Source organism: Dromiciops gliroides, chromosome 2 (genome assembly GCF_019393635.1).
Source record: "Dromiciops gliroides isolate mDroGli1 chromosome 2, mDroGli1.pri, whole genome shotgun sequence".
In the NCBI taxonomy this organism is placed as follows: Eukaryota; Metazoa; Chordata; class Mammalia; order Microbiotheria; family Microbiotheriidae; genus Dromiciops; species Dromiciops gliroides.
Genome location: NC_057862.1, coordinates 592,968,619 through 593,112,797, shown reverse-complemented (window position 1 = coordinate 593,112,797; position 144,179 = coordinate 592,968,619). Strand labels below are relative to the sequence as shown.

General features: G+C 38.1%; 1 protein-coding gene, 1 non-coding gene and 1 pseudogene across 5 annotated transcripts; 1 reads left to right on the top strand and 2 right to left on the bottom strand.

Annotated features, from left to right (window-relative positions):
* Positions 1-41,050: 41,050 nt before the first annotated feature.
* Positions 41,051-41,157, top strand: LOC122744885. The gene has a single exon (XR_006355222.1). It is a non-coding gene; the product is annotated as a U6 spliceosomal RNA (small nuclear RNA).
* A 14,014-nt stretch (positions 41,158-55,171) lies between these two features.
* Positions 55,172-58,628, bottom strand: LOC122744016 (annotated as a pseudogene).
* An 8,017-nt stretch (positions 58,629-66,645) lies between these two features.
* Positions 66,646-140,231, bottom strand: EFEMP1 (EGF containing fibulin extracellular matrix protein 1). 4 transcript variants are annotated; one of them, XM_043988274.1, is made up of 12 exons: positions 140,030-140,231; positions 138,607-138,694; positions 137,824-137,850; positions 134,678-134,726; positions 134,217-134,489; positions 85,197-85,319; positions 82,134-82,253; positions 81,041-81,160; positions 78,285-78,404; positions 73,026-73,149; positions 72,708-72,903; positions 66,646-67,970 (listed from the first exon to the last, which is right to left on the bottom strand). In XM_043988274.1, the coding sequence occupies exons 2-12, from the start codon at positions 138,685-138,687 to the stop codon at positions 67,809-67,811; spliced, it is 1,395 nt and encodes a 464-aa protein (XP_043844209.1). In that variant the 5' UTR covers positions 138,688-138,694; positions 140,030-140,231; the 3' UTR covers positions 66,646-67,808. The 4 variants fall into 4 exon arrangements, with proteins under 4 accessions (XP_043844209.1, XP_043844210.1, XP_043844212.1 ...); XM_043988275.1 differs by having other exon boundaries at positions 138,607-138,688; XM_043988277.1 differs by lacking the exon at positions 137,824-137,850.
* Positions 140,232-144,179: the final 3,948 nt, after the last annotated feature.

The window sequence follows — 144,179 nt, the reverse complement described above, 5'->3', positions numbered from 1 at the left end:
CTGAATTTGGGGGGAAATGTCTGTCACAAGGAAATTGGTTGGTGTAGGGGTCCTTAAGAATTCCTCTTTAAAGAATTATATGGGGGCAGCTAGATGGCACAGTGGATAAAGCACCGGCCCTGGATTCAGGAGGACCTGAATTCAAATCCGGCCTCAGACACTTGACACTTACTAGCTGTGTGACCCTGGGCAAGTCACTTAACCCTCATTGCCCTGCCCCCCCCATATATATATATATATATATATATATATATATATATATATACACACACCCTCTCACACATAAATCCAATTAAAATAAAATAATATTTTATTTAGGCGCGAGGGAGAGGAAACCAAGAGAGAAGTCCTTGGACTTCTTCTCATGGGAAGATAGCATAGTACAGAGACATGGTTGGTTCTCTGAGATAACTATCTCCCTGAATTGGAGAAAGGCCATAGCTTTTATAGAGGATGGATGGTGGAAGGCCAGATGAGGTGATCATCTGACTGGAAAGTTCCCTTTGGGGGGTGGGGGAAGCTGGAATGAGGGGAGGTGGTCCTGACTTCTGGAGTTATCAGTCCCCTTTGGCATCACTTAGGCAGCAGCCACACCTAATGGGCTTATCTCTCTTGCTTCAAGGTGTGTCTGTCTTCTCAAGGAGAAGATAGCTAGGTTGGCCTTGGCAAGAAAAGCTGCCTTATTGTCAGAGAAAAAGATAAAGGGGTGTGTGTGTGTGTATGTGTGTGTGTGTGTTAGCTGGCCAGTTTAAACTTTAATAGTCCTAACCCATAACAGGTCTTTCCATTATATATCCCCAAGGGATATTATGTACTTTTTAGGTAGTTTCAGGGCCAGGGAATCATTTTTGCTCAGTAGCAAGGAGCACAGTTGGCACATATCTCCATGTGTTGGTAGACATAGACTCAGTAGCAAAGGAGAATTTGTGTGAGAATCAGAGCACTACCAACCTTCTGAGAAAGATATTGCAGGGAAGCTCTGCCATGAGGAGAAATCATGAGGTGACCTTTCTGGGGTTTCAAAGGTAAGATTGGCATCTGGAAGGTGTGTCTACCACCTGTGTAGTCATATCAATCAGAGCTACCAGCCAATTAGCTTGGAGCTGTGTGTGAGGACAGCCCTGCTTCCTGTTTCACAGGCGGCTGCTGGGAGAAGCGGGGTCTTTCAGGTCCGGACTTGGGCTTGGCAGGAGGACAGAGGCTTGGTCTTAGATAGCTAGATGAAGGTTGCTTTCCCCCACCTTCTCTCTCTTCACTAACTTCTAATACACTTTAATAAATACTTAAAAGCCTGACCTCTTGTTAAAGCTTCTAATTTTAGGCAACCACTCATTAGATTTTAGACATCACAGCTAGAATTTTAGGCTTTACAGTTGGAAGACTCAGTATTTTTTTTATGGTCCAGAAAAGTTCATTAAATTGAATTTCTGAGCAGAAAATTCTGAAAACACTTGATCTCTTGTCAAATACCAGATTTTGCTGATTTTTTTATTGTGTGATATGAAACATGATTATCCTTTTCAACTAACCAATAAATAATCAATTGATAAGCATTTATTAAGTGCCTACTATGTGCCAGGCACTATGCTAAATGCTGGAAATATGAAAAGAGGCAGACAGTTCCTGCCCTCAAGGAGCTTGCAATCTAATGGGGGAGAGACTACATATAAACAAATGTACACAATAGGCTATATACAGGATAATTAGGAAATAATTTCTCTTAAATTCCTCTTATATTCTGCACTATTTTTTTTTTAGTGAAGCAATTGGGGTTAAGTGACTTGCCCAGGGTCACACAACTAGTAAGTGTTAAGTGTCTGAGGCTGGATTTGAACTCAGGTACTCCTGACTCCAGGGCTAGTGCTCTATCCACTACGCCACCTAGCTGCCCTAAATTCCTCTTATATTCATTGCAACTCTATTGACACACCATACCAACTTCATTCCATGAAGACAGTGATCCTATGGAATTGATTGGTATCATGTAGGAAAAAAATCTAGACCAACTTGATTGAATGGATCAGATCTTATGGCAACATGTAGAAAAAAAAATTGTGATCCCTTCTGAAAAGGGGTAAGTTGTCACCTAGCTGAGGGGTTTCATTGAGACCAGTGGGTAGATATAATGATAAATAAGATGAGATCTTACTGGTAGTGAAAAAGGCATCTAAGATTAGTTAGTAAAACATGGGTGGGAAGAATGAAAGCCAGAAATAATGGAAAGATAACTAGGCTGGCCTTGGCAAGAAAGACTTCCTTATTGTCAGAGAAAAAGATAAAGGGGTGTGTGTGTGTGTGTGTGTGTGTGTGTTGATGTCAAGGGGTTTTTAGATGAAACTTACCAGCTGTAATGTTTCTAGGGATAACATTATAACCATGGAATTATAGGTCTGGTACATAAACAAAATTCCCAGCCACAATACTGTGTCTGTCATGTATCAGGTATTTAATATTGAATTGAATAGTGCTAACAAAGAAAGTCTATTCACATTGTGATGCTCTTAAGGAACATATTTGAGTGGAACAGTAGAGAAAATAATTTCTTTTCCTATTGCCTGGCTAGAGAACAAAGGCTGACGGCTGTTAAGTATTATTGTTGTAAATTAAATATGGTTACTTGATAAATCTGGCAAGAGTATCTAGAGTTCTAATCTTTGGGTCCAGAATCCTATCTAGTGCATCATTGACTTATGAGGTGAAAGAACCCTCCTTGATTATGGAAGCACTTGTGATAAAATTTTGAGAATGTTAGATTGTTACATGGAAATGTCCTATTTTGTGCCTGGTGCTTCCCTATTTTCACCACCCCTGCAGAACAATTCTTTTTTTCCTTTACACAAATAACTATCAATCCTGTGCGTTTTTTTTTTTTTTTTTGGCTCCTCCTATTCTTCCTTGCTAATCCTAATTCCAGCCTCAAATGATCTCTTGCCAATTCTCTCAGTTATCCCCACTTCCTTTTTTTCATTATTTTCAAGTCACAGGGACTTCCGATTTAATCACATTGGAGCTCAGAAAAGATGGAGGTAAAAGACATTCATGGGTTCCTTTAGAAGACGTTGCTCTAAATTCAAGGCCTTCTTTTGGAAACCAGTGAAAATCTTGCAGCTTTTGATTGAGTTATGGAGTTTTATAACAATTATACATTGTAGAAAAATGTGTTGAAATGTATCACATACTTTAGCCATAGACACAGAATTCTGTTTACCATTTTGTCTTTTCCTGGTTGTTAAAAATTAGTAGAATAACCAATGGGAAAACATTAAAATTCTCTGGGTCTCTTAGGATGAATATTAAAAATAAGTAGCCTAGAATAACTAATGCTCTCTTCAAGGTTCTCATTTTGTGTGAAGGAAGGATTCTTTTGGCTGATAATTAAGGTTCAAGACTTTTAGGGTCTTGATATCAAGAATTATCTACAGATGGTTCTGGAAGGAGGACAGGAATTTTATCTGAGTCAATCAGTTAACAAATAGTATATTTAAAATCACACTGGGGGGCAGCTAGGTGGCAAAGTGGATAGAGCACTGGCCCTGGATTCAGGAGGACCTGAGTTCAAATCCGACCTCAGACACTTACTAGCTGTGTGACCCTGGGCAAGTCACTTAACCCCAATTGCCTCACAAAAAAAAAACCAAACAAAACAAAAAAAAAATCATACTGTACAGTGGAGGATACAGGGAAGCGTCGGAGAGAATTCTTTCCTCCAAGAATTTATATTGTACTGGAGTATTACATCGAGAGTGTGAGACTATTATTACCAGGGGCCCCTTGTTGAGAGAGCATGGGGTGACCTTTCCAAGGTCGATTCAGCGTCAGGAAGTTACCTCACAGTTCATGGACCACCTTCTAGTTGTGTCTATCAATGGACTTGAATGCTACCAGCCAATTAGCTTGGAGCTGTGGGTGAGGACAGCTCCTCTTCCTGTCCTGCAGGAAGCTTCTGCTTGAAAAAGACTTAGGTTTTTTCTCTTGGTAGCATGATTGGCTACGTGGAGGCAGCTTTTTCACTCTCTACCCCCCCCCCCCACACACACATAGACCTTAGCTAGGTTTTTCTATTCTTTCAGACACATGTGTTTTCTCTTTGCCAACTTCTAATATACTTTAATAAATGCTAAACTGTTGCTGAAGCTTTTAATTTATAAATAAATCCTAACTATCTTCCCCCACACTGGGGGGCAGGTAAGGTGATTTGGTTTTACCCATCACAAGAGTAAGAAACAAGAAATCAGTATAAAAATTAGAATTAAAATAAATCACTGTATAATTAAGTACAAAATTGGGTGGTACTGAATATGTGTGCCCATAACAGCTTAAAGGAGATGGAGATCAGTGAGTTGAAATAATATGTCAAGAGTATCATGGATTATTAGAATTTAATTAATGTCATGAAAGAGGGATAAAATTTGTATCAATAGAAGGGCAAGGACAGGAAAGAAAGTATTGAGACAATAACTAGGATAGCTTGTTTTTGTATACCTATTTTTTTGGGGGGGGGATGTGAGGCACTTAGGGTTAAATGACTTGCCCAGGGTCACACAGCTAGTAAGTGTTAAGTGTCTGAGGCCGGATTTGAACTCGGGTCCTCGGATAGCTTGTTTTCGAAATAGTGAGGGTATTGTTTATGGGATTCATTTCTTTGAAGAGAGTATGTACATTGAGAGCCTTCTTTCTTGGATAGTTCCAACTTCTTGACATTCCATTTTCTCAGATTAGCTACTCCCAGGACTGTGTTTCCAGCAGAATCAGTGGATAATGACATTTGCTATTTTGATCTTTCTTTGAGAATTAGTGCATCAGATAAACCAATAACCAAAGTGGTAACTAAGCAATAGGATAGGGCAAGCATAGGCTATAATGATGATGAATGGGATGCATCAGGTTGGTACTGATGTGAGGAGAGATGAGGGCTCTTGGTGTATCAGAAGAGTGTCATTAATTATGTTTAAAAACGTTTTATTGAAATTATAAAATAGGCACATAAAAGAACATTAAAAGCACACCTTTAAAAATGTACAGTTGATTTTAGTGAGGTGAGTGGTGTTAGGCCAGAAGCAACTTCAACTTTCCCAAGAATTGTACTCCCAGGAAAAAAAAAAATCCACATTCCATAGTTTTGAAAGTAAGTTCATTGACACACCTGAATTTGCCAACTTCATCCTAAAGCTTGCCCTTTTTATAGGAAACCACAGTAGAAATGTAGAAGTATAGGGCAGCTAGGTGGTGCAGTAGATAGAGCACTGGCCCTGGAGTCAGGAGTACCTGAGTTCGAATCTGGCCTCAGACACTTAACATTTACTAGCTGTGTGGCCCTGGGCAAGTCACTTAACCCCAATTGCCTCACTAAAAAAAGAAAGAAAGAAAGAAATGTAGAAGTATAAATGAACTTTTGGTAGTTTTTAATTGTCGTTGTTGTCATTTGCTTCATACACATTGTAATAAATATCATGCTAGCTTTCAACCCAGGTTGACTGTTTTCCCGCGCACAGTGTAACCAGGTAGGGTAGGGTGTGAAAGTATGAAATCTGTGGACACATCTACAGTAATACCAAGGGGCACAAATGTCTGTTAAATTTGAGATAATCTATTACTCACCTATATCACTCAGATTGCATCTAGATGGACAAAATCATGCAAAAAAAAAAATGAGGTTGTCATATGGATCAATCAATCTGCAGACATTTATTAGGTACTTACTATGTGCCAGACCCTACTAAATGCTAGGATGATCTAGGTAAATTAACTTGCCTTGGAGGAAGAAGCTGGGGTTTTCAGGCTTATTTATTTATTTTTAACCTGATCAGCAAGGGAAGGAGCTTGCTGATGCACCAAGGTGGGGTAAATTGGAGTCAGAACCAGTCCAGAGGGTGGAAGACCAAATGAAATTTTCAAGAAGGGGAGCACTACGAGATTGGACTCAAGTTACTAGGCTGGGGTCAGATCGTGTATTGGGGTAAGAGACATTACGACCACCAAAAAAGCAAAGGTGAAGAACACAGAAAGTTTAAGTCAGAATTCTAAGCTAAAGAAGATACACAGAAGAATGGAGTTACGTTTAGCTAAAAAGAGGTGAGGGGAAGGGTGAGTGGGGCAATTAAATTATTTCCACGGTTCCTTCTTGCTTCTATGATCTAGGATTGTCATTCAATCTAACAGACTTGAGAGGCAGTCTACCAGCAGAGAAAAGCCTTCCCTAACTCCTGACCTGACCCCCACTACCTCAAAGTAGTTCAAAAGTAGTTCAGCTACTTTTTATGTGTTGTCATCTCCAATTAGAATGTAAACTCCTTGAGGGCAGGGACTGTCTTTCTTTTCTGCTTATATTTCCAGGACTTGGCAACCTCTAGGCACAAAATAAGTGCATAATAAATTCATCTAGACTTGTCTTCTTTTAATGCCTAGATTTATCTGATGATGCCTCTTGGATCACAGGTTAATCTTTAAATATCCATTCTGGCTGCCTCCCCTGTCTGCTCCTGGTGTTGATGCAGAGAGCAGTAATTGGGAATGCCTGCACCTGGGGCAAATTCAGTTGGCACAGGTGAGAGATGGCACATACTGCCATCCCTACTGATCTCCTGGGCGGTTCTTATGTGGCATGGATTCTCCAAACCAGACAGCATAGGGACAGTTTGTACTAGAGTGGCAGGCAGGGAAGTCAGGCGAACTCAGGGATTGTTGGCCTGGCCTCTGGGGAGGGCATGTGAGACAGTATTGCCTTTCTCAGAGTGAGCACTGTAGAGAGGAAAAGAGCATTCCTCTCCCATGTTAGTGACCTGTGGCAAAGTCCCAGTGGCCCTATGCTAGTTATTGCTTTGGTGATTCATTAAATTTGATTAAATGCATTAGTTTAATGGCTTAACATTTTTTTTTTTTTAGTGAGGCAATTGGGGTTAAGTGACTTGCCCAGGATCACACAGCTAGTAAGTGTTAAGTGTCTGAGGCCGGATTTGAACTCAGGTACTCCTGACTCCAGGGCCGGTGTTCTATCCACTGCGCCACCTAGTGCCCTCATGGCTTAACTTTTAAAAAATTTGATCATGTAGACAGATCTCTTATGTGAACCTTCCCCTGATCCCTGTTACTAGTGTTCTTAAATGACTTTACCTTATTTATACTTACTATATACATGTTCTATCTCTCCCCTTGTTCTAATAGAATGTGGATTTCTTGAGAGAAATAATTAATAATAACCAATGATTTAGGGTGATCCAGAGCTCTCCCCTTCTAATGTTCTGATTTTTAAAAGTTCTGTCTTTTGAAGGACAAGAGATTGGACTAACTTTCTTGTTTAAGAATCCATTCATGTGAAATAGCCAATGTGTTCTGCTTAGGCTTAGGTGGTACATAAATTATTTGAATAGATTGCCCAATTAGGGCAGCTAGATGGTGCCATGGATAGAGTACTGGCCCTGAAATTGGGAGGACTTAAGTTTGAATCTCACCTCAGACACTTTAGTAAGTGTCTGATCCTGAGCAAGTCACTTAACCTCAATTGCCTTAACTCCAAGTCTGGGACCATCTCCAGTTGTCCTGATATATATATCTTGCCATGGGACCCAGATGGCTCTGGAGGAGAAAGTGAGGTTGGTGACTTTGTATAGTCCTCCCTTACTTAAATCCAATTCACTGCAATTCATGATATCACCTCCCTGATGTCATGGTCTTCTTGAGAACAAAGGACTAACAAGATTGCCCAAGACTGGGGGTGGTCTGGGTATAGAGGTTGTCTCTCTGTCCAAGGGTGGCACGATGTCACTCTTATTGTTAAGAAATCCAAGTTAATTTCCATTCCTTTTCCAAAAGATCATATAAGCCCTGAGCCTGTGCTGTGGTCTTTGGTTTAAGAGAGCCAGCTAAATGACCATCATTTTATTACTGCATCTGATTAATTAAATGATTAAATCACCCAGAACTATGTTTCTTGAATCTTTTTAATGGCTGCATTCTTAAGAAAGGGAGTGTTTTGTCTTTTTATCTTCAGTGCTTACTGCATATTATACACTCTATATATTAAATTAAATTAAATAGCTTGAGATGCGACCTTACAAAAATGTTTTGGCCAGAATCATATAGATGAATTACTTAATTTACTATATACTAACTTTACCTAGCTTTGGTCATGTGAACCTTATTTCAAGTAAGCAATTTTGATTTGGAAGGCTCTAGAAACTAATGCTCAATAACTAGTTAGCCAATAGAGCCAGCTTGGTACCCCAGTGAACAAAGTGCTAAGTCTAGAGTCAGGAAGACCTGAGTTCAAGTCTGCCCTCAGGGCTGTGTGATACTGGACAGGTTGCTTAGCTTTGGTATTCTTATCAGTAAAATAGAGATAGCAATAATACCTACCTCCCAGGATTGCTTTGAGAATTAAGTGATATATTATTTGTGAAGTGCTTAGACTAGTACCTGGCATATAGTAGGCACTAAATAAATTGTTTTTCCTTCCTCACTTCCTACCCTCAATATTGAATAATGTGGTTAGCTACATATGAAGCATAGAGGATGACTTTTTGCTTCCAAAGTACAGACAGCTACCTGACTTCATATTAGGCAATTTCTTTTAAGTCCTTTTAAATTTCTGATTGTAATCCTTTGTCTTTGAAACATCCCCCACAAAAAAAAACCAAAAAGAAGAAAACTAAAACTTCACGGGGCCTATGTAGGGAGGGGCTGAGATGGTAAGCCTACCTTCATTCTCAAGATCCTCCCTGATTGGCATGCAAATTGACCTAGGAGAAAGAATAAAGGACTAGGTGAAAGAGGCAAAGTCATTGGCCTCTGACCCTGTTTGAATTTGCTGCTGTTATTATACATATCTGCCTGTAACTTTTGTGGTTGCATTTTGACCTCCACAAATCCAGATGCTCTCTCTACCTGGGAAAGTAAAATGTTTCTGGGAATTAAACATTCTTGTTGCCATGAGGCACACTATTGTGGGTCTATATCTCAGTTTCCCCATCTGAAGATGAAGGAATGTTGAGAAATAGATTTTAGAGTGGAAAGATTATTTAGAGACCATCTGGTTTAATACCCTCAATTTACAGATGCGGCCCAGAGGAACTAAGTGATTTTCCTAAAGTCACATAGCTGAGTCTTTTAACTCCCATCCAGTGCTATTTCCATTACTCTCTGAGAGTGGAACTGGTGCATAGAATCTCATAGAGTACATCTGGAGCCAGGGTTAGTCCCATACTTTAATTTTTCAGATAACTACTAATTTGGGTGATGTTCCCATTCCCATTCCCCCATATGAAGAAAACGAAGCCTCAGGGAGGTTAAAAGAGTTGCCCTCAGTCACACAGATAGCCAAGGCTTGACCCTAAGACTTCTGATTCACAGTCAAGTGCTTTTTCTAATTTGTTCCATCCCCTCCATGGTCTCTACCGACCACCTTGCCACTCACACTAGAGAATGTGCAGGGAGGAACTTCCTCCCTGATATTCCACTCTCTGATTAATGGTTACCTCTTCCAGAACATTTTGTACAGAAAAGCTCCAGGCAGGCTTTACTTCGCTCCCTCCTCTCTGGTCCCTTAAGCCTCTTAGCTAACTAAGTCAATGCTGCATATGTACTCATTTATCTTTCCAATGTGCATCTCTAACCCCCACCCCGCCAAAGCCCCCGCCAAAGCCCCTTCCCTTTTCTGGAGCCATAATCAACTGTTCCATCATTCCTGGAGGAGATGCTCTTATTTGCTATCCCTGAAACTTTCTGGACCAAAGTGCTTCTCCCTGGACACCATGCTTATGTCCTGTTATGTGTCCTCATGAAAACATAAGTACTTGGGGCAGCTAGATGGTACAGTAGATAAAACACTGGCCCTGGATTCAGGAGGACCTGAGTTGAAAATAAATCTGTCCTCAGACACTTGCTGCTTACTAGCTGTGTGACCCTGGGCAAATCACTTAACCCTCATTGCCCTGCAAAAAACTGAAACAAAACATAAGCACTTGAGGTCAGGGAGTATCTTTGCTTTTGCATTTTTATCTTTAGTGTTTAGCACAATTCTTTTTTCTTTTTTTTTTTTTGCAGGACAATGAGGGTTAAGTGACTTGCCCAGGGTCACATAGCAAGTAAGTATCAAGTGTCTGAGGTTGGATTTGAACTTCAGTCCTCCTGCATCCAGGACCAATGTTTTATCCACTGTGCCACCTAGGTGTCCCGCTTAGCACAGTTCTTGTCACCTAGTAAGCACTTAATAAATGCTCTTTCATTTATTTATTTTTCAGGAGAGCACTCTGAAGTTATGAGATTTTTCCAAAGATATACAGCTAAGAAGTAGAAGATCTTGGCCCAGAACTTCTAGATCAATGTGCTTCCCACTATGTTCATTAATCCTTAAATACTGGGTAGAGGAACCTAGATTTAGAATTAGAAGATTTGTGCTCAGAATCTATCTCAGATACTTGCTGTGTGATCATGGACAAGTCAACTAACCTTTCAGAACCTCAGTTTCCTCTTCTGTAAAAATGAGGCAGGATAGTGCAGTAGAAAGACGACTAGATCTGGAGTCAGACTACTAGGGTTCAAATCCCAGTGGGTAGCAGGCACATTTAACTTCTCCTTGTTTTGCTTTCCATATCTGTCAAATCTGGATTAAATGACTTCTGGTTAAATTGCTTTTTTTTTCTTTTGGTGGGGCAATGAGGGTTAAATGACTTGCCCAGGGTCACACAGCTAGTAAGTGTCAAGTGTCTGAGGTCACATTTGAACTCAGGTCCTCTTGAATCCAGGGCCAGTGCTTTATCTACTGTGCCACCTAGCTGCCCTTGGATTAAATGACTTCTAAGGAGTTCTTCAGGTTTAACATTATGGTACTATTCATTAAAGAAATAATAACTTAATACCTCTCCAGAGGGTCCTCAATGTCTTAAATTGTCTATACAAGAAAAAGGGGTACTTGGTTTGCAACCTCAGCTACAACTTCCAGTTTTTTTAGGCCAGGTCTTTCTCCATCCATCAGTCATAGCAATTGGAGAACTTTTGAATGCTGTGGAAAAGTTCACATACTTTGGCAGTACACTTTCCAGGGATGTCCACTTAGATGGTGAGATTGATGCATACACTGCCAGAGCTAGCTCAGTGTTTGGGAGGCTCAGAAGGAAAGTGTGGGAAAGAAGAGGTATTAGACTGGTTCCCAAATGGAAGGTCTACAGAGCTGTTGTGCTGACCTCATTGTTGTATGCCTGGAAAATCTGGACTGCATACAGAGCAATGCCAGGAAACTGAATTGATTCCATTTGAATTGTCTTAGAAAGATTCTGAAGATCAATGGTAAGATAAGGTACTGGATATTGAGGTCCTTTCTTCAGCTGAGCTGTCAGGCATTCAAAATCTATTGCAGAGAGCACAATTTCAATGGGCTGGCCAAGTGATTTGAACACCAAATGTACATTTGACTAAAAGACTATGTTACAGAGAACTCAGACAAGGCATGTGCTCACATGGAGGTCAGAAGAAGCGATACAAGGACACTCTCAAGGTCTATCTGAAGAACTTTGGAGTAAATTGCAAGACATGGGAGACATGGGTATAGGACTGCCCAGCATGTTGTGCCCTCATCAAAGAAGACAATGTCCTCTATAAGCAAAGCAGAATTGCAGGAGTTCAAAAGAAACTTGAGATGCTCAAATTTAGAGCTATCTCCACTCCAAATATTTATATGGACTATTTGTGCCTGACCTGTGGCAGAGCCTTCTGAGCTCCTATTGGTTTGATCAGCCACAGTTGGGTACACTACCTTTGCCCCAACATAGTCATGTTATTTTGATCCTCTTCAAGAATGAAGAACAACAACCTATCCAGCTCTCTATACTCTAACCACATTCCCTTCTCTTGCCTGGAAACTCTTTTCTGCTCTTACCTCCTCCCGCCTTGGAATTTTTTTTATGCCTGTTAACTTTCAACTTGAAAGCTAAAAGCTTCTACTATCATAGATAAGTGAGTGCTCCTTGCCTTTAGAGGTGAGAAACCCCTGAGATTTCTCTGAGTGAGACTTCACCTCTTTCATAGAACTCATCAAATGCCCCAATCCCTGAGATGCTCTCAGGAGTCAAGATGGAGCCAGGTGTTCCAGGGTGAGCTTGTCCCAATGCGCTGAGTCCTAAGAGCAGTCTCTCAAAAGATGATCCTGGCCCTTTCCCTCCTGCCAGGCTCAGAGTTCCTGAGGCTTTCTCTTGATATCCCCCCCCCCCCCCGCCCTTCTCCTTCCATCTTTGTCATACAACCCCAGTTTGGAGGTGGCAGTCCTAGCGTCCAAGCAGATGAGCAGTTGCCTTAATTTTGTAGGTATGAGGAGGTATCAAACTATTGCTCCAATTTGGGAGACAGATATTGGCATAATACCCTTTCCTTGTTGCCTCTGCCTCTCTCTTCATGTTCCTTTGGGCATATACACTTAAGACAGGTAACCTTCTCCAAAACATGTTAAATAAAAGGGGTTTTTCATTTTTAGCTTAGAGTAGCTATCTAATCCTTCTGAATAGTCCCTCTAATACCTGATATTGACCAACAACTGCTACACCCCAATGCCAATTTAAGGAGCGACTTTGAAGAGCTTTACGGTAAGACTTGCATTCAATCCCTTGTCTGTTCTAATACCTCCATAAAGCTCACATCAGCACATTTGATCTGTAACCTCCACCTCTAAATTTAATCAGATATTCTTGTATTTAATTTTCCACTTTCTTTGTTTCAGGGAATGGGCTGAGCAGAATGGGAAAAGTTCTGATTCACAGAGCCAATGGATTCTGTGGTTTGGCTACCAAGAGCCAAGTAAGTGTTTTTACTAGTGAGCCTATGTGTGATGAGTGTAGATTTCCCACTCCCAGTGCATGTAGCCAATAAACCTGAATGATCTAAGTGAAGCCTCCATTTCAAATATAAATATTTAGCATGACTTGCAGGTTACAACTTTACTGTCCTCATGGCAACTGCAGCTACAAGAAACAAAACAAAAAGAGCAGAGAAATTGAGGTTAAAAAAGAAAACAAAAATTATTTACACATAACATCCTTGTTAACTCTGCCACCTCGAGTCAAGTCATTCAACTCCAAATTTGCTCCGATTCATAGTCTTCTAAATTCACCATTACATACTCAGGCCCATTTATTTGTCATGTCTTTCCCCTCTTAACCTCCTTCCCCATGGTCTTTGACTGTGCAATGGTTCAGAAAGTCAGTTTTCAGTTTTGTTAATTTCTCAAAGCTAACAAAGGGAAAAATAGAATTATATACCGAATTACTCTCTCAAAATGACTGGTTTGCTCTCCCAAATTACTTGAAAGTCATTCATGGCTGAATTAACATTTTATTATTATACTTATGCTTTAGTTTTTACATGTTACTATAAGTGAAAAGTGCTTTCCTTTTCCTGGTTCCCACAGAACAACTGACATGTTCCATCTTCCTATCACCATCATAGAAGTCCCTGAGCCTAAAGATCAGTATGATTTCCTAGTCATTGGCATGACTAAGTATTTTTTTAACACCCACTATTGTGCCTAGCATTAGGTGCTATGTAGAATACAAATAGAATAGAAAGCATTGTTTGAACTCTTCAACAGGATTACATCATAGTTGGGGAAACAAGGCTAAGGACAGAGGGAAACAATTATTTTTTAAGTACCTACTACATGCCAGGCACTGTGGTATGTATGGTGAGATCCTCTACAACAACACAGGGAAGTAGGTGCTGTAATTATTCCCATTTTACATCTGAGGAAACTGAGGCAAACAGTTTAAGTGACCTATCCAGGGTCACACAGCTATTAATTATCTAAGTCCAGATTAGAACTTAGCTCTTCCTGACTCTACATTTCCCAACTCTTCTACTGTGTTACCTAGCTGGCCAACACACATGAAAATGTATAATCAAATGCCAAATTGTCTATGATAGAAAAGGGGGATAGTATCATTAGGTGGATTTGAACTGGCCATTAATGGGTCAGTTTAAGATTGGAGGTAAGTCTCTACGTATTTGTGTTCGACTCTGTGCTGTTTTTATCAATGATATAGAGAAGCATCATGTTATGCTTATCAGCTTTGCAGGTGACACAGCGCTGGGAGGGGTAGCTAATACACTGCCTGACCAAAAAAGGATCCAAAAAGATCTTCATGGTCTACAATGTTGGGCCAGATCTAGTAAGATGAAATTTACCAAGGATAAATATGGAGTTCAGTATGAATCAAAATAATGACTAAAAAGCGAATCCTGGACCTATTTCTTTTTTTTTTTCTTTTTTTTTTTTTTTGGTGAGGCAATTGGGGTTAAGTGACTTGCCCAGGGTCACACAGCTAGTAAGTGTCAAGTGTCTGAGGCCGGATTTGAACTTGGGTCCTCCTGAATCCAGGACCGGTGCTCTATCCACTGCACCACCTAGCTGCCCCTGACCTATTTCTTTTTTCTTTTTTCTTTTTTTGTAGTTTCTTCCCCCCCCCTTTTTTTTTCAGGGCAGTGAGGGTTAAGTGACTTGCCCAGGGTCACACAGCTAGTAAGTGTCAAGTGTCTGAGGCCAGATAAGATCCTCCTGAATCCAGGGCCAGTGCTTTATCCACTGCAACACCTAGTTGCCCCCCAGACCTATTTCTTAACAAAAATAAAGAACCAATTGCTAAAGTAGAAATGATGGGAACACGACTATTTTAGAAATTATGAAATATAGAAGGAAAGGAAAATTGGGTATGGTCATCAACCAATCAAAAAGCATTTATTAAATGTCTACTCTGTGCCAGGCACTGTGCTGTGTGTTAGGGATACTAAGATAAAAGTGGAACAGCCCATATATAGAAGTATATGGAAGATGATTTGGGAGGGGAGGCATTAATAGCTAAGATCAGTAAAAAATTCATATAGGAGATGGTGCTGGAGCTGAGCCTTGAAGGAATTCTAAGAGGTGAAAATTAGGTAAGAGTACATTTCAGGTATAGGGGAAACTCAATGCAAAGTCATGGAGACATGAGATGGAGAGCCATATGTGAGAAACAGCAAGAGTGATGCATTGAAAGGTAGGATGAACCCAGGTTGTAAAGGGCTTTAATCGCCAAACAGAAGAAATTATATTTGATTCCAGCTGTAATAGGGAGTCCCTAGAGTTTCTTGAGTAAGAGAGTCACATGGTTAGACCTGTGCTTTAGGAATTATAATGCCCAGAAACTTGAGGCAGGGTCATCAGTTAACAGATTATTATAGTGGTCAAGGTGATAGGTGATAAGTGCCTGAACTAGTATGGCAGGTTCATATGAATAGAGAGAAAGGAATTTATACAAGAAATATTGTGGAGGTAGAAACTAAAAGATCTGGTCACTGATTGGATATGAGGGGTGAACAGGAGTGAGGAGTTGAGGATAAGACCAAGGTTCTTTTTTAAATTATAAAAGTATTTTGCTATTTTCCAGTTACATGAAAAGATAAGTTTTCAACATTTGTTTTCATAAGATTTTTGGTTCCAAATTTTTTCTCCCTCCCTTCTCTCCTCACCCTCCCTACGATAGAAAGTAATCTGATATAGGTTATATATGTACAATCACACTGAACATATTTCTGCATTAGTCATATTATGAAGGAAGAATCAGAACAAAAGGGAAAAACTTCAAGAAAGAAAACAAAAAACCAAAAAAACCAAAAAGTAGAAACAGTATGGTTCAATCTGCATTCAGAATCCACAGTTCTTTTTTCTGGATGTGGAGAACAATTTCTATCGTGAGTTCTTTGGAATTGTCTTGGATCATTGTACTGCTGAGAAGAGCTAAGTCTATCACAGTTGATCATCACACAATGTTGCTATTACTGTGTACAATGTTCTTCTGGTTCTGCTCAGCATCAGTCTACTTAAGTCTTTCCAGGTTTTTCTGTAATCTGCCTGCTCTTCAAGATCAAGGTTCTTTACCTAGGTGACTGGAAGGATTATAACGACCTCAACAGAAATAGGAAGAGGGGTGAGTTTTGGGGAAAAGATAGCGAATTTTGTTTTAAACATGTTGACATGAACACTAAATTTTGGGAAGATTTTTAAAGGGTTTAGAGCAGAGGTATCAAATACACAAGCAGCAATACTCCTGACCACCCCAAATCTGATTAAAATATAATTGGAAAATATTTAACAAAATAAGCAAAAACACAATAAAGCATAGGGAACATTACATTTTAAAACTAAGTGAATATGCAATGGATACTTTTGTACAGATTAATGACTCCCATTTCTATTTGAGTTTGACCTTACTGATTTAGAGCAGGTACCACGGATTAAAACCCTACACAAGAAATCAGTTCAGGAGGTACAGAAAGCTATCAAGAATGAAATTCTGAGTAAAACCAAACAAAATAATTGGAATTTTTGCATTTTGCGGGGGTTGGGCAATGAGGGTTAAGTACCTTGCCCAAGGTCACACAGCTAGTAAGTGTTAAGAGTCTGAGGCCAGATTTGAACTGAGGTCCTCCTGACTCCAGGGCTGATGCTCTATCCATTGCACCACCTAGCTGCCCCCTTGCATTTTTAACATATACTTTATTGATGCCTTTTGTCTTACATCACAATTCATTTCTTGTTCACCTCCTCCATAATGAATACTTCATTATGATCAGGAAAACCAAATGACTGTCAGTGTACCTGTCTACTCTACCTTTTCCTCTTCTTTTTATTTAATTTTAATTATATTTTTATTATTAATTTTTCTCAATTACATGTAAGGATATTTTTTGAATTCCAAATTTTTTTCTCACCTTCCATTCCCTCCCCTTCCCAAAGGCCAGCAAGCAATTTGATAGAGATTATATATTACAATCATGTTACACATATTTCCACATTAGTCAGAACAAAAGGAAAAAAATGTAAGAAAGGATAAACAAGAACAATAACAAAAAAGCAACAACAAAAGTGAAAATAGTATGCTTCAGTCTACATTCAGATTCCATAGTTCTTTTTCTGAATGTGGAGAGCATTTTCCACCCTAAGTCTTTTGGCATTGTCTTGGATCATTGCATTGCTTAGAAGAGTTAAATCTATTACAATTGATCACACAATGTGCTTGATACTGTGTACAATGTTCTCTTGGTTCTGCTCATTTCACTCAGCATCAATTCATGTGTCTTTCTAGGTTTTTCTGAAATCCATCTGCTTATCATTTCTTACAGCACAATAGTATTCCATTACATTCATACACCATAACTTGTTTAGCCATTCCCCAATTGATGGGCATCCCCTCAATTTCCAATTCTTTGCTACCACAAAAAGAGCAGCTATAGCTATAAATATTTTTGTACATATGCATCCTTTTCCCTTTTTTATGATCTCTTTGGGATATAGACCTAGTAGTGGTATTGCCAGGTCAAAGGGTATGCACAGTTTTAAAGCCTTTTGGGCATGGTTCCAAATTGCTCTCCAGAATGGTTGGATCAGTTCATAGCTCTACCTACAGTGCATTAGTGTTCCAATTTTCCCACATCTTCTCCAACATTTATTCTTTTTCTTTTTTGTCATATTAGCCAATTGAATAGGTGTGAGGTGGTATCTCAGAATAGTTTTCATTTACATTTCTCTAATCAGTGGCGATTGGGAATATTTTTTCATATGACCATAGATAGTTTTATTTTCATCATCTGAAAAGTGCCTTTTCATATCCTTTGACCATTTTTCAACTGGGGATACCTTTTCCTCTTCTAACTTTGTTTTTAATGATTTTAGTCATGCAAAAGTTTAAAAATGTTGTATAGTTAGTTATGTTTTCTCTTTTATGATCTGTTCACTCCCTCATTTAGTCATGGATTCTTTACTTAGCCAAAGGTGTGAAAAGTCTCTGATCTTATTTTCTATTTTTTTTTTATGGAGTGACCTTTTATAGAAGGTGGCTTGAACTTAGTGAAACTTAAAGCTTTAATAACTTAAATCTGTATTCAGGTTTAATATATAATTTGAATAAATTAGCACTTTAAACCAAAATATTGCTAAAAGCTTAAGTATCTTGGGGCACTTAACCCCTAACTTTTCTAGTAAATTCTCCTTGGTGTAACTTCATTCCCCAATAACATCAGGTAAAACAAATTCTATTAAATATATTAACACAAAATTATTGAACAAAAATGAGTCAGAGGACCAGAAGTAGATTCAGGACTCATTGTTGGAGAACTGGGGACCCTGCATTTCTGAGAAACGAACTAGTAACTTTCTTTTACAAGTAGAACTTTGCAGTGAAAGCCAACTGTGGGACAAAGCAGGATCTTGTAGACATTCTGTTGCCCTGACTGTAGGCAGAGAGCCATTGAAAGTCTCAATGCAATCCCAAGGGATGCATATATTAAAGAAAAAACAAGCACCATGCTCCAAAACGACTTATTTAAAATGCAAAGGGTAACAGGAGAGCTGCATTTGGTGAAAGCCTAGCTCTCAGAAACAGGAAAGCAATACCTAATCTTGGTTAGAGTTGCTTGCTTTTGAACTAATTAGGTAGGGATTGGATTCAGGATGAAAAGTTGGAATGTAGGTTAAGAGTGAAGAAAAATGTTATTTTTCCTCTTTGGTACCAGCCTGCCATTTTCCCATTCTCTGGTTCTCTCACTTTAGAATGTGGTAGCAAGGCATCTAAAGACACCTAGCCAACTTGATAAAATTGTAAAATTATATATTTTTAAAACCCGCTATATATAGTTGTTATGAGTTTCCAGAGCCATAATATGGGCCAGATGTATGATAAAAGACAAATATTATCAACTTTGGTAATAGTTACTTTGTATTAAGATATTGGCTTCATTTATTCTTTTTTTTTTTTTGGAGGCAATTGGGGTTAAGTGACTTGCCCAGGGTCACACAACTAGTAAGTGTTAAGTATCTGTGGTCAGATTTGAACTCAGGTCCTCCTGACTCCAGGGCCAGTACTCTATCCACTGTGCTACCTAGCTGCCCCCATTTATTCTTTAAGAAAAAAAAAAGAATAAATGGAATCCAATGAAATAGTAAATAGCAGAATCCCCACCATTAATTGAATGCCATGTGATCATGCTTTTCTTTCAAATTTCAGTTTATTTGACTGTTAGAAGAGTTAGAAGACCTAGGTTCTGGTCCTTGTTCTACCACTAATTAGTTTTGTAATTTTCGGTAGGTTATTCATCTTCTCTGGGTCTTAGTGTCCCAAACCATAAAATGAGAGGATGGGATGAAATAATCTCTGAAGCCCCTGCTGGTTCTATGAGTCTATTATGTTGTTTTTGAGGTAGATTATTAGGGGAGGGGGTTGTCATCCTCAACTTTAGTCTTACCTAAGAGCTCATTTAAAAAAAAAAGGAACTTACAATGAGTTCATTTTTTCATGGTAGGCAACCTTCACTAGATACCAGTCTTTGACACAACATGCCTGCAAATAACAAGATCTTACCTCTTAAACAGGCCCATGCTAGATTGGATTTTTCAAGCATAATTAGCTATGTAAACAAATAAAGAATTTAGGGAATTTTTAGAAGGAGAGGGGGAGGGGATCAGTCATAATCTAAAATGGTTATTTAGCAAATGAATCCCTGCCCCCCCACCCCCCACCCCAGATCTGAGGTGACTATATTGTCTGAAATCCATGTTCTTTATTTTTATTTATTTATTTTTGGTCTCCAGTTAATATCTTCTTTTTATCCTTAGCATGGTGCATTCTGTATTAACTCAGATGTTTCTCAGTAGATTTGGAACTGTTTAGAGCCTAAAGAAGAGACAACTTCCTTAGAAAGAGTCAAGACATTTGATAATGCAAGAGAACATTTTCAGTTTAAGGGGTCCCAGTTCTATGACTCCTGCCCTGCCAGAGGCCAGTGGTTAATAGTAGGTTTTAGTCACCATTATCTTATGCCAAGCTTGAGGATTCTATGAATTTCTCTTTGCAAAGTAAACAGGAGGCAGGCTGGGACTGTGGCAAATCAAAAAATGAAAGAGAAGGCACCAATATCTATAGGATGTCCATCTAATTCAGTAATGAATCTTATTCAGGATGAAAAGTTCAAGAAACTGTTGAGAATCTGGCTGGGTAAATTACATGATCTAATTATCCAGCACCTTTATCTTATGTGATTGTTACTGGCAAAGCACATTTTATGTTATTTTAGGTTTTCTGTTGGGTGTTTCTAATTATATATCTTTTAATTAATGTTTTATTTTGTACCTGAGTTCAAAAAGCTGTTTTGGGGACCAGCATGGATTTAGAAATCTTTGAATAAATACATGTAAAATAAATAAAACTGACCCTAATGAAATCATGGGAGTGATTGTTTTTTGGGGACGGAATAAAAGCTCAGATTCTCTTGACTGCTTGGAAATCCTCTGTATTATTTCCTACTCACCCAGTGCATGAAGGTTTTGTGTATCAAATCTTTTTTTTAAGAGTAAGAGAGTGAGAGGCTCTTTAGAGGTTATAGGTATTTATCCCCACAGTCGAAACCAGGGCTTTTTGTTTTGTTTTGTTTTGTTTTTGCCCTGGGGAAAAGCACCACAAACTGAAGCAAGTAGTAGAGAGGGGACCCTAACTTGTGGGGGGGATGGATATCACCTTATGGGAATAGAGACAGGGACTTTAGGATACTACAAGATCATTGCTGGAGGGAATACCCACCCACATTCTCAGCCCCAACCCTAACTAGTTATCAGGAATAATTAGTTGTTTCTTCTCACTTGGCACTGAAAAAGGCTTGATTACTGGGGGTGGGGATGGGGTGGAATGGATATACACACATACATACATACACACATACATACATACATATACATACATACACATATATGTGTATATATATATACATGCTTTTGGAGAGGGGACAGAAAAAGTGCTTAAAGCACGTCCCCCCCCCCCATCTAAAAGCACAACACCCTCAGTGGGTGATCCTCTATTCCAAGTGTTCTTAACCTGAACTATGGGGGAAAAATTTTTTTTTGTAACTATTTCAATATAATTTGTTTCCTTTTTAATCCTACGCATTTTATTTTATGCACTTAAAAACATTATTCTGAGGTTTCCATAGGTTTCACCAGATTACCAAAGGGATCCATGGCACAAAAAAATTAAAAGCTCTTGGTCTAGTCGAACTCTTTGATTTTCTGGTGTGTGTGTGTGTGTGTGTGTGTGTGTGTGTGTGTGTGTGTGTGTGTGTGTTGAGATCCCAGAGAGAAATTATTTAGCTGAGGTCACAAAATAAAGCTCATTTAACTTTCAAGCAGTCAGTCAACTAGCCTTTTTTTTTTTTTTGGTGAGGCAATTGGGGTTAAGTGACTTGCCCAGGGTCACACAGCTAGTAAGTATTAAGTGTCTGAGGCCAAATTTAAACTCAGGTCCTCCTGAATCCAGGACAGGTGCTTTATCCACTGCACCACCTCGCTGCCCCTCAATTAGCCTTTATTAAGTGCCTTCTAAGGTGTCAGGCACTGTTCTAAGTACAGGGTATATGATAAAAGGCAAAAGACAGTCCCAGATCTCAAAGGGAGGAGACAACATGCAAACAGCTTCCTATGGAAGGGGCATTTACAGAGTAAATTGGAGATTATCTCAAAGGGAAGGCACTAAGATGAAGGAGGACTGGGGAAAGTGTAGAATGTTGGGCTTTAGCTGAGCCTTTAAGGTAGGAGCCCAAAATGAGGAATGAGAGAGTTTCAGGCATCCTTGGGTGATTTCCCACCGTGGGACAAGACACCAGTTGCCAAGTCCTAGTTATGGTTTTATTTATGCACTCATAGATAATAAAATAGCTGGATTTAGTTTTTAACTATTAACTTTTTGTTTTTGACATGAGACCTATAGGGAGATATTATAATTTACTTAAGTCATTAGGATTAGCTGTCACTGAAGCTTTCTATAACAAAAGTCCTTGATGTTGAGCTCTTCCTGCCTCTAGATAAAGGAGGTAGTTGATGTGGTTTTGTCTCCTTGTTCTCTTTGGTTTCTCGCTTTAATTTTTTTTCTCTCTCAGGGTCTTAACTAGCAATTTTGGCACCTTGGGCAATGCATTTGAGTATGTGGATGCCTGGGCACCATGGGGTGTGGGAAGAGGAGAAACAGAGACTCTAGGACATTGTGAAGTTGCTGCTGGATAGGCTGCTGGGAGAAGCGGGGTAGAGTGGACTTTTGGAGGAGGAGTTCACCCGGATTGTGGCTATGATGGAGGAAAAAGCATTCCATCTGGTAGTTTCCTACTTTGATGAATTATTCTTGTTAACTAGGTGCTAAGCTCAGTTGTTTGTACCTGGGAAGAAGCACAATTGCTGTCACTGCCCTCTAAATTTCAGTACTCTGGGAAATTCCCATTTGCCTCTCCCTAGTTTTGGCTCTTTCGAGTTCCCATCCTGATAGTCACAACTTAAGCCATTGAAATCTCTCACCCTTTTTGTAATGTGTCTTATATTTCTTGCCACTGAGATGGAATGGACTGGAGAGACCATCTTGTCTCATTCTCCATTTTTAAAAATGAGGGAGACAAAAACCTAGAGAAGTTGTGAGCTATCCGAGATTGTTCAGTGCAGCTGGGTACAGAGCACAGGTTGTAGTGTACAGTTGGGACTAGAACAGAGGTTTCCTGATTTCTTGTCAGCTGACAAGTATTTATTAAGCTTTTACTATGTGCCAGATACTGTGTTAAGTGATGGAGATATGAGGAAAGGCAAAAACAAAGTCCTGAAAGCTCACATTCTAATGAGAGACAATATGCAAACAACTATGTTCAAAAGACAAGTGTATATGAGAGGCGATCCCAGAGGGAAGATGCTAGCTGTAAGGGTTGTGGGGGTGGGGATGAGGACTGGGAAATGCTTCTTTTTTTTCTTTTCTTTTCTTTTTTTTCCACAGGACAATGAGGGTTAAGTGACTTGCCCAGGGTCACACAGCTAGTAAGTGTCAAGTGTCTGAAGCTGGATTTGAACTCAGGTCCTCCTGAATCCAAGGCCAGTGCTTTATCCACTGTGCCACCTAGCTGCAGAAAATGTGGGATCTGAACTGAGTCTTGAAGGGAGCCTGAGAAGCTGGGAGGTTGGAGATGAGAATGGGGAGCATTTCCAGGTATACAGCACAGCGAGTAAAGTCAGAAGAGGATGTCATGTGCAGGGAATGGGAAGTAGGACTGTAGGGTTGGCATTTAGAGTGTGGAGTAGAGTATAAGAAGACTGGAAAGGAAGGATGGGAACAGGTTATAAAGGGCTTTAAATAACAGAGGAATCTATTTCATCCTGGAGGTAATAGGGAGCCATTGGGGTTTATTGAATGGTGATGGGGTGACTTGGTTAGATCTATGCTTTATGAACTAAGTGGAGAATGGACTGGAATTCAGAGAGATAAGGAGGCAAGGAGATCAACCACAAGACCATTGCAATAGTCCAAGTGAGGGGTTAGAATGAGAGTGGTAGCTGTGTGAGCGGAAAGAGCTTAGGGCTAGATAAAGATCTGAGAAATGTCTACTTAGAGATTGTAATTGAACCAGTGTGCACTGATAAGGTCACCAAATGAGATAATAAAAGGGTAGAAGATAATAGGACCTATGACATAGCCCTGGTGGGACAACCACTGTTAGCTGGCATGACCTGGAAGAAGATCCAGCAAAGGAGATTGAGAGTGATCAGATAGGTAGATTTATGAAGAAGTTATGAGAGAACATTGTCATGAAAGCCTAGAGAGAAGAGACTATTCCGAAAAGCATGATTTGTAGTACCACACTGACTGGGGTGTATGGGGGGGGCGATAGCAAAAAAGATGAAGATTGAGAAAAGGTAATTAGATCCAACAATTAAGAGTCATTAGTAACTTTGGAAAGAGCATTTTCAGTTAAATGATTTTATGGAAGTCTGACTTTAAAGAGTTTAGGAGAGAGAGAGAGAGAGAAGAGAAGAGGAGAGGAGAGGAGAGGAGAGATAAAGAGAAAGAAAGAGAGAACAAATGGCTCACCAAGGGGTTGAGATTGCGAAAGAAGAGTACGGCCAAAGTAGGGGTGCTGGTCTGGGAAATAATTGAGGAGTGGAGCAATTGTTATTATTGTTATTCACCCTTTTTTTGGTTTGTTTTTGTTTTAGTGAGGCAATTGGGTTTAAGTGACTTGCCCAGGGTCACACAGCTAGTAAATGTTAAGTGTCTAAGGCCGGATTTGAACTCAGGTACTCCTGATTCCAGGGCTGGTGCTCTATCCACTGTGCCACCTAGCTGCCCCCACCCTTTGTTTTTGAAGAAGATCAATAACATCATGATGTTAAAGTCAGGGTACAATGTTCAGCTGTGACTGATCAGTCCATTAAGAGTTTGGAAGGCTCTACCATAGGTCAGGCACAAGTACTCTGTTAAAACATTTGGGGTGGAGATGTCTCTGGATTTGGGCAGCTCATGTTTCCTTTGTGCTACTGCAATCTTGCTTTGCTCATGGAGTAGAATGTCTTCTTTGATCCAGGCACACTATGCTAGGTGGTCCTGTGCCAGCATCTTCCATGTCTCACAATTGATACTAAAGTTCTTCAGAGAGATCTTGAGAGTGTCTTTGTACCTCTTTTTCTAATCACCATGTGAATGCTTGCCTTGTGCAAGTTCTCCATAAAATAGTCTTTTAGGTAAGTGTGCATTTGGCATTTGGGCTACATGGCCAGCCTGTTGGAATTGTGCTCTCTGTAGTAGAATTTGAATGTTTGGCAGTTCAACTTGAGGGAGGATCTGGGTCAGGTACCTTATCTTGTCAGGTGATCTTCAGAATCTTCCTAAAACAATTCAAATGAAAGTGGTTCAATTTTCTGGCATGGCAGTGGTAGACTGTCTAGGTTTCACAGGCGTACAACAGCGAAGTCAGCACAATGACAATCCTTGGGTTTGTCATGTAGCCGAATACCTCTTTTCTCCCACAGTTTCTTTCAGAGCCTCCAAAATGCTGAGCTAGCTCTGGCAAGGTGTGCATCAACCTCATCATCTCTGTGCCCATCCCCGAAAGTCTATTGCCAAGGGAAGTGAATTTAGCCACAGTATTAGAAACTTCTCCATTTGCTGTTATTGATGGTTCCAAATATGGAACCTCTGTCTTCTTGGTGTTGATTGTCAGGCCAAAATTAGCGCATTGATCCATAATTCGTTGTATCTCAGCCTCAAAAGCTGCTTTGAGTGCATGGTCTTCTGCAAACAAAAAAATCACATGCCAACTCCCCCTCCATCTTACTTTTGGCTTATGGCCATTTCAAGTTACATAGTTTATTGTCAGTATAGGAGCTGACCTTGGTGCTATTTTCATCCTTGTTCCTAAAAAGTGTGCACACATCTCTCCTTCACTCTATTGGTGACTGGGAAAGAGTGAGAGCATAACCCTTTATCTAGAACCTATACAAGCATACAATCATGAAACTAGCATACAATACTGATGAAATGCAGGTAACCAAATTTCACATCTTCCACAAACCCTCACAACTGACAGTATCAAAGACCTCAGTCAGGTTGATGATCATTGTGTATAGACCTCTATTCTGCTCCTGGCATTTCTCCTGGAGCCGTCAGGCAGCAAACACCATATTGACCATTCCTTGGTCTTTTCTGAAGCCACACTGGTTCTCAGGCAGATGACCACCTTTGAGCTGAAGGATCAGTTGATTAAGGAGGACTCTGCCAAGAATCTTGCCAGTAATGACTAAGAAAGAGACCCACCTCTATGATAGTCACAAGACAGACTGTTTCCTTTCCTTTAAAGAGATGGACAATGGAGGCATCTCTATGATCAGTCCACACATCACTTGTGACTCTCACATCTGGCCTGTCTTTTCTCCTTACAGTGACACCATCTATTAAATTCCAGTGCTTGCTGTGCGGGTGCATTCACAACGTTTTATTGTGTTTAGGTAAGTGGAAGACAGTTTTGGTTGAGGAGAGGGTCCTGAGACACTTAGTCTTCAGAAGTTAGTAACTGTTGCCAGGACTCCCGGTCATGTCTGGTAGATGCCCACTCTGGTGTTAAACTCACCCAGAATTTACCAGCTTGTCCTCTTTTGGCACATTGATAATGAGGGTCTCCAGGTCTTCATAGAATTTTCCTTTGACCTCATCAGGATTCATCATGGTGGTATCATATGCATGGATGATGGTGGCCTGGCAACAGACAGCCACATTGTCATGAGCCTGTTGTTCACTCCTTTCGAGAGGCAGAAAAGCTTGTTGACTAGACTGGATCTGATTCTGAAATGTGATCTTTATGGTGCTCCCCATCAGAGTGCTCCACTCCAGAAAAACATGTATCCAGTTCTGACTTCAGTAAGCTGGCTTTCATTTGCCAGCCTTGTTTTACTCAGGGCTGCTAATTTGATGCAGTACCTTCTGAGTTCTCTTGCAGCAAGAGCTTGTCTCTCAGGTCCACTGGATTTCTTGTTGTTGATGAGTATGTGGACATTCTATCTACCAATGGTGAGTGGAATCATTCCCAGAAATGTTTGTGCTTTCTTTGTTTTTTGACTGCAAGGTGGAATCCCTGTCTGCTGTGGTCAGCAGGCCAGGGTTGGATAAGGCAGACAATTTTAGGGTACCTTTTCTAGCCCCTTCCTCATGCCAAGAGGCAAGCATCATGGTCCTTAAGAAGGCTTCTCAAACACCCAGGGGGAAAACTCAACAGACTCTGGGAATCCTCTTTGTGGGATCCTAAAGATGCCCCCCCTCTTATAGAGAATCAAAGTTGTCTTTCTTCAGGGCGGCATGCACAGCTGTGGGGCTAAGATGCCAATGAGAAGTCCCAATCTTCTGACCCTCCAAAGTTTACAAGATCATCCTAATCTTGCTTTACCATTCCCCGTCTCCCTCTCAAGGGATTCCCTTGCAGTCATTTGAATAGAACTACTCTCTTTTCTAAGCTGCCAGATATGCAAATAATACTGCATTCTAAACTGGGTTGCTATTTTATATTGGAAAAAAGAAAAGAAAGAAAAGACTCCACAGGGCTTAACAGAGAATATATTAGTTTAATTCCTTTGATTGACTGGATAATGTTGTCCTTACCTGATTATTTTAGTTTAGTTTAGTTTTATCAGTTATTTTAAATGGGGTCAGGTGTTTGAGTTATTTAGTATTTATTAAGCCCTTACTCCATGCAGGCATTGTGCTAAACAATGGGAATACAAAGAAAGGCAAAAGCAGTATTGCTCTCAAGAAACTTATATTCTAATAGAGAAAATGTATAAAAACCAGAATATATGAGACAAATATAGAGAAGATGGAAGGTAATCTTAGAGAGGAGAGCACTAGCAGTAAAAGGGGCCAGGAAAGGCCTCTGGGAGGGAAGTAATGTTTGAGTTGAGTCTTACAGGACCTCACTGATTCTTTTTTTTTTTTTTTTTGTGAGGCAATTGGGGTTAAGTGACTTGCCCAGGGTCACACAGCTAGTAAGTGTCAAGTGTCCAAGGCTGAATTTGAACTCAGGTCCTCCTGAATCCAGGGCCAGTGCTTCATCTACTGCACCACCTAGCTGCCCCGAACTCATGGATTCTTAAGGGTCCGCGTTTTGGAGGGAGAGCATTCCAGGTATAGGGAACATCCGGTACAAAGGTATGGAGACAAGAGGCGGAGTGTTGTGAGAGAGAACAGCAAACAGGTCAGTATGGCAGGAATATGGAGTTTGTAGCGAGGAGGAGAATGTAGAGTGTTTGCCAAGGCAGGAAGATAGAGCAAAGTGAGAAGTGTAACAGTCTAGTAGAACACACACAGTGGGAGGGTAAGACCCATGAATGAAAACCCAGAAAAAGACACTGAGGATTGGTTAGACAGCTATAAGGAGGACCAAAAGAGAGCAGAATCATGAAAACGCAGAGGTGTTCGCAGTGTCAAATGCTGCAGAGAGGTCAAGAAGGAAGAGAACTAAGAAGAAACCATTAGATTTGGCACTTTAAGAGATCATTTGTTAACTTTGAAGAAAGCAGTTTCATTTGTGAAACGAGGCCAGAAGCCTCGTCAGGAAACAGTCTAGAACCCTGGCTCCCAAACCATGGAACAATCCAGATAGCTGGTTGTCCAGTGATGGGGACCCTCCTGTGGCTGTCCATTCCATTTTTGGACCATTTTAAATGTTGGGATAGTTTTCCTTATATTGAGCCTAAAATCCACTTCTCTATAATGCAGTTTTAACTGAATGCTTTTCATCCTGACTTTTAGTACTCAGTAGATTAAGTCTATTCCTCTTCCACGTGAGAGGCCTTCACATAACTGAAGACAAATATCATGTTCCCCTTAAGTCTTGTCCAAGCGAAACACCCTCAGTTCCTTCCTCTGAGTCTTCAGTGGCATTGTTTCAAGTCACCTCCCCCTCCTGACAGTTATAGTGTGCTGGACACCCATAAACAAGCACGATACTTCAGAACAGGGCAGAGTAGAATGGGACAGTCCTCTTCCTTGTCTTTTACACTATACCTTTCTTTCTTTCTTTTTTTTTTTTAGTGAGGCAATTGGGGTTAAGTGACTTGCCCAGGGTCACACAGCTAGTAAGTGTTAAGTGTCTGAGGCCAGATTTGAACTCAGGTACTCCTGACTCCAGGGCCAGTGCTCTATCCACTGTGCCACCTAGCTGCCCCCACTATACCTTTCTTAAAGTAGCTTACAATTGGGCCAGCCTTTCAGGTTGCCGTGTCACACTGGAAGCCCTTGATCTTTTTCATATGAGTTCTTGAGCCCCTGATCTTTTTCATATGAGTTCTTATTTGTTCACTTTCATTTTTTTTTTGGGGGGGCTATTCCTTTTCTTTTCTTTTTTTCCCCCTCTTCTTCCTCCACCACTGTGTGTGCCTTTGGTAACCTAGTAAAGGCTCTCTATTTAGTCCCTAGGCTGTGAACTCCTTGAAAGCAGGGACTGTCTTTTGCCTTACTTTGTATCCCCAGCATTTAGCCTAGTGCCTGGCACATAGTAGGCACTTAATAAATGCTGTTAATTGACTAACTTCCAGAATTGGTTCTGAATTGATGTATAACAGCTGAGGAGGTTTTGTTTGAAAGCAGAGAGATTAGACTTATAGCCGTAGCTACAGCTCATTGGACAGTGAGTCTCTCAATGGAGGGTAAAATTCATCTAAAATCTTTGGGTCTCATTTTTTTAATCTGGAGGCTAAAACATATGTTGCTACTGAGAATGACAAACTAAGGTTAGTTGGAAGCCTTTGGTTCCACAGGTGGTTTTATTCCTTTGGCTCATGGCAAAAATGTGGCTTTGTCCTCAGTAAAGGTGAATTGGTAATAAATACTTTAAACTCATCAGTCATCATATTCCTTGCTGTGAATGAATTTCTCTCTCAGATCCTTTAGTGGAGTACAGTTGGCTCCTGGTGAGGGAGGGAAAAGAGCAGAGGAAGGGGAATCGAAAGGCCCTAAAGTGCAATTTCACCTTCACAGTTTTGTCTGTCTTGTCCAGTTTACTATAGATAGTTCTCTCCCCAACACACAGTTGTGTAGGTGAATCTCTGGTTTTATTATCTTGTTTTGCTTACCTAGTCACCTGTCCAAGAGTCTTTGATCTAAGACCTGCAGCAGGGCTCTCTGGCATGGGCTGGACAGCCAGAGCTTCAGAGGTAAGAAAGAGGAGGGGATGTGTAAGGCAGGCACTGGATACCTTGGATCCTTGTAATCTGCCGTGCTTGCACAACCGCTTGATTGCATGGTTACTGGCTTCAGTGAAGCTGGGCATCATTTCAATGCACATCTATGGAGACCATGTTACAACAACAAAACAAACCACTGTAACTGCAAGTTACATTAGCAGCTTAAAAAAACAAGTCAACAGACTCGAAGGCTGCTCTGGGGAGCCCCTCCCAGGGAGTCAGCTTTGGGCCGAGAGGGAGTTACTATGTCTCCTCCTTGACTTCTTTTTTTTTTTTTTTTAAATTCCCGTTTTTAAAAAAAAACCACACATTTTATTTACTCTGAAGTTATTTCCTGCCAATGTTTCTTTTTTTCCCCTCTAGAGGAAGGCATTTTTTTCTGGGTTTTGGAACCATCATCTCAAGTTGGGATTGGATTTCCCAGGGGTCCCCCATTAATACTTCACTTTTTAAATAGATATTGGAGCAAGGCATGCAGCCTAGGGAACAACCATAGGATCATGTATTCTGGGCAGGAAGGGGCCCTTAGAGGCCATTTATTCTATCCTCCCCATTCCTGTGGGCTACGGAGAGGGTAAGTGACTTACCTGAGGTCAAAGAGCTAGTGTTCATGGGAAGTAGGATTGGGATCCTCATCCTCTGACTCCCAAGCCACCACTCTTTCCCCTGTACCTACCACATAGTAGGTTCACCTATTAGGGCTGTCACAATCCCATTGATTCAAATCTTCTTGTCCTCTTGATGCTTTAGTTGTTGTTTGTGATAGCCAGTCATTTGGAAGAGTTAACACACCTTCCAAAATCAGGGAGTACCTTTGTCTAGAGGTCTCATTAATAATGAATGTTCTGCTCAAGGTTCCTACAACACATTGTCCCCAAAGTAAAGGAGTTCTCAAAATACCAATGAAGCAAGCCCAGGGCTACCTGTAGATTGGAATATTTCCAACATAAGGATCCTCCATGTTCTCATATATCTTTCCCCAAATCCCATTTGTACAAGTGCAAATTGACAAGCCAAGAACACTGTCAAGAAGTAATGGGAACCCATGGGAGCATGGAAGGAAAATTAAAGCTTTTCAGAGGGTTCCTCTGAATTCACTACTCAATTTAATCTCTTGAAAAACAAATATAAGGTAGGTTTGAGACATTTTACTCTGACTGATACTTCCTTTTTTTCAATCCTTTACCTCTCCTTGCCTCAGAAATTCCCATCTTTTAAGGGTACAGAATATTGTGATATTTCTTTTTTATGGTAAGCTTTCATTACCTTTGTTAAAAAAAAAACCCAAACAAACCAAAACCAGAACACCATTCTTTCTACTTCTTTGGTTTTATCTGGCCCAAGTTCCTTCTGATTTTTTCCCTGGTTTTTTTCTTCCTTAATCTTTATTTATTAATCTCTTTTTCCTCCTCCTTGCTCCTTTCCCTGTCTTCTCAACTAAACGACTTGTCCCCCCCTCCCTAGCATCTCTTCTTATTTCTCCAGCCCTTTGGGGAGAGATAGAACATTTCTTTTCAACTGTCATCACAGAACTTTCATGAAGCTCACCCCCAAAGCTTGCTTAATACTGTTCTGTTCGCAGAACAAATGGCTCTGGCCCACTCTTGAAAGGAAAACAGGGAATTGTTTGAATGTGTGGGTGTGGGTGTGGGGTGTCAAGGGTGGTGGTGGTAGTGGAGGATGAGATGACCTCTTCAGGGCCATTCCAGCCATGAGATGCCATGATTCTATGAAGAGATGCACTTGGGTGTGGTTGATCATAGAATCATAGCTGGAAGAGGACCTTAGAGATAGTTGGAGTTGGAAGAGAACTTAGAGATTAACTAGTCCAACCCTTTGATCTTGGAAATGAGGTAACTGAGGGCAGTGAAATGACTTGCCCAAAGTCATATAGCTAGATAACATACACATCATGAAATTCAGTCCCTCTTGACTTATTATTCTAGATTCTCCAGCACAGATGTTTCGGTATGCATTTAGCTCTGAACACTTGGCTCATATCATTCCTCCCCTCCCTGTCTATTCTATATTAGGAAGTTATATTATTGTCTTAATTTTGAGTTAATAAAATCTGCTAAACTTAAAAGAGAAATCCCATACTAAGAGTAGCTTCCAGCTCACATTTGTATATAGTGCTTTGATTTACTAAGCCCTTTCCTTGCAACATCCTCTTCTCAGTAGGTAGTATAAGCACTTTTTTTTTTTGCCCATACCTGTGATTTCATTATTGTGGAGAGTTTCTCAGTGAGGAAACTGCCTCTACCAAAGCAGATGGACAATTGTTCTGAAGCTTAAAGTTATAAAGAATCACCTGAAGATTGTTGTTGTTTGTCCTTCCTTTTTGAAGAGGACCATGATAAATATCTTGCCACTGGACCCAGATGGCTCTGGAGGAGGGAGTGAGGTTGATGACCTTGCACAGTCCTCCGTCACTTAAATCCAATTCGCTGAAAGTCTTGACATCACCCTGATGTCCCAGAGACTTTCAGAACCTCACAGCCATTTCAATCAACAAATATTTAAGTGCCTTGCTACAGATCTCTCATTTTGATAAGAAAACTCACAGGACCTAGGCTGAGTCTCAGAGGGTCTAAAAACTCCTTGAGGGCAGGGACCATGACTTAGTTAAACTTTTTTATTTTCCTCTGCACCAGCAGAGTATAATGTATACAGTAGTGGCTTAATCATTGTCAAATTGTAAATGACAATAATAGCACATTACAATGTACTTAATGTTTGTTGGAAATCATCAAGTGCTTAGCAACAGTTATACACAGCTCATCAGGGTCAGAGCAGAAATAAACCCCAACCCTCCAAACAGATCTACATCTAATTAAACCACTCTCCAGGTCAGTGGTGTACATTGTACATCCCATTAGAGTGTAAGTTTCTGAGACTGGGACTGTTCTTTGGCTTTTTTTTCCCTTCTACTTGGCACAGTGCCTAGCACATAGTAGACACTTAAATATTTGTTGATTGAAATGGCTGTGAGGTTCTGAAAGTCTCTGGGAAGCTGGAAATACTGATGAGATGAATCCCAAATCATCTAAGGTGCAACATCTTCTTTCCTCCCAACTTGATATAACATCAGGGCCACACAGGCTTCTAGTAACCAGGAGGCCCGTAGAATGTTCATATACTTGTGATAATTACCTCACAGAGATATTGTTGTGAGGAAAATACTCTGTGCACTATAAATAAGTCTAGAAATAAAATTAATAACTTGTTATAAATCATTTTAGCAACCTCTATCCTCCTGCTGAACCTTTTCCCAGGATGTTATTTCAGTATCTCTGTACTTGGTTAACAGAAGATGTTCAGTGAACTTCAATTTCCCAATTGGTAAAATGAGTGGATTGGACTAATCTCTGTGATTTCTTCCAGCTGTAAATTCTGTTCTCCAATATCTGCTCCACTTCTCTCCTATCCATTTAAATCCTTTAAGGTCCAGCTCAGCTCTCACTCCCAGATAACAAACCCACAATTCCCCTTTCTTTGTGAGTGCTTAATGTCTCTGCTGCCTTATCTTTTTATATGTCGCATGCAAATGTTATATTTTACATATGACATACAAATGCTGCATTTCAGTGTTACATGTTACATAGCAGCTGTGGGTTGAGCACTGGACGTGGATCAAGAAGACTCATCTTCATGAGTTCAAATCTGGCTTCAGACACTTATTAGTGGTGTGACCCTGGACAAGTCACTTAATCCTGTTTACCTAAGTTCTTCATCTCTCAAATGAGCTAGAGAAGGTAATGGCAAACAACTCCAGCATTTTTGCAAAGAAAACCCCAAATGGGGTCATGAAGAGTCAGACATGACTGAAAAATGATCCAACAACAAAAAATATTACATGTAAATGTTTAATGGTATGAGTAAATGTATTATTTTACATACTACATACAAATGCCATATTTTATGCACCACAGGTAAATGTATCTTATACACATTTCATGTCATGTAAATATTTATTTTTGGTGTTGTATGTAAGTGGTATGTTTTATATATTATAGTACATGTGGTAGTTTTACATATTAAATCAAACTTTTGCCATGTTATCTTTTTTTTTAAAACATGTTGTCAACATGAAATAAAGAATACTACCTAAGTAGCAAAACCCAAGATATTTAAATGAGGCAAGGGGATCATAATTGGGGCCATCTCAAAGCACCAGAGTATTGGAGTACCCAAGGAGGCGGGGTGGTCAGGTGAGAGGTTCTTATAGAATACCAGGGTAGAGGGAGAGGGGCGCAAGTCTTGGGATGACCCAGCTGCATTTTTGAGGGGGGTCAGGACATTTTAGATTTTACAAGGTAAATTGTTTTCCTTAACAACTGAAAGTCCATAGAAAAAGCTAGGGAATCCTGGGAGGGGAGAGTTGAGTTTCTCCAAAATAGCCAGAGTCTGGGGGTGGTGGTGGTGGTGGTGGTGGCAACATCTGGTCAGTCTCAGGCAATTCATGGGTTTGGGAACAGGGACAAGGTCAGCTTTAGTTAGTCAGTAAGGTCAGCAGCAGTCAGCCCATTATCAGCTGCATTCAACAATGTCTATATCTTAGATCTATAACTAAATTATAAAGTTTATTTTGTTTTTTGTTTTTTTGGGCAGGTCATGGCTATGCCTTTCACTTCTTTGTATGTCCCACAGTACACCAGATTTAGAGAATTTAGGTTCAAATCTCACCTCTGAACTTTTGTGGTCTTGGACAAGTCAGATCATTGTTTAATCCTCTGTAAAATGAGTGAGTTAGACTTGTGCTAGCTGGCCTCTGAGAGCCCTTCTTGACCTAGATATTTAAGCCTATGGTTTAAGAAGAGTACCTATTTGGGGGCAGCTAGGTGGCACAGTGGATAGAGCACTGGCCCCGGAGTCAGGAGTATCCCCGAGTTAAAATCTGGCCTCAGACACTTAACACTTACTAGTTGTGTGACCCTGGGCAAGTCACTTAACCCCAATTGCCTCACTTAAAAAAAAAGTTAAAAAAAAAAAGAAGAATACCTTTTTGAAGGAGAGAGATACACATGGGGTAAAGGTAAGAGGCTGGAACAGAATCTATTATGCTTTAGCTAAAGCAAAGAAAGCAGGGGTAGCAATCATGTTCTCAGACAAAGCAAAATCAAAAATAGATCCAATTAAAAGAGATAAAGGAAACTATATCTTGCTGAAAGGTACCATAGACAATGAAGTCATATCAAAACTAAACATATATGCACCAAATGGAGAAAACTGAACGGGAATAGAAAGAAATATACTTTTTTTCCTAGGAGTATATGGCACTTACATAAAAACCAACCATTTATTAAATGCAGAAAAGCAGAAATAGTAAACACATTCTTTTCAGATTATAATTCAATAAAATTGCATTCAATAATGGACAATGGAAAGAGAGATTAAAATTTAATTGGAAATTAAATAATCTAATCCTAAAAAACAAGTGGGTGAAAGAACCAAAATTTATGGGATGCAGCCAAAGCAGTACTTAGGGGAAAATGTATGTTTTCTAAGTGTTTACTAGTATCAAAAATGAAAGGAGTGAATTCACCATCAATGAAGAGAAAATTATGACAATTGATAGTCTTGCCCAATATACATGACAATAAATTTGACAATCTAAATGAAATGGATGAATATCTATGAAAATATAAATTACCCAGATTAACAAAAGAAATAAAAAGCTTAAATAACCCCACTTTAGAAAGAGAAATTGAACAAACCATCAATGAATTTCCTAAGAAAAAATCCCCAGGACCAGGTAGATTCACAAGTGAATTATATCAAACATTTAAAGAACAATTAATCCCAATACTATTAAACTATTTGGAAAAATAGGCAAAGAAAGAGTCCTACCAAGTTCCTTTTATGACACAAATATAGTGCTGATATCTAAAGCAGGAAGAGCCAAAATAAAGAAAATTATAGACCAATTCCCCAATGAATGTTGATGTAAAAATTTTTAATAAAATACTAGCAAAAAGATTATGACACAAGGATCATACACTATGACTAGGTGGGATTTATACGAGGAATGCAGGGCTGGTTCAATATTAGGAAAACTATCAGCATAGTTGACCATATCAATAACAAAACTAACAGAAATCATATGATTATCTCAGTAGATGTAGAAAAAGCCTTTGACAAAATACAGCACTTATTCCTATAAAAAACACTAGGGAATATAGGAATAAATGGAGCTTACCTTAAAATGATAAGTAATATTAACCTAAAACCACCATTAAGCATTATGTGTAATGGGGATAAGGTAGAAGCCTTCCCAATACAGTCAGGGGTGAAGCAAGGATGCCCATTATCACTTCTATTATTTAATGTTGTATTAAAAATGTTAGCTATAGCAATAAGAGAAAAAATGAAAGGAATTATATTGGCAATGAGGAAATGAAACTATCACTCTTTGCAGATGACATAATGGTATACTTAGAGAATCTTAGAGAATCGACTAAAAAACTACTTGAAATTATTAACAACTTTAGCAAAGTTGCAGGATACAAAATAAACTTATATAAACCATCAGCATTTCTATATATTACCAACAAAGTCCAGTAGCAAGAGATAGAGAAATTCCGTTTACAAATAATGGTAGATAATAGCAAATACTTGGGAGTCTACCTGCCAAGACAAACCCAGGAACTATATGAACACAACTATAAAACATATTTCCACAAATAAAGTCAGATCTAAAAATTGGAAAAATATGAATTGCTCATGAGCAGGCTGAGCCAATATAATAAAAATGACAATTTTACCTTAATCTATTTATTTGGTGCCATACTAATCAAACCATCAAAAGATATTTTATAGAGCTAGAAAAAATAACAAAATTCACCTGGATTCATCTCAAGGATATCAAGGGAATCAATAAAAAATGCTAAAGAAGGTCATCTAGCTGAATCAGACCTCAAACTGTATTATAAAGTAGTAATTATTAAAACAATCTGGTACTAAGTAATAGAGTGGTGGATCAGTAGAATAGATTATGTACAAATTACATTCTAGCAAATGACCATAGTGATCAAGTATATGATAAACCCAAAGATCCAAGCTTTTGGAATAAAAACTCATTAATTGAGAAAAACTGCTGGGAAAACTGGAAAAGAGTATGGCATAAAGTAGGTATAGACTAATGTCTCACATTGTATAGCAAGGTAAGGTCAAAATTGGTTTATGACTTACACATAAAGGTTAATACCATAAAAAAATTAAGAGAGCATGGGATAGTTTATCTGTCAGATTTATGGCTAAGGGAAGAATTTAGGACCAAAGAAGATATAGGGAGCATTAAAAATGTAAAATAGATAATTTTCATTATGTAAAATTAAAACATTTTTCACAAACAAAACCAATGCAACCAAAATTTTAAGGAAAGCAGAAAACTGGGAAAAATTTTGGAAATAAGTCTCTCTGATAAAGGCCTAATTTCTCAAAGATATAGAGAACTGAGTCAAATTTATAAAAATACAAGTCATTCCCAAATTGATAAATGGTCAAAAGATGTGAATAGGCAGTTTTAAGAAAAAGAAATCAAAGCTATCTTTAGTCACATGAAAAAATGCTCTAAATCACTATTGAACAGAGAAATGTAAATTAAAACAAGATACCACCTCACACCTAGCAGAGTGGCTAATATAAAAAAAGGAAAATGTTGGATGTTGGAGGGGATGTGGGAAAACTGGGACACTAATGCGTTGTTGGTGGAGTTGTGAATTGATCCAACCTTTTTTTTTTTTTTAAGTAAGGCAATTGGGGTTAAGTGACTTGCCCAGGGTCACACAGCTGGTAAATGTTAAGTGTCTGTGGCTGGATTTGAACTCAGGTACTCCTGACTCCAGGGCCAGTGCTCTACCCACTGCGCCACCTAGCTGCCCCAATCCAACCATTTTTGAGAGAAATTTGGAACTATGCCTAAAGGGCTATGAAACTGTGCATACCCTTTGATCCAGCAATTCCACTGCTAGGTCTATATCCCAAAGACATCCAATAAAAAAAGGGAAAAAATATATTTATACAAAAATATAGCAGCTCTTTGTGAGGTGGCCAAGAATTGGAAATCAAAGGGATGCTCATCAACTGGGGAATGAGTAAATAATCTGTGGTAGATGATTGTAATAGAATATTATTATCCTACAGGAAATGACAAGCAGGATGATTTCAGAAAAACCTCAAAAGATTTACATTAACTGATATATAGTGAAGTGAACAGAACCAGGAGAACATTGTATGCAGTAACAGCAATATTGTTTGATAAAGAACTCTGAATGACCTGGCTATTTAGCAACAGAACGATCCAAGACAATCCCAAAGGACTAATGATGAAGCCTAGTATCTGCCTTCAGAGAAAGAACTGATATTGATTGAATACAGATTGATGCATGATATTTTTCACTCTCATTTTTTGTATTTGAGTCCTCTTGTGCAAAATGACAAATATGGAAATGTTTTACATGAAGAAGTGTATTAAAAAAAAGAGTACTTCACACATACTCTCCAAAATCCATAAGTATTTGTTGATTGATTGATAAATTTACTTTTACTCCTTTTCCTTTAAATGACTTTTTAGTTGCCTTTGTGGGAAAAAACCCAGAGAAAACCCAGCTGTTGGATTAATTGAGAACAGAGTTCTTTTACTTATTTATGCTTATAAATAAAACAACTCAATATTGTTTGAATTGAATTAATTTGACTGAATTAATTTAGAATCTGCCAACTTCATGTGAGGTGTGTTTTGGCAATTAGATCCTTTTTTCTTAAGAGCTACTTCAGCAATTTTTTCTTCAGGCTGTACCTTAGGAAAAGGTTTACCAGTTTTCCCAGTTGTAATCTGTGGTCACTAGAATCTTTCATTATATTTAGTGGAAAGAAACCATGCCTCCAAGTTATAGGCTGTGCCAAAGTGAAACGTAATTTCTTCTAATGAATTATAAGAATTTGAACAAAACTTGGAAGGTGATCAAAAGATGCAGATAGTGAATGTTTAAGCAAACAGAGAAAATGTTTAATACTGGTGCCATTCACTAAACCATTCTTAGGAACTGAAGGGGGTGGGGGGGTCAGAGGCAAAGGGGTTAGAGAAAACCAAACCAACCAAATTCCCAAAAGGGCTAAAGTACATGGATACAGGGCCTGAGCTAAGAGGGTCTGAAAAATCATAGTCTAGTAATTAATGCTCTAAATTGTTTAAAATGAATTTTTTTCTTTTTAATGAACAGAAATTTATTTTACCTACTTCCCACCATTTCCCTTCCACATTGGAAAAGAAAAAAGAAAAAAATTCCTTTTAACAACTATCAAAGTCAAGAAAAGAAAACTCCTTCACTGTTGTTGTTTGGTCATGATGTCTGATTCTTTGTGACCGCATCTGGGGTTTTCTTTTTTCTTCCTTCCTTTTTTTTTTTTTTTTGTCGGGCAATGTGGGTTAAGTGACTTGCCCAGGGTCACACAGCTAGTAAGTGTCAAGTGTCTGAGGCTGGATATGAACTCAGGTTCTCCTGAATCTAGGGACGGTGCTCTATCCACTGCCCCCTAGCTGTCCCCTTGGGGTTTTCTTGACAGAGGTACTGGAGTGGTTTGTCATTTCCTCCTCTAGCTCATTTTACAGATGAGGAAACTGAGGCAAATCAAGGATTAAGTGACTTGCCCATGGTAACACAGTAAGTGTCTGAGGTTACATTTGAACTCAGGTCTTTCTGACTCCAGGCCCAGAGTTCTATCAACTGTGCCACCTAGCTGTCCAAATTGGTCACCTGTTAAAAAAGAAGTAATATGTGTATATGCATGCATGCATGTACACATATACATACACACATGTATGTATATATGTATATACACATATGTATGTATGTATATACACACATGTATGTATATATGTATATACACATACCTACCTTCCTGCCTACCTACACATATAACATGCATATATATGACTATTACCTTAGAGTCCTTACAGATTTTGAACTTATCTTGACACTGTTTTTGTATAAACTGTTTTCTTGGATTTGCTCATTTCATCCTTAATTAGTTTATACAAATCTCTAAGGTTGTTTTCTCAAAAAAAAAAAACTTATGTCAGAATGTAAATTAAAGTGTTCTAAAAAAATTAATCAGTGAGACAAAATACAATGATGAACTAGGATTGAGATTTAAGAGAAACCAAAATGTTCTACTATTATTTTGGGCAGAATATTAGGGCAGTTGGGGCAGGTGGATAAAGTGCTTGGGCTGCAATCAATGAGACTAGTGTTCAAATTTGGCCTCTGACACTTATTAGCTATGCTACCCTGGGCAAACCTCTGTTTGCCTCAGTTTTCTCAACTGTAAAATGGGGGTTATAATAACACCTATGTCCGAGGGTTGTTTCAAGGATCCTTTAGCACAGAAGGCTAAATAAGTGCTTATTTCCTTCATTCCTGTGAAATGTTAGGTTATAGACAAAGTATATGAACATACACACATATAATTGTCTCCTGAGCTTGGAATGCAGTTTCTCCTACCTCTGCCAGCCTTTTAGAATCCTTACCTTCCTTTAAATCCTATATGCTGCTCCCAGTGGGATGCCTTTTCTGTTTCCCTTAAGTATTAGTGTTTTTTTCCATCCTCCTCAAATGATCATAAGTATGTATGTATAGGTATATGTAGATATATACATATTTTTACACACATATGCATATATAAATACACATATACATACACACAGACATATATATATACATATACATACACACACACACACACACACATATATATATATATATATGTTTAGATGTTGTACATCCTGTATAGAATGTAAATCCCATGAGAACAGGGACTATTTTTCATTTTCTTTTTGTATTCCTAGTGCCTAGTACATAGTAAATAGCACATATTGACTTGAAAGGAAGGGAATAAGCATTTATTAAGTGTCTACTATATGCTAACTGCTTAAAAATATTGACATAGTAAGTACTTAATAAATGCCTATTGTATAAGATTTGAGAGTGGTATCACAGTAACAGATCTATCAAGGAAAATTTTGGCAAGAATCTTGCCAGCAATGACTAAGAGAGACACCCCACCCCCTTCCCCATTTGTGATTGTCACAGGACAATATATTTCCTTTATTGTTTCCTTTACAGGGGTGGACAATGGAGGCATCCTTGAACTCCTGGGGCATAACCTCCTCTTGCCATATAACCTGGAAAATTTCAGTCAGCTTTTGTATGATCAAAAAGACCAGTTCCTTTACAATTACTTAAATTTTTTTTGTGCTGAACTGAACCCAAATAAAATGATTATGTGAACATACTAAAGAAAAGCAAAAAAAAAAGAATTATACACAAATCTTCAAACACTGTTTCAGCTCCCTCTTTATATTTTTTGACATCAGGGATTGTTGTTTTTTGTCTGTGTTTTTATCCCCAGTGCTTGACACAATGTCTTGCAGATATTAAGTGCTTATTGGCTAACTGACTGACTTTTTGGGCTATTACATAAAAATAGCAAGTTAGTTCAGAGGTATCCAGTCAAGCGCTCGCTTTGGCAGCACATATACTAAAATTGGAATGATACAGAGAAGATTAGCATGCCCCCTGCGCAAGGATGACATGCAAATTTGTGAAGAGGTATCCAGTCAGGTAGTGAACTAGTCTAGTGGTAGAAGGCAGAAGTTTCTAACCTGAGAGTTGGAGCCAAGCCCCAATAGCAACTCAATTAATACTGAATTCAGTTCATTCTGGGCTGACGCCACTACAACCTTGATTGGATTTGCTAGAAGACCTGATCTTTATGAAGCTTTATTCTAATTATCATAACTACTTCAAATAAAGTTACTAAGTTATTTGGTAACAGTTATAATGATCTTCATTAATAACAAAAATATTGTTTATATTTAAAACATTTAAATTACCTATTATGTTTATTGTGCTATGATAGGTATTGGGTAAATGATTTGTTAAGGTTTGGTAATCTAGGATCTTTTAGAAATCTTTAGTTCTCTGTTGCTTGGACAAGAAAGGCAGAATGATTCCTATCATAGGAGTATGTTGGGGGTCCTTCATGTGTGGCAAATGAGAACACAATTCTCTTTATTTTATTTTATTTTATTTTATTTTTTTTGCGGGGCAATGGAGGTTAAGTGACTTGCCCAGGGTCACACAGCTAGTAAGTGTTAAGTGTCTGAGGCCGGATTTGAACTCAGGTCCTCCTGAATCCAAGACCAGTGCTTTATCCACTGAGCCACCTAGCTGCCCCACAATTCTCTTTAAATACTGCTGAGGAGGTTGCCATGATCTCCTGGGATCTTCCACATTCCATTGAAATATTTGACTATGCAAATCAGAGAACAAGAATTTTCCCTCTCCTATTGAAGTTGTGTGTCTCTGGTTTGACTAGGTTTTGAATCATAGACATTTAGAATTGGAAGAGGATTGTAAGCCCCTCCCTTGAAACTAGTATGTAGCAAGTTTGTTCATGTTTTCCATTCAGTCTCTTCCTTTGCCAAGTCTTCTGTAGCACCCATAAAATAAAATAGGTTCATTAAATCTGAGATGGGGGTTGTGTGTTGGTAAATGAGGTTGGCAATTACACCAGTGCAAATGTTTTTTAAAAAATGTTTATATTTGAGAGAAAAAACCAGCCACAAGATAAATAATTGCCAGTTGTTGCCTACATCATATTTTTGATATGAATGAGGTCAACTCGACCCAAGAAAAAGTAGGTAGTTTCCTCCAAATTTAGAGAGAATCAAGGAGCTCAATACGGAATGGTTTCATTGTTGTTGGTTTGCTAGACTTGTGGATAAGGAAGGACAGAGGGCTATCACCTTGTGTTTCTTTTCATAAGTCTAGGACTTGGCATTTAATTGGATGTTGGGGCACAGGAGATGGAATAGTCAGTGAAGACCATGGTTTTTGAGCCTTCATAACTAGGTAAGTAGTGGAATCATTAATAAGAAATAGAGAAGGAGCAGATTTTTTTCAGGGGAAGTTGATGAGTTCAATTTTGAAGGTGTTGAGTTTGATGTACTAGTAAGACCTCTAGGTGGAAATATGTAGCAGGCATCCTAGATAGGAGACCAGATAAACACACGTGGAAAGATAAATGACGGGGCAGCTAGGTGGCGCAGCGGATAGAGCACTGGCCCTGGATTCAGGAGGACCTGAGTTCAAATTTGGTCTCAGACACTTAACACTTGCTAGCTGTGTGACCCTGGGCAAGTTACTTAACCCCAATTGCCTCACAAAAAAAAAAAAGAAAAGAAAAGAAAGATAAATGACAATCCAGGACAGCAATTCAAGGCAGGGTGTGATAAGTGTGCCAAACAGATGGTACAGAAAGTGAGTGTAATTGGAGGACATGTAGATGAGAGAGCACTGTGGGTATTCAGGGAAGATTTCATAAGTAATAATAGCCAATATTTATACAGTACTAATTCTGTTCCAGGTCTTCTGCTTATCTAATGTTCTACTTATCACTTTACAATGATTATCTCATTTGATCCTCACAACAACCCTGGGAGGTAGGTGCTATTATCATCCCCAATTTTACAATGAGGAACCAAGGTAAAGAGGTTAAGTGACTTGCCCAGGGTCACATAGTGTCTGAGGCTGAATTTGAACTAGTCTTCTGACTCTAGGCCCAGTACTCTATCCACTTGTAGTGAAATTTGAGTTAGGTGTCTCTTCTGAGGTCCAGACCTGAATCACCAATCTCTAGGTAGACATACCTGTCTGGGTGTTTCATAAGCATATCAAATTCACTATCTTTCTCCTTAAACCAATCCTTTCTCATTATTTCTGACAAGGTACCACCATCCTTCTAATCATGCAAGTTTTGTTTTTTTGTTTTTTGTTTTTTGGTGAGGCAATTGGGGTTAAGTGACTTGCCCAGGGTCACACAGCTAGTAAGTGTTAAGTGTCTGAAGCCAAATTTGAACTCAGGTCCTTCTGAATCCAGGGCTGGTGCTCTATCCACTGTGCCACCTAGCTGCTCCTAGAGTCATTTTTGATTTGTCACTTTCATTCATTTCCATATCTGATCAGTTGCCAAATCTTACTGTAATGGAGGTCTGGCACAGGTCCAGACCACCTGAGCTGATTTCTTTCTACCATCTGGAAGATGCTAGAGAGCTACTTCCAAGAGAATTGTTATGATGTGTAAGTGAAGTGCATTGGAGAAAATGAAACATGTGTGGACCTTCTGTAACTGGTTTCAGTGGACTAACTCTGTGATGAAGGGGAAGCTGTCTGATTGGCTTTGGAGGCATTAAGGCATCTCGAAGAGCAAGGTGATTCTTCACTCATTAGATCTAGTGCAGCGAGTGGAGTTTCCAATCTGAGTTGGGAGTACAAAGTTATAGGAATCTAGGACTAGTAAATGCAGATTTGATGTTGCAGCAGCCCAATATTGATGCCTTAAGGCAGCAAGGAGTGACCTTTGGGGTCTCAGGACCCCAGCCCAAAGGTTGGCAGCAATGCTACTTTTGGATGTGAACTTTGTGGGACCAATACTATGTAAGAATGGAATTAAGTTTTGAGATTAATATCCACAAGAGGGGGCAGCTGGTGGTGCAGTGGATAAAGCACTGGCCCTGGATTCAGGAGGACCTGAGTTCAAATCTGACCTCAGACACTTGACACTTATTAGCTGTGTGACCCTGGGCAAGTCACTTAACCCTCATTTCCCCGAAAAAAAAAATATCCACCAGAAACCAAGGTAGTGTGGGGGAGATTATGTTCCAACATATTGGGGGGAATGTTTGTATAGTTTTTGCTATGTTTTTGAAGTAAATATCCCTTTGTAAAAACCAACCAATGTTAAGTGGTAAAATGGAACTGGGGCACTAGTCACAGGTTCCTACCAAATGGGGGAAACAGGTAGTGGGGAATTGAGTCAATGGCAATTGGGAAGAACACCCCATAAGCCCTTCAGAGTACTCTGGAACACTGAGGGGTGATGAAGCAGTAAAGTCCTGAGAGAATGGGGCTAGAGTGTAGGTGCTAAATGATCAGTTTTATTAAGAAACCACTAAGTACTTATTAAATGCCTATGAGCCAGGCACTGTTCTAAGCCTTTTTATCACCCACAGAATTTCTCACACCTGAGCCCTTTTCTCCATCCATATGGTCAATGCTGTAATGCAGGCCCTCTCACTTGGATTATTGCAATAAGCTGTTAATTGGACTCATTGCTTACATTCTCATTCTTCTCCAATCCATTCTCCAAACAGCTACTCCATGGATATTCCTAAGCATAGGTCTGACCATAGCATTGTCCTGCACACAAGACGCTTCAGGGACTCCCTATTGCTTTCAGCATAAAATACAGACTATTCTGTTGAGCATTTAAAATACTTCACAGTCTTCTACTCTGACTTTGCATATTTGATATTACTCCCTCTCTTGCAATCTACACTCCAGCCAACTGGAGGCAGCTAGGTAGAGCTGTAGACAAAATCCTGGTTTTGGAGTAAGGAAGACTTGAATTCAAATCAGACCTCAGATACTTACTAGCTCTGTGACCTTGGGCAAGTCATTAACCTCTGTTTGCCTTAGTTTCTTCAACTTTAAAATGGGGATAATAGCACCTGCCTTCAAAGGTTATTGTGAGGATTAAATGAAATAATGTTTACAAACGTCTTAGGACTGGTCTGGCTGGAGGAGAACATCAATTAAATTCTATACAACTAAATAAGATTTATTATGCACCTACCATTAAGCACACTATGCTAGATGTTGGACATATGAAGACAGAAAAAAAAAAAGGCACAAAGTCCCTGGGTGCTTACAATCTAATATGGATAGAAGGAAATGAGTATGGTAGAAAGAAGAATGTGGTAAGGACAAAAGAGAGACCTTGACAAAGTGTTATAAAACATTTGGGGAGGGAGGGAGCCTTTCCAGTTCACCACCTGGGTATTCCTTAGGCATGTGATGAGACATCCTCAGTTCCCCACTTTCTCTGACACTATCAGTTAGCAAGTGGCACTCTATAGTTGTATGAATAAGGTCATGAAAGAGCCCATCTATCTCCCATGTAGTTCCCGCCATTACATCTATGATTCTTGAAAGCGTCATAGAATGTAGAGGATGGTTTTCTATAATGAATATAGGATAGGACTCCCTTGATCTAGTTATGCCATCCCTGAGAAGTGGTATGGCCTGGATTAAGGGAGACTACTTTCTCTTTTTTTCTCTCCCAGAATTGTTGGGAGGATAAAATGAGATAATATTTGTAAAGTACTTTGCAAACTTTAAAAGCCCTATACAGGGTGTCTCAAAAATCTCAGTGCTGTTTTAAGCTTTAACATATACATATATGCACATACACATATATAAATTATATAAATGCTAGTTATGATGATGACGACGACGATGGTGATGTCATACTCCCCTTGTTCCAAAACTTACTACTTAGAAACTGGTGGAGCTTCCAATGGATGAATGAATGGATTAAAAAGTATTTATTAAGTACTCATTATGTGCCAAGCACTGAGCTAAGTGTTCAGAATACACATACAAAAGCAACAACAGTCCCTACTGTGATGAGTGAAAAGTTTTTGAGAGACAGTTTTTGGGTAATTTATAATCAATTTTACTAATTACTGGTAGGAAATAATTAACAGATTGAGGTCAGTTGGAAACTAACTGATTTGCAACTCCTGAAAGCCAAAAGACTCTTCCTAGAGAATACCGAATGTTTAAAATGTGACCTAATCTTGAGGTTTAGCCACTTCCAGCAATCTGGACAAAAGAAGGCATTTCTACTGAGAGAAATGATGATTAATAATCAATGATGTGGGGAGATCCAGAGTTCCCCCTTTTAAAAATGTAACAAAACCCCCCTTTTTTTTTCTAAAGTCCTCATTTCAAGGCTTAGTTTCTGAATGAAAAGACTGATTATAGCAGATTAACATTTTCCTCAGTCTAGGTATTGTTTCCCCACCCAACTTTACAAGGAATTTAATCTAAGGTGAAACTCCTGGCCCATTGTGTTCTGCTTAGGCTTGGGTGGGGGATATAGATCCTGGGGGTGATTCGGAAATAAATAACAGTATCAAAGTTACATCCCCCCCTCTCCCATGCCCCCCAACTCCTCATTAGAAATAGGTCCACCTCTCATTATAGTATTCATTCTCTCTCATTGTTAAACAATCAGAGTTGATTGCCATCCTTAAGAACCCCCACTCTTCTAATGGCATATAAACTGTGAGCCCACTACCATGATTCACTTTTGGTATTTGAGAGTGTCACTGATCCATTTTATTGGTAATATGCTAGCATTATTAATAAAATAATTAATTACCCATAAATTATGTTTTTCAAACTTTTAAATGTCACATTACCCAGACCCTGATGCTTGGTTTTCCTCTTCATAAACTGGGTCCCCCTAAATTCTAATGGAAGATTCCAAGACAGTCAGGGCCTTATTTTCTAAGGGCAAAGTCTTGCCTAGACTGGATTCTGTTTGTAAGATCTCCTAGTTGGGTGAAGTCCTACCCAAGATGGAAAGCATGTACCCATAGGATTTGAGCAATCTTATCTATCAGCAATGTCCTTCAGAGACTGACTGAATAACCCACAGGGTCTGATTTCTGAAAGAGGAAATAGAAAGGGAAAACCTTAGTCCTAATTTAATAATTGGTTATTAATATAAGAAATAATTATTTCTCTCACTCCCCCAAGGAACTTATATTCTTCAGGTGAAGGCAACTCATATAAGTGCTAGCCAGTGAGGAAAATTGATTTGGAAAACCACAGAGTGGAGCAATGGAGAAATATATTGACATGTCTTTTCTAGAGGCAATGGCAATGTTGATTCGATTACAGATGATTACAGTGTTGCTTTGAGTTTTCAGAGCAAGGTAGAAAGCTGAGGAGGAAGAGGAAGAGTTGGTATGTATATATTGGCAAAGCAGAAAATGCCTGGGGTAAGAAAGAAAGCAGGGTCCCAGGAAGTTCTGAGCTGAGAGCAAGGAAGTGCTAGGTATTGTACCACCCTTCGAGGAGGTAGTTGAGGAGTTAGCTTGAATTTAGATAACTAGAAGAAGCACCTGACCTAGTTTGACTGGAGGTAGTGGACAGGCTTAAACCTAGGGCTTCTGCAGTGTTTACTCTTACCCTTTTTTGTGCTCTCATTTTCTGCTTGGCCACAACCTTTTACTTCTTTTCTTTTCAGTTGAGCAGAGAAATAGGGGTTCGGTTTTGTTTTCATGTGAAAAAATTCTCTTTTTCCTCCTCTTTCATTGTTAGAAGTCCAGATGTCTTTATACCAATAAAGGTCCACTGAGTCTACAATATGTGTAAATTGCAATCTAATGCTATTTCCTTCCCAGGGATAATTATGTGTTCTATTTCAAAGATTATTGCTATGGATACTATTTATATTATATAGGACTAATTTTTTATTCCAGTAGTCAGCATGATATAGTAACTAGGCTGCAGATGATATGATAGTGTACTTAGAGAACCCTAGAGAGTTAACTAAAAACTAATTGAAATAATTAATAACTTCAGTAAAGTTAAAGAGTATAACACAAATCCTCATAAATCATTAGGATTCCTATATATAACTTAGCCAAAAGAGCTAGAAAGAGACAGTCCATTAAATATAATTACAGAAGCTATGAAATACTTGAAAGTGTATCTTCTAATATTCACTCAGGGGCTACATAAATCTAACCATAAAACACTCTATACAGAAATAAAGATCTAAAAACAAAAACAAAAAGACGAAACAAAACCCCAAACAGAAATTGCTTATGGGTAGGTTGAGTCAATGTAACAAAAAATGACAATACTACTTAAATTAATTAATTTATTTAATATTTTACCAATCAAACTTTCAAAAGAATATTTAGTAGAGCTAGAAAAATTTAAATTCATATGGAAGAACAAAAGGGTAATAATGAAAAAATAAGAAGGAAGGAGTATCATATCTCAAACTACTACAAAGCACTATAATAATGAAAACATTTTGGTAGCAGTTTAAAAAAAAGGAAAGTTGATCAATAGTACAGATTAGGTACACAACATTTAATGCAAACAAACACAGCAGTATAGTGTTTGATAAACCCAAAGACCCCAGTTTCTGAGGGGAAGAATTTACTATCTGACAAAAACTGCCGGACAAAATGGATATCTAGCTAAATTCCATAGTAGATAGAGTATTAGTTCTGGAGTCTGAATTCCAGTTTGGTCTCATGTATTATTGTGTGATGCTGGGCAGGTTACAACCTCTGTGTGTCTCAGTTTCCTCAACTGTAGAATGGGGATAACAGCTTCTACCTCCCAGGGCCGTTGTGAGGATTCAATGAAATAATAACTGCACAGCTCTTAGCACAGTTCCTGACATAACATGTTACACTTAATATTTGCTTCCTTCCCTTTCTTTCTTCTTATACATACATATATAACTTTTTATTTCTAGATGCTAAAACCTTTCAGAAGTCCTGACCCTGAACAGGTTTGGGATACTGCATGCTGGTTAATAGGGACATATGGACCTTTCTTCCCAAATCCTTTCGTTATATTCTTGTCATTCAGAATATTTTAAACATTAGTTAAAATTCCACATACAAGTGTAGAGATAATCCTTTACCATGATCCTTTCCGATTATTTTCCTCCCTTCTTGTGGATGCCCAAAGTTTTTATAACAGAAAAACAAAGTCCTTCATCTTAAAATTAGAGATTTCAGGCTTAGGTAACGTTGGCAACAACTCACTTGTACTACACAATCAGTCACTGTGTCAGATCCCTCTCAGATTTAGGGAGGAAGTGAAAAGCGGGCATTTAAAACACAGGGAAGGAGGAAGTAACAGCTGGTGTGTCTTTAGTACTTCACAGAAACCCAGCAATTCAGAATTAGAGGCAGTTATCTAGTTTAACCTGTACTAAAAAGCCCCCACTACTAAACACCTTACAGATAGTGAATGGTCAATCGATCAACAAATATTCATTATGGATGCAATTAGTTATATGCAAGGTACTGTGCTAGGTGCTAGGAATACAAAACCAAAAGGCAGATGGTCCCTGCCCTCAAGAGAAGTGGAAGAATATCCTAATAGGGTTGCTGAGCGTGTTCACAGATAAAGAAATCCAGGAATCCTTTGCTTGAATATCTGTAATAAGGGGGAGCCCACTACTTCTCAAGGTGGCTCATTCAACTTTGGATCGCTCTAATTATTAGGAAGTCTCATTTTGTCCTTACAATAATCCTGTGAGACAGGTATCGTCACTATTTTATAGATGAGTAAAATGAGTTGAAAAGTGGTTAAGTGACTTGCCCCTAGACATACAGCAACCAAGTGTTGAAGAGAACATTTGAAGCTGTTTCTCCTGATTCCAAGTCCAGCTGTGTTTCCAACACCTCCTGTTACCCTGTGCTCACTGTGTTCTTTCCTGCATGTTCAGTTTATCACCCAGAAGACGTATTGATAATTGACATGCTTTTCTGTGGTAATTGCAAGAAGGAATAATAGAAACATTCTGGATCCTTTTGTTCTCCATGGGGTCGACTCCAGGATTCCCATTTTGTTTTGGTCAGTTTCTCTCTGTGGCTTAATGTAGCCTGGCTTTTTGGCATACCCTGAAGGATGAAATTGTGTATGTGCAAGTGGAAACTACTTATGTGAAAATCTAAAGTCAGTCCTCACCAAAATGTGGTTGGAAACTTTGACGGGGAACTATAAAACTGTCAAGAGCTAGGGACTGATCTTGCTGCCACACCAAATAGCTTGTTACGGAAACTATTGAGAAGATAAAGAGTCATAGATTTAATTTGCTTTGTGCTCAGCATTGTTTGCAACGGGAGCATCTGGCAGAGTTAAATAGCTTTGCATTACATCATTTTTCATCTCTTGCTTTTCATTTATCATTTCCATTGATTTATTTGACACTGAAACTGGTCCCACCCTCTTCTGAGCACGTCCTGTAGAATAAAAAATGTGCATCGATATCATTCAGTGTCCTCAAGATGAAATATCTTCTTTGATTTGGTTTGGCCCTTTAGAAAAAAAGAAGAGTTTTCTTCGATGCGTTTGTAGCAGATGGTTTTATTTCTCCATCCTCGGGAGCAAGAATGGGCAGCTTGTACACCAAAAGGATTTCAGATTTCAAGTTCTATGCTGGACTTTCTATTGTTCTGTAACTGTTATTCAAGACCTTGGGTATTGTCTTTACACAGGTCAACCTTGTTCTTCCTTCTGACTTAATTGCTTCCCCTACCATTCACCTTGCTTACAGAGTTAGAGCTCTCGATGTTATCTTTGACAGACAGGAAACCTACTTTTAGGTCCTGATTCTGACACTAACTAGCTGTGTATGCTCAGGCAAATCACTTAACCTCTCTGAACCTCGATTTCCTTACTGATAAAATATAACAATACTGTTGATGCCCCTTACCTCATAGGGCAATTGGGAGAATAATATTTCGAAAACTTTAAAGGACAATATAAACATGGGTTATTATCACTGTCTTTGACCCTACTCTCTGACTCAGCTTTCACACCCAGTCCTGTCAATTCTGTCTCTGCAAGATCTCTCTTCCTCTCTATTCCAATTGCTGCCAATCAACAGGCTTTGATAAACACCCACCTGCACTCTTGCAATAGCCATTGTTTCTCCCTCTCTTTTTCAAACCATCCTTCATACCTCTGTCATAGTAAAGCAGAGGTAGTGGGGTTTAATGGAAAACATGCCACTTGTAGGCAGACTTGGGTTTGAATCCGAGCTCTGCTACTTACTAGTGATGTGATTATGATAAGTGACTTAATCTTTATGAGCCTTAGTTTCTTCATCTGGAAAACTGGAATAAGTATAGTCATGGGATCTATATGATGGGATTGATGTGAGGAAAACACTGTAGATCTTAAAAAATGCCTCATAAACGTGAATTAAAATTATGCACATGCCACTCTCAGTCAGAAATCTTCACTGTATCCTTGTTGCCTCAGAGATAATATTCAAATACCTTTGGAGATACTTTACATTCTAATTTGCTATCTACCCCAGCCATCTTCTTTCCAGCCCCCTGCTACGGCATACTATGAACCCACAGACCTCCAAAGAGTTTGCTGTGGTCAGTTTTGGAATTCCTGCCCTGGGCTGGAGCTGTCCTGATAATGACTTATTAGACCATGTTTTACATACAATCCAGCTCACCACTTTGGCTATCTTCCTGACATCTGTCCTGCTTCTGGGCATCTTCTTCCTTTCCCCTCACACACTCCTCCCACTTTTTTTCATTTCTTTCTCTGGAAACAGTAATCAAATCAATACAATCAGCACTACCATGGCTTCAAGAAAGAACACCTCAATTCTTTTTTTTTTTTTTTGTGGGGCAATGGGGGTTAAGTGACTTGTCCAAGGTCACACAGCTAGTAAGTGTCTGAGGCCGGATTTGAACTCAGGTACTCCTGAATCCAGGGCCAGTGCTTTATCTACTGTGCTACCTAGCTGCCCCCTCAATTCATTTTTAAGTCTAGTTCAAATGCTACCTCTTTCTTGAAGCCCTCCCTGTTCTCCATTTGGTTAACTACCTTTTCCACTTTGGATCTCTCTAAGCATTTTTGTTATTGTTGTAGATGCACTCATGTACTTATGATGTAAGCTCCTTGAGGGGACAGACTCAAGTCTTATCTAAACTTTGTGTACCCCCACTGGTCTAGTCCAGTGGTCTGCAGACAGTCGCTAATTACCATTTGTTTACTGAAATGAATTGCTTTGAGCTCATGTTGTAACTCATCATAATTTAAGGTAATTATTTGCAGTCTTGGTTTTGAGATGTCTCAGATTTATCTCTACTTTTTTTCAAAGTGGTCTCTGAACAAAAATACTTTCCTATTATTAATTTAAGCTTTTAAAATTTGTTCTTTTGGGAAAGGGGAAGAAGCAGAATAAGTTAAACCTAACCACAGTAGGGTCCTGCAGTTCTGGAGAGGTTGGGAATCACTGCTAAGAAGGAGAAAACAAATAGTGGACCAAATGTGCTGAAACTCCAAGGTTCCCTTTTAAATGGGCCTCATGCTTAGGCCCAATCACAAAGAGAAGAGTGGAATAAATCCCTGATGATTTATAAACAGTTTCTCCTTTTTCTATTATGCATGAAACTAAGTGGACAAGACTTATTATCTGTAGCTTTTTGCAGGGCTAATTAAGCTTGCCCTTACAGAGGGTAAGGATGCCAAATCTTGAACATGTTGTAATGACATTTTGCCTCACTCTTCGACAGGTCTGAATTAGTTATAATATAGTATCCTTGTTTTTTTTCTCGGTGTGGAAACTTTCTTCATTGATGCAGATGGGACCATTCATTTGAAACTTAGTCTAACCCTCTTCTCTCCACTCACATTGTCACTCCCCTTGTTTAGGCCCTCATCACTTGTCTCTTAGACTATTCAAATGCCATCTTAAGTGGTCTCCTTGCCTCAAGTCTCTCCCAGTATCAATCCATTCTCCACAGAGCAGCCAAGTGATTTTCCTAAAATGAGGGTCAGACCATGCTACTTCCTACTAAAAAAATCAAAACAAATTTCCAATAATTCTAATTTTCCTCTGGGATCAAGTATAAACTTTTCTGGTACTTAAAGCCCTTCACTGTCTGGTCCTAACAGCCCAATCTGCCTTTCCTGTTCAGCCTTATTATTATACATTATATTACTCTTCTTCCCAGATATTATGGTCCTGGCCTTTTTACTGTTCCTCAAACAGTGATCTTCATCTCTTCTTTTCATATGTTTGTGCTGATTGTCCCCTATTCCTGGAATGCTGTCATTCTCACTAGTTTTTAAAATCATCACTCAAGGAACATCTTTGCATTAATCTTTTTCTGATCCCCCCCCTCCCCTTCCCCAACCCCTAGGTAGTAGTGGTCTACCTTCGAAATTACCTTGTACCTAATTTTTTTTCAAACCTATATATGTACATTTTGTCTCCCCCAGCTAGATTTTAAATTTCTTATAATCTAGAGACCGGGGCTGTTTTACCATTGTCTTTATATCTCCAAAGTCTGGTACAGTGCCTAGAATATAGTAGGTACAAAATAATGCTCATTACTTGATTGATTAATAATAGCTAACATTCACATAGTTCCATTGAGGTTTGTAAAGTGCTTTACAAATATTATCTTATTTGAGCCTCACAACAACCTTGAGTGGTAGGTGGTTCTGTTATCCCCATTTAACTGATGAAGAAACTGAGACAAACAGAGGTTAAGTGATTTGCCAAGGGTCATACAACTAGTCACTGTCTGAGGCCAGATTTGAGCTCAGATGTTCTTGATTCCAAGTCTAAAGCTTTGTCCACTGCACCACCTAACTACATTTTAATTGATCTTGCCACCTTCTAGTTGTAGGACAGCCTTTAAGATTTTGTTTTTCTCCACCAAATCAAATGCTTTTTCATAATTGACAAATAATGACTAGAATCACTCTTTCTGTTCTCTGTAGCTCTTGTTGCCAACAATTTTTTTGACTATAGTATTGAAATACTCTAGGTATAAATACATGACATCAGATCCTTTCTTGAAAACAGGTTCTAATATGGGGGTATAGGCAGGGGTATGCTGATAAATATTAAACATCCATCTCTCAAAAAAAGTTCCCAGAACACATATTTAAATTGAATCTGCATTATTAAGATTTTTCTCCTTCATTTTCTTAAGTCTAGACAATCAACAAAGCAATAAAGCAAGCATTTCTGAGGTGTAAATATTCCTACTGAAAATTTAACAATTGTCTCTCACAAGCTGTCTCCAGCCCATCCCTGGGTGGGAAAGTGGGCATAAATAAAAGTGTGGAAAGGAAATAATGAAGTAAGCTTTTGATTTTCATTCCTTCCTGCCCCCTCACTGCACCCCCCCCCAGTTCCATATTTAGGTTCTTCTCCAGGAAAGATGCTTTGCCTGCCATGATGAAGGAAATCCATCAAATTTTTATGGGAAAAAAATCAACCAGTGTTATAATTTTTTTTCAGGTTTTTAAAGTCAGGAAATTTCATTCCATAAGCCTTTTTTATTTATTTGATTTTAAGAAATGTGGAAACTGTAATATTTTTAAAAAATAGAAAGTACTATCTCATACAGAAAATCTTATTCCACTTTGTCCAGTCATATTCTATGGTATAGCACTAAGACTCTTTTTTTTTAATGCACCTGAGACATACAGACTGCTCAACAGATTTAACTCAAACAAACTTGCTCAGGAAGAAAAAGGGACAGATTTATGAAGACACCAATGATTTTTCTGAATGTAGCAACTGAAGTCTTGGTTTGGCAAATGAAGAGAGACTTAGGAACCCAAAGAGCCAAGAAAAAACAAACAACTATGTCAACTTTTCTGTATTACCTGCCTTCATGAATATGGATTTAAAAATTAAATTGTATAAACATATTATATAAAGTCTAAGCTCCAAGAAACTTCTCCCCCCGCATATTTCCATTATGTACAAATCTTTGTACACTCTGTTAATGTTTTTATATGTTTACTACTTGCTCTAAACAAAATCAAACTAGGATCCTCTACCCCCTTCAAGGATTTGGCCCTGAAGACATTGCCATATAGTAAGGTAGGCCAATAAATGCTCTTGTTTTCTGCCAGAGGGATAGTTGCAAAGTGGGAGTGACCAGTGGCTGGTGGGGCACACTCAACTCAGTCATATGTAATCATCCTCTACTGACTCTCCATTGCCATCACAAGACTGGCTGACAATGGTGACCATTTCCTGAAAAACTCCCCTTTTTGTCTGATGCAACTTTGAGACTTCCTTTCCTATTGTTGCCATACAGATGTTGGCAGACAGCTACCCAGGAAGCATAAATGGTGGTTCTTTCATCATCTTCAGAGTCATATTTTGAATAGCTATTAGGCTCTGCTGTCCATAGTGAACTCAGTCAAAGGAAGTCAATAATCATGGAATATGAGGCTCTAGCCACAACACCTTCTAGAACATAAATTTCTCTTCCTCAAGGGAACTTGGTATATTTCTTCAGGTCTCTTTCACTTTGAGCGACTTCAGGAAAGAATACTTAATGAGTTCTTGACTGATACTTAATGAGTTCTTGATTGATGTTTGCTATTGTGTCCATCCAACTTTGAATGTGTACTTTGTTCTGCCCATTGGAGGATTACTAAATTTGTTAGTGATACAGATGTGATAGGAATGAGGCCACTGAATGAATATCTTTTGTTCCAAAGTTAGAGTGTTGACCTGCTACACTGGGAAAAAGGGTATATGATCCAATTTCTTTTTGCAGGCATACTTCATATTTGATACAGTACCTGATTTATGTTCCATTTCGGGCACTGAGCAGTCAAATTGGTTTTCAATTGGTGCATTCTCAACTTACAAGTGTTTCAGGACTTGATGTCTTGTGGCATGAATAAATATCATCTTATGAAAACTTTTTAGTATTAGATCTGTGATTCCACAGTTGGTTATTGTGATTCCAACAAGATTTTTGGATTTCAAGACAAGAACCCACACATGATCATTTTTAATATTAGGCTAGCAGGTGCTTGTGGCTTTATCAGTTGTTCTTTTCCACTTCATTGCATGACAAGGCTTTGGTTTTGGCAAACTCTGGTTCAGAAACCAGTGGTTCATGGATGTTTGCTCCTGGCTCTCCTTAGAGGTCTTTGAGGGTAGTCTTCATTATACTCCATTTCAAAATTTTCAGATTGGAAACTTCCTCTCCTGTTATCCCCTGTGGCTCCATAGACATTCTCATTAGTCCTCTTGTCATTGACTGAGCTTGGAAACCCACCTGGTGGGAGAATCCTAAAGCAAAATTCTAATTTTATACCACTAGTGCCTTTTACAACACTGGCTTTACTGGTCGAAGGCTGTTCACTGTCAGAATATTTGCTAGTTCTAATCTATGGTTCCTGACACCCATTGCAGGAACATCTGGAGGAAACTGACTTTTCTCTATCAATGAGCCTTGGACCCTCAGTCCTACAAGGAGAGCAGATACATGACTCTGGGATAGGTCTAGTGCTATGGTGTTGTGTTCACCAAAATTTCCAGTCACAGCCCTTACAAAGTCAGCATTGCATGAGGGGGAGTTGCTCACAGGAACTGGTCTATTGTCATAACTGGGATAAATATCTTTGCTTTTTTCCTTCTTGGGCATGTCACTGACTGCTTTCATATATGCTTTGATCTGTTCATTTGTGATCTGACAGCCTTTCTCACAATTGATGATTTCAAATGGCTCATTTGATGGGAGGAGTTGTGTTTCTTTTGAAAAGGTATGTTGCCTCTTTCACCCACTGCAAATTGCCTGTATTCTATTGGCTCTCTGATTTTATCTTGTCAAAGTAGTTCTGAGAATTGTTCTTAGTAATGCAGGTTCCAGGGACTCCCATGTTTCTTCCTCATCTTCCCTATCTGAATTAGGAATAGTAATTGTTGCTTTTGCTGAATGCTGAAGGCCACTGGGTCCTGCTGGTTTTTCATTAACTTTTGTGGGTTGATGGATTTCCCATAACATCCATGGGGAAAACAACCTCACTGTGAGCGGGGGCCTCCATTTCCACACTTTCTATCTTCCTACTTCTTACATTTAATTTAAATACTTCAACTGCAATCTGTTGCTTTTCCACCTGTTCATCCCATCAGATCTTGTTCTCCTCATTCTGATCATTAACCTGCTGGGGATTATTATTGGGCCCATTGGGGTTGATGTTTTGATGATTGTAATTTTTGTTAGAATTCTTGTTGCTCACAAGGGCTTTTGAAATGCCAGTCCTTGTACCTGCATTCAGATCTACTTGTACATGATTCTCGGATGGTTCTCAAAACATTTGGTCTAAAGAGATAAACTCCAGGATTGGCAACAACTCAATGAACTGACCAAAAGATCCCTGTCCATCTTGAATGGTCTGTGATCCAATTATTTGGGTTATGCAAATGAAGACAATTATAAATGAGCAGGTGTTTTGGTATAGGAAAAAAAACTCACTGACAGCCTTCACCTTGTTATCTGTGAGGATGCCAAGATTTCCCACATCAGCTAAGTTATACTTCACCAAATCAGCATTGGTCATTTTGCAGTACAGTAAAAACTCATCTATATATCCAAGGTAGAGGGTTTCAAACTGTGGGAATGCCAATTCTGCTATCTTTAGTGCTGAAAGGATGCCATCTTTGGTTAGAGAAGGTGGTATTCTAACTTCTTGTAACCTTCAAGCATCGCTGATAATATTTACTTTAAGAACAGCTCGATAGTGTACAAATTGAAAAAAAACCAACCTATATCCAAACCAACTGTATTAAATGACCTGTTGGATAAGACCTCTAAGGAAAGGAACTTCAACCAATTCTAATTGTTCGAGATTTCAGGTAGAAGCTAATCCTGTTACTAATGGTACATACTTCAAAAATTTGTAGAACTTACACTGATCCTCATGGCAAAAGTGCATATGCTATTGCAAAGGAAATCTTCAAAACGCTGGGGCTTGGTGAATCTCACCCATTTCAAATACAGGTACCTAAACATTGGGATATAAGGAATTTCAGGAACATTCACCTCCACTAGATGCAGGATTTGAATTTTGGCTTCTATGGGTATTTTCAGTTTGTTTTCAGAAAGGATGGGAAAAGCTCCATTATGATTACGAAACTTCCCCAAAATATGAACTTGAGGCTTATACATCCAGATGGCTTCCACCAACTCCAAATGTGAAATCTCCATGCCCAGTAAGTTTGAGCAAGCTTGCAAAGCTTCTAGCACATCAGGAATGCTAAAGACCTCATAGCTATGGACCATTGCTTCTCAAGGTGAATGCCATAGAGCTTCTCAATGTCTGGCATCTTCTTGAGTGTTAGAAAACTGGAATTGGTAAAGCCAGTTGTATGTGTTCCCACAAGGGGCCTGCACAAAGACCTACACTCTTCACTACTCTCGGAAAAAGAGTCGTTGCCTCTTTCAGCTTCTGGGAGAGGAACTCCAGATACAATATCCTACAGAGGGAGATACCTAAAGATATAGCAGAGTACTCCATGGGGGAGCTGGTTCATGCAATCTTTTGTTTCATTTGATTTTGTTACCTCAGGGCTTTTCCCTCCTTGGGAGGCATACTTTCATAGTTTTACTTCATGGGCTCATCCTTGTGATGATGCCAGGAGAAAATGACCAATTGCAACTTGGTTACTTGAGTTCAAAATTGCAGTCACCTAGGGGCAGCTATGGCGCAGTGGATAAGCACCGGCTCTGGATTCAGGAGTACCTGAGTTCAAATCCGGCCTCAGACACTTACTAGCTGTTTGACCCTGGGCAAGTCACTTAACCCCAATTGCCTCACCAAAAAAATCCCCCCAAAAAACAAGCCTATTGTGGAGGCTCCTTAGAGGACTGTATTCTGGCTGTGGGGTTGCAGCTGCATCTGTGAGGGAGACACTAGGGCAACCATGACAAGGGTCTTGCATGAGGTGTCCACACAGAGAGAAGCACTTGCAGAACACGTGATATGAGTTAAACCTTGTCACATATTTCTTACATGTGTGCCTCGTTGCTCTTATGGTCTAAGTTTAAGCCTGATTCCATGGATACTGGGTGTATTTGTGGGAAGGAGTGAACCAGGTTCTTAGGAGAAAGGTTTTTTTTTTTTTTTTAGTGAGGCAATTGGGGTTAAGTGACTTGCCCAGGGTCACACAGCTAGTAAGTGTTAAGTGTCTGAGGCCGGATTTGAACTCAGGTCCTCCTGACTCCAGGGTCGGTGCTCTATCCACTGCGCCACCTAGCTGCCCCAGGAGAAAGTTTTGTATGTGTCTTTACCACATAATCTAAGAATAGTAGTAGCTGCCCTCTGGACACTCAACCTGTCAATTTGAACAGAAATTGGGAAATGCTGCTATTATTTCTTTTCTCCTCTTCCTCTTTATTCTCTTCCTTTGCCTCCTCCTTGACCTTTTCCCCCTTCCCTTCCTTCTCCTTCTCCTTCATTTTTTTCCCCCAAAGCTGGGAAGTTTACTTTTGTCCTCTGAAGTTTTCATTTTTGATTTCTTGAAATATAGCTCTAAAAACAGGCTTCAAAAAAGCCCACTGTATGTTAAATAGAGCTATTTGACTAGCCTGTAAACCCCAATCACTCTGGCTTTCATCGAATGGACAATAATAGTCCCAGACCAAGCCTCTGTGGCGTATTGTTTAGGTTTTGATGGCTTACAATGAGTATAAATAGCAATTATTTTTTGTTCTGGCCAGAAACTCTGGGGTCTTTCCCTCTGTAATGATTGGAATGATGCCACCTGCTGGAGATTTACTGTAGAAAAGTTCTGCCATGAAAGGAAGGTCTTTGAGGGCAAGAACATGCATCTTTTCTTTGGCGTCAGGAAGTGACGTTTGCTAGTGGGAGGAAGAAGGAAGAGCTGGGCGCTCTGACTGGCGCTTTTTCCTTTGGACTCTGGTGGAGAGCAGAGCTAGAAATGTGCTCTCCCTTTAATAGATAGATTAATGTAGGACTTTCTCTCTCTCTTTACCAAATTCTTATTTTCCTTAATAAATGCTTAAAAGTCTAACTCTTGCTAAAGCTTATAATTTATTGGCAACCACTCATTAGATATTTTAGACAGTTTAGCTAGAATTTTAGCCCTTAACACCTCCTAGATTGATATCTTTGGGATGGTAAATTGGGCCATCTTTTGTCTCAGTTCTTAGCCTTTAGTCATTGAATGGGTGTGATCTCAGACAAACTGAGACCTGAGAAAGACCTTAATTTAGAAAGACTGAGGTTATCCACTACATTCTGGACCATTACCAGTTGTCTTACTACTACAATCTGATGACTCTGGGGGAAAGCAAGGCTGATGACTTTGCTCAGCTAGGCCTCACTCAAACTCAATTCATGAAATTACCTTCATGATGTCATTGATCCTCTTAAAGAAGAAAGGATGAACAGTGGCAACAACAACAACAACAACAGCAGAGGAGACATGGGCTCAGCAGAGGTGTAGCTGCCATGGCTGGTCCCAGGCCTGAACCTTGGGAAGCTTTGCTGGTGCCTCCATGTATCATGTATCATGTATCATGGCAATACATCTTAATGAAATGTTTTCTTGGAGAACATAAGACAGCATACTGAAGGTTGCTGTTATTGGACCCAAGGCATAGCATGGACATTTTATCATACAAAGGTAGCTAGCTACTTCATTAAGTTTCTCCCAGAGTCCTTTGCAGCTAAATAATAGACCAGATTTTTTGTTTTTGTTTTTGTTTCTTTTTGTTTTTAGGGGCTGAGATGCTACACATGTTACAAATTGGGAAGACTTGCAAAACAATTTCCTCAAAACACATCTATTTGTGTTCCCTTGAATCCTGCCAGCTTTGATGCAGGCAGAAGTTGGACTCCCCCCAGTTAGAGCATGGCCTGTGTTTATGTAGCCTTCTTTAAATGCTTTCAAAAATGGAAAGAATTCCTTGAGACCCATTAATCAAAGTTGTGGCATGCCTAGCTAGAGAACTGTAAGAATTGGGCTCTTGGTTGTTATGGGCTCCCCCACCTGGAAGGGCCTCTCATGGGGGTGGTTTGTCTTATTGGACATGAATACACAGAACTATGGGAACTAACTTTCTGTTTATTCTTGAGTTTAAAAGGAGCAGGATGATAAAAAGAATAAATATGAAACAAAAGAATTGGGTTTCAAAATAAAATGGGAAATCAGGGTGGGTCCTTTACTCCTGTAGACTACTAACCTGGGAAGAAGACTATCTATCCTTATTGTCCAGCCCTTTCTTTACCACACAACACAGCATAATGGATTAAGGATCCACCTTGGGGCAAGGAAGAGATGAGTTCAAGTCCTAACTCTGATGAACATTAGTTGTGATGACATCAGTAATTTACTTAAATTCTCAGGCAACTCTCTGAAGTCTAAGATACAGATAACTAGTTGATCTGTACTGGTGGACAGAGTTTCACACTAGGAGTTCCCCAACCTGATGAAATCACAGGTCCAGACCCCTTCCTCCCCAACCAAAAAGATTCTGGGCATGATTGGAAACTTCCAGCTATACCAACATATATTAGAATAATGAGGCTGGTTTGGGGAACAAAGGTACGGGCAGGATTGTAGTGTTGATTTTTCTGGAATCTTTGTTAACTCGTTACTACTGTCTGAACATCAAATCTTTGTGGGAAATAAAGGCAAGAAGACTTCTGGTGGCAGTCAGTCCAGAAACATTCAACTAATTGACCCTAGTCCACAAAGAGAGACTGATAGGAATTTGGCTCAAAGACCAAGCTAACTCTGACAAGAAGAGATAAGAATAGCTAGCATTTATGTAACACTTTGAAGCTTTCAAAGCATTTTACACATATCCCATTTTACTCTCACAAAAACCCTGTGAGGTAGGTGCTATTATTATCCTTATTTTATAGATGAAGAAACTGAAGGCCAGAGAGGTTTAGTCACTTACTTAGGGTCACATTGCTAGTGTCTGAAGCTGGATTAGAACTTGTGTCTTCCTGATTCCAAGTCCAACACTCCATCTGCTGTGCCACCCAGCTGCTTGCATTTTTCCCACATTTCCAGTACAAGCCAAGGGTCAGCAACTTTTCTAGACTTTTTTTCCTAGACTTTTTTAGTGCCATTAATGGGACTAAATAAAAACCTGTTTTGGGGTCATACCAGTGCAAAGGTCCCTCCATCTTGACTTTCAGCATCTGCTTGGCCTAGAATAATCTCCCTATTCCTCTCCATCTATCCAAAGCTTACCTGTCCTTCAAGGTCTGCTGACATCCATCTTCCATGAATCTTTTCCCTGTTTTTCCTATTTCTGAATTAACCTCATTTAGTGTACATACTACCTATCAACAATTAACCTTCCATTTTTTCCCCTTATATAACATCCCTACATTTAGGATGAGGAGAAATCAGGTACATTTTATGAGGTCAAGATTAGGTAAACTTGGCTGACAGGGCACCTCTGTCTTTTGCTGCAGAGGTGAGTTTCAACAAAGCATTATGGCTCCCTTAGTCTGTTGACTGTTACTGTTTACAAAGCAATTTCCTCACAACAAACCTGTGAAGCAGAAAGTCAAAGTATTTTTATCCCTATTTTGTATAGAAGAGCAAAATAAAGCTCAGGAAAATAAAAACTGAACTGAGGGTTCAATTCAACAGAAACAGGTTATTTTATAAGACAGAGAAGTGTGATTTAAGAGAATTTTTAATTGCTTTTCTGGGGTTAGTATGCGTTGTGTCCCCTTGTTAAATGACAATACTTTGACATGGAAGAATGTTTTCATAGGGAAGGTAAAAATTGAATTACTTCATTCATATCTTTAAAATCCTCTTAAATCACACCTGTGATAAAATGGGTCCATCTCCTGCTAGCAAACATCTTACCTAGACATCTTTATTGACCAAATAGGAGAAGCAGTTCATTTTCCCCCCTGGTGTTGTTCGGTGGACCTGATATCTTGGTCTACTGGTCAGATGAAACAATTCTGATTTTCAGTACCAGATGTGTCATAGCTTAGTTTTGTGTTCTACAGGTGTTCTCCCAGCTGGGAAGTATGGAGCCATGCCACAGTTTTGAGATGATGATTTGATATAGAAATGTGAGAGTGTTAAAAATAATTCTACATGTTAACAGTGGGCTTTGTCCCCAGTGGGCTCCATATGCATAACATATGACCAGTACAGCAGCTGTTCTATATTTTAACAGGATAGTTATAAAGTTAGAGACATGCATGGCTATTCAAAACATAAGCAGTTGCTCGGAGTCATGGAAACAAGATTCAACAATAAACTTGATTCGTGAAGTTTCCAAAGAAAATAATCTCATCATCCTATATTCAGGTGGTCTTGGGGGGTGTTGAATGAATTTTCTTTCCATTTCCATATTTTCAGTTTGCTGAAACATTTACCCCCTAGAGGCAGTGTAGAAGAGAAGCTAGCACCATTGTTTTTTTTTATTTTCTTTTTCTGCAGTTTTCATTTAGCACATTGTGAAGGAAATAACAGATATGTTGGATTTCTGCAATAGAATATTACCCTATTCCTGGCTTCTCAGTCAAAGGGTCTGTGCAACGGCCAACTTCAAAGGTCACATCATGTACTTTAAGGTCCTTTCCAGTGGACAGTGTGTATGTGTGTGTACATAAATACGTACAAATACATATGCATATACAGTATGATAAGGTGAGATGAGATACTAATACAAAAAATATATTTTTAGATATATTCCTATAACTCACATTATCATAACTCTCTCCCCTGTATGCTCCCCCACCCCCAATGGACCATAAGAGTATCATTATCTCCATTTACAGGTGGGATAAATGAAGATCCAGAGCAAATCTTGGCCAAGGTCATAGAGATGATAGAACAGGACTAGTTCTATACTTTCCAACATTATCATCAGGTAGATTGTGAATCACACTGAGCTTATGATCAAATGAATTGGAATTATATTTAAATTATTTCAATATACGTCGAAATCTTTTTACTCATGCAGTTTAGCCATGTTGATTTTACATATATATGTATAATATAAGTATATAGCATGTGTGTGTGTGTGTAATTATTTTATGGTCTATGCATCTAATATTGCAGTAGGAGTCATCTTCTCATTGGCCACACTGTACTTTACCATGGCTTGGCCCCATGCATATTTATCCTTCATGCTGATGGCAATGAAAAGGAACTACATAATACAAGAGAAATTATTATTCAAAGTAAAGGCTGGTTTTGAGGCATGAAGGGCACTGTATTGAGAGAACATGGTATCCATCATTATCTACATGAACTATGAGGATTTAGTGTGCCTTTAGACTAATCAATTTAACATTCGACTTTCTTTCATGTAATAATAATGCAGTTGAAATATTCATCCCGCCCCATCTCAGTCTACTTTTTTTCCTTCAACAAACTATCGTTTCTGTCATTGATTTTTCTCTCCACCCATCCCGTACATAATAGTCCCATGGTTGACAACTACCTGAGTAAGTCAGGGGTTGTCCAGGCCAATTTGTAGTACATTCTACTGGTATAGAAAAAAGTGGTATAAAAATTGGGGCTCGATCACCATAGCATCCCTGGGAAGAGGCCTTAGCAATAGGAGGATCATATATGATTATTTTCTGAAACTCATATACTAGTAGATCTTGGAAACTCATGGGCAAGTTCATATCATATTCACATAATACTGGTGGTGATCCATTTGGCCTTATTAAGTAGGACTATTTTCTTTGGTTACAGAGAAATCCTTTATTTGCTCAGTCCTTATTGTAGTTAGTTCACCTTAGTCCCTAATCCTTACCTACCTTAATAATCTTGGAGGCAATAAGGATATATAGTCAAAGAGAACCATGACTCACGATAGGCTCCCTTAAGTATCTGGTGGACTGGCAAGGACTTGTGAGGTGAATGAGACAAAGCATAGTACAGGGGGAATGAGGAATGGAGGTGAAGGGACCATGGATATCATAGGCATAGGGGGAGTGGAGAAGCCACTGAGGAAGGTCCTGGGGAGAAGGGAAAATGGGGCAATTTAGGGTCCTGGGGAATTATGGAAGAGACATGAACCCAAAGGAGGGAAGAGATGAAAATGCCCCTTCTCTGCCCCTCAGTTTCTTCATGTTTAAAATGAGTGCACTGTAAATAAGAGGTATCAAGCACACAGCCTGTGGGCTACATGTGGCTCACAACACTCTTGAATGTTGCCTGAACTAGATGAAAAGGTAATTGGGAAATATTGAACAATGCACAATAAATAGGCAATATTACATTTTAAAACTAAGTCAATATGTGACATGCAGGGATCCTTATATATGGTTTATGTTGTCCCTATTTCTATTTGAGTCTGACGCCTCTAAAGTCCTTTCCATCAATAATATTCTATGTGCTATGAAGGGTTATGGCCCCAAGAAGAGGAAGAGAGGAAAATGGGTGTATCTCAGGTTGGTAGAATCTGTCTTCCAACTCTATCCTATCAAGTCCCTGACTTGAGTTCAGTTTTTGACTCCATATTGTGATTCAATTTTGGAGCTAGTTCGATTCCCTTTCTAGTCAATTATGGGTCTAATCCAAATTTGGTCTTTTGAGGAACCTTCATTCAATTATGGGAAGTGGGAGAAAACCTTGTTACATTGATCGAACCTAGCCCTGCATAACTGGGAAACTGGTCCACCCCTACCTGTTATTTAGAGACCCTTAACCAAGGACCTAGGTCACGCTGACCAGATATTCAGTCAGCCCCAAAGAGTGATGCAAGGAGTTTTCTCATAATTGTCAATCTCAATTAATCCATCTGTCTTAAAAACTGGCTCTGTACTGAACAATGAGTTATTTTTCCCATGTTCCTTTGTTCACAGACACTTGGGAGGAAGTAGGACACCTGTTTTTCTGAATTCAGGGAATAGCACCTCTCCATTCTCCCCTTCCTAAGTTGGAAAGTTCCTAATCTTTTATCTAATTAGAAATCAGATTACACAATGCTTTATTATTTCCTTTTAATTAATTGGCCGTATTTGATTAATTGTTTTTAATGTGTAAAAGTTTGCCTCTCCCTGTATTTGGGGTCCAGCCCTAAGCTAAGGAAGGGGCCTAGTCCTGATTTGTTAGGCAATTGGCATGCATTGCTTAATAAATTGTATGTTCAGAAGATCCAATCTTTGTTTCCTTAGTCATTTCATCTTTCATTCACCATATTTTCTAGAGGGAGAGCTAGTGTCTGGGCTTAGCTGATATAGCACAACAAGCAGCAGTCATGGCTATTGTAAACTCCTTCCACTTCTTGCTGAAACCTTTGGATTTGGTTCACAGGTAAAACTATAAACTTTGCAATGACTGGCACAGTATTTTTTATTTGCTCGTTTTCTGTGTATCAAGACTTGGGCCATGTCCTCATTCCTCAGGAGGGTTTCTCTCCCTTGAGTCAATCCTATTAACTGATCTTAACTACCAGAAGGTTCTAGTCCACCCCCCATAAGGGGCACAGATTTGGAGTAATGATTTTTTTCCCCAGAAACCAAAATCGTATAGGTTATCAGAATCTCACATAGGCTAGAGACTAAATGATCCACTATAAGAATTACATTTATTTTTATAAAAAATATATTTGTACATCAAAGTAAAAACTGTTACATTTGAGACAAAGAAGAGGACACTAAAAAGGCAATTTGATATTGTTCACTTGAATGTCAGCTCCCAGCCCCTCCTTAGTCTGGACATAAGGAATAAAATCTCATGTCTTATATACCAGACCATCGCTGCTTTTTTTGGTTGCATGTGTCATGTACTAATTAAAAGCTAGGTTTATGAGGCAGCAAAATTTTGGGATTTAAGTTCTATCCAGGAATGCTAACCCCTTCAGCAAAAGGATTCTGAAAAATCATGTTTTATTTCAATTTTGTTTCATGTCACATAGCACTCTGATGTCAGAAGTTCTCCTTTTCGTTAGGACTCTATTCAGATAGGTGACATCAGGTATGCCACAATGCTAGAAATAGTCATGATTTTCTTATGTAAAGAACACCAAAAATATTTTTCAACACTAATTTTCTATTAAAAGTTTCATGTACCATTGGACAAAGTTTACAGTGTGTGGCACATAGTAGGTGCTTAATAAATGTTTATTAAATGAATTGAATAAAAGAATGAATAATCACAGTCCATATTTTTTAAAAAAAGAAAATTAGGATGGCCCTTGGAAATTAGCATCATTGTATTATAATCAAAGTTTCAATACAATCTCTCCTCTGCTATGTAATAAATAACCACCTCTAAGCCAGATGTAAAAAACACAAATATAAGATAGGTCTTCATTTTCTAAAGAAATAGATTTTTATTGACTTTTTCTTTCTTACAAGGCAGTTAAAAAAAAAGAAATACATTTAACCTGTTAGATAATTTTTCACTTGTATGTTACTTAATATTAATTTTTTGTTTCCTTTATGTGATTGACAGTAGAGCTGTGTTAAATTGTTGTTTACACCATTATAAGTATCATGGATTATCTTTTGCTTTGCCTTCTAGTGACAGGAAAAAAACAAACCAACCTTGAAACTTCACAGGATAGTATATGCATAGCTCTCTTGAACTAGACCTGTTTAGTGGATTAATGTCTAATTCAGATACAGTAATAAAGGCAAACTTTGAATCTTGACAATAGGTGACAATGCCCATTTATAAACACGGTGCTACTTTTTTGAATTATAGGTGAGTGTACAGATTACAGATGCAGGCTTACTAAATATGTCTATAAATAAAATATTAAGTGCTTTAAGGTAACAATATTCTTTGGCTGATTTAAGTGCCTATGGTGGTTTCTGATGAATGACTAAAAAGAATATGGCCCTACTATTATTGTTAGTCTTAACAATGAGCTGGTCCGGAAGGTTCCTATGCTGTTGACTGTCAACATCTCGAGATCTACAATATATTCTCTTGGTCCAGTTAGTGACTTCACTAGTACAAGCATTGCACTTATAGCACTTGTTTGCTGAAATTAGAAAAAAAAGAGAGTGAGAAGACAAGTTTCTCTCAGGCTGCTACTTTACTCACTAGGAACTATAGCTCTTTTAAGAGCTGTGGGAAAACCTTTTCACTACCCAACCCCTTTACAATGTAGCCTGACTCTTTGTTAAGCTCACTGTGTTCCCTGTTCACTTCCAACCATTATCACCTTCTCATAGGTACCCAATTTCTGCTTTCCTGACAGTACCTTGTCTTCTAGGCTTCCATCTGTGCCTATATTTCCTTTTAATTAAACCCTATTTTAGCTAAAGACTACTCAGATGAGAAGTAGATCATTTAAAAAATAAACAGAAAAAGTCAAGATGCTATTGTCTCAGTGTGATGTTATTTTTGTTCATCCTTCATTTTTGACTAGAGTCACATACTAATTGTGCTATCCTGGGTAAGTCATTTAACCTTGTTTGCTTTAGTTTTCTCATCTGTAAAATGACCTGGAGAAAGAAATGGCAAACTACTCCAGTATCTTTGCCAAGAGAACCCCAAATGGTGTCATGAAGAGTCAGACATGGAGAGTCTCAATGGGATAGGAATACATTGACCTTCTTTTGATGAATGGAAAGCATGAACTGTGTGAGAGGGATGGTGAAAACATTTGAGAATTACTGCAACTTGTGGTTATAAATCATTTAACAATATTTAACACTCTTCAGGTTGTGTTCAATGCCATGATACTAGTGCACTTCTTAACAATTTGTTCTGATAACTAAATAAGTTATGATCTTGTATGTTTTAAAGGTGACAATAAAATTATAGATACATAATATACAAATGCTTGTTTTAGCACTGGATTCTCTAATTGGGAAATTTCAATAAGTTCATGAGTAGGTTCTAAGGTTGGCAAATTCTCAGACTTTAATGCTTCCCAAGTGTGGGGATTTAGTTAATATCTATAACTATACTAAATATATAAAATAAATTTAAATGTTTAATCTTTAGTCATTTGCTAGCATGCCTATGCTAATAAGACTATTAGAAATACTGAACAATCACTTTTATATTGAAGGGGAAGTACCACATCTCTTTATTCTGTATAATATTGTGAATTTGTAGAGTTGAACAACTTACAAATCTTTCTGTAGTCAAAAAGACATTTATGGAGAAACCACAATATATCTCTGTTTAAACACTACTGTGTTTGGTTGAATGGGTTTTTACAATGTTTAAGGAAAAGGGCCTGGCCTCTTTAAAAAGTCAGAAATAAACCATTTTCAGATGTTTCTGACAGACACACACTGTAAAACAGTAGTAAGATCACAAAGCTTATTAAAGAAACTGATGTTGTGCAAATGCAAGGTAGATAATTGGAAGGAAGTTTGGAGATAAAAGTTTGTTTAAGCATTAGTTAAATGGTCATATGAGTGAAAATTTTTTTCTTCTGACTGAAAATAAAAGGTCCCTTGGTACAGTGCAAGGAGCTGGTTTTGGAGTCAGAGGACTCAAGTCTAAAAATCTTTTCTGTTTACTTACTATCTGTGTGATTTTGGGAAAGTCACTCAAAGTTAACTCCTTGAATCTCAGTTTCTTCGCTTGTAAAAAAAATTGGACTAGATTAGGAATTTCTTAAACTTTTTTGTGTCACCGGCAGTCTGGGGAAGCCAATGGACGTTACATTTCTTTCTTTCTTTCTTTCTTTTTTTTGGCAGGGCAGTGAGGGTTAAGTGACTTGCCCAGGGTCACACAGCTAGTAAGTGTCAAGTGTCTGAGGCTGGATTTGAACTCAGGTCCTCCTGAATTCAGGGCCAGTGCTTTATCCACTGCGACATCTAGCTGCCTCAACATTACATTTCAAAATAATGTTTTTAAATACATAAAATAAGGATTACATAGGAAATAAATTCTATTGAAACACAGTTATGAAAATATTAAAAACAAACAAGTCCAGGAGCTCCAGAGTAAGAACTCTTGCACTAGATGACTGGCATAGAGATCCTGGGAGACACCCTGTAGCATTTTACCCCTCTCTTTCTGTTTATTGCAAGGTAATCTGAAAGGCAAATAAGCCTAGAGAAGTAAGATTATGAATGCATGCTTAACACCATTTGACAGAGCAAGAAGATGAAAGTTGAAGGAAACCATCTAAAATGCCTTTTCACATCAACTTGTGCTGAAGCTTGGAAGAAATGGAGCAATATAGGTGTGTATGTGCCAGAAAATGCTTTTCTTACACAATGTTCTGTCAGCAAGTATTTATTGAGCACCTACAGTGTACAAAGACATTGTGAGGGATACGAAAATATTGTCACTGCCCAGAAGGAAAAAATTCAATACTTGGTGATTAATATTTGTGATAATTTTAATCAGGATTTGATAGAAAAATGAAAATTGATTGGCAACATGTGATATTGTGGAAAGGTTAGTTGGCCGCCATTCTCTATAGTCATTGTTCACCTGATAGCAGCTACTCACATTATAGCTGTTGTACTCAAGAGGACATGTCAAAGCTCGGTGTATTTCTCACCTCTAGGGAGCTTTCTCTGACTAACTGTGGCAGTTCTTAAAATTTTCCAGTTTTCTTTTTTCAATTTCCCCCCTCTTTTTTCAATAATAGGATTGTCAGTACCAGTCAGTACCAGAATGGTTCCTTGCTTGTTTTAACGTTTGTTAATTCTGTCTAACTTTAAGCTCTCCAAGGGCATGAATATATTTATATTTCTTCTTCATCTTGCAATGCACCCAGAATAGGGGTGGGCGTACAATAGAGGCTAAATAACTACTTCTTGAATTTCTGATACTTATAGGTTAAGCTTTTGCACAAGTGAAAATTCATTGGAAGGAATTTTGCCACAATTGTTTCAGCTACTCTTTTGATGTATGGGATATGAAATAACCATGCTTTTATCACTGTTACTGGGATATCATATTCTTCCCATGATCATTTAAAAATTTTTGTTGAATCTAATAAAAAATGGCTAAAATTTGGAACCCCAAATTTGTTAGTGCTTCATGGCAGGGAAGAGTCATTATTTTTATTTGGGAAAGCATTTGGTTTATAAATAAGCAAGCTGTGGTAGTTATATTTGATTATACGTGTATGTATTTGTGGTATGTATGTGTATATATATATATGTATATATATATGTATATGTACTGTATTGATAACAGATAATAAGGGATTTAATTAACTTTTGTTTTTTTTTTTTTAATTTTGTGGGGCAATGGGGGTTAAGTGACTTGCCCAAGGTCACACAGCTAGTAAGTGTCAAGTGTCTGAGGCCGGATTTGAACTCAGATACTCCTGAATCCAGGGCCGGTGCTTTATCCACTGCGCCATCTAGCTGCCCCTGGGATTTAATTAACTTTTAAGGAGTATCCTAAGATGAACTACACTTAGCTCTCAGGGACTACATATTTATACTCATAGAAGAGGACAGATCGAACCTTGCCCCATTTTTAACCGCTTCTTAGTTGTCCCAGGACTATTTTCTTCAGATTTTAAATTATGCTTACTTTAGACTCTAAAGTTAATTTTTCAAAAGGAAGATTTTGAGATGTTTCTATTCAACTGCTGTGTACTAGCAGGCTTATTTATATGAGGCAGTATTATTGATCCAGCATTACCTGAGGAAGAAAAAAAAATCACCCTAATAATTTTTATGTCTGACATTTTAGGCTTTAGACATTAAATACTGAACGAATCTATGCTTCCCTATAGGTAAGCAAAGAGAGTAGCAAAGAATTGTAAGGTCAAATTATGGATGGCCAGCCATTTTTTTCTTTTTAGAAGTCTGTTATAAGAAATTAATTATATCCAGCTCTTTGGCAAAGAAACACACACATCACATAACTGTGTAAACATGTAAACATTTAAAAATGTGCAAACCCTACCACAGAGTTTTCCCAGTTTATTTTCCCTTTTCTGAAAATGAAACCTTGACTTTTAAAGTTGATTAAGAATAAACTATTCCTAAAGGGATTTTCGAGAAAGTTTTAACTTCATGAATAAGGCTATTTTAGAATAAAATGGCCCCTACCAACTTATAACTGCTCTGTGAAGGGTGTTGATCCTATCTTAAAATGTGCCAGATTTGAGACCAAAAATAAACTCACTGAGATTATGTAGGCTGGCACAGGGGGAAGACTGGAAACAGTGAGACCAACTGTAATAGGAAGCTACTGCATTAATCCAGTTGTGATGTGTTAAGTGCCTGGATTTGAGTGGTGACAGTTGTGAAGAAAGAGTAAATTTGAGAGACACCCTAAGAAAGGGCTCAGTGACATATAGCGGGGAAGTAGAGGGAAGGAGAGAAAATGACTTTCAGGTTTCTAGCTTGTGGTGCCTGGGAGAATGGTGATAGTGCCACTGACAGAAATGGTTCAGGTGGGGAGGAGAACATTTCTCAACCCATTTAGACAAACTCTGTGTGGGTTTGGTTGCATGTGAAAAATGAAAAATTTTTTAGATGAAAAAAAAACCACCAATAAACTTTTTTTTTTTTAAATGAGGCAATTGGGGTAAAGTGACTTGCCGAGGGTCACACAGCTAGTAAGTGTTAAGTGTCTGAGGCTGGATTTGAACTCAGGTACTCCTGACTCCAGGGCCGGTGCTCTATCCACTGCGCCACCTAGCTGCACCCCCCCCATAAACTTTTAAGGATCATTTTTCTGCTTTTTTTCAAGACTAATTGGAGATGCCCGACTTGCATCCTATCAAGAAATAATACTGCCACCCCTCTCCATAGCTGACTTAATGTAAAATACTTACTCGTAAGTAGAACTCTCCATTTTCATTTCCAGATTTGATCCTGAAAGTGTTAATAGTGTTGGCATAAATAGTGGTGGCCTGGATTTGGAAGATATCTGATGGCACAGACCTATCTGATCGGATACTCATATACTTATAGACGATAGACTGAGGAAGCTCTCGGCACACTGCATTTGATACAGGGCAGATACAACGACTGTAAAACAAAACGAAACAAAACAAAATTAAAAATTGACATATATTTGTGAAGTTCCTTATTGTTTTGGCTTTCTGAGTTCTGAACAGGGCTATATTTGAAAGAGAGATGATTTTTCTTACTTCTCTGATGTTAGGACGTAGGGATCTGGGCAAGGGTTTCTTGGATAACAGCGGAATCCTCCATGGTAATTCCAACACATTTCCTCTTCCCGGCATTCATTTGTTGTCTCACATTCATTTATATCTAGAGATGAGGGGTCAGAATAATTTTCATACAAAAATAAAGGTGTATAAATGTCAAATACTGATTTTACAGGAAAGGAACTTTTTTACAAAGAATGGAGATGATATGATTTTAAAAACTGTTTTATAGATGCCTTTTGCATCAGCAATCACAGTAATTATCCACCATTTTTCACATGACAAAGAAAAACAATTAAGTGAAAGTATTAGATACAATAAGTGTATCTGATGATAGACACAATAATACAATAGTCCCCTATGTTCACTATTTCTTCTCTGAGACTTTCCTAGTTTCTGTCTTTAACTTATTTTCCTAAAGGGTATATGCTTGGTTGTGGCACTAATGGATCAAAGGATATGGTCAATGCAGCATTTTTCTCAAATACTTTCAAAATGATATGTACAATTGTTCAACCATTTCACATCTCCACTAATAGTGCATCTGTATGCCTTTCTTCCTATAACCCTTCCAGAACTAACTATACCCAACTTTTTGTCATTTTTATTTTTGCCAATTTCCACTGTATAAGGTAAAACAGAGTTCTAATTGTCATTTATCTTATTATTAGTGATTTGGAGCAAGTTTTGAAATGGTCATTTATAGTTTGCAATTCTTTTGGAGAATGTTCCTACTCTTGTTTCTCTTTTAATTATGTTTTTAAAACATTTTATTAATACAAAAGTTTTAAAATTTCATGTAGTCAAAACTGCCTGATCTTTTCTATTCCTTGTTTGTTTGAGAATTCTTCCCCTTCCACAGCTGAGAAAGGTTTCTGATTTAATTTTTTCTAGTTTTTAAAAATGGCGTGACTTTTTATTTTTAGTCTACTTATCCATTTTGAACTTATTGTATGGTAATATAGGATATGATGTTGGTCTAAACCAAATTTATGCTACATTACTTTCCAGTATTCTCAGCACTTCTTGTCAAAAAAGGGGTTCCTTCCTCTTAACTGATTTTGATTACTTATACTTCTTGCTTATCTATCTAGTCTGTTTCACTGATCAATTTTCTGCTTTTTAAACTAGTGCCAAATAGTTTGAATACTATCGCTATATAGTAATGCTAAGATCTAGTAATGCTAAGTCCCTTCTTGCATTCAGTTTTTCTCATCATTTCCTTTAAGATTTTAGACTTTTTGTTTTTCCAAATGAATTTTGTTATTTTTTTCTAATTCAAAAAAGTATCCCTTTGATAATTTGATTGGCACAGCATTAAGTATGCATATTAATTTAAATAGCATTGTCATTTTTATTATATTGGTATTGCCCAACCATGAGCAGTGAATCTCTAACAATTTGCCTCCCTTTATTTTTTTTTAGTGTTTTGCAGTTACATATATATATACATCCTATTTATTTGGCAGTTAATTTGAATGAATTTCTCCTTGTTTTTTCCTTTTTCTTTTTTGGGCTAGTACTTTATGGAAATGCTAGTGATTTTATGCTAATTGTTTTCCTAATTTTGAATTATTCTTGCATTTCTGGAATTCAAATTGGCCATTGTGAATTATTTTCTAGATATATATTTCCATAGTCTCCTACTTAAGATTTTATTTATATTTTTTACTTCAGTATTCATTAGCAAGATGGGACTACACTTCTTTTTCTCTACTTTGACTCTTAGTTAGATTTTAGGACTATATTTTTCTCATAAAAATGATTTTGACAGCATTGGAGGGCAATAACACTTATAAAGCCATCTGCCCAAGGACTTTTTCTTTCTTTTTTTTTTTAGTGAGGCAATTGGGGTTAAGCGACTTGCCCAGGGTCACACAGCTAGTAAGTGTTAAGTGTCTGAGGCTGGATTTGAACTCAGGTATTCCTGACTCCAGGGCTGGTGCTCTATCCACTGTGCCACCTAGCTGCCCCTTTTTATTTCTTTTGATAATTCTTTTGTGGATTGTTCAATTTCTTATTCTAAGACTAGACTGTTTAATGTCTCATTTCCTGTTTTTCTAGTTTGAGTATTTTATATTTTTTTAGATTTCATCAATTTCTTTGGAATTCTCAGTTTTGGCAATGTAATGGCAATGGTAGTTTCTCAAAATTCTTTTTATTTCCTCTCAGTTTACATTTTGGGGCTCTTCACTCATTTTACTATCTTTCCAGGATTTTTTCCAGGTTTATTTTATTTTTTGGAAGGTTTTGAAATCTTAGTCATAATAATAAGGCACGTAGATGGTGCAGGAGAGAGAGAATGCTGGGCTTGGAGTACAAATTTGAACTCAGACTCTTACTGTATATGTGTCATTTAAACTCAATTTCCTTGACTGTAAGAAATGGGTATTGTAACAGTCCCTGCCTCCCAGGGCTACTGTGAGGATCAAATGAGATAATGTTTGTAAAGCACTTAGCACAGTGCCTAGCATATATTAGGCACTATATAATTACTATATAAATATTATTGTTATTTACATAGTGCTTCAAGGTTTACAAAATATTTTACAAATCTTATTTCATTTGACCCTTACAACAATTCTGGGAGAAGCTGAGGCAAACAGAAGTTAAGCTAGTTGCCCAGGGTCACACAGCTATTAAGTGTCTGAGGAAGCATTTGACTATAGGTCTTCTGGCTTCCAAGTCCTTGGATCTATTCACTACACCACTTAGCTGCCAAGATCCCTATATCATGGCCACCATGATTCCTTGAAAGGATATCAGGTAGGCCATTTCAAAGACTGGTATCTGTCTTCCTTTTAAAAACTAAAAGAACAGAGATTTTTGCCTTAATGTAATGTATTTGCATATCACTTTACCTTTCATCAAAATGCTTTTATGTCCATTATATACTTTGAACCTTACAACAACCTAGTGAGGTAGAATAGGGCTAGGCATTAACCTCATTTAACAGACAAAGAAACAGAGAGATAGAAGGGTCATATGATTTGTCCATAGTCACAAAGTTAGTGGTTGAGCTAGGATAACCACTATTTCCATTACATCATAATGAATGGCACCCAAATGAATATCTTCCATGTTTAATTTTATTAAAAAAAAGTAAAGGATGAATGTTCTGGGCCTCTGACTTGTCTATAATTAACCTAAACCTCTAGAAAAGCCTTAAGTTATATAACTTTTAAGATCCAATGATTAGGGGCTATTAATAGAAATCTTAGATTTCACCAGAATAAATTTCAGGAGATTGTCCCCCTTAATTTTTTTGTTATTTATTTATTTTTAAGTATAAAGCTGCCATTTGTTCTCCAGTTGCACCAGAAGCCAAAAGCAGTTTGTTAATTAAAGGCTAGTAGCTGCTAAAAGAACCTTTATGTTGCAGTTTCATTCACGATTTCCATTAATGTGAATTTTGATTTAACTCTTTTATCTGTCTTCATGGGCTTTAAAAGATTACTTTTGCCTCATAAGCACTCAGTGGTACTGCATGATTTTGATGGTTTATGGAAATTCTAGTACTTGGAGTAAGGATGCTGATGTGAAGGACAGAGCTATTCAGCTCAGTTCAATCTGACTTCTTTGAGTATTAGTTAAATCAGACAGACTTATAGAATATAAGGTAAAAGGTGTTTTTTCCTTTCCACCTTAAAAGAACTAAGCTTCATTTAAAAAATGCTCTGGTCTGTATCTCTTTATGCTCTTGTTAGGAGTTGGGCTATAGATAAATGCAGAATAAAAAAAAGATCTCAGCCCCTCACATTTAATGTTAATAAGTTTATTCAGATATAGTCTGTGCTAAATTCAATTCAACAAATATTTATTACAAACCTAATATGTTAAAGGCACTGTGCTAGCTCCTAATAATAGTGAGTTCCTACTATATGCAAGGCAATGTACTAAGTGCCTTACTTATTATCTCATATTGATCCAAATAATCGCTCATTCGATCCTCATGACAACCCAGGAAGATAGATGCTATCATCCCTATTTCAGAATTGAGGAAACTGAGGCAGACAGAAGTTAAGTGACTTAACCAGGGTCACAAAGTTAGTGAATGTCTAAGGTTGAATTGAACTCAGGTCTTCCAGATTCTAGGCCCAACTCTCTTATCCACTATACTACCACCTTGCTGTCTCTATCCATATAATGAGGACAGAAAGGCAAAAATGAAAAAATGCTCTGTTCTTAAGGGAATTACATTCACCTCTAAGCATATTCTTGGCCAGCAAGTCTTTATTAAGTTCTTTCTGTGTGACAGGCACTGTTCTAAGCCTTGAGGCAAAAATACGGCCTACAAAGAGCTCACCTGTAACAAGGGAGATAAGGTGGAAGTAAGTAGGCACCTATAAGATAATTGAGTTCATCCAAATCCTGCTTTTAAGAAAGGATCGATATCACTTACTTATACCTGAGTGTGCATTTATTATATACATTTTGAGTTTTATTGCAGATGACCTTGTTCCCACATTAGTGGAATTTGGCCCCCACAATAATAGAAAATCGCATTTCACAGAGTAGGTGAGAGAGGCATATTTTTGACCAAAAGGCCAAATTTTTACTGAGTCTTTGAAGTAATATTACCTAGGTGGTTTCTTATTGCTTCTAGGCATAACCCTTAAATACCCTTATTCTTAAATGTAACACACAGACATTGAGATTAATAGGATATTTTTCTCCAAAGAATTCAAGCTATGTCCAGGTAGGCAGCAAGTTCTTTAACAAAAGAAGTTCTATTTTCCCAGAATCTAAGTGACTTTCTAATATAGAACCTTGATAGTCTTAAAACAACTTAGGTAGCCTCCCAAAGAACCTAAGTAATTTACTTGAAGATTGGGCACTGTGAGAATCAAGCTCACTGCAGAACTTTCTGTTCCTGGTATATTGGGAAAGTTGTTGACAATACATAGTATAACAAAGTTTTATAATGCTAAGATTTGTGTTTCATACAAGTTCCATATATGAAAAGCTAAGAAATGAGCTAGAAAAAAATTGGCTTCAAAATCTCAAGAAAAGTTTGTGTTTTAATTAATTTGTGTGATTAGGCAAGGAGTTTTGATTTGATACCTTTTTTGCTGAATGAAGGAGGAAAGAGCTTGCAATGTGAAATGAGCTAGCATAGAGAGATGAAGGTCAGCAGTTGAAGATTCAATAAGTTTTTCTTCTAACCCCGCCCCCCCCCCATGTGAAATTCCCAGCTAATGCCAAATACTTTAAAAGTACTGAGATAAGGAAACTTACCTTGACAGGTTCTACTCCCAATAACTTGGTATCCCTCAGGGCACACACAGGAGAATTTTCCGGGTTCATTGACACATTGATATTGACAAAGGTAGCTTGAAGTTCTACATTCATCAATGTCTATAGAAGAGAACAAGAGCTAATTCCATTCAACAAATTCACTGCAATCAATCAAAGCACCTACTATGTGCCAGGAACTATGTTAGATTCTGGGGATATAAATAAAAAAATGAAATAATTCCTCCTTTCAAGAGCTTACATTCTAATGTGAAAGCCGAGTTCCCTGTCACTTGAATGTGTTCAGAGACAACTTGTTGGAAATGTAAAAGAGATTCATATATCATATGGAAAATAATAGTAAGTTAAACATTTATATACACTTAACTATGTATCAGACATTATGCCAAGTGCTTTACAGTTATTGTTTCATTAGATCCTTATAACAACTCTGGGATGTAAGTACTATTATTATTACCATTTTACAATTGAGAAAACTGAGGGAAACAGGTTATATGACTTGCCCAGGGTCACATGGTTAATAAATGTCTGAGGCTGGATTTGAATTCAAATCTTCCTGACCCTAGGCTCAGCACTCTTATCTAGTTTAGTATCTAGCTTCACCTAGATGTTCTCTGAAGTCCATGCCAGCTCTAAAATTATATGATTGTATTTTTTTTTTAATCATGTATAATAAGGGGGCAAGTAGGTGGTACAGTGGATAAAGCACTGGCCCTGGATTCAGGAGGACCTGAGTTCAAATCTGATCTCAGACACTTGACACTTACTAGCTGTATGACCCTGGGCAAGTCACTTATCCCTCACTGTCCCACAAAAAACCCAAACAAACAAAAATTATGTATAATAAAAATACAATTGTAATATTTATGAAGTACCTGATGTATGCAGGACACTGTGTTCCTCATTGGAGAAGAAACAAAACTTAAATAAGATATACTCACTGCTCTTATGTAGCTTATAGTCTAGTAGTGGAATAAGACAAAGTCTAGAAACTTATACTGGGTGCTAATTTCATTTTATATATATATATATATATATATATACATACATATATATATCTCAAGATGAGAAATAGAATAAAACAAAAACATAAATCTTTAAGCCACTGAAATGGAATTACAATATGAGAAACAAAAGCAAGTTTTAGCAAAAGCTAACAATATTAGCTGTTTTTCAGAGCACAAAGTACTCTTGGGTGGTGGGAGAGTTTCTATTCCACACTGAATGAACTGGTAAATAAATTATAACTATTTCCCTTGTTGTTGAGTAAGCAGTTAAAGCATATTTTAAACAATTTAACTCAGAAATTAGGTGAATTTGCCATAAAGATGATCTGAGAATTGAATAAAAAAGTCCCAGCCCTGGCAGGGTGGGAAGGCCTGGCAGGCTTTGGGAAATGGCATGCTCGGGCCTGGAGGCAAGGAGTGCTTTGCATTTCTGTGTGATGATGTCCTTCTCATTTGCTCAGAAGGGGCAATGGCAAGTTCCAGGGAGCAACTCTCATTGAGTCTGAAGTACAGTAGTCATGATGTGGGGCTTGCAGGGTGGGGTATGACCCTCATGGCCCCAAGTGAAACTTGGAGGATCCTTTGGGTGGAAAGGGAAATGAAATGTGGATGATATCACCCTCAGGAAAATCTCATGCCTTTTGAATTATACTTGTGGGACTTTGCACATGTATGCTCTTCAAGGGACGAACTACTTTCCCTTCTCCTATCAACTAAAAAACAAAGAAACAAGACTCAGCTCGGTACCTCTGTGACTCTGGATTATTTAATATTCTATCTTTGGAAACAGGAGATCACCTAGTCCTACCTCTTCCTTTAACAAATGAGGAAACCGAGGCATAAGGCAGTTAAGTCACAAGGAAAATGAAACGTATGTTGGATTTGGAGTGCTAAGATGCAAGTTTGAATCCTTCCGCTCATTTCCTGTGTGACCTGGGACAAATTGCTTTACTTCTCTGGACCTCAGTTTTCTTATCTGAAAAATGGACTGGATGATATCTAAGGTCACGTTTGCTTCTAAGACTATGACACAGGTAGTAAGTAGTAGAATTGGGACCAGAACCTTCCGAATCCAGTGTTCACTTTCATTTTATAGATGTGGAAACTGACGTCCTAGAGTTGCAGTGATTTGATCATGGTCACATCACTGAACAAATGGTGGCAGGAATGGAATCATCTTGAATCTCTACTGAAAGCTCAGATGCCTATATCACATTCTTCTCTGATGAAAGTTAAATAGCCTGTTACCCATCATAGAGGCATATTTATTTTGGTTTCTTCCATTTCCCATTGATAACTCATCCTCCGAATCTACTTTTATTTGTTGTTGTTCAGTCATTTTCAGTTGTACCTGACTCTTCATGACTCCATTTGGGGTTTTCTTGGCAAAGATATTGGAGTGGTTTGCCATTTCTTTCTCCACCTCATTTTATAGATGAGGAAACTGAGGCAAACAAATTTAAGTGACTTGTCCAGGGTCACACAGTTAGGAAGTATCTGAGGGCAGATTTGAACTCTGGAAGATGAGTCTTCCTGACAACAGGCCTGATTCTCTAGGCACTGTACCACCTAGCTGCACCACTTTTATAGTTATATTTTATGAATTGGAACTCAAAGTTGAATTTCTTTGAATAGAAATTAATTTCACAAAAGGTAGAAGACTCCTCTCCACCCTGCACCAGCCCTAGACTAGTACTATTCACACTAGACTTGATTTGAGAAATGACTCACCTTCACAGTTGAGTCTGTCACTGCTTAACTCATATCCCTGGTTACACTGACAGATGAATGAACCAAGGATATTGTAGCATTGCTGAGCACACTGATTGCTGGCATCGCATTCATTGATATCTGAAAGGACAGGTTTTGTATCTTTAAACATATTTTCTTTCTTTGTACCATCAGCTGATGACAAGTGGTTGATTTCCCTAGCTGAATCCTTTGCCCTGCAGAAGCTCATTGGAGAACATCAATTTAGATTTCATAGCTGCTGGAACAATTTTAGATCGGGGTTTGACATTCCTTTTTAGAAACACTGGAATCATTTTTTCGAGGCATGATAGCTATTCTAACGTGTGATGAACCTTTCCAAAAACAATTTAGTGCCGCTATTAAACTGTACATTCCGGCATCTTTCTTTTTTTCAGGTACAAAATGCCAAGTCTATAAATAATTGATATAAGAAACACACACTGATATGGTCTCTCAGCATGCTGTGGTGAAGATTTATCTGTGCTATTTATTACTTTTTAAATAGGTTCTGTTAAATTCCATTACAATTATAACATGGGCCTTTGAGACCCATACGGAGTTTTGCAATGCTCTGAGGCACTGAAAATATTGTGAAAAGGCATTTTTCCCGTGCTAGATTCTTTCCATGTCATGCCAATCTTAAAATTGTGTGCCGTGACAGTGCATTCTAAAAAGAGAGAAGCAGCATGTGAGAATTGGAGGTGCCGTCAGTGGAAAGTTTATGTACATGAACTTGCAATAACCCCCAGTCCCTTTGGCACCTCCGACCCTTATTTCACACGCTATTGACTAATTGGTGTGTGTACATCAACTGCTCTGTAGTTTTTTTTAAATGCATACACAGAGGAAAAATAAAACTAAGAGTAGAAAATTTTCCATTCACATCTTGATATGTTTTGGAAAACAGATTGGTTATTGTCTTTTTCAGTTTGGGGATTGCTTAAGGGATCCTGATGAAAACCAGTTCACAAAAAAACACCAAACTGGAAATAACCATGCTGTGGTGGGAGATCTGTTTATTCTGGAGACCTAAAATAAGCTAAGGGGGCTGTCCTTTCCTGAGGAGACTTACCTACACAGGTGTAGTTGTTTGCTGCCAACTGAAATCCGGCACTGCACTGGCAATAAAAGGATCCTGGTGTGTTCACACATCTTTGCTGGCAGTAAGGAGGGATGCTGCATTCATCTATATCTGTGATATTACCAAACAAAAAGATTGTTACTTATTCATATTCCCCAGTGGTTTGTTTTTATGCCCCTAGTGTGGGGGCATTCACATTAAAAGTGTGAATACAAATAAATCTCATGAAGAAGTAAAAATGAAAAAAAAAACAACTTTTTTTTTTCTTGCACCTGGTACTCTGGGGTATAGTTAACATTATCTTGAATACTGTTTGGTCTAAATTTCACCGTGATGTTAGGAAGGTGGGAGGATGGCTTTTCCTTCATTCATCACAAGCTTCTAAGAAGAGTGATAAGTTATTTATGCATATCAGTTATTAACAATATTGTGTGTACATAAAACTTAAAGATAATACAATGATTACTTTCAAATATTAGTATTCCATTTAGGAGGTTATATCTCTAGAATATCTAAAACATGAGTAAGATAAACCAGAATTCAAATTTCAGGGTGATATATTGGAAAAGATCCAGGTTCAATAGCCCAGAAACTTAAGTTTAGGTCCATCACTGAATTTTTATCAAGTTACTTAGCCTTTCAGTACCTCAGTTTCTTATTCTGTAAAATGGAGCTGATAAAACCACACTTTAGAAAAGTTGCACTATTCACTTTCCCTCCTGTGTCAAAGAAGAGTCATTTTTCCTCTTAGCTAATGCGATACCTTGATCTCTCACCATCTTTTCAGGACTTTGGGCCAGAAGTCCTCTCTCTCACACCCTGTTCAAACTAGCTTCCTTCCTATCTATCCATCTACAAACATATTTAGATCTTCCTAATTCTAAAAAAAAAATTCCTTCCTTTGACCTTTATATACTACCCAGCTATCACCCTATTTCCTCTTCCATAGCTAAAATCCTATTTAAGTGGCCTAATTTGCTATCTTCTTCTGGCTTTCACTCCCACTCATCCACTAAAATTACCTTTCAAGGTGACATAATGGAGAGAGTATTGAACTTGGACTCAGGAAGACTTGGGTTCAAATCCTCCTTCAGACATTTATTAGCTCTGTGGTTCTAAGAAAGTCACATAAAAGCTCTATCAGCTTCAGTTCCTCCATTGGTAAAATGGGGATAATCACAGCACCTACCTTCAAAGGTTTTTCCGGGGATCAAATGAGATAATATATAAATTGTTTTGCAAACTTTAAAGTACTGCATAAATACTATATTTATTATTATTACAGGTTACCAATAATAATAACCAAATCTAATGGCCTTTTGAAAAGTCCTCATCCCCTTTGACTTCAGTAGCATCTAACTTTCCTTAACCTCCCCCTGCCCCCCCAAACTCTAGATACAGTCTAGATACTTTCTCCTCTTTGGCTTCTGAGACACCAGACTTCTCTGGTACTCCTATCTCTTTCCTTGTCTCTTTAGCTGTATCCTCTTCCTCATCTTGACCTTTTTAGATAGGCATTCTTCAAGTTCTCTTCCTAGACTTTCTTTTTATAATTTCTCATTTACTTCCCTGGCTTTCACCCATCACTTTTATGTAAATGACTGAAATAATGGACCTTCAGACAAGATCTGTTTACTGAGCTCCAGAGTTGCTCTTTTGTTTAGCCTTCAAGATCACCCACAATCTGATGCTACCCTCTATTTCTTCTCTCTTATAATTCCTCTCCCTGTATTATATGCTTCAGCCAAACTGCTCTACTGCCTTTTACCATATACATTTTAAAGGCTCTTAGCTTTGAAAATGCTATTCCCCACATCTGAAACCCCTTTAAATTCTATCCATCATTTAAAAGTCTAACTAAGAACCCAGGACCCCAACACCAGGCCTGCTGATTCCAAATGCAGTATACTTTCCATTCTACCATGATGGTTCCCAACTATCATTTTATCTTTTAGACATTCAGTTGTGCATCATATGGTCTTATTACACTGGCGATTACTCAGTGGTAGGGATGGTGTCTTCTCTAAACATTCTATCTACTTCAGATCCTAAGCATGGTGCTCTGGATTTGATTTTCTAATATATGCTTACACTAAAGCAATACAGAGAAAGGCTAAGATTTCCAGTAAAACATCTAATTAATTTGGAATTGTGTTATATACAATTCACATATGTATTTAATACTACTTACTATGTGGTAGGGCTACCTGATGGTAAAAGAGATCCTTTATTCTGAGATCCTTTAAATAACTAATCTTCAAGATGAACTTGAATGATCTGAATGGAAACCTCTGAAACAAGCTTGTAAAATTTCTGAATTCCATCCTATTGTAATAGCATTATAGGAAGGCTCTAGTGTGAACATTGAACTTTCACAGTTGTTATTTGTGGTCAAGTTGTGTTTGTGCCTTGTTATTCCATGTGTTCTTGTGCATTTTTAATGGATGTTAGTTGTCAGTCAATAAGCACTTATTAAACACTGACTATGGCCCAAACGCTGCTAAGTGCTATGGCTACAAATAACTACAGTCCCTGCTTTCAAGTAGCTTACAGTCTCTATTTGCTCTCTTGTCAATATTTGTTCTGTCTTTGAGAAGATTGTATGCTCTCAAAAAGACTCTGAACGTGATTTTCTTTCTGTCTCTCTTCAGTAATAATGACCCCGCTATGTTCTTTCTGTTCAATAAACTGTTGTTACTTGACAAAGAAAGAGGTGAGCAAAAGTTGAGTCCCTGCTGATTTTTCAGGCTGTCTTTTTCTAACCGTAAGGTTTAGTCAGCAAAGTCAAAGGTTAGAGTCCAAATAATGGCCAGGCACTTTCCCTAGCACTCAGGTCCAGGCTGGCAGCAGGAAAATAGCTAACATTTGTCAAGTACTTAGCACAGTATATAGTTAGGTGTTTTATAATAAAGGCTTGAGCTCTTCTCTTTCCTTTTCCTCCACCATTAGTGGTCATCTTTGATGAATATGGATATGGTTTATCATAAGAACCTATATGCTTAAAAATGAAACGTCAACTGGAACCAGCATGCTTTATCCCACTAGAGTACTTACCAACACACTGATCTCCTCGCTTCTGATAACCAGGGCGACATTGACAGCTGAAAGATCCTCTTAAATTGATACAGACTTGGTCTGCCCTACAGTTATGAGTCCCTGTCGTGCATTCGTCGATGTCTATGACAAACAAATAGACATAAAGAAGTAGTTTTAGCCAGTTGTGAAAGATATTGCTGTTTCTATCTCTTTGTCTCGAGATTTTCTGGTTCCATTTTATTCAGAAGACATTGCTACTAGAAGTACTGTATAAAGAGCTCCACCACTTTGGCTTGATCTTCTCTAAAGGACTTAAGGGAGGCAGGGATAATAAGTAATGAACAAACAGCATGAGAATACTTGGAGGGACTACAATATGTACCAATGAAAGGCATATACACAAGGATGAAATCAAACCATCACTATATAACCTGTAAGTAGCCCTCTTAATCAAGTTCTACTGAACTCTATCAATATTCAAATTTTAATCTTACATTTTTATCAGTTTCCTGACCTACAAATACCATTGTCATTTTTGCCAACTTTGTAATATGAATATAAATAGAACCAGTGCAAATTTCAAAATGAATTGAAATACATTTGACTATATCCTAGTGGGGTATAACAGAATACTATAACTTAAAATTTAATTTCTCAAAGCTCCCAAAGTTATTTTAACAGAATAACTTAAAATGTCAGATTATATATTCCCCCTTCCCTTTATAATATGCATACATGTGTAGAAATATCATATTAGGCTTGTTACAAGAGAAAAGGTCAGAAGTTGGGTTTTTTTTTTTAACTTTAGACCTAACACATGATGCAGTTACTTGGAAGAATTTTAACTTGGGCTTAAATAATTTTTGTGTGTATTTCTGGGAGTGTATATACATGTATATACAGATGTACAATATAATATATATCCTAATATATACAATATTAATAATTTATAAAATTTAATTTAATTTTCCTTTTCTGTATCCTAGAATCATTACTTTGAGTGATCCTTATTGTAAAGTTGTAAATGAAAGGATTATGCAATCTTTCAGCAACTGGAGATGGTAAATTGCATTAACAAATTCCTCAAAACTTGTGATTTCTAGTTGACAAATTTTTTAGCTGAACTGGCTGTTTATACAAGCAATAGGGATTTTAGAACATCACAGTGGCAGACCCTGGGTGGTGCTTTGGAAAAAATGATGGAATCTTTTATGTACTAAATGAAAACGATTTTGACCATGAGATTCAGGAGAAAATAGACCACTGACAATGTCAATTTAATTCTCAATGCTTGCCTCCCCCCAAACACATAAAAAGTATACAGACATTTTAAGAATACATTCCCAAATCTGGCAGGTTGAATTACAGTTCAGGCTTTGCTGTAGACTTGTCTTTTACATGTCTATATGGATTACTAAAGCATAAATATCTTCCTGAGTTGCCCTATTCTGCCAGTGGAGCAGTTTGGGTTCAGGCAGAGGGTAGGATTTTCAGACATCGGTTCAAACTGACTGGACATTGAAATGATATGACAGGTTCTTTCCCTGAGGAAGAGGGAGGGGCAGGTGCTAATAGACAAGTGCAGACATCCACCTGTTTCCTATCAACTCTTAAAAGATTAACTTTTAACCTTGTGTTGGGCTTATGAAAATGCCCTGTCAGATTCTTAATTTAATCAAAATTACACTGCTAGATAAATATACTTGACAGACAGATATACACTAACATGACACCTGTGGACACGTACTGACATATTTTTCTAAATGTATTGTAAAATTCCTTGGTTGTTCAACAGTCTCCAGAGAGGCAGTAATTACCAGCTATTTTCTTTCTATGGATTGTGCCAGAGGTAGAGCCTACCTCCCCATGGAAATCTGTGCAATCTTTATGCCTTCTATTATATTCTCGTTTGCAGCTGATGAAAACATTCCTGTAGGGAATGCTTTATGACTCTCTCATGCAAAATGACTGCAGGATTCCTATTGTTTTAGGTCAAGAAACTTTGCCAGGACTTCCAGTGATAACTGCCCTTAGAGATACAGAAATGTTAGATTCAGATATGGCAAGGTTCCCCATTTAGCAAGTGCTGGCTGTCAATTATGGATTTGTGTTTGTATTGCTCCATTTTCTAAGGAAACCTCATAAATGACTGATACTTTTCCAAGACTTTTCTATTCATAACGTCTCCACCCCATTCACATTTCTTTTTTATAGTTTGGGACTCCCCTATATTTCCCTTTATTTTGTATTCCAAAATCTCTGATAAAATTGATCGAGATTTTGAGTTTTTTTGTGAGTTAAGGTTAGAATTAATTAGATTTCATAAATAAAATCTGTGCTGCCCAAACCTTTTACTTCTGAAAACCATGTCCATTTCTCTCTAGGGAAGTATATTCAATAGGCAAGGATTTCATATTAGATAAACACTACTAGTGTTACCTGAACTCACTTAGAATTCAACAAAGCATATGCCTCAACTCACTCCCCCCCCCCCATTGCTGTAATAAATCAAGAATATGAGGTCCTTGAAGGTGGTGTTTCATTTTATTTTTGCATGTTCAGTGTAGTGATATTCAGGCATCTGTCAACCTCTGTGGTCAGTATTTTATGTTGTATAGATAGCAATGTCAGAGAAGTTACTCCAGGGTTGAGGAAGCAGCTTATAAGCAACAAGATCTTGCTTTCAGCAAATACACTAATTACCCAGAAAGATCAAGACAAAACAGAATACATTATGCATCAAGGATAAATTGTTAAGAGATCCTCTGTCACTATAAAAGAAAGATGTATGGAATAGAGCAGTAATGTCAAATTTAAAAAGAAATGAGGGCCACTAAACTGTAAACTATATAAGGATCCCTGAGGGGTCAAATATTTATTTAGAAACCATACACATTCATATATTTCTTTCTTTCTTTCTTTTTGTTTTTTTGTGGGGCAATGAAGGTTAAGTGACTTGTCCAGGGTCACACAGCTAGTAGGTGTCAAATGTCTGAGGCTGGATTTGAACTCAGGTACCCCTGAATCCAGGGCCGGTGCTTTATCCACTGTGCCACCTAGCTGCCCCATATATTTCTTTCTTTTGTCGTTAATACATCAACACATTAAAATCAGATAAGCCCTATGTTTTGGTCTGGCTCAGGCCACATTAGGGAGTTTTGTGAGCTGCATGCAGCCCATGGACAAGTGACACCTCTGTGATATAATAGTATTGTTCCTGTAACATTTCTAAACACTTATTAAGCACCATGGGTATGAGATGTAAGGGGCATCAATGAATCATTAATTCTGTCAAATCTTCTACTCATTCTTGCCTTGCTCTTGCTGTTTTCCCCAGACCCAAATGAACTTCCTAATTTTCACAGCTTATTGAAATATTTATCTGTTGTATTGGGTGTATCCCCTAACTCACAGGATAGGTTCTTCGAAGAATAGTTATCCTCTATTCAAGGTACTCTATTGGTCTATATTCCTAAAGCTAAGCTCATGAGCCCTCACCAGTGTGTTTACCCTTAATAGTCAGAGGACACAATGAGTTCAAAGCAAAGGTATTTACTGAAAAAGCAGAGAAAGAAAAGCAGAAACAAAACATCTCTTCCATTAACCTGGGGTGCCTTCTCCCACAAATACACTCAGGATGATTACAGAGAATAGATACATATAAAGGTTATATTAAGGAGTAGAAAGGTACATGTGTGGCCAGTGTGCACCCGAGGAGAGGCAACTCCTATCTCACGCTATAGGAACTCTAATGTCTTTACACTGCTTCTTGCTGACCTTGGTTTCTAATCTCCTGTAGCTGCTGCTCTATCGGTTGCTGCCAGACGTTGCTATACTAGACACTGCAGGATGTTTACCTTGTTGGATGCTGCTTGGCTATGGTTTCCGCTGCTTCCAACATAAGGTTAAGTTGAAGTTTTTGGGTAGCTTGCTGTGATGCTCTTTTAGAAAGAGCAAGAACTTTCAGTTGGCTTTGTGTGATAGTCAGGACACTTCACTGGACCCTGTGGATTGCTGTCTTCTGAGGAGCAGATACAGTGCCCAAATTTAGGAATTCTTGAACTTGGAGTTACCCATGAAATAACTCTCAAAGTTGGTACTATCTTGGAGGTAGCATGGTACAGAGCTTGGAGTGCTACATTTGGAGTCAGGGATGCTCAAATTAAAGTCCTACCTTAGACACTTTTGACCTGTGTGCTTTTTGGAAAGTCACTTCAGCTTTTGCAGTTTCCTCATCTGGAAAATGAGAGACCTTGACTCAATGTTCTCTAAGGTCTCTGCCATCTCTAAATAGATGTGATCTTATGATCATGGGATTAATCATAAATTTTGAGGAGATACTGAGTAAAAAGTATAATCAGAAGTGGGTAGGATTGATCATGGAAGGTTTTTTGAGGAGTTAAATTTTGGTTTGGTTTGTTATAGAAGAGTAGGGGGCAGCTAGGTGGCACAGTAGATAAAGCACTGGCCTTGGATTCAGGAGGACCTGAGTTCAAATCCAGCCTCAGACACTTGATACTTACTAGCTGTGTGACCCTGGGCAAGTCACTTAACCCTCATTGCCCCACCCCCCAAAAATTTTTTTTAAAAAAGAGCAGGGAGGAGATGCCTAGGCAGAGAGAATGGTGCACACAGAACAGAGAGCTTAGAACGAATACGTTTTCTGTGGAGAATGGTAATTAGGTTGAACTGGCTGAAACAAACAGCCCATGTAAAGAAGAAATGAGGCCAGGTTGTAGAAGGCTTTGGAAAGCCAAGTTAAGGGATATGGCTTGGATATACAGTAAGATAGTACAGAGGCTAATATCAGCTACAAAACACTAAAAATAATGCAACTTCCTAATGTTATAAAACATGACAAGCCACATTTTCTTACTCTAATACCTGAAATACAGCTAATGGTGATAGTTGGCGATTTCCTCATTTTCCAAAAATGTGGCCACCTCCTCTCTTTCCTTAGTGATTAATATAATAATAACAACAACAACACTGCAGTGTCCCTATTTTTTTGTTGTTTTTTGTTTGTTTGTTTTTTGGTGAGGCAATTTGGGTTAAGTGACTTCCCCAGGGTCACACAGCTAGTAATTGTTAAGTGTCTGAGGCCAGATTTGAACTCAGGTCCTCCTGAATCCAGGGCCAGTGCTCTATCCACTGCGCCACTTAGCTGCCCTACGGTGGACCTATTGCTGACCTTGGCAAACAATGTTCAGTTCAGACATCAGTTGCTTCAAATAAACCTGTTGGACCTAGGTTTTGTTTCCTCTTTCAGACTCTTTGAAACACTGATCCTTGTACCTTTCCTCTGGTGATTATTTCCTATTTATCCTCTATGTATATGGCTTGTTAAATAGCTTGTTTGTATGCTTATTTGCATATTGTCACCTCCCCCCCAAGTGAACTCCTCGAGAGCAAGGGCTATCTTTTGTCTTTCTTTGTGTCCCCAGTGCTTAGCACAGTGCCTAGCACATAGTAGGTGCTTGATAAATGCTAATGTTTCATGTCTTGGTTTCTCTCAGAGCTTAACGGGGATGACTGTATCCCCATTTCACCGATGTCCATTCAGTCCTTGCTTAGTTTCTCATTTTCTAAACCATGAGTTTGGCAATTTCTCCTCATTCTGTGACTCATATTTCCCAAACCCCTGACTCATGCTGCTTGCTCTCTGTCTTATGCAACATTTTAATCTCTGCAATGTTCTTTCCACAACTTGATAACTTTGCACTGCACATGGGCATTTCAGTGAGTTCTCACCAGTGCAAGAATTAACCTCACTCAAAACATTTCTGTAAAGCTCCCCCCAGGGCCTTTTTTTGATTTATGAAGATCCTTGGTGTTGGATCTGTATTAAAACGGAATAATTCATGATCATTTTTTTTTTTGAGAGATTATAGAACAAAGGTAAAAGTAGTCCTGGGAAGCAGGGGACTTGAATTCTTTCTGGCTTGGCTTCTCATCATGTAGCCTTTGGCAGGGATTCCAGTATTCCCCCCCACCCCCATCTATAAAGTGGACATAATGTCTACCCCAGCCCCTTTCATAATGGTCATGGAAAGATTAAAAAACATCACTTTCCTATAGAACAAAGACCATATCTTTGGCATATGCTGAGTGGGGTTATAGTACCTGGAACAATGTTGATGGTTACAATTTTTATTTAATGAAGATTAAAAAAAAAATCCCGGCAGGGAGAATGCCAGGTGTTTCTTGATTTCTATGTATTTAAAAAGTTCAGTTTGCTCTTACTTTCCAACTGGGGCCCTTTCACATTGGGAGCACATGAGAGAAAATGGCAGGAAGGACTGATATTTGATATAAATAACCATCTAACTGTCTACCAAGTATCAGACACAACACTTATAGTTATTCTTTCCTTAGAATGTTCTGGGATTTGGATCTACGCCAATCTGTCTGGGATGGTTTAGGCACAGTTCTCTCCTGGGGAGAGGGGACTGAATTAGTTTGACCTCTAGGGCAGTGGTGTCAAACTCAAATAGAAATGGAGGTCATGTTCTGTGTCAATAGAGGAAGTAGACAGACCGACAAACTCTCAGATGACTGGATATCAACAGTTCTTATTTTCTGATATTTATTTATTTATTTATTTTTAAAATTTTTTTTTTTTGTGGGGCAATGAGGGTTAAGTGACTTGCCCAAGGTCACACAGCTAGTAAGTGTCAAGTGTCTGAGACTGGATTTGAACTCAGGTCCTCCTGAATCCAAGGCCAGTGCTTTATCCACTGCGCCACCTAGCTGCCCCCCTGATATTTATTTTGAGTTTCTTAAGGATTGGGACTCTAGGTGCCACGGAGCTTTTCTGGTATCACCATACGTTACCTGGTATAGTGCCCTACACAAAGTAGATGCTACGTCAATATTGGTGAATAACTCAATGAATGATATTGTCTCATGCACAAAGAGCTCCCTTGATATGCAGTTTTCAGAAGATGAGTTTAGGGAACATCTAACTTTCTTGCCTTGATAAATCTTTCTTTCCTCACTTACATAAGCTCTGGCTTCATTATCTACCTATCCTTAAAAGTCTACTTCTTGCCTAACGCTGTTTTGAATTTGTTTGATTTGTTTTCACAGATGTGTTGGCTTATTTTCAAATATTCAAAATATTTCAACTTTTTATTTTCTAATTAAACACTCTCAGTTTAATCTGATTTTTGCAACAGCCATTTCGTTATCTCGATTCTTTAATATCCCTCTAAACAGTCATGCTCCTTAAATATAGTTAAATAAAACAAAAAGTTCTTTATAAAAGTGGCAGTTTATAAAAAAAGTGGCTCAGTAGATAGAGCACTGGGACTGGAGTAAGGAAAACTTAAGTTAAAATCTAGCCTGAGACAATTACTACTTGTGTTACTCTGGGCAAGTTACTGAACATATATGCCTCAGTTTCCTCAGCTGTAAAAATGCAGATAATAATAGCACCCACCTCCCAGGGTTGCTGTGTGGATCAAATGAGATAATATTTTTAAAGTACTTAGCATAGTGCTTGGCATGTAGTAAGAGCTTAATGCATACTTATTCTCTTTCCCCTATAGAAGAATCTTGGGTACAATACATCAGTAAACTTTTCTTCATGTTCTTTTATACTATTTTCATTGTTATGATTCTTTTAAAAAGTTGAATACTTTAAATAAACTTAAATATATAATTCCTTCTTGATGAAAGTTTGGTATCAAATCAATAATCCAAAAAACATTTAAGTGCCAATGTGCTAGGCACTGATAAAATAGAAAAGAAAGGGGGCAGCTAGGTGGTGCAGTAGATAAAGCAGTGGCCCTGGATTCCGGCCTCAGATGCTTGACACTTACTAGCTGTGTGACCCTGGGCAAGTCACTTAACCCTCATTGTCCAACAACAACAAAAAAAACAAACAAAAACCAAAAAACAGAAAAGAAATATTTCTAAAGAGCTTATTATTCAAATTCAAACTCCACACACCTTTTTAAGTTTGAATTCATTCAGTCTCATTATAGAGTAATAGTGCATCTAACTGGAATATAGCTGGAAACCACCAGGTAAACAAAAGAGTTCCTATGAAGCAAAAATAGAGATCAAATGATATATTCCAAGTACTTTACTCAAAGGGGAACCTATTAGGTCCTTACTTAGAGACTATTTACTATTTTTTTTTTTTACACATTTCTAATGAGTGTAGCAATCTGATTTGCAGGCCCTCAAAGTCTCAGAAATAGCAAATTTGACAGGGAAATAAAAGTTGCTGCAGGCATGCATTTAAGAAATAAGAGCTGACAGCAAGAGGAGAAAAAGACAAACTATAAAAAGAAGACACAATGGGGCAGCTAGGTGGCACAGTGGATAGAACACTGGCTCTGGAGTCAGGAGGACCTGAGTTTAAATCCAGCCTCAGACACTTAACACTTAATAGCTGTGTGAGCCTGGGCAAGTCACTTAACCCCAATTGCCTCACTAAAAAAAAAAAAAAAAAGAAGAAGACGACACAAGAATTTAAAATACATGTTATTCTGGGCTCGTTTACTGTAGGGACAAACAACCTTACATAACCAGAAGTCCTAAAAGGCAGTACTATATTACAGCCATATAATCACTGATGTTCATAATGATGACAATGAGTCATCAAGAAAAGGTTTAACTATGTTCAATACACTCTGTTTAAGAAAGCTTGGTTGAATGTAGTACATTTAAAAAATGCATTTACAGGGCAGCTAGATGGCGCAGTGGATAAAGCACTGGACCTGGATTCAGGAGGACCTGAGTTCAAATCCAGCTTCAGACACTTGACACTTACTAGCTGGGTGACCCTGGGCAAGTCACTTAACCCTCATTACCCTGCAAAAACCCAAAACCAAACAAACAAACAAAATGCATTTACAGAAAGGTGAAAACAAAATAATGTTTGGTACTTGACAGTGGTACAGTTTGAACTCTCTGGAAAACTCTACCATCTAGAATAACCCACTCCTTGAGCATTCCAGAGAAAATGTATTGCTTGTCTCATTTGCCCTATTTTTCCTTATGAGGGTTGTTACTTTGTAGTTCTTTGGTTCCTCCCTTGATCCTTTCTTTTATATTAGAATAACATTCAGAATGTTCCAAGTTTTCTGGGTTCCCTCCCCAATCCTCAGCCAATTATCAACGATTTCTGTCAAAGACTTTTTATTTTCCTTACTTCTTCCTTCACAATATTCGGATCAAATTAATCTGGGCCTTATGCCCAGTCCAAGTTAGCTTTTTCACCCTTTTGAAATAATCAGCTAGAACTTATCCATGCTGAACAGTCATGGGAGGGAAAGGGAATGTTAATATTAAGTAACAGAAGAAAACTATCTTACTGATGTCCAACAAAAGGTTAATGGTTCCAGTTGCTTATCAGTTCTGCAAAAGAGATGGTAAATAATTCATTGTGCCCTAAATTAAAAACAAAAATCTTCCCCAAATTCAACAAATAGCACTCCAAAGTCCTTTCAGTGTTCCTGTTTTAAACAATGGGACTTAAGTCTTTGCACAGACTGCCAAGTCAACTGTCCTGGATTTCATAACAGAATAATATGCTGTCATTCATATGTAAAAATGATGCTACTGCATGTGTTTTTAGTTGCTTTTTCCAGTAACCCTCTCTTGACTTATCTCCCCCATGACTAGCGGCACACATCTGTGAAATGGTCAGATGGGGGTTAGAGGTGTGGTCTATGGCTGTGGAAGAGAGAAAAGTTAACTGGCTCATGTGGAAATTGATTCCATGACTTATCAGTACCATTCATTAAACATGTGAGCCAATTAGCCAGAACCTTTCATGAGAGTGAGCAAAGAAACAGAGGCCCTAATTATCATTCTTTGATAGCCTGCACACTACCAAAGTGGATACTCCATGACACAACTTATAGGGATTAGAGCACTTTGTAAAGAAGGAAATTAACTTTAGGGGTATATCCTGGAATTTTAATAAATCATCTACTATATCTATGTAGAGCTTCCCTGTTTCTTTTCCATATCATTTAGTTTTTAAGGGGGAAGAGATGACCCCAGAAATGATAGATTTAAATTTGATACTTTGGAAGACAGTAGGACAAATAAACAATGTGCAAACACTTGGAGGAAACGAATGTTCAATGAAGCAAACATCATTGTTTTTGTAAAAATTAAACAGTGTCAGACCAAGTTAATCACTCCTGTTTTCATCACTGTACCAGATTCCAGAAGCTCTTGGCCAGACTATTAAATGGAGACATGCTACTAAGTTTACTTATAGAAAACAGAATTGACCTTGGTAATTTTTCTCTAAATCTCTTTTGGCTTCCCAATATCTTCGAGATCAGACTCAAATGTGTGGTTGTTGCTTTCTGAGCTTTCTACCATTCTCTTTGTATTTTCCTGATATTGCCAGCAGTAGAAAGAATATCAGTGACAATCTCTATTGTTGTCCTGCTTGGTTCCTTCCTTGTGGTTAGGTCAGCAGAGTGCCAACACTGGTAAGCTATACCGAGATGAAAAGGAAAACTTTGACCATGGGGCCAGATGGACTCTATGTTTGCTGTCCAAGGACCAGTCTAGCTAAATTCACAGATGTTTCTTGATAGGTTAGTTGCAATATTAGTGATTGATGTTTTTTGGTCATAGAAACTTTCAAATATTAGCTCCTCAAAGGGCCTGTTTTTGCTTTTTTTTTTTTTTTAAACAGGGCAATGGCAGTTAAGTGACTTGCCCAGGGTCACACAGCTACTAAGTGTCAAGTGTCTGAGGCCGCATTTGAACTCAGGTCCTCCTGAATCCAGGGCCGGTGCTTTATCCACTGCACCACCTAGCTTCCCTGTTTTTGCTCCCCCCCCCCACCCCGCTTTGTATCTCCAGAGTTTAACATAGTAACTGGCACCTAGAATCCACTTATTAAACTGTGTGTTGATTGATTGCAAACTGCATCACAGTAGAAGTATCCATACTGGTGAAATAACAGATTCTTGAAATGTTAAGGTGGAGAGAACACGTGTAAATGTGCTGATTCTGAGACTGCATGTGATTACCTGATACATTGAGGCAAAAGCAACAATAATGAACTATTAGTGTTTCTGAGTTAACTCTGTCTTTCTGCTTTGGCAATGTGCATGAATGAGTAGGAGGAAGGGATGAAGCTGGTTAAGATTCCTTGTTTCTTTATCTTCTGTGTATTGGTCCTGCTGTGATGCTCATTGGTTCAAGGAGGCAAGCATCAGGTTGTCTTGTGTGTATTCCTATGAACTGGTCTTGCTTGTTTACCCTCGTACATACAAGCTGCTTGGAGAGCATGGATAATTACCTTCTATTTGACATTTTCCTCTCAGGGAATTTTTTTCTTCTCCCTAAAGTTGTTCCTCTGCAGAAATGCTCTGGCTTGCACCCTCCATTTCAATTTCCTTTTCTTAACCTTGTGTAATTTCTCACTGTGCAACCTGAATTTCTGATGGTTTAAGTTAACTTGCTAGACAATGCATAGCTGGAAAAGACTTGATCTTCAATGATTACTTAGGGTCCTCCAGTCAGATGGATCCTAATCCTAACTTGGACACATGATTGTCTAGTGTATTTTTGATGACTTTCAATGAAGGAGAATCTGCAACTCTCCATATGCTTTTAGGCATTTCATATTTATTGGTTAAGATGTTAAAGGTAAACAATGATGATCTTGCGCCTGAGACTTTCATGCCATGAAGTCAAGTAGGAAATGACTCCTTGCTTTGGTTTCATAATGGGATTATGGGTATCATTTCTCTTAGGGTTTTCGATATAATCATATTTTTTTAGTTGTATGTTTTCAGTTGTATGATTTCATCCATCTGGGTATACCTTCTACCAATACAGATTGCAACCTTTCCCTTCCTCATTTTTTTTTTATGTTTTCCCATAAATCTCCCATGGAAAATCCATTTAAGGCCTTCCTTTTATTATGGTGTCCCAGGTCCATGGGAAGTGGTGGTGTGTGTGCGCGCAAATATGTATATCATTACCATATACCACAGTGATGCCATAAATGTATACTTTCTTTCTTTCTTTCTTTTTTTTTTTTTTTTAGTGAGGCAATTGGGGTTAAGTGACTTGCTCAGGGTCACACAGCTAGTAAGTGTTAAGTGTCTGAGGCCGGATTTGAACTTAGGTACTCCTGACTCCAGGGCCGGTACTCTATCCACTGCGCCACCTAGCCGCCCCAAATGTATACTTTCTTGAGTAGAGAAGTTCCATGAGAAAAATGATCATTTCGCCTGTACCTACTGTTCCCTGAGTGGTACATTCCCCCTGATGTATTCTGTGTTGAATTCTCTGTCCTGAACTCTTGCCATGAACTCCTTTAATATTGCCTACTCCCTTGGATTTATTTATCCTTTGATTTTTGGCTTGACCTGGCACAATATTCTGTTTATTCTCTCAGAACACAACTTGAATCAGTTTCTTTTTGGATATAAGGTCTCTTTCTTAGGCTCTTACCCAAATACACAAAAGAGCTGTGATCTCTCTGATTTTGTCTGTATGGAGAATTCAAGGTAGTAGGCAGTTTGCAGCCATCTCTAACCTTGTAAGTAAGTCCTAGGGAGATGCCTGGCATATACTGAGGTTAAAAGATTTGCTGAGGGTCACACAAAAGGCAGTGAGAAGCAGAATTTGAATGTAAGTCTTCCGGATGCTAAGCCTAGCACTCTACTCTTCCACATTGTCCCTATTGTTTGTCCACAATCATTGGTAGAAATGGGGTCTCAGTTCTCTAGAGTATGAAGTATCGCTTTAGCTCTAGGGCTGTCTACCTAGATCTCATTCTTGCTACGTGACTATCTAACATACTTTTTCAATATGATATCTCTGAGGCTACTTTTCACATGCAACCTGTTCTTGGTTACATGCTATAATTCCAACCACCAGGATTCTTTCCATTGCCCTTTAAGTTCTTGGTCATTTTAATTTTTGTGATGTTGCATTATTCTCAGACAGCATTGCAGCCCCCCTCCCACCTCTGACACATATCAGGCCACCACTTTGTGCCTAAATTTTCTCATATGCAAAATAGAGATTATGATATGTATACTATCTATCTTATAGGATTGTTGTGAGAAAAGTGCTTTGTAAAATGTAGAGGACTATTATTTCTATTACCTGAAGCCAGAGAACATTAATGTTAAAAGGAGTTTGGGACCATTAAAAGGCAAGGTTCTCCTTGTCTTACTAATCAATTTCAATTTTATGTTGATATCAGATACTAATGATTTTTTTTTTTTTAGTGAGGCAATTGGGGTTAAGTGACTTGCCCTGGGTCACACAGCTAGTTAAGTGTTAAGTGTCTGAAGCTGGATTTTGAACTCAGGTACTCCTGACTCCAGGGCTGGTGCTCTATCCACTGCGACATCTAGCTGCCCCTTCAGATACTAATAATTAATGCCATAGGCTCTCTTTGTATTTTACCATGTTAGGAAAAAAACCAAACCAAATGAACATCTATCAGATTTGTTAGCTTCTTGTGAAACAGCAGCATTGAAATAATTGTCTAAGTGTTTATATAAATAATACCTAAAAGAAAGATGGGAAAAAGGAAAAAACTATTTGTTTAATGAAAGCACTTAAGAAAGCTAAGTGTTTTGATTTCAAAATGTTTCTCAGGAAGAAGCCACATAAAAAAGTGCATTCTTCTGCTCTTTAATTATGCTTTAAACATTTTACCTGAAGCAAACCAGGAAGACTATCTTGAATTCTAAGATTCTAGAGTAAAATGAAATTTCAGGTTCCTACTTTTAAAATTCCATCACATTTAAATTGGGGAGCCAAGACAAATATGAATGATAAGGAGCTCCCTAATCAAAGGAGCAAAAAGTCTAGAAGTGACCCTTCTCTCTGAACTAGATAAATGACTAGTTTCTTCAGGATGGCTGACATTTAATTTTCTGTTCATTTGTACAAGTGTGTTGGGAATAGCTTTCTCTTTGAGAATTAACTTGCCAGGTATTGTGCTAGAGCACTGGGGATCCAAAAGGAAAAAAAAAAGGAAAAAGATACAATATTTACTCCTAAAGAAGCTATGGTGTTGCTAGATTGTCATTAAACTACAAAACAGCCTAATAATATTTGCTAAATTTAGAAAAAAATTATTAAAGGAAACAATGGGTAATGCAGCCAAATTAAATCAGCCCTCACAATGAATTTCTTAGCAGTAAGTAATGTAGATCTAAACATTTGTTCTGCTTTACTTTCCCTGAATTTAGTATATAGTTCTTAAAATACAGTATCAAGTCCTCCCATAGATTCTGTAATATTTTTTTCTACAAGAAAATGAATCAATTTAAACATCCAATCTCAAAGTTAGCTTTAAGTTATTTTTCTCTTACTAACTTAGTGGTTTATTTATGGAAACCTTTTAATGAAGACTTCTAGCTTCAGGCACAGATTTGGTTAACTTTGTTTATTGTGAAGCTGTCAGACTTGGCTTAAGAGGTCCCAATAAGTAATTTTTAATTGTGAAAACTCTTTTCACGATTTCAAGAGGTAGCTAAGCACTGTGGTTCTAATAGAATGGAATTATAAGTTTAAATGGATACTGCGAGTTTTCTTAAAACTATTTTCCTACACTTTTGATGTCAGTTTTTCCTACTACCCTAAGAAGAACATGTTGAAATATAAAAGTTATCTAAAAACAAAAGGTACTGATAATTAAAAAAAAAGAAAATGTACAACCAGCTACAAGGAATTCAGGATTTTTTTGCATTTAATAATTATTTAGTTGTGTGACCTTGTAATGCTTTAACATCTCTACCCTCCAGTTTCCATAAAATGAAAGGGTTAGAGTAGATGAGCACTGACTGAGGTCCCTTACAGCTCTAAATTCATGTAGTCCTATTAATTCCTGAGAGAGAGAGAGAGAGAGAGAGAGAGAGAGAGAGAGAGAGAGAGAGAGAGAGAGAGAGAGAAAGGAGAACACTACATAAGATAAAAACTGGTTTTAGAATTAGGAAGAACTGAATTCAAGTCTTACCTCTGACATATCCTGGCCACTGGTAGCTACTAGTGGTATAGTAGCTAGAGTATTGGGCTTGGAGTCAGGAAGGTTTGAGTTCAAATGTGATCTCAGACACTTACTACCTAGGCAAGTCACTTAACCCCTGCCTGCCTCAGTTTCCTCAATTGTAAAATAGGGATAATAATAACATCTACCTTACAGGGTTGTTATGAGGATCAGATGAAATAATATTTGTAAAAGTGCTTAATACAGTGCCTATACACTACAAAACAGGTACTACATAAATGCTTACTTTCTTCCCCTATGTGACTCTAGACAAGTCATTTAACCTTTAGGAGTCCCAGGCAAAGAAGACTATAAATTGAAGAACAGATGCCCATCTGCTTTGGTAAAGGAAGTTTCATACTAATAAACCAAAATAGAATGAATTGTTGATGTTTACTGCAATTTTTCACAGCAATGAAAAGATTTTTATTATTAAACAATGGAATTTAAAAAATATTTACATCTCAAATATGGCTCTCATTAAGGTTAACATATCCTATAGGTAATAAAGGAAAAAACAACACTTTACTACGAACAAATTTGAGGAAAAAAATTTACCGATAGAAATGTTGTTAATGAATTTTCCTTTAACAAACTGAATATAACAAAAAAACTATTTTGAAGTTAATTAACATAGTTATTTGCTGAATAAGGACCAGAACATGGAAGGTAATTTTTTTAAAATAAATTTTTCTTTGATGAAAGAACAGCCATTTAAAAAGATGCAATTACAAGGTTGAGTTCCTTTCCTCTCATCCTAAGCTCCCAGAAAGTAACAATTATCACAAGTAGAAACCTATCATGCTATCTATTGACTGAGTGACTGCTGAATACACAAGTGGCTAAGTTTTCTTCTCAACTTTCACTAGCTCAATGTTAAGTCGGTTGGACAGTTTTCTTAAAGATCAGTTCTCCAGAGTAAAAGTGATTTACTCTGATCTCAGACAAATGGTAAATGGTGAAATTATAATTCCTAACAGGGAGATAGATACTGCTGTAATGTTTGTGTTTCAAAGGTCAAGGTATTAAGAGACGTAGGTGGAAGATTACACTTTTATATCTTTTTTTTTTTTTTAGTCAAGGTAGGTAGAAGAAATTTGGCAGTGGAAAAATGATGGTGGGTTGACCATTTTACAGAACAGCAGATGTACTTTATCACAGTTCAGAAGTTATTCTATTTTGCAGTCTTGAACTGTAAATATGTGAAAGGGATATTCTAAACTTCATGCTATAGACAGAAAAAAATCAGCGCTAGAAGGGTCCTAAAAGAACATTTAGTTCAGGGGGTTTTAATCTGTTTGTGTCATGGACCCCTTCTCAGAATAATGCTTTAAAATGCACAAAATAAAATATCTAAGATTACAGAGGAAACCAATTATGTTGAAATGGAGTTTTCAAAATACAAAAAAAAATCATGGACCCCAGGTTAAAAAGCTCTGATCTAGTCCAGTCAAACTAATAGATGGCTTATCTGAATAAAAGCAGCTCTTTAAGGAGAAAGGATTATTTTCTAGAGCAAGGTCAGCTCATCAATTTCCTGTGCATGTCCATGATCACTATTATATACTGAACAAGAAAGGAATGCTATTTATATAGATCAAAGCTCAGGGTCAGATTCATTGAGGGTATGTAAGAAATACAAAAATCAGACTTATGGCCTCCTGATGAGTAGACCCTGGAAGACGCCCCCAAACTACTTGTTGGTCAATTCCACATGCACATAATGAAGGAGCATTTAATCTTAGCATTCACATGACTTTGATTTGAGGCTGAATAAAAAAGTCATGCTGCATGAAACCAAATGCTAAAAAAAGTATTTGACTGAGTGGTAATTTTAAAGTTGACAAGTAACATTTGGAAACAGTATAGCATTCTACTTGGAAAGCTAATTTAATCTCAAATGACCAAATGACAAAAAAAGAGATACTTTTGCTATAGGAGAAGGGAAATTAAGTATATATTAGGACTCAAAGAAAAAAGGTGTATTCTATGGTACTTAAAGTTAATAGGAAAGGAAAGGAATAAGCATTTATCTAACACCTATGTGACAGGCACTGGATTAAACACTTACAAAATATTATCTCATTTGATACTCATAAGTCTGTGAAGTAAGGGCTCTTATCCACATGTTATAGTTGAGGAAACTGAGACAAACAGAGGTTAAGTGACTTGCCCAGGGTCATCCAGCTGGCCAAATTTGGCCAGGTCTTCCTGATTCCAGGCTCAATGCTTTATCCAATGAAATACTAGCTTTCTCTATGCCACCAACTCCTCTGAAAAGGGAAAACTTGAAATAAGATCACAGATTTTCATGTATTCATAGGATCATAACTATTGGGCCAGAAGGGATCTTAAAGGATATTGTGTCCAATTCTCTTACTTTGTAGATGACAAGACTGAGGTAGGCAAAGTTCAAGTGACTTGCTCATGGTCATACAGCCAATCAGTATTAGAAGCTGGATTTGAACTCAGGTGTTCTTAGCATGGAGAAAATTGCGGTCTGTCACAGGGACAAAAATGCAGTTCCCTGAAGTTAAGGACTATTTATTTTATTAGGATATTTTTGATTGACCCACAATCAACCATAAGTAGGAAGAAAGCAAGCAAGCTACATCATTTGGGAAATTGAGCAGTGCTTCTAGCAACCCATGATTCTTACTGAAATAAAGATCTACCTCCTGAACACTGATATTCCTCCAATAATGCTACTTGGCTAAAAATCATGAAACATCCAGTCTCCAAATTGTCAAAAGTGTGGGTGATCTAAAGATTTTTTGTTGTTGTTATGGGGCAATGAGGATTAAGTGACTTGCCCAGGTAAGTAAGTGTCAAGTGTCGAAGGCCGGATTTGAACTCAGGTCCTTCTGAATCCAGAGCCACTGCTTTATCCACTGTACCATCTAGCTGCCCCCTGGTAACTGTCTTTCAATACAACCGCTTTCCTTTATAATCCTATGTGTTTTATTTTATTCATTTAAAGATACCAGTCTGAGAGGGGGTCCACAGCTTTCCACAAGGGGTGCAAGGGGTCCATGACACAAAAAAGGTAAAGAATCCCTGTGTTACAGGAAGGGTCTCTATTAAAGAGATCACAGATGCAGTGAGGTCCAGAAGCATCCCTTCTTGATGCTCCTGTGGTTAAGTCTGATTATCATTTCTTCCTTCCTCATTAGTCCCCACTGCTCTGGGGACATATGCCTGGCTGGCGTGTCATAATAAAACTTAGCTTTGGAATCAGAAAAGCTGGATTCAAGTACCAATTCTCCCACTTGTGAAATTTCAACTCTCTAGGCTTGATTTACTTCACCTGTAAAAACAAGGTCACTGGACTATCTGGAAGGTCCCTTTTAGCTTGAACATTTTCTGATTTTCTGACTCTCACATGTGTAGGTGACATGAAGCCCCAGATTGCTAATTTGTTCAGTAACAAGTAGGCCAGAGTGATGGGCTGAGCCTAAGAACATGAAATTTCATAAGGGATTTGGTGGCTTCCTTTGAAGAATGAGAGAGATCTGAGTATTTGTAGGCATCAGGGAAAGAGGTTAGGGAGCTAGGGAGAAGGTGGATGAGAGAGAGAGGGACAGAAGTCATTTCATCATCAGAGAGTCAAGAAAAGGGTGGAGAATGGAAATGATGTCTAGAAGTTGTGAGATATAGGGAAGGAGAGAAGAGGAAGTTCAGAGTGAACAGTCTATTTTTTCAAGTATGAGATAAAATTCTCATCTGTGAGCATGGTTGAAGGGGTTCTGAGGGAGGCTTGAGGAAAGAAGAGAAAGTTTTGTCAGTAAATTGCCTCAGGCTTTTTTTTGTTTGTTGGTTGGTTGGTTTCTCCAGTTTTTTATACCATGTTCTGCACTTTAAAGACTGTTCATTTGTCAATCTGCTTAAAATTACTTAGAAAATAAAGGAACTACTTAAAAAATAAGGGAAACTACCCAAGGCTAGAGTTGACAGAGAGGATGAGTGTGCAATTCTGTGGAAAATAGGAAAAGAGAAATGGACAGATTAAGAAAGGAACAGCATGGGGCAGCTAGGTGTCTCAGTGGATAAAGCACCAGCCCTGGATTCAGGAGGACCTGAGTTCAAATCCAGTCTCAGACACGTGACACTTAATAGCTGTGTGACCCTGGGCAAGTCACTTAACCCCCGTTGCCCTGCAAAAAAAAAAAAAAAAGAAGAAGAAGAAGGAAAAGAAAGAAGGGAGTAGAAGTAGTGACTTAAGACACCTGCTTTTAGGTTATAATGACACTTTTGATTCCAGGTTTCTTTGCAATGTTTTCCTGAAGCAATTAAAATGAAATCTTCATTTGAAAAATCATACTTCACATCTGTAAAACTAGCAAACTAAGAATTTTAAATAATTTTAATAATAATAGTTTTAATAATTAAAAAAATAATAGTTTGGAGATTTGCATACTAATGACACTACTTCATTTTTTCACATTCTGTGGGATAGTAATTTAATTTTTGTTTTTTTGGCGGGGCAATGAGGGTTAAGTGACTTGCTCAGGGTCACATAGCTAGTAAGTGTCAAGTGTCTGAGGCCAGATTTGAACTCAGGTCCTCCTGAATCCAGGGCCAGTGCTTTATCCACTGTGCTACCTAACTTTCCCCCCTCCCAATTAAATTAATATTTAGATTCAGTCTTAGTTATGTTCCAATTTCAGTTCCAAACTACAGTTAGGTCCTTGTTAGTGCAATTAATGAATTCCTTCTTCCCTCTACTGGTTTCATTATTTGAATTTGCACTGCATATTTCCATTAGGATAACAACCAGTTACCATATTTTACATAATTATAACGTTGAATAGTGAGTTCAAATACTTATGACCACTTCATGGGATTTGAACTAATTAAGATCTAGCTGAAGCTTTAAGAAGGTACTTAAACCCTCATTTCAAAATACAATAGTCCCAGAGAGATGAATAACCAACAAGTCAAGATACTTTGTGAAAGAAAAACTAAAGTGGCTGCTTGTGGAGTTTTTTTTTCCTGATAAAAGACTTGCCTCCCTCAAGTAACTTAGGTTTTGACTTTATAAGTCCACCGTAACAGAACTGTACTTTCTGTTTAGAGACATGCATCTCTATTTACATTTGCAGCACTTATACACCAGTTCCAACTAATTATATAAAAAGCCTAACTAGTTTAACCTATTTGCCAGAAACAGGCCTTAGGAGAAAGTAAAATGTATTTTATGGACCAAAGGTGACTTTTTGCAGAGAAGGCAAGGCTGTCAGATTTGCCCATTCCAATTTGGTAACTAGTCACATTAGAGAGAGCTCTTTGAAAGATTTGTATTTGAACATGGTCTGGGGCATTTTATTAACAGAATATATCCCGCTGGGCACTCAAACTAAGTTCATTTGTTCTTTGAAGTGATTTTTATGGATTTGCAAGGCCTTAGGTGTTTGCTATTCTCTTGTGCTATTTCTTACAAAGGAAATTCCCTTCCATATGTCAGGATTTAAGATATTTCAATCTAATGGCAAATAAAATGAGGGGTGTATATATAGATAATACAGATCATCTCAAGCAGACCTTCACCTCTGAGAAGTATGAGTGAAGGCAAGGTCCTTGTTTATGAGGTGTTCCAAGATGGAAACTTAAATTGGCCAATAAATGGATAAACCAGGTGTTTTACCTTTGCCAAATTTTGGCTGTGGGGAGGTCTTCAAAGAAAAGCTGGAATGTCAAAATTGAATAAAATGGGATCTAAACATAGTTAAATTTCCTTTGGCCTATACCATAAGCTAGCCAATATATTTTCAAATACTCTAAGCTCTGATTTTATTAGGCTAGCATTCAAACTCCAACTTTTCTAGATTTTGTTGTCTCAAACTCTTTTCTCTTACAATTTTTCTCTAGGGAAAAATTATTTCCTCTAGAGGTAAGGGGAGAAAATGGATTTATCTTCTTTGCTCATTCCCAAGTTTTTCCTGACAGAAGGGTTGGATCAATTAATTAGCTGTTGGTGGCAGAAAATAAATGGGGATACTTGCCCTATCTACCTGAAAACGTTATTCTGACCAAAGTACTTTGTAAATTTATAAGAGTTCTGTATGAATATGAGTTCTTATTGCCTTTCAACTATTATTACCTGTCGCCTCACAGCACTTTGTTAAAAGTAGGGTGGTGGGGTAGCTAGGTGGCAGTGGATAAAGCACCGGCCCTGGATTCAGGAGTACCTGAGTTCAAATCCGGCCTCAGACACTTAACACTTACTAGCTGTGTGACCCTGGGCAAGTCACTTAACCCCAATTGCCTTACTGAAAAAAAACACAAAACAAAACAAAAAACAAAAAGTAGGGTGGTAACTCTAACTCTAGATTGAGTTCATTGCCCCCACATAGTCATTGCCTAGGAAAATGTGAAAAGAATATTGCCATTAACTTTCTATTTATAAACCATTTATGGCAGGGAACTTCTAACCAATTTCCTGCTAAAACTATCAATAAATGTTCTGCAGTTTACTAGATAAAGGTAAGAGACGGAAAAGAGTGGTTTAAAAGATTTCTCAAGAGCAGCATATTGCTTCATAGAACCAAAATCACAGTTAAAACTATATCAATTAGGATTGCGCTGATTTGGAATTTGTGATAAATAACTCATGGTTTTTTGAGTGGATGTTTGGTTTTGTCTTTAGAATAAATGTGATTCAACATGACTGATTTGGAAATGTTTTGCATGACTACACATGTATAACCTATACAGAACTGTTTGCCTTTAGTGGGGGTTGGGGGCGTTGGGGAGGTAGGGAGGTGGGGGGTAAGGGAGATAATTTGGAACTCAAAGTTTTAAAAATGGATGTTAAAAGTATTTTTACATGTACTTGGGGAAAATAAAATACTCAAGAAATTTTTTTTAATCTTAAGAAAAGATAGAATAAATGTGATTGCTGAACAATTGCTACTCTTTTTTTTTTTTTGGTGGGGCAATTGGGGTTAAGTGACTTGCCCAGGGTCACACAGCTAGTAAGTATCTGAGGCTGGATTTGAACTCAGGTCCTCCTGACTCCAGGGTTGGTGCTCTATCCACTGTGCCACCTAGCTGCTCCAGCTACTCTTAACTGGGAAAGCATTTACCCTATTTAAGAGGGAAAGTATTGTTTCTAAATAGCACTTATTTTATCAATAATATCTACATTCCAAATATAAACAGGCTTATAAATTATTTTAAACTATTCATTAAGTTCTAATAAAGTTCTTTATGATAGTGACTCAAGATTTTTTGCACTCTCCATCTATAAAGTCATGAGTATATTTGAAATTAATACAACTATTTCTTGAGAAATGTCCTTACTTTTTACTATCAGACTGACTGCTACAATGAGGGTAAATGAGCAAAGTTTAATTATATATGTGTAATTGTTTTGCTTCCCACACAAAGTATTTGAAGGTAATGCTTTCATTATGTTATTCTGGCTCAAAAGTATTCCATGGACACTAATGCATTGTTGGTGGAGCTGTGAACTAATCCAACCATTCTGGAGAGCAATTTGGAATTATGCCCAAAGGGCTATTAAGCTGTGCATACCCTTTGACCCAGCAATACCACTTTTGGGTCTTTTTCCTAAGGAGATCATAGAAAGGGGAAAAGGACCCACATGTTCAAAAATATTTATAGCTGCTCTTTTTGTGGTAGCAAGGAATTAGAAATTGAGGGGTTGCCCATCAGTTGGGGAATGGCTGAACAAGTTGTGGTATATGAATGTAATGGAATTCTACTGTGCTGTAAGAAACGATGAACAGAAGGAGTTCAGAGAAACCTGGAAGGACTTGCATGAACTGATGATGAGTGAGATGAGCAGAACCAGAACATTATACACAGTATCATCAACATTTTGTGTTGATCAACTGTGATAGGCTGGATTCTTCTCGCCAATACAATGGTACAAGAAAGTTCCAGGGGACTCATGATGGAAAAGGCTCTCCAAAGCCAGAAAAAAAAAAGAACTATGGCATATGGATGCTGATTGAACCATACTATTTCTTTTGTTTTTGGTGCTGTTGTTTTTCTATTCTGAGGTTTTTCCTTATTGCTCTGATTCTTCTCTTATAGCATGACTGATGTAGAAATATGTTTAATGTTGTTATGTATATGTATGTATATATATACATATATATATCTATCTATCTACCTATAAAACTTATATCGGATTGCCTGCTGTCTAAGGGAGGGGGGAAGGGAGGGAGAAAAATCTGAAATTGGAAATCTTATATAAACAAAATAAAACAAAACAAAAAAACCCCAAACGCAGCCAAAAACCCAAAACAAACAAAAAGTATTCCATGGCTCCTTATTCCCTCCATCAAAATAGATCCACAACTGCTTTGCAGCTTATAGATAATCTTAAGAAAGCCGATTTGGGGCATGGAGAAATTAGTTTCTTCATTTGTATAATGAGGGGGTTGGACAAGATGACCTGTAAGGTCCCTTTGAGCTCTAAGTCTATGATCCTATGATTTTTTTTCTGGGTCACAAAGCCAAAATGTGCCAGAAATTGGATTTGAACATAGCTCTTCCTGAAACATATCGCCCTGTTGTCATTTTCCCCATTAGGTATAGAATAATGTCCAAAATCCTTGTCCTGGCATTCAAAGACTCAATCTAGCTACAGCTTAACTTTTTTCAATATCATTTCCCACTCCTCTCTTATTAAAGCATCATAGATAATGTTGGAATTCAAGTCAAGAAAGTTTGGATTCAAGTTTTCCTTATCAACTGTATGACCATTGGCAAATGCTTCTGGGCTTTATTATTTTCATCTATTATATGAAGAGAAATATTTGTCGTACCTACGTCACAAGGTTGGGGAGTATAGAAGAGCCTGCCTTAATAATTAGAGCTAAACGCAAGTTGAATGGGATATCCTGGTAGGTTAATGGGTTTCCCATAACAAGACTGCTTCCTCAAGTAGAGACTGGATGACAATTTATTGAGGATGTTGTCAGATTCCTAATTAGCTCTTCTAATTCTGACATTCTTTAATCCTGCAAATTAAAGGTTGGCTATTTTTTTTTAAATGGTCCTTGATACCTACATTCCCAGTTAGAATCTGCAGAGCATGGAGCTATAGATATCAGTTGTTTAAGGAGGAAGGGAACATAGCATATTGATGAAAGCTGTGGAAAGTGGCTCCATTAACAAAATGCTCTTCCTTATTGACTGTCATTTTAATTCATAATTTCCAAAGTGGTCTCTACCTGTTTGTGTGCTGAGTGTGTAGACAGTATCCTTGCCATATTTAATCAGAGTCAAGAGTAGAGATTGTGACTTCATCGATGAGGGGGTAAAAAATGCCTCTTTCCCAGAAATTCTAATGCTGCCCTCAGGTGGATTAAGCTCAACACTAATTGGATAGTGGGAATTGAGGTAGCAAGGGAAGGGCAGGGAATAAATCTTGTTTACAGAGTATATTAAATGTTTTCTCCCCTTCTGAACTGTTGAAAAGATCAACCCTGATTTTAGTTTAGTTTTTTTTAAAAGAAAGAAACATACATGACCACTTCTTCAAATTTGTTCCAGATGGATTTAGTCATAGGATGATTGATTATCCACTCAGCTTTGCAGCTATGTGGTTAAGGTAAAAAAACCTACAACAAACTGGTTTGTATCTGTCTTTCATAGTAAGTGACAGAAAGGGTAATCCTTAAGCTATCAATCTGGATTTAGTGATGAAGGGAGAGTGGAATTCAGAAGGACTCCTTACACCAAGGAAATGGATTCACAAATAGATAGGTGGGTGTGCCATATAATCAAAGTACAACATGAAGGAAATCAAAAGAAACAAAGCTTCTTTTTCCAACTTGGACACCCTGGGGCTTATCCCAGTAAGGAATGTACACCAGAACAGCCACTTTGGAACTGACCAGAATCTCTGGGTATAGCCCTGGATCAGGCTCACCTCCTGGGAAGCCTCTTAGGCTAGAGCCAGAGGCTGGCATGTACCTGGCTTGCATGGCACCCATTCATCACCTAATTGCACTTTAATAGAGCTGCATACATTAAAAAAAAAACATTGGCATCTAAGAACTAAATAAGCATGGAAAAACCCAGATGAGAGAGTGAATAGAAGAGAAAAATGACAGTCAGTTCACACAGTACTGTATTATGTGGTTTTTAAAGCCATTTAGGAATATTTGATTTCTTTCCCTCTTCCCTACAGAATCCTCTTTGGTCACTTCTCTTTTTAAATGGCATAGTATTTTTCTTGTTCTTTCACTGATGTCAACTGTTTCTCTTGTTGTTAATTCAAAAGGGGGCTGATAAAAATAACCTCTAGTCTTTGTCTGCATCCTAAGATTTTGCTCAGACTTTTCATTTTGAACCATATCATTTTCATCCTTGTCTATGCTCATCTCTCATCATTTTTCTCCTAATGATAAACCATTATTTGCTTTAATAATAATAGCTCGCATTTATATAGAACTTTAAGATTTGCAAAGTGCTTTACAAATATCATCTTATTTGATCCTCAAAACCGCCCTGGGAGGTAGGTGCTATTATTATCCCCATTTTACAGATGAGGAAACTGAGGCAGACAGAGATTAAGTGGCTTGCTTAGGGCCATATAGCTAGTAAGTGTCTGAGGCTGGATTTGAACTTCAGTCTTCATGACTTCAGGTCTACACACACTCTATCCCTTGCACTATCCAGGTGTCTCTTAATACTACCTCCTCCTCAGAGCACTGGAAAGTTTGTATTGTAATTAGAAGCTTCTGAATTTGCTGTCATACTTCAAGTTCCTCCAAAACACAAATTCCCAAACTGAACAAAAAAAATTAATGTAAAGCAGAAATGGTGTTTAATTAATTTCCTTTATGCCAGTGAAATGTGGGAACATGCCAATCTACACAGATTAATTTAGCATGGACATTTTTCTACTTTCTTTTTGTTTAGTGGGTATTCTTTACATGCAGATTCAAATAAAAGTTTTCAATTTAAAAAATCAAAACAGAGAAGTCAAAGAGGATAGCCACGATTTTTAAGTAATTTAGGAATAGGTTGATACCATTCTTAGAAATTTCACTTTTATGAGGAAAATGGATTAGATTTATTAAACCTCCCAGAAAGATATTAGAAGCAGCCCAAATCTTCTTTTGGACAGTACACTGCCTATTCTGACCACACCCATCAGGCTGTGTATCTGAATCATCCAGGCTCCTGCCCTTCTGGGGTTACAAGTTTTTCTTTTAACTCCTACTTAGTTTTTTGGGGAAAAAATTAAAAATCCAGATGTAACCAGAAAGGGCCGGCTCAAGACAAATAGAGAGGACCAAAAACTAGTACTTTGATTAATCAGGGTTCTATTTGTAATTCTTTTGTGAAAGACAATCATTTATTAGCTCAAGCAAAACTCTGGGCCTTGCTAATTTTTGAGTGACTGAATCTGAGCTGGGGAAATATAGAAGCATATTATTCCATACGAACAATGACTAATAATGTCTCTGATGTAGGCAGGAGAGGTTAGATGAGCAAATGCCTTATGAGGACGGATAAAACAAGTACAAATAAGTTCTTTTTGATTATGTGCTCCTTTAAAATTGCGTTTTTGCTTTCTTTTGTACTCCAGTGCTTTTTAGCACAAAGCCTGAAAGATAGTTGGTGCTTAAAAATGCTCTTGCCTTGTCTTTGAAGTTCTGGATTAATCATTGCTCTTCCATTTTCTTTTTAAGCAGGGTCTAATAAATTATTTCTCAGGGGCAGCTAGGTGGCACAGTGAATAAAGCACCAGCCTTGGATTCAGGAGGACCTGAGTTCAAATCCAGCCTCAGACACTTGACACTTACTAGCTGTGTGACCCTGGGCCAGTCACTAAACTCTCACTGCCCCACCAAAATAAAATTCACATTAGATCCATCTGAGGCATTAAAAATTCATTGTATAGTATAGAAGAAATCCTTAAAGATTTGAATTGAATTAAAAATCTTTAGTTCCTGAATATACTATAAGGTGAAAAATTTCTACTCTTTAAAAGCTTTAGTGTTATGGTCCTTACTTAGCAAACAACTGGTGCTGGTTACTCTAGATCTGGGAGGGACTCCAGAAGACATGAGTCCTAACCCTGTCCCTTCAATGCTGCAGAAAGAGAAGAGACTTGCCTCTGGGCAAGGTGTGATATGATCCAGGTCCAGTACCCTTTCTGCTATATCATACACCATACTTCCTATTTTTTTTTAATTTAAAAAATCTTTTATTGAACTTCTCACTGTCCTGTATACTTTATATTCCTTGAAAAGGTCTAGATCACATACTTCCTATTTTACAAATAAAACATCAGAACATTAAAACTTTTGGGGTTTTGCCTTTAAGTCATTCATGTTATGGTCATAGATACACATGAACTCTTCTGAGAGCATATTTTAACATGCCCTGGTGTGTTTTCCTGATAAAGAAACCATCCAAATAACAAAGGAAAAAAATCTATTAATAAATAATTATAAATGTATGGTATGTGTCAGTACTGTATATTGAATAAGCTTCTAAAGTTTGATAACATGCAAATGTCAGTAATCAGGAAGTTTTAAAAACCATTTGGTATCCTCATCTCTTGCCCTCTTGCTATATTAAAGGAGAAAGTCATATTAATTACCAAGCAAGCAAAAATAATATCTCTAATAGTAAGCCACATTTTGATTTGTATTGTAAAATACTGAATATAAAAAGCAAAGTAGAAGATATACTTTTGAACACCACCCTGTGTAAAACTGTTTCTCCAGTTAAAACCCATATATGTATTTTATATATATATATATATATATATATATATATATATTGTTATTTTGGTCTAGATCTGTATCAGCAAAAGGAATTCCCTGTATAGAAACTCTCCACAATAATGCAGATCAATAGATCTACTGTAACTCATTGTCTGACAATTTCCCTAGAAATTTATGAGGTGATCTCCAAAGTGGGGATCATGGTAAGACCCTAAGGGATGTGTGATCAACCTGTCGGGGGTGGGGGAAGGAAGAAGGGTCACATCTCACTATCTCCACAACAAATAATCCTAGGGCTTGCCTCCAATTCAACCACACCTACACTCATCCCCCAATACTGCCCTACTCCCTCCTCTCCACCTGCCCCAGCCTCTGAGCTGAGTATTGAACCCTCAGGGGCAGTTAAAACCTAAAGCTGTCTAGAACCCACAGCAGCAGCTACACAATTACCATTGCACAAATTCTCTTGCATTTTCAGATCACCATGTGGCTGCAAGAGGGTCCCTCAAACTCTAAGCTCAGGGCAATTTGTTACCTCTTAGTAAGAGTCCTCTCTCTCTCTCTCTCTCTCTCTCTCTCTCTCTCTCTCTCTCTCTCTGTTTAAAGAAAGTCACAAAGGATAAGGAGGCATGCATCAATTGTGATCTTCATCTTATGGTGATCTTATTACATTACCTTTCTCCCCAATTTGACTCCTTTTCCCAAACTTCCCTACCACAATCATTCTAATCACCCATTTTCACTATCTCAGCATTTATCTTCCACTGCTCACTGTCACTCATCCAACCAAATATTGTCATTTCTATTTCCAAAACATCTCTTATATCTGCATCCTCTTTACTCACACGGCTACTCCCATAGCTTGAGCCCTCATCACTTCTCACATGGACTTTTTCAACAACCTTTTAATTAGTCTCCTTGCTTCAAGTATCTCCTCTCTCTACTTCATGCTCCACACAGCTGCCAAAGTGATGTTTCTAAAGGATGGGTCTGACTATGTCACTCCCACCTCTAAGTAACCTCCAGTGGCTCCCTATTAAATCTAGGATCAAATAGGATTTCATCTTTATCTCATTTATCTCACTTTTTATATTTTATATTTTTAGGTATGTAAAAATATATACTTAATAATACACTTAATTATTAGTGTGGTAATACAGGAATCTAATTTACAAATCAATCAATAAATATGTGCATATATACATATTGAGGTACATGTGTCAAAATTTTTTTATGCTGCCCTTTCCTCCCCAGTGAAAACTCTGTCCTCAGGCATCATTCCCCTCATTGGTGACTCCATTTCAGGAAGGATCTTAACCATGCCTTGACTTTCCATATGTCTCCTCCTCCTCCTTGCTGGCCACTGTGTGCCCCTCCCTGCTTCCCCAGATCCCTTTTATGCGTTGTCCTCTATTAGAATGTAAGTTCCTTGAGGAAGTAAGTTCTTTGTCCTATTTGCTTGTATTTATATACTGAGGGCCTTGCACAGTGCCTGGCATATAATAAGTGTTTAATAAATACTCTATCTTTTTCTCCATATGATAGAAGTACATGATAAAAAACAGTTTGAAGACTCCTGAACTAAGTGACCATTGATTTACCCAGGTCACCCAGCTGGTATGTGTCAGAGGGGGAACCAAACCCAGGTCTTCCAGACTCCAAGGCTGGCTTACTCTCCTATATCACACTTTCATAACATCTCTCTTATCTTTGTTCTCTCTCTCCCTTCTCTTATCTCTATTCTACCCATTTCTCACCTTTCATGTCTCTGTGTACAGAAAACATATAAAAAGGTTATTAAATATGGTTTCCAGTTTCTAATGGTTCTTGGTAATTGAATGGAGAAATGAATGTCCGTTCCTGTAAAAAAGGTGTTGTAGGTTTAAAAAATAGCATGAAACAGTCTAGAAGTTCAATAAGTACTAAACAAGGGAAAACCTGAAATTTTTGTCAACTGTTGTTTTTAGCCTTCTTGGCCAGTCAAATTGTAACAACAGTAAAATTCATTTAAGTTTTGATCTTTTTCTTTCTTAGCCTGTTTCCTTGAGCAAGATTTGTATTGCTTTGAAAGCAGGACCTGCCTCATAAATAGCTTTGCACATGGAAATGTGGATATTGATAATTATATCTTAGTGGAATATAAGCTTCTTGAGGGTAGGCACTGCTTTGTTTTTGTCTTTGTATCCTCAGCACCAAGCCAGTCATACTAAATAAATGCTTGTTGAATTGAATACCCATAAGATTATTTGATACAACTTATTTATAGTTGCTAGAGACTTAGGATCCATTACAACTGGACAATATTTCTTTCCATCATCCCCTTAGTCCTACTTTCTTCTTCTTGCAGTATTGGTTTTCTTCTTCCTATTCCTTATTTTCCCATACAGTTTGTGCTGTCATATTCCAAAGTAAGGAGCCCCACACTAGGGTATAAACCAGTGACTTATATTTTATATTTTGCTCCTCTGTAGTTCCATAGATGACTGACACAATGGTGGTCATTTTTCCAGCTTCCTTTGCTTTTTGTCTCTTAGTCCCTGGATTTATATTTCTACAAACTAATTCAGTACAATGCTATATAAACCATTCAGAAGAGGAAGAGGGAAGGAATTAGTATAGTCACATATGTGGCCTTACAATTGCAACAACACATTATGGGATATACATTGAAAAAAAAAATATCTACACCTAGCTTGGTACTTAAGTAATTTAGTTACCAACAACTAGTTTTGATTCTCCTATAAATGGATAGTTCTTAAATTTCAGTAATATAGTTAAGGGGTTTATATAACTCATAGGAAATGAAATAATTATTTTCTTTTTTCACTTGGATAATTTTACGAAATATCCTTCTGGATAAGCAAAACCCTCAAGCAGGTGAGATGTAGCATCTACTTTAATAAATCTGAAGTTTAAATAGAAGTTTTACTAGTCCAACCAGAAAAGATGCAAGACTTTCCCTGCTGAGTTTCACTCAATACTATAAATTCCTTCTTTAATTATGAATGAAAGCAAATGACTAAAAGGAATTTATGAAACAAAGTTTAGTCTTGGTGTAAATTTATGAACTTAGAAGAATAATTTTAGGACATTAATGAGAAAAAAAGAAATATTCTTTGGAACCTATTACATTCCAGAAATGTTAAACAATGAAACTAGTGTAAATCTGAGCTAACTGGGATGAAAAAAATTCATTGGTTTTTCTAATGAAGAGAAAAGGGGGGTAATGTTAGATAGCAAGTAAAACAGCTCTCAATCAACTGAGCTATCATAGATGGCTAGTACCTTTGAGTAAAATGCTGCTATATTAAAAAATCCTCATGGGATACTGAGTATCCACTTTAAAGCCAAGCCTTGGAGGGTAGTGCTGTTAGAATTCTAAATTTAATATAGATTTAAAAATTATTCATAAAACTTTCTCCTTAAAAAAGTCAAAGTAAGAAATAGGCATACAAACTTCACATTACCTAAGTGTTATGAGATTAGTATTGTTTTCAACTGGAGACATTTGTAAGTAAAATTATGTAACATTAGGTATTTTCTTGGCTAGGACTAAGGAAGCAGATTATGGTGAATGGATAAATTAATAACAAACAAGAAATTTTTGTTAGGTGTTGTTTTTGACCTTCTTAGCCAGTCAAATTTTAGGGCTTAGGTTGGTGAGTAATCTGAATGATTTTTGTGATCTAGATGTTGTTAAAAACCATAAAAACAGCAAGGGAAAATAAGATCACAGTGAGACTCTGGAAATGGTCAAAGATATCTTCACACCATGGAACTTTGTGATTAATAGTTCTCCTGCTTATTCCTTGCCTTGGACCTTGAGACAGGAAAATAGTGATTAGTGCACAACTAAACAGGAGGATTAATTCATCATGAATTACTTGATTTTTCTACCCTTGCCCAATGAACAAAGTTTTGTTCCAAAATGTCTCTTGATGATAAAACTTTTTTAAGTCCAAAGAATAAAAGAGCTCTATTAAGATATTGGTTCCTGGAACATTATTATTTTCTACTTTATTATATTATGTTTTACCATAAACTTAGTTGCTCAATTAATATATATATATATAATATATATAAATATAAAAAATATATATCTTGCAAGAAGAAATATACATTTGCTTGTGAGGGCTGAAGTTGGGTAATTCTTTTTTTTTTTTTTTTGGCGGGGCAATGGGGGTTAAGTGACTTGCCCAGGGTCACACAGCTAGTAAGTGTCAAGTGTCTGAGGCCGGATTTGAACTCAGGTACTCCTGAATCCAGGGCCGGTGCTTTATCCACTGCACCACCCAGCCGCCCCGAAGTTGGGTAATTCTTAAGGACAAAATTAAAGAAATTGGATAACGATGTTTCATTATGTGAGATGCGGAAAATTTATGTCTTCAGAGGTAACATTTATATTTTTGCCTCTATCTAAACCTATTTTAAGGTTATTTTACATTGAATGACCTTTTGGACGTTTAATAGGAGTCCTTAGAAGCAATGTCAGAGGAAAAACTAAATGGTAGCTGTCCAAGGTGCCCCTTTTTCTTTTGATAGATAATTCATATCACTTTGGAGTTTCAACCTCATATTTAGCAGAGAATACAACTTAGAAAAAAGTGTCACAACAAGAACCTAAAAAGTAGCCCTGAGAAATTGTTTTTAGGTTCCCCTGACATGATCAAGTGGAGTAAGAATAATCCATAGTCTCCTCCTTTTTCCTGCTTTACAATATACCTCTCTCCATTGTGCACAACAATTGTTTGGTGTGAAAAAAATGAACTTATCTGCATGGAGGTTTGAAACAGAGACTACACACAAAAAACAATTACAAGTCCATTCTCTTGGCTCACTTGAGTGTGGTTCCTGCAAACACACAGTGGCTTTTTACAAGTATCAACCCTACTCTAGGTCTAGGTTCTATTCTTCTTGGTTTCTTTGGTCCTTGAGGAAACTAGGTCCCTTCTGTCTAGTCCCCAGGTCACTTCCTCAGAACTGGATCAAAACTGTTCTTACAGCCAGATGAATCTTAATTGAATAACTCCATTGGACTCTTTTCACCAAAATTTCCATGAATTAGTCTATTTCTCATCCTATAATCCAGGAAAAATAGCCAAGATTGGCTACTACTACCACTTCTTATTCCTACTTCTTCAAGATTACTATACATATTTTCTCTCAAAGCTTGAAATGATTTAACAACTCTGCCAGAGTCAACAGCCCTCAGAGCACATACTAAATTTCAAAGTCTCTTTCTTTAGTTCAAACCCTGGTGTAAATATAGATATATAACAAAAACCCTTCCAACTCCAGCTAGAATAGGACTATACATGGCTCTTCTATGACTTGGGGGTAGAGAAATTTTTTGTTATATAGATCATTTATTGACTTTCATCAGTTCGATAAGTTGACAGAAAGAAACACAAAGGAACATCCATTGTTTCTCATTTCTAGTCTTGTTCTGGGATCCAGATAAATTTTATAGAATCACAGTGCATTAGATATAGAAGATACCTCAAAGATCATCTCACTTTAGTGCTTAGAATACTAAATCCCACATAGGTTAATTAAGTCATTCCTCTATCACACATTCATTAGTGGTAAAGCCAGAATTAGAATTTAGATCTTTAAACTTTCTTTCCAGTGTGAGCTCCTTGACAGTAGGGACTATCTTTTGCCTTTCTTGATATCCCCAGTACTTAGCACAGATATTAGTAGGTACTTAAGATGTTATTGACTGATTGATCCTTTTTCACTCTGACACACTACATCAACTTCACCATCCACAACCATTTACCAGGCAGCTGGTGACTTTGGCAGGCTAGCACCATGTTAAGCATTACTGTTTTTATATTTGAGGGTCTTACAATTAAAAATAATAAAGGGAAAATGAATCCCATTCTTCATGGGAAGAAAATATCTCTTAATAATACTCATGGAGAATATCAAAAGTTAAACATTTAGCAATTATAAAATGGCATTACTTAAAAAATACTACATACACATAGCTTATTTTTAATTATGGCTGAAGAATTTCAGAGCATGGTGACTGGATCCACTATAAATTAGAGTGCTATTACCTCATTTCATCCCTCATTGCAGACTAGCAATTCTTTTACACCTCTCTCATTAATTCACTATCTCACTCTCCACTAGCAACCATTGCAAACCTTTTCATCCTTTTTCAAATCTCCCATGGCACAATCTCCCCCTCATCCCCTTGCAACCACCTCAGCTGTGGTGCTTGCCTCATTGATCACCAAAAAGCTGAGGCCATTTGCTAAGAGTTCCCTCTTCTCTACTCCTCCTCATCTCACATCACTAAGACATCCTCCCTCACTATTTCCTCCATCTCTGTGTCACAAGAAGAGATGGTCTTTCTCCTTGCCAAGATTAACCTTTTATAGATATCCCCTTGATCCCATTCCATCCTGTTTTCTGTAAAAGACTTCCCCCTCTATTATCCCACTCTTTCACTAAACTTCAATCTCTTCCCATCTACTGGCTGCTTCCCTGCTACCTACAAACACACCTATGCACTATCTTGTAGAGGCCTTTCTGGACCCTGCCTCCCCCGACCCCAACTGCTATTGCCTTCTCATTTTATCTCACACTTACACTGTATACACATCTTACATGGATGTAGTGATTTGTATGTTGTCTCTTCCATTAGAATGTGAACTCTTTGAGGACAGGGGCTGTATTTTTACCTTTCTTTGTACACCAAGCTCTTAGCACAGTGCCTGGCAAACAGTAAGGGCTTAATAAATGCTTGTTGACTGATTAATAATACATTCTGTGCTTTCAAAATGAGTAGATCTGGGGGCAGCTAGGTGGTGCAATGGATAGAGCACCGGCCCTGGATTCAGGAGGACCTGAGTTCAAATCCGGCCTCAGACACTTTACACACTTACTAGCTGTGTGACCCTGGGCAAGTCACTTAACCCCGATTGCCTCACCAAAAAAAAAAAGAAAAAAAAAAGAGTAGATCTGTTCCAGGATAACTGGCTGCCCAAAGCAGAGTCCTGTCTTACTTCAAGCTTTCAGGACATGTTTTCCTTGTTTTTCCCAATTCATGGCTTTGTTAACAGGAGTAGAAACTATTTCAGATACCAAGAGACAGCACTATATTTTTATTGTCTCTGTGGAAATGTGTCACATCTTGCACATGCCACTTCTGGCATTGTTGTATGGAACTGTTACTTAACTACTGTATTACTGTTTAACTTTCTTTGTGTTTATACCATTTCCCCAATTAGACTGAGGATAGGGGTTTTATCTATACTTTGTCTTTTCCATATGCCCTAAGAAAGCACCCTGTCTTTAGTAGAAGTTCAATTAAAATTTGTCTTTAATTGAATTAAGTTCCTCCACTAAGTCCTACTCCAGTGAGGCAGAATGGTGTAGTAGACAGAACACTGGACTTGGAGAAAGAGCTGAATTCAAATTCTGCCTCATATTCTTACCACCTGAGCGGCCTTGGGCAAGTATTGAACCTCTCTATAGTTTGCTTCCTCATCTATAAATGAAGTGGTTGGTGTCTGAGGTACCTTCTGAATCTAAATCTATGATCTTATGATCTAATGTGACCAGATGTCCATCAGCACAGGTGTCATGTCATCCTGGCTAATATGAGGAAAAATGATTCAGGAAAGGTCATTCACTCTAACTACAGAATTCCTTTTGGAGACTGGTTTGAATATGTTTCTGGCCCTAATTATTTTGCAGAACTGATGATCTATGTGTCCTTGGCTATCACCTTTGGATTCTACAATTTTACCTGGTGGCTTGTGGTATCATATGTCCTCTTCAGCCAGGCCTTGGCTGCCGTTTTGAGCCACAAATTCTACCTGAGCAAGTTTGACTCCTATCCAAAGCATAGGAAGGCTTATGTGCCATTTTTGTTTTAAGATTGTCTGTATTTTAAAAACAAACTAAACAAAACCCTTTGCAGATTCAGAGCAAGAGGATTTACATTCCCGTGAGCAAAACTGATGGGGTAGGGGTGTAGAAAGGGAATTACTTTATGCTAAAGCCAGGTGTGCTCTCAAGCCCCATGCCTCAGCACAGGCTATCCTTCAGATAGCTCTGCTCAGGTCGGAGGGAGCTGGGGGCTCTTTTTCCCCCCAGCTGTCTGACCTGGCGTCTTGCACAGCCCACAAGGCTTTTTCGCTCAGCTGAAGCTGAAGAGGAGGGGGAGAGACCCTGAGGGCCTAAGGCTTTCTAATCTCAGCCTAAAAGTAGGGTCCCCAAATCAAAATAAATTTCCACAAATGAACACCACATACTATGGCAAAGAAGGGCTGTGATTTGCATACCTGGAGGGAGTCTACATATCTACAAATACATTAATCTATCAGGATTTTACCCTATCCAGTTGATCTTTTTTATTCCTTAAGTTAACCTGATTAATTAGCATTCAACAGCATTTAATAGATGCCTACTTTCTTGACAGGCCCACAATCATTTATTTTGATTTTATTCAAAAGTTTCTAAGTCTGGTCAGGGTATGACTAAATGTCCTGACAAACTGGTCTCTTCTTAGTTTGAATTTGTAGCCATATGGAATCCACAGCAATAAGCCATCTATGGTAAGACCAGGATCTGTGCAGTGTGCCTCCCTTTCATATAATTTCCTACACCCTCAGCTCTATTAAATGTTTGCAATCATTTATTTGGGTTATACTGCAAGGCTACAATTGTGGCTAAATGTTTTGTAATGACATGATTTCTTCTGCTAATTTTGGAGCAGTTTTATTTTCTAGCATGCAGTTTATAGTTACTGCCTGGAAAAGCATGTGAATGAGTTTTAGATGTAGAATAAATTATATGTTTGTGCATTTGTGCAAAACCAAGCAGCACATTTGGGAAAAATCCAGTTTACTCTTTGGTTTTAAAGGAGAAAACTGTGCCAATAATTCAGCAAGTGCAAGGTTGGACCACTTGTTGATTTCTAAAAACAAAATATTGAGGCTTTCTCCTAGAGAAAGTAATAATAAGCAAAGATCAGTACACATTCCTGAGGTTATCCAGACTTACAGTTTTTACTAAAATGTGCTTCTCATTGCTCCTATTATATGATGAGACTTCATTCTACAGATTGTATTAACTAGTTTTAATAAGAATCTTCTCCCATTATTATCTTTTAACAAAACTGAACAGATGATATAGCAAATGAAAATTATTCAGATGCTTGACAACTCAATTGTAAACAGTCAGTTATAATTAAACTAGATGTTTCTTTTGTTCTTTGAAATTGGATCTACTACACTGACAAGATGAAAGGTTGAGGCCAAGGTTGAGTTTGACTTCCCCCCGGAGGCTACCTTCCTGAGAATAATCAGCATTGTATAATGGAAAGACTACTAGATTTGGTGTCAGAGAACCTGGTTCAAACCTTGCTCTGCTACTGACTCCCTGTGTGACCCTTCTGGGACTCAGTTTCCTCATCTGTAAAATTACTGTGTTAGTCTATGTAACCAAGATTTCCTTCAAAACTAAATCTATTGGGGCAGCTAGGTGGTGCAGTGGATAGAGTACCAGCCCTGGAGTCAGGAGGACCTGAGTTCAAATCCGTCCTCAGACACTTGACACTAGCTGTGTGACCTTGGGCAAGTCACTTAACCCCAATTGCCTGACCAAAACTAAATCTATTTCCTATGAATAAACCATAAACTGAATTCCTAACTCCCAGAGGTCATCTCATAAGTTCGTGTCATTTATTGCAAAGGGGAACAGTTGAAAAAAAAATCCATTGCACAACTCATCAGTATGACTAGAAAAACAACTAAAAAATGAAAATTCTGCTGATAGGTTATTAGTGTCACATTGATATATTAAAAAAAATAGCTCATGGATGACAGAAACATGACAGCAGCTTATTGGTTTTTTTAGATGCCCATTTTTTGTGGCCTACATCCAAAAACCTCTTCCCCATGATTTAGGGAGTTAATTATATGCTTCTAATAATTTCTCAGAATATCTGGGTGGTAGCTCAGATTTTGAAGTCAGACTATTGGCAATCAAAATCAATACTTAGTAGCCAGGTCAGAGAATCAAACAGGAGTGCTAATTGACTGTTCATAGCCAAGGACAATGAATAAGCAGATGTTGCCAATATTCTTTTCTTTCTATTTCCTAAACCAAATGATGATAGAGTTTTTGCTTCTATCTTTTTTTTTTTTTTTTTGCAGGGCAATGAGGGTTAAGTGACTTGCCCAGGGTCACACAGCTAGTAAGTATCAAATGTCTGAGGCAGGATTTGAACTCAGGTTCTCCTGAATCCAGGGCCAGTGCTCTATCCACTGTGCCACCTAGTTGCCCTGATCATCTTTTTCTAGAGTTATTTATACCTTCCTGAAGTTAAGGTAGGGTTGCTAGAAGGAAAATAGGAGTGTTTTTTGCTAATTGTGCAGAAATGAGAGCTATTCACATCTCTGCTATCCCTCTTCTCTCCTCAAATCACCAGCATCAAACCTTTTGGTAATAATTCTCAAACTTTTTCCTATGCATAATTATATATTAATTAATCATTAAACATACATAAATATTTTAAAGTTAAAGGAAACTATAAATAAAAGGAATTCTAAAAAACTTTTTAAATATGGCATCAAATTTTCAGAATCGACACTTGTGACTTCTTTAACCTTAAAACTCCATGTTTGATAGAATTAATCCTAAAAATTAAAGTCTGTAATGCAGAAAACTTTAATGAATTTTTAAATACAGAAAGAATTAACAACCAAAAAGCACTGAGATACCTTGTAGGCTAAGTACTCATATGTTTCAATACTTTTTTGGTTAAAACTATAATTTATTCAATTATAGCAGAGTTTCCCCCCTTTTGGTATATAGTTTCTGATTTCAAAGCTCTTTGCTCTCCTATGTAATTACACATAGCAAAAATTAGGTATTTTCCCTACGAAAAATGAACTGAGCTAATTAGACTACAACAACATTATTGTGGATCAACGGTAAAGCAATGTAGAAAGCTATTTGGAAATGATAACCTCAGGTATGCCAAACTACTTGGTTACACTGTAATTTTAAAAATCTTTTCTTGTATTGTTAGGGAACTTAAGTTGCAAATTAAAGAAGTCAAAGTGGGACTTTTGCAACCACTAAGAAGCACTGTACATGTTAGTTCAAGTTTCTCTTTTTTAGAGTAGGAGGTTGGCTAAGATCTTCTTTCCTTTTCAAAACAATATTTTAGCTTTCTTTATGTCTGTAAAGGAAATATCAAAAGATAATAGATGATCCCAGAGGGCATAAAATATTTAATCACTGAGGATAATCTGCTTAACATCATAGACTTTTTACCAGAGGCTAGGCTCTTTGAGCCTTTAAATTGCTCCTTAGTCACAGATGGTAAAAATCCATCAATCAATGAATAGCCAACTGAATACCGCGTATGGATTTGGGGAAATAAAATTTTCACCTAATTGGGGATTTTAGAAATGAATCAGAATGTGCATTTGGGGGATGTAGTAAAATTTTCATGCATATCATTCTAAAATGGTATAGCTAAGTGAAGTCTTACATGTCTGTAAGGAGGTGCTACTGTCTAGATATCCTGTATGCACGAAAGAGTCCATTTGAAATGATCCAAGTATAGACAAATTTAATTTAGGGCTCAACCTCCCCACTTCTCCCTCAAGAATGAAGTTCATTTAAAGCAAAATGGTGTTAAAATAATTATGTTGGTATATTTTACTTGTAAATAATGAAGAGGGTTTTTGGTTCATTTTAATGAATTTAATTAAAATTTTAAAACCAGTAATGAAAGCTTTGATTTCATTCTTCCTGGGTCTGGACATAATGTATTAGTTTGCAGATTGGCTCATTTATGAACAGGCAAGCTTCTCATAAGCATAGTTTCCTTTTATATTTGAAAACCTGGCCGTATTTTGTATTTGTACTCTCATACTCAGTTTGTTTATATTGTTTGTAAAAAAGAACCTTAATCACCTTGGATTATATGACCTGGAGAAGGAGAATAGTGGCAAATATAATGAGAAATGATAGATACTAAATATCACTTCTATTTTGGCCACAGAATCTCTTCTATGTAGATTTAGAAACAGTACTTATGATGTTCTGTGAATTTATAACACTTTCAGCCAAACATGAAGAACTAACTTAGGAAGAGAGAGAAAATTGTTCAGAAAAGCTGTCCTGTGCCTTTTGCTTGGAATTCTGCCATGTTCTATACTCTAGGGAGACAGTTAACATGAGTTCTCAGATTGATGCAAAAGACTAGTACAAATTAAGTTCCCTCCTAACCGCCCCCCCCCCTGGCATTTGCCATGTTTTGACACGCCTTCCCTGGTTTGGGAAAATAATCTAAATGTTTAAATTTAAGAAGGCTTCCTCCACCTCCCCCCAGATTGCAGGCTCATAGGGAAATAAAAGTATATGAAAAGAAAGGGAATAGTGGCAACAAAGAACTTGATCACTTAATCTGGAAATTTATTTCACTAGGAACTTGAAAGGAAGAATGAATATGAACAGATGGATAACCTGATGACTGGGGGCAGTCTAGTGTAGTGGATAGAGAGGTGGACTTGGAGTTGATGAGCCCTGGGTTAAAATCTCTCCTCTTATACTGTAACAGCTGTGTAACTTCAGACAAGCCATTTAAACGCCCCAAGCCACAGATTCCTCATAATACTTGTAGCATCAGCTCAAAGGGATGAGGGTCAGATGAGATAAGGTATAGAAAGCAGTCTGAAATTTTAAAGTACTATATACTCAGTTATCACTATTGTAGTTCAGTTTTTTAAACCAATAAATAGAATGAATACAGCGGGGGGCGGAAATCTCTAAATTTTAGTTGTCTGAAAGTTAGTTTCCCATTGATGTCATCTCTTCTCTGAAATGTTTCCTAATCCTCCTAGTTGTCCTGTTCCCCTCCTCCTCCTCAAATTACTTTGTATCTACTTAGATGTGTAGCCCAGTGCTATGGTGCCCCAGAAGAGCAGATGCTCCCTGAGGGAAGGGGATATTTCTTTCTTTCCTTTTTTTTTTTTTTTTTTTTTGGTGAGGCAATTAGGGTTAAATGACTTGCCCAGGGTCACACAGCTAGTAAGTATTAAGTGTCTGAGGCCAGATTTGAACTCAGGTCCTCCTGACTCCAGGGCCGGTGCTCTATCCACTGCGCCACCTAGCTGCCCTGGGGGTATTTAATTTTTGTCTTTTTTTTATTCCCACTGCCTAGCTAGGCAACAGTAAATGTTGAATTGAGAATAGTAAATGTTGAATTGAGTTTATTTTCATTTGTGATATATTGTAATTGAAAATTTATAGTTACTTTTGGGATCAAAAGGTTATTTTGGATCACCGATGGTAATTAAAAGATATGACTTCAACTTTTTAACATTATTTTCTCTGATGTTAATGAATGGTTATATGCTTTGCCAACATTGGTAGAGACATGGAAGATGTTACAAGTACTCTTATTAGAAGTGTTAATTTTGAAAATGAAGAGGATGTGTTAGCAGGGAGAAAATGCTGCTAATTCCTAAGGTCAGAAGTTCCTCAATCTATGTTTTTCCTTGGAGAATCCAAAGAACTACTTCCCTAGAAATAGGGATGTCTTTTTCTTTGGGGCAGCATAACACGGAGAGATATTATTTGCTATTGCACGCTTTAACTTACAGATCTGCATGTTACTTTAATGAGACAAAAGGCTACTCTTCCAGAGAGCCACATAACACTCCAGAGTACACTGGAATTAGACTAAAATGTAAAGGGGAAAAATGTAACAAAATAAATAAAAGTAAAAACAAACAAAGATAACATCAGTATGTAGTTCTCTAAGTCAATATGCAGTTGATAGGAAGTCTTATGTATGGTTTTATGGCCCTTGTTTCTATTTGAGTTTGATGCCACTAGTCTACTCTATATATTCCTTTTTGACTCGACCCTCCCATGCCTTACGTAACTTACATCCCTAGATAAACTTGTTTTCCCCCTTCACTCTTTGGAGCAGCTAGGTGGCACAATGGATAGAGCAGCAGGTCTTGAGTCAGGAAGACTCATCTTCCTGAGTTCAAATCTGGCCTCAGATACTTACTGTGTGACCCTGGGGAAGTCACTTAATCCCGTTTGCCTCAGTTTCCTCATCTGTAAAATGAGCTGGAGAAGGAAATGGCAAACCACTCCAGTATCTTTGCCAAGAAAACCCCAAATGGGATCACAAAGAATTGGACATGACTAAAACTAAAGAACAACAATAAAAGCATCTTTTGTGTGTGACTAAATGCTTGTCTTTGTTCTTTTAAAAGGAAAACAGAGTGTAAAAGAATAAAAAACCATACATTTTCATGTGGCTTTCATTTTTGTTTTATATACCTAGTACCAACCAGAGTGCCTGGCAGATAGTAGGTGCTTAACAAATGCTTGTTGATTTACTGATTAACTGACCTGAATGTTAGACTAGTCCAAGGAAACCTCTCTGGGATCATAGTGGACAACATGTTGATAAATACTGAGTGATAGGACCCAGAATTTATCTTAAGACTTTTTTTTTTTGAGAGGCAATTGGGGTTAAGTGACTTGCCCAGGGTCACACAACTAGTAAGTGTCAAGTGTCTGAAGCTGGATTTGAACTCAGGTACTCCTGAATCCATGGCCGGTACTCTATCCACTGTGCCACCTAGCTGCCCCATATCTTAAGCCATTTGTTGCTTTCCTTTTTCATTGAAATCCTTTGGGGGGGGCAGATAGGTGGCGCAGTGGATAGAACAACCCTATAGGGATAGTCTATAGGATTAAACTGATCCATCTGGCATTTACATAAACAGTGTTTCCTTGACAAAGGTAGAAGCTTTGAATATCTAGATGTTCATTTTGCTTCCTGCCCTGTTTGTCAGTCAGGGCCATGCAATAGGTATATTTGATGTGGACTTTTCCCATGGATGAAGCTGCTAAGAGATACTACTGTTTTCAGGATAACAGGCCCATAGATTTAGAACTAGAAAGGCCTTTAGAGTCCATCAAGTTGAGGAAACAGTTGAGGACTTGCTCATGGTAACATCGGTAGTTAAGAATCTGCTGTCCCAAGAGTTACAGAAGCTTATGGAAAGGCCTTAAGAATTTCTAGGTAAAGCTCCAAGATAGTTCTTTCTTTTTTTTTTTTAGTGAGGCAATTGGGGTTAAGTGACTTGCCCAGGGTTACACAGCTAGTAAGTGTTAAGTGTCTGAGGTCAGATTTGAACTCAGGTACTCCTGACTCCAGGGCCAGTGCTCTATCCACTGCGCCACCTAGCTGCCCCTCCAAGATAGTTCTAACATCACTAGATCTAAATGCTTAGCGTGGTGAAATGACCCACTCAGTTAAGGGAGATCAGAGGGTTTGGGGAACAAGAAAAGTTGTTATAGCTCTATGATTATTCAATTTTCATATGTAGACCGTAAAAATATTTAGTGTGAAATAGGGAGGGGACCAAGTACAATCAATGACTCATCATCCAGGTGCGAGAAAGAGTGAATACTTTCGCTTAGAACAAGAAAAGGTATCCAGTTATTTGCCACAGTCAATACTTCATGAGAGGTGGGACTACGCAAGAATAGGAATTTAGAAGTCACTTCATCTCTCTGTGTCTCAGTTTCTTTCTATAGAAAATGAGGTTGAACTAGATGACCTCTAGAGTTTCTTCTGGGTTTAATTCTATGATGTAAGGATCCTATGAACTAGCTAGCAAAAGATTGTGTTCGTAGGAGAGAGCCATGAGGTATGGGCAAGGAGAACCAGATTCAGTGGGACCAGATCTGGGCCAGGGCCATGCAGTCTTAGATTGAATGTCATAGGTGGTAGTGGTGACAACTGGATATTAGGTGATGAAATAGACTAGGAGGAAGATCCAACTTGTTGAATTTGCTTCAGAAGACCAATTAGGAGAGAGAAAGGGGGTGGGGTGTCAAGATAAGAGTTTCTTCCACAGGGGTCACAAGGGTGGCGATCCTCAGAGGAAGGGGTAAGTGGGGTGACAAGGAGGGTTCTCTTCAGGTGTCTATCCAGACACCTGGAATCCCATGGCAGGTCTGACTAAGGGAAATGTAGGAGAGAAGAAACTGTCCTAGGATAAATCCATCACCCTAGTAAGTAGCCTTGTGGTCCCTCCAAAAAAAAAAAAAAGTCCTTTCTCTTTTTTTAGTAAGCACTTAGTGTACTCCAAGCTTTGCGATCACTCCCCAGGTTGGCTTTCAGATCTCTTTTATGTGTTGTCTTCCCCTATTAAATTGTAAGCTCCTTAAGGGCAAGGACCGTCTTTCTGCTTGCATTTGCAGTGCTCAGCACAGTGCCTGGCACATAGTTAGTGCTTAATAAATGCTTGTTGACTGACTGACTCCCCTATAGTGCTTTCTAGTAAATCCTCTTCAAGATATTCAAGAAATTGGCATGCTAGTGATGGAAAAGCAGGGAAAGATGTGGGTGGGGTTGAAGGTTGGGAAGAAACTACTGTGGTCTACCCACTCCTGGGGCTCTGGGATTTAGGGAAATCCAGAACTCAGTAAATGGTACCAGTTATTCAGATCGAGGGCTGGTTGGTGCCAAAATGAGGTGATCTGGGCCTCCAGTTCCTAGCCACACGGCGACACAATTGTAGAGGTTAAGCCTGGGAGCACCTAGGCTATGAGGTAGATCAGAATGGCATCTAATTGCTGTGGACAATGGATAATGAACGTTTGAAATCCCCCAAAAAGCTTTCAGGAAGGACAGTCTTAGGCAAAACTGTGGCTAAGGCAAGGTTTGTCTTTGGCACTCTCCCTCTTTCCCTTTCAGGGTTCATTTATTCTTCACTCCCCAGGTGGCCTCATGCTGCCCAAGGCCCTTGGCAGCAGTGCCCCACCCAGGCTTGCCCTCCCAGGTGACAGTGCCAGGGCTCAAACCTAGTTTCCTCAATTTAAGGACAGCAGTCTTTCTGTTTAAAGCTGCTTGTATATAAGAACAAAATTCAGGATTAGTCTAATTACTACATAAATGTTTGTTTCTTTTAATTAAATCATTAGATGAAGGAAATATAGAAACATATGTAAATCTATTTGTCTATGTACTCATATATTCACCACCCTTTCCCCAACCCCACAGTGGTCAGAATCTATTTTTCTCCCACTGGCCTGTGGTTTGATGATTTTGTTTCATTTTTCACAATGAAGTCTTTATCTTCTGAGAAAGTTATGAGTAACAGAAAAAAGACACTGAGAACAGAAATCCTTTCCTAGTCTTAACTGGTATTTTCAGCTAAAGTGAAGGGGTACATAGAGATTATATGATTTGCTATATTAAAAAAATGTGGAGAACTAAATAAGAGCTTAGATACAGAGCAAACAAGTATAACTGGCAGTTTTCCTTTACTCTTTGATGCATTTGGTGGTACATTGTTTTTAAAGTATCTAGGTAGGGCAGTGGCTATGAACACTTGAGTACAAATCCAGCCTCAAACTCTTTATGAGCTGCATGATCCCAGGCAAGTCATTTAACCTGTTTGCCTCAGTTTCCTCATCTGTAAAATAGGGATAATAATAGCACCTACCTCCTAGTGTTGTGAGGATAAAATGAGATTTTTGGAAAGTGCTTGGCAAACCTTCAAGAGATTATATGCACACACATGCATTTATATATATATGAATATACACACACTAGCTATTGTTATGATGATATGAAATTAATTTGGTAAAAGGTTATTTATATAATCTTTTAAAAGTATAATTTGTGGTAACAGGAAATTTTATCTCCTTTATATGTACACAGCTTCTTTCACTGGAAAATCTTTCTGTGGGCTGCTACTATACACTTTCGAGGTGAAAGTTTGCCCAAGAAGCCACTGAAAATTGCTATTCACATATTATACCATGTTAAAACTCTTTTGTTTTCCCATGAAAACTAAAAAAAAAAAACCTGGAAAAATGAAATAAAGATAGTGGAGATGCATAGTGTTTATTTCACTATATATTCAGATTATATAAAGCCTGTGTTTTGCATTCAATTGATAACTGTCAGTAAAACATAGATGACTAAATAAAAAGCATCTCTAAGATAGTTTATCAAAAAGGATGTAAATACAATTACTTTGTTTTATATTATTAAAAACTGTTTTAAAATTATTAACTAACTAAAAAAACCAAAAAACCCACCCCAAATTAACCAAAATATAATGGAAAATTTATTTAAGTAGGAAGCTAGTATGGACTTATCAGCAAATAAGTTATGAAATGTTCTCAGTTTTAAAACATCATGCGCCGATGAACTCCACCTGTTGAAAAGTCTATGGGGAAATGAGAGATAGTTTTAGTGCCAGTCTGACTCATCTTTAGGCATTCATTCATTCATTTATCTGAAGGCAGCAGCTCATGGTAAATGTGTTTGCATTACTAGGCACGACCAGGCAATACTTAAAAGGGAGTGGGCATCTTTATTAAAGCAGAAGGCTCTTTAAGCTCCGGTATGATGTCAATAATATAGGTCCTCAGAGTGTGCTATTGTTTTAAACAGAGGTCCCCACACATTCACATTGGTTATAAAATATTATTTAGTGTTGCTGGACTGGAATGAGAATGTCATACATCTGTAGGCAATTAGAAGAAGCTGGACTGCACGTTTGATTAAACAATAAGACAAGCCTAAGTGTGACTCTTCTTAAGTTAGTCAGATTCCCTTGACGGATTAGCCAGTTGTTATCATATGAAATAACCTCCTTTTAACAACAATTAAGTAAATCCACATTTATAGGAGTTTTGCAAAACTGTAAAGTGGGAAGAAATCCAATTTAAGCCTTAAGTCATCCAAAAGACTTTTAACCTTGCTTGAAAATTATATGGCCACAGGAGCAGCTAGGTAGTGCAGTGGATAAAACACCGGCCCTGGAGTCAGGAAGACCTGAGTTCAAATCTGACCTCAGACACTTGACACTTACTAGCTGTGTGACCTTGGGCAAGTCACTTAACCCTCATTGCTCCACAAAAAAAGAAAGGAAAAAAAGAGAAAATTATATAGACCCCATTGTATTTTTTTTTACAAGATAGATTAGAGAGAGAATCTTTTTGGTTGGTAATACTAGTATGCACTCAGTCAATCAACAGTTATTTATTGGGTTCATGCTATATGTGAAGTATTTAATGATTCTAGCTTACAAATTGTTTCCCCCAAACTAAGTACTGTGAGGGGTTTTTTGGGTATTCTTAAATAGTTGAAAATAAAATTTTAGGATTTTATATTTTTCATTGAAAACAAAATATGATTTAGGTATATTCTCATCAATAATGTCAAATGGTGACCTTACAATATAATAAATGAATAAGCTTCTGAATTAGTTTTAATACCAAGAGTGCTTAATTATAACTACTTATCTATCCCCTTTCTTTCCTTTTGACTCTAGGCCTCGTTCTACTCTTTATGTACCATGTAGGTCATTTATTAATGGTATCATTTATAGTGTGTGATTGTATACAACACTGGGAAATTATCACTTTTTAAAAAAAAATCCATGGTTGATATAGTGATACAAACATACCTAAAACTCAAGGCAGTACTTATAAAAGTGAGTTATACCCTTTGAAAAAAAGTTGTAGTAAAACTTGAATTTTCAAAAAACTAAGACCAAACTTTCCAGTTTATTTATTTAAATAATAGAACAAAAAGTTGATATGTTTGCAAGAAACTCAAGACACTTTGTCAGACTTCACTATAATGTACATTATCAGCTCATCAGTTTAATTTCCATCCCATGTGACATAACCTTTGAATTAAATATACTGGACATCATGCAGATGTTTAAGAATTCATCATCAATATTTAAATACTGACTCATGTAAGTAACAAAAAACAGATGCTAATATGAAGAATCCTCTGAAAAGTGACACAATCCCATTACTAGTCGTACACGATGTGGGAGTACTTTAGAATAAAAAAAGAGGCAGAAGATGATGGATTTCACAGATGTTGATTCTTTGCTGAATGGGACATTCTAAATTACAGTATCTTTTGAGTAGGATATATACATTAAATGAATAGTCATAACGACCAAATACTATTGAATGAGAAGCAATCTCATACATGGCTCCAGGGGGATCTGTCTGAGAACATTTGGTATGGTGGCTATATTCTCCCTTTCACATTTAGGATGATGCAAAGCAGTGCACTCTCTCAAAGGCAGTGGTACTTTTCCTTCTTACTATGAATGACTGGAAGGTAGTAGTCATCTTGGGCCCATGTTGGTAGAGAATGGAAATGAATTATACAGTGTCACTAAGTCACAAGCAGATCTGTGTAATGAGACTTAGATTGCTATGGATGACATTACCCTTGTAGTTATATACTTTCCAGCTGGCTTCAACTTCAGTCACATGCCTATCATGTCTATACACTTAAGGATAAGGTCTATTGGGACAGCCTGCCTCCAAGGCACTGCTCAGATGGGCAACGATTGGCTTGTGGAAACAATTAAACAGGTTGTGCTTAGGAAGGGAGAGGAAGAAGCTGACACAAAAATCCCTCACCACAGTCCTGCTATTTGGTGAATAGCCTGTATCTCTTCGGAACACCAGATTCTTATCAACTTTGTAAGTTTAACTTTACTGTTGTTGCCACAGTGACACAGAAATGAGCATTCTTTATAAAAACAAACAAAAAGTCAGGAAGACAATGCCAGTGGTACTAGTGATAAGCGTGAAATGTGGTCAAATCAAAGTTTTAAAATACAGTGATAATTGTGAATGGGGTAAGAAGAGATTATTCAATGGCAGCATGGAACATGGTTCCTGTTTCTGACTCCCAGAAAGGAAAGAAGTTAGTGGCTAGTGTGAAAAAAAATGACCCACTTAAATGTCTACCATAGGATTTTTTTTTTTTTGGTGGGGCAATGAGGGTTAAGTGACTTGCCCAGGGTCACACAGCTAGTAAGTGTTAAGTGTCTGAGGTCGGATTTGAACTCAGGTCCTCCTGAATCCAGGGCCAGTGCTTTATCCACGGCAACACCTAGCTGCCCGCCCTTATATTTTTAAGAGACGTAGGGGGCAGCAAGGTGGTGCAGTGGATAAAGCACTGGCCTTGGATTCAGGAGGACCTGAGTTCAAATCCGACCTCAGACACTTAACACTTACTAGCTGTGTGACCCTGGGCAAGTCACTTAACCCCCATTGCCTCACAAAAACCCAAAAACCCAAAAACCAAAAACCAAAAATATAAGGGTGCCACTCGGCATTATTTCAAATTCTGGATGGATAAACTGATACCCACTAATAAAAGAGGTGTCTGTATGACCCAGTCTCATCAAAAAATGATAATAAAGAAAGCACTTTAATGTTTAAAAAGGAATCCACACTTACCTTGGCACACATTCTGCTCGCTTGGTTCATACCCTGCCACACACTGAATCTGATGAGGAGGATGGGCAGTTATGCGTTGTGGGTCAGCTGGGGTCCTTCGAATGACAAAATTATTTCGGCTTGCAGACGCTTCTGGGGTTCTTTCAGGCTGTGGCGGCTCATTATTGACAATGATTTGTGCTGTTCTAGGTAAGCAGAGGTATCCACCATAGTGATTTACACATTTCATTCCTCCTTTGCAGGCATCTGGCACAATTTCACATTCATCAATATCTGTAGTCAGTAATAATATAAGTGAGGAATATTCTTAGTGGGAAAAATGTTTCTGATAAGTAGGACACTTTTCAGGTGCACATCATACTTTTTTCGCAATGGCAAATGTATGGAAATGAAATGAATTGCTCATGAAATGAAAAAATGTAAAGTTAAGTTAAAATATAAAGCTTTTAAAATTCATTTACCTTTGCACTGCTGCCTTATAGGATCCCATTCATATCCATCTGTACATTGCTGTGTATGAGACATCAAAAAATGAGTCCATAAAATTAATTACTGCATACTTTCCCTTAAAACATCCTGAAATATCATTCTTATGTTATAGTGACAATCTATGTGTTCTCTGTCATGGATTTATGATGAGATGGGTGTTTTGAGCACTATCTAACTGGGAAGAAGTCAGGTAAGCATGCAAACTGGGCATGTCTTTTATTTTTATTTTTTAGTGAGACATTTGGGGTTAAGTGACTTGTCCAGGATCACACAGCTAATAAGTGTTAAGTGTCCGAGGCCAGATTTGAACTCAAGTACTCCTGAATCCAGGGCCAGTGCTCTATCCACTGCTCCACCTAGCTGCCCCGGGCATGTCTTTTATTAATCAAATTTAACTCTTTCTTCTCAGTTCTAATCCTTGACTTCTCTGTTGTTTCAGCTCTCCCAACCACTTTCTTATGGTTTCTTTCATTTGACCAACATGGCACTGATGACAGATCTCCTTCAAATTTTTTGACTCTTTTGCTGATTTTTCTTCCTACCATTGTGGAAATCCCCCCAAAGTTCATTTTTCTTTCTTTCTTTTTGCCTCTAAATCTATATTCCTGAAGAGCTCATATACTCTTTTTTGTTTGCTTGTTTTTTGCAAGGCAACGAAGGTTAAGTGACTTGCCCAGGGTTACTCAGCTATTAAGTGTCACGTGTCTGAGGTCAAATTTGAACTCAGATCCTCCTGAATCCAGGGCCGGTGCTTTATTTACTGCACCACCTAGCTGCCCCTGAGCTCATATACTCTTATGCCTTCAATGATCATTTTTATTAAATAACTTCTAAATCTACATCTGCAAACTCAACCTTTCACCAGCTCCCCATTTACATATTTATAGTCATCTATGGGTAAATATTTCACAGGAGGATATCCTGATAATACCATCAGCTTAATATGTGAAAACTAACCATATCATCTGACCTTCCAAACCCTTCTTCTTCCTTCCTCACACTGACAGTGACTTTCTCCTGCCTGGTATCCTAGAAGTATTCTGACTCTTCCACAAACTCCAAATTCCTCACTACTTACCAAGTTCTGCTCATTTTTTTTACATCATTGTCTCCTATTCAAACATGTTCCATTTCTTTAATCATCACATCAGTCATGAGTCTTCACACCTAGACCCCCAGATTATGTCAACAGACTCCTAGTTTGGAACCCCATCTTCTATTTCCCAGGGTTGTAGAACTCAAATGAGATAACATGTAAAGCCCTGAGCAAAATTAAAGTTATCATCCTAGGTGGCATTCTAGATAGAGAACTGGGGTTGGAATCAGGAAGAAGAGTTCAAATCTGACCTCAGACTCTTACTTGGTGTGTGACTCTGGGCAAGTCACTTAACCCTGTTTCCCTCAGTTTCCTTATCTGTAAAATAAGGCAAACTACTATAGTGTCTTTGCCAAGAAAACCCCAAATGGGGTCACAAAGAGCCAGACAGGACTCAAGTGACTCAACAAACAAGAATCCTTTCTATACTTGCCAGTATAATATTTCTCAAACACTCTTCACCAAATCACCTCTGCACAGAAACTTGTGACCTGCTATCTCAATTTACCATTTAATCCACCCCTTTTAGTCTAACCTCTTCCATTCTGTTCAATCTCCTTTCTCTATATGACCTACTCTGATCTCCATTATTTCTTGCACACTTTGTATCTTCTCATTTTCATGCCATTGCTCATGCTGTTCCCTAAGAATAACTTATGTCTCCACACTGCCAACTTCTTTCAATGAATGATCTCATTCAAGGATGAGATCAAAGCCAATCTTCAAATTTTCTCTAACTAACCTGAGATTGATCACTACCTTTTTTTTTTTTTTATCATGTACACTGTGTTACATTATCTGTACAAGGAGCATGAAGAATGTGCTCCTCGCCATCCTCCAATAGCGGCTAACATAACTGCCTAATGAAATGTGGTTCTAGCAAGGAGGGGTAACATAGGAATGCTTGTCAGATAATGAGAAAGTGTTTGTTAATTATCTTCTTTTTTTTTTTTTGTCTTGTTTTGTTTTGTCGGGCAATGAGGGTTAAGTGACTTGCCCAGGGTCACACAGCCAGTGTCAAGTGTCTAAGGCTGTTTGAACTCAGGTCCTCCTGAATCCAAGGCCAGTGCTTTCACCTAGCTGCCCCGAGAAAGTGTTTGTTAAGTATCTTCTTATGAGAGAAAGCTGATTCTCACAAGTAATTGGTATGATATTGAAAATTGCGTTCCCCAGTAGTTTTTAGGTACTTAACACTCAATATGTTTTATATAAAGCAGAATATACTAACTAAATCTAGTATTAGTGTGTAGCCATAACACAATATTGTCAGAAAAGGCAAATGTAGGCTTAGTACAAGAGGGTATTGGTTGCACTTAGGAAGTCTTTATTATGCATGAATAGGTGGATTCTAAATCAAGAACTTGAAATTATTATGTACTCTACAAATCCACAGAATATGACTTCTGAGGTTGGAAAAAATTTTAGGTGATTAGTAAAGTAAGGTATAAGACAGTAGAAGTGAATGACAAGTATTCACTTACAAGATTAATTCATTCTTTAGTTGATGTTAACTAATTTATTAAAGCAAGTCTTTTATTAAATAATTGGATAAAGGGGAAGCAAATTAATTTAAGCTTTCTGAGAGTGCTTTGGGCTGAAGTAACCAAGTTACATTAAAGCCTAGAGATTAAAAAAAAGGAGATGCATTAATTTAGTATTTCTCTAACCTGGCTTAGTCCCAGAACAAGAAATCATCATCCGATCATGAAATTAAGAAATCATTCATATTAAATTGTTTTATTACAATTAGCCTGAATAACATGAAGACACCTTGCCAGATAAAAATGAGCATTTTGAGGATTGCATGGCATTGAAAAAGTGAGATGATGTTTATTATCAGTAATATGTTTACTCACTTTCAATAATTAAAAAAATTTCTACAATATTTGGAGAGAACTTACTAAATTTGCAAATTGGGATCAACTGCTGTTTTGATCATTTTAAGCCAGGGTAAATGTTATTATTTTCCTCATCACACTTATTATTAGAAAGCAGAAAACACAAGCAGGATAAAAAACTTACCAGAAGTGAGGCAGTCCCGACCCTCCTCTGTTCTTACCACATCAATTCCCGGCAATGGGAGGAGTGAGAAGATATTTCCAATATTTTATTAACCATTGGTCATAGCCATACACAATTATTTTCTCAAAGAACTATTGGAGATTTTATGTATTCTAATACACATTTTATATATTTTACTTGCACAAAGTACATTTTTAAGACAACATTTTACCCAATACCAGGTTTTGACTAACAAGTAAAGTCTCTCACTAATGGGAGACTTTAAATGCATAACATTTGACTCGCTGTTGGCATTATTAAACACATATCACCCTTAAGACATTTAATAAACTAGTGTCCTTCATATGAAAAAAGCCAGTACGGTAGTAATGTTCTATTTACTTTAACTTAGGGTTTTAATTGGGAGCAATCTGTGACTAAGTTTTTAGCTTTAGTCAATTAGTGGTAATGACTTCCCACTTTGTCCTTTTTCTAGTTTAGGTGAATATGTCTGGAATGTATAATATCTTTCTTTTAGTTTAGTGAATCAGATTTTTTTCTTGCCTTGGCTAACATATTAAGTTTTTTGTTTTATTTCAGTTCATGATGTCAATAAACTTTTGAAGGTCTGCCCCCATTTAGGAGTACTGAACTTAAAAGAGGCTGGAGCATTGGTTTAAATTCTGTTACACTAGATGACTTCTGGGAGTCACTCCCACATATGCTGCCAGAGGTCGTAATTTCTCTCTTGTGGTCCACAGAAACTCTATAAACTGAATTATCTCAAATTGCATCAAACCTTACCGTGTATGTAATGGTCTCCTCTGTCTCCTGTGACCTTACAAGAGCAAGAGTCAAAGTGGTCAGGAAGAGTATTTTCAACATCCTGAATCTCAAAGGAAACACAAGACAAATGAATTTTTAGTATCTTTGCTGACTGAAAGGGCAAGACTAGGGGTGTAATGTGACTTCCCTTTGCCAAATTAGGCACCAAAGGCTGCAAAAAAGCAGCAGAAACCCCTTGGACATCGTGCAGTGTCTGTCGCCTGGCAGACAGAGTTCCATGTTCGTATATATACACTGGATACTACACCCAGAGGGAGAATTAACCACAATCGATTTCAAAGGAGATAATGTGCATTCATCACTAGTCTTTTGGAGAGAGGAGGTGTGTGTGTAGGGTATTTTTAACACTACTTCAGATTTCTTAAGGCTTTTCACTACCTTTCTGATAATCAGCTGCAAAGCCCAGCAAAGTCCCTGGGAAAAAAACACTTTTCCTTAGTTTAGGATTTTTGTAGAGATATCCCAAGCATTTTCTTCCCTTCCCCCACTCGTTACCCACCCATCTCCGTCGAGATTCTCTCTCGGCAGTTCCCTCCTCCCCCCGCACAAATTCTCCCATTGGAGTTGCCACAGAGGTTCCCAGCTAACAGTGCCTTACAAGTCCCATGCAAATTAGATAAGCAACCCGAAGAGCTTGGCTCTTTTTTTGCAGCGCCCCCCCCCCCCCCCCAGACCTGGGAGTTCGCATAGCCTCCAGGCAGAGGGCACAGAGAAAAGCTTTACAGGGTAGCCCGGGGCTGGGGTTGGGAAGGTTGGGGGCGCAGCTGGCTGTGGTCTGGGAGAGCACGGAGGTGTTTTCCAACTTCTTCGGAGGAGCCTACCTAACTCCAGAGGGCAGAGCCGCAGAACTAAGCGCTCCTACTTTTAATTAACTTTAAGTTCCTGAAGGTCTAGAGGTAAGGCTTAGAGCACGCTCGCGCTGATAATGAATGCTACAAGCACATGCATCTGAAACATAGTAAATCGCATTTACAATCACGCAAACTTGCCGATTTACAAGCACACATATATTGAACGAAGAAAAAGCACATTGGTGCAAATATAAACTTATATGCATAGATCGATTCCGATGTATGGACACTCATATTCTGAAATATCACCTTACCCCATAATACATAAATACACACACACACACACACACACACACACACACACACACACACACACACACACACACACACCTGATACCTAAAATCTTAACTGTTGCAGATACGCAGACCCGTGTGCTAGCGGAGTCGCTCCCACACTCCCGCAGTGTAAGTCCCAGTTTCTCACCAGGACCCACCAATGAACTTGTGCACACTCGGACTTTTGCGCTTAGCCACCGCTCCGGCACTAACTAAACACTAAAAGCCCTATGATCACCTCAGGGGGCTCTTACCTGCAAGGGTGAGGTTTCCCCTTCAACCCCGGGCAGTAAAGGTGCGTGCGATGCAGAGCGAAGCTGGATGGATCTGAGCTGGTGAGGTCTGGCAGCAGCAGCAGCAACAGGAGGAGGAGGAAGAGGAGAGAGGGAGGGAAAGGGGGAGGGAACTGAGGGAGGCGCGGGGCCGGTGCAAGTGAGGCAGCCCCTACGGGAGACCGCGGCTCAGTTCTCCGCGCGCTCTCGCCCTGGCCCGGCGCGCGCCCTCATCCTCGGCCTCCCGGGTTTCTCCAGACCCGCCCGCCCCGCCTCCCCACACCCTGCTCCTGGCGCCTCGGCTCCTTCCCACCGCTCCCAGCCATCTCCTCTTCAACAAGTCCACCTTAGGCTTTCCCTCTCTCCTTCCCTCCCTCTGGACTTTGCCTTTCGGGGAACTATAAAACGTAGGCTGGACAGGGGCGCATTTGGCTATGTTTTCTCTGGGGTTGAAATAAGACTTCATTTTTCTCCAGTCCTTTAGTTAAAAACGTGCATATGTATAGCTTGTGGGACGCACAAGATTTTAACAGAGCTTGGGTTTATACCTTAAAAAAAATTTTTTTTTTGAGATCAAGTTACTCCCAGCGTTTAGAAGATGAACATCCAGTAGGCTCTGCCCCTTTGCCTATCTCCCCCCTCCCCTTTCTCTCCTTCCCCTAGTCTCTCCCTCTTTCTCTTCCTGTCTTCCTTTCCCTAATGTAGAATTTCAGGCAAGACGCACCCAAAGAAAAGTATTTTGGGGGAAAGGGAAGTCTTCCCAGTCTTGTCAAATCGTAACATTTATTCTTAAAGGTTTCATGTTAAAGTAGGATTAGTAGTTTGTACGAATATCTTCAGATAGCAACCCATTATGCCTTCTCAGCCTATTTCTACTTATACACGCTCACTTCTCATAAATTCTCCACAAGGGTCTATCTATCCTCCGTGTTGGGGGCCTTCCTCTGGTAGCCCTTAGGGGCTACTAATGGGGCACACTGTCCATTCTCTTTCCCTCTCATCACAGAACTCATCATATTTTGTTTTCAGACTATGCCCCTGATGACATCACACCACTACACAATTAATTGCTAATAAATTGTAATCTACTTTTGTTCATCATGAACTTCTCCTCTTTTAGGAAACCCACAAATTTAGGAATCTTATGGAGATGGGACTTTCTTTTCTTTTCTTTTTTTCTTTTTTTTTTTGTGGAGCAATGAGAGTTAAGTGACTTGCCCAGGGTCACACAGCTAGTAAGTGCCAAGTGTCTGAGGCTGGATTTGAACTCAGCTCTTCCTGAATCCAGGGCTGGTGCTTTATCCACTGCATCACCTAGCTGCCCCCAGCTTTACTTTTTGTTTTGTTTTGTTTGCAGGGCAGTGGGGGTTAAGTGACTTGCCCAAGGTCACACAGCTAGTAAGTGTCAACTGTCTGAGGCTGGATTTGAACTCAGGTACTCCTGACTCCAGGGCCGGTGCTCTATCCACTGTGCCACCTAGTCGCCCCTCCAGCTTTACTTTTTAAGTATATAATTCAACCTGTAACTTTCAAAGATACCTTTCCCTTCCCTTCCCTTCCCTTCTCTTCCCTTCCCTTCCCTTCCCTTCCTCTCTTTCTTTTCTTCTTTTTTTCTAAACCTATTTCCGTTATCCTTCCATCTACCACATTGAAAGAAGAGATATAACAACTATACAGAAATATGGAAAACAAAGTCTCACATTGGCTATGTCTGAAAATATGTCTTATTGTGCTTCTTAAATCCATTACCTCTTTCTGAAGTGATAAGTAGCAAACTTCATCACTCCTCTGGAATCATGGTTGGTCATTACATTGGTCAGAGTTCTCAAGTAAGTCTTTCACAGTTGTTTTTCTTTAAAATGCCACTATTATTATATAAATTGTTTTAGTTCTACTCACTCCTCTCTAGATTGGTTCATACTCATCTTTACAGGTTTCTCTGAATCATCCATTTCATTATTTCTTAGGGTATAATAATACTCTATTAACTTCATATAATATAATTTGTTATCTATCCTCCAGTAAATGGGGCTCTAATTTCCAGTTCTTTGCTAATACAAAATAGCTAGGGGCAGCTAGGTGGCTCAGTGGATAGAGCACTAGCCCTGAAGTCAAGAGGACCTATGTTCAAATCTCACCTCAGACACTTACTAGCTGTGTGACCCTGGGCGAGTCACTTAACCCTGTTGCCTTAAACATCCATCCTGATATATATCTTGCCTCTGGACCCATATAGCTCCAGAAGACAGGGTGAGCTTGGTGGCCTCACTTAAATCCAATTCAGCACAAGTCATGACATCAGGGTGATGTCATGGTCCTCTTTGAGAATTAAGGACCAACAACAACAATACAAAATAGCTGCTGTAAATATTTTTGTATACAAACACACACATATCTATAATTGTCCTCTTCCATCTTTTTTTGGGGGGGTATAGGCTTAGTAATGACATTGTTATACCAAAGGGTATACACAGTTTTGGGGCATAATTCCAAATTACTTTGCAGACTGGTTGGACCAATGCACAGCTCCACTAAGTGTGCCTGTTTTTTCAAAGCCTCTCCAAAAACCATGATTTTCCTTTTTTTTTTCCATCTTTGCCAATCTCATGAGTTTTAGTGGAGACTTAGAGTTGTTTTAATATGCATTTCTCTAACTACTAGTGATTTGGAGCATTTTTCATGTTTATTGTTAGGTTAGATTTATTTCTTCCTTTGAAAACTGCCTGTTTATATGCTCTGACCATTTATTGGTTGAGGTATGGCAAAAACCAAAACAAAACAAAACAAAAAGGTGGGGAGGAAGGCAGCTAAGTGGTGTAGTGGATAAAGCACAGGCCCTGGATTCAGGAGGACCTGAGTTCAGACACTTGACACTTACTAACTGTGTGACCCTGGGCAAGTCACGTAAACCTCATTGCCCTGCAAAAACAAAAACAAACAAAAAAATTAATCTTTTCATTTCTTTTCAATTCTTGTTTGCCTGTCTTAATTCTCCTCCTTGGTAATTGCTCAAGATGGTGTTGATAAGCTATTTCATTTTCTTAGGAATCCTTTTTCTTCTGTAGTGAACTTACTGTAATAGCATATGGGATGCACAAATAGGATATTTAAATATTAATTTTATACATTTTACAATGCAGATTTACAAGCAGGAAGATTTAAGTTGTTGGCTGAATGGGCTGCAAATGCCTTTTTTGGTAGGTTTGTTAATTTGTTCCATTCTGCATTGCTTAAACATTTATAATAGTATGTTATTGTTTGGGGTATGATTTTATTCCTTATTTTGCATATTTATTTCTTTTTCCTTTTTTCTTTCTTTTTTTTTTTGTGGGGCAATGAGGGTTAAGTAACTTGCCCAGGGTCACATAGCTAGTAAATGTCAAGTGTCTGAGGCTGGATTTGAACTCAGGTCCTCCTGAATCCAGGGCAAGTGCTTTATCCACAGTACCACCTAGCTGCCCCTTATCTATTTATTTTGATAGACGCTTATTAATTTTACAGAAGCACTCTGAAATAAGAAATAGAAGGCTGGACTTGGAGTCAGTCAAATCTCACCTTTGACACCTGGCTGTACAAACCTTAGCAAATCCCTTTATCTTTCTGAATCTCAGACGACTCTCTCCGAGATTCATATTCTTTTTTAAGGAAAGGTTTTAGTCCTTGATATATTAACTTTATAATAATAATTTTAAAAAAAAACTTGAAGAGATTGTAGAAGTATAGGATTGCAGAAAGAGCAGTGGACCACCAAGCAGTCTGGTTTCCAAGCCCTGTAACTGCCAGTTTCTGTGTGACACTGGAAAAATCCTTTACCTCTTTGAGCTGCAGTTTTCATGCGTGTAAAATGGGGATAAAAATCCTCACTATATTTAACTTGGTGCTTTGAAAAGTATAAAAGCATTCATGAATGTAAAGTATTGTTATGTTTTCAGCTGGGTAGCCATGAGCAACTACAGAGAAAAGACATATTTTGCCATGTGGTTTTATGATAAGGCTAAACTTGGAACCATAAAACCTGAGTTTGAATCCCCACTCTTCTACTTGCTACTAGTGGAAGTCTTGGGCAAGCCATTTAACTTTTCTGAACCTTTTCCCCAATATGTAAAATGAAGGTGTTAGACTACGTGACTTC

What these genes read in the sequence shown, in the direction of transcription:
- EFEMP1 (XM_043988274.1), bottom strand. Translation starts at nt 138,687, where the DNA reads ATGTTGAAAATACTCTTCCTGACCACTTTGACTCTTGCTCTTGTAAGG. An exon ending in TATAAGGCAGCAGTGCAAAG is followed by an intron (nt 134,490 to 134,677) that starts GTAAATGAATTT and finishes TACTGACTACAG; the next exon opens with ATATTGATGAATGTGAAATT. An exon ending in AAACAACTACACCTGTGTAG is followed by an intron (nt 81,161 to 82,133) that starts GTAAGTCTCCTC and finishes CTGTCCTTTCAG; the next exon opens with ATATCAATGAATGCGATGCC.